Below are 143,248 nucleotides of genomic sequence, written 5' to 3' on the forward strand. Positions count from 1 at the left end.
AGAAACACCTCGTTGTCTACAGATGGAAAAGAATCTCATCAGATGTTTCAAACGTACTCATCTAGGTACAATTACTTGTTGAGCGCGATGCCCTCCCGAAATCAAATTGTACACAATTTTCATCACAGATCTCTGAACCATTTAGTTAAAACGTGTGAAGCTACGTTAGGATTTTTTAGTTCTGTATGATAGAACCACAATGAGGTCCAGGACCAAAAATACTTTTCACTCGAACTCTTTATGACAAATTGCTGCTAACAGAAATAGAATCCGGGGACAAAACTGGGCACGAGATAAAAACCTGTAAGCGCATACAATCTGATCTCCAGAATCGCCAAAAAAACCAAATGAGGAGATACCAAAAATCCAGGCTGGTCTTGTAAATTCAGCTTCCATCGGACACAGAGATTGCACCTTTCCCCCGACACTCTGATCACCGACCAATAGAAACTTCACTTTACAAATTGAATCTGTTGCAATCAGCGCAACAATCCTAGTGAAATGTCAAAGCCAACGTTTCAGATGTTCAGTGAAACGATAGAAAACAATGTGAACTTTCAAATGAAGTAAAATATACCCAGGAATAGAGGTTCCAAAATCCGTTTCCACGATCTGAGACAAAGATCAAGTCACCTGACAGCACCCAGAAAGAGATACATTTAAAAAGGTGCTTTACCATAATTGCTACGACATAGAGGATTTCGATTTCGCAAAATGTTACAGCCTGTGAAAGCAAAAGCGTGCCAAACCTAAACGATTGAACTACAATAAAGAATGACAATACTCCAGATATAATTGAGAACATACCTTTGGGTGACCATTGTGGTTCAGAGGCCGACTCCACGACGCCCTCATCACCTCCCGCTACACAAACTGGATTTGTTATGCTCCTGTATGCGCGAGCATGAAAACAAACACCGATTGCTTCATTTTCGTGCACGCGTGATACACCACCAGTAAATTACTAGCAAACCAGAAACAAGATCTAGGACTGCATTTATCACCATATCTACTTCGCTGCATATTCATACAAGCATTTAGCAATTGACTCAGGTGTGGTATAACAACCAGAGTCAACATACAACTGTAAGTCATCAATACACAAGAAACTACCAGCAAAAATTGCAGCCTCACCCGTCATCTGAAACTTTGCCAACCCAAATAGATGTTCGATCCCAAGGCATATTAGGGTGAGACCATTCCATCCAAGCAAGCATCTGACCATCTGGACTCAGTCTTGGGAACATGTAGAAGTCCTTGCCTTTCACAAGACTCACTGGTTCTGAAACCAAACACCGAGAAACAGATTTGCACCAATTCAGTATGAAATATCATGATGCAGCCAGTAACATTCAAAGGACTAGTTCTTCCGTCAGCTACAATTCACAACGAAGGAGCCATCCATAAATCACATAGACAAGCACATGTGTCCATATCACCAGAAAAACGACTAAACTAAGGCTGCAAGAGAAATTACCAAGATTAGCTTCGCCATTGAGGGACACGGCTGCAATGTCGTTGACGGGTTCAACCCCTTCCTGGCGATAATCTGCATGAAAGAATAAGCATCCAACACCACATTCAATGTTAAAGCTTCACGACATTCAAGAAGTACCAAGTCGCTAACGAAACAGTTTCAGATCAAAGTCATGATTGTGCTGGTGGAGGCACTCATGTCATGCCACGTATTGCCCCCGCATCAACAGATCAATGTCAACTGCTACTAGCTTGGTATCGACTAGCCCAAATGCATCGCAAAGTGATCACCTTCCCGCACTACGATAAGACGATTGAATCTTCCGTCAAATATTCCATCTGCATATCTTACTGCTTTATTCTCGTACGCTGGAGTTAGTGGCAATGGAGTGCGATCTGTCCACATAGACGGAAAAAAATAAAAAATTCTGAGTGATTGGAAAAACCGATAGATAGTATCATGTTCTGAAAACTAATTGGATCGGGGAGTTCTGAAAGCTTACTGAGATAGTGCTATATATTGTAAGCAGAGATATCAGACGGTTGCATGTGCACTGATTGAAAGTCCAGGTTAGAAAGAAGTGTACCACCCCTAATCGACTGTTTATACAACCTCTGGTCTGCGTAATTGGAGAAAACTACATTATCCCTTTTAACTGCAAAGGCCCCTCCGCCATACTCATGCACTAGGGTGCGAACGTTAAAACCAGGTGGAGTAATTTCCTCCGGAAAGGATCCAGATTGGGCTCCCTCCCACATTAACACCCCACGCCTGCGATTAAGCAAAAGGAAATTAGAATGTGGGCATAAGATTTAAAACAGCAGCATCTCACCCAACAATCAGTGCTCGTTGATGGAAATTTCTCGAAATTGTGTAAAGCAATAAAGCACAGAAGCATTACATTGAGAAACTGTTAGGCGTAGGAAAACGTATCAAATAACACGCACACAAGATCCAAATTTTCAGCTCAGTTCTTGACCCTAACTCCCAGACTGCTGCGCGACGTTTGGGGTGATATCGAATCAACGCTCTGAGCAAGAGAAAGTTAAAGATTCAGGGGATTGCTAACTAACCCAGCTTCAGAAGGTCGGCCTTCGAGCCACACCAACCGGCCGTCAGAATCAACGGCAGCCCCTCCCAAGCGCTTCGATGACCCTGACACAAATTCTGCTGTCAACGGAGACTTCCAAGCTCCGTATGGAGTCTCGCATTTTGTTTGCCCCATTTTCGCAGTAGCACTAGTGCTTACGGAATCTGCACTCCACAAAGTAATAAGCACATGACCAAACGCTTGCTCTCCTCAATGCACATCACGCAACCCATTCAAATTCCCATGCAAGCAATTTGCGCATTTTGCACTAAAATTCCAGCAGAACGAAACGCAGGCACCAAAAAATAAAAATAAAAATAAAAAAATCAAATCCACCTTCGTCTCCCTATACGTACTCATAACTAATTCACAACTGCGAACAGAACTTCACTACTTGACGATCAAGAGGGTGAAAGATACTTCACCTCTCTCATTTCTCTCAGAACTGGAAGCAGACACGACAATGGTGCAACTTCCTCCTTGACTAGCAAATTGGCTAGGAAAGGCAAAAAACCTGCGCCCAAGAAACGAAGGAACAAAAGCGGCCGATCTTAACGACTGTGAGGGAGTCGCAGTGATGCCCAAACGACGAGCTACAACATGCAACGATCCCGCAGTGCTCACTGTCAGCGACATTGCTCTGATCTTCGCTGGCACACTCCCCAAACTCAAGTTTCTCACACCCTCTGCTCCATCCTCTTCTACCCTAATTCAATTTACAATTCTATCAATCCTTGTACCGTTTTTCCCGTAAAGAACTTAAACAAACCAGTTGCAGTGGCTCCTCCTCTTTCAGACAACAACTTCACTAAGAAAAGTTTAGAAAAACTAACCAACCTCACAGCAGCCTTGAATGAATGTTGGTAGGACAGCACACCTACGTAATTGCAAGCGTTTAGTGTTCAATGGCCTGCTATCGAGACAGTTCCGATGCAGTTCCGATGCAGTTCCGATGATTTGAGATGCCCGAGATTAAACTCAAATGGCGAAATATTTATACAAGGTAGCCGACCCATTGTCCACCACCCCCATTTCCAAACATATAAGGCAGGGTATTTTCGTTTTATATATAAAGCTGGATATTTTCGTTAGGTTTGTAACCCATCACTGATTAGAATGGCTTACGTGTCAGAAACGGGTTGAAGACAATCTTCAGCTAAAAAATTTATAAAAATTCTGTTTAGGGGCCAAATTGTGTGAAAATATTTGGAATTCTCATCACGTGTACGGGGCATTTTTTTTTATTTTTAAACTTACTGCAAATATGCAAAATATGATGAAATACTTAAGTTATTGAAAATGGGTCGTCTACCATATCTCAAACTTTGGCCACCCATTAATAAAGATATTTCTAATTGAAGAGGAAAATGACATTTGTCCCTCCTACCGCAATGAATCTTTTTTCGTTGATAGACATTCATTATGGGTTTTTTTTTAAATGGTAGACATTCATTGTAGATAAGATGATCCTGCTCGTGGGTTTTCGTTGCGATGAAGAAAATAGTGAGTGAGTGAGGAACTCTCGGAGCATCCTCGCAGGCTTGTTTTTCAACTCGGGGAAGCTAGCATTAACCGGAATTTCAAGTGCCGATTTTCACTCGCACAACCTTCCTTGACAACTGAGCGCTACACGAGCAAGAAGACGCTGGGGTTTCAGTTGGGCACGTACCACGGGATTTTATGGCGAATTTCAACAAGTTGATGACACGGACTAATATAGAGCGGCTAAATGTGGGCAAGGTTGTGCTTTCAGGGTACAACGGTGACCATTGCCTTACTTTGATAATAGAGGGCAAATCAGGAACCATGAATTTTTGCTGAATGTCTGTGTGCAACGGCGGGCGCAACGTGCAGCTCGAGAGCAGTGAACTGCTGAACCCGATTTTGAAAAGTTTTGGAATGTTCGAGGAGTTTTCGCAGTAATACACAGAAGCTGGCAGGACTCTCTTGAGCATTGGATGTCTGTGGTTGGTGTTGAAGAAAGTTGGGATGCTGAAGGTTGTGAAGACGTCGAATTCTCTCACATTCATTGTGTAGGATCATATTCCCTTGTTAGTTGTGGACGTTGGGAGAACGATTATTATCTTATTTACAAGATGAGACTGGGTTTGGAGATAGTTAGAATTCCAGATTAGTAGCTCGCGTGCGGCTGGGGGGAGCGAAGGGATTTGAGAATTTTGGGGAGCTAGTTATTCCTGATTTGCAACAAGTTCATGTCCCCGAGGCTGCAGTCTTCCAGTGTTGTTGGTTGGACTGAGAACCAAGAACGTCACAGTTCTAGTAGTTGATGTACATCATAATAGATGAAGCTTACGTATCATGCTATGCAGATGTTCTTCGAGGAATTAGATTTAGTACTGCATACAAATTTTATGACAATGCCGTCTTGCGGTTTCCTCAGAGTGCACAATCCTACGACATGGCAGCCAGAGATACCTCGCACACCAGCTTGTTGCAGTCTACGTGGTGCAGGAAGTAGATTGCGTACTACGCACTAAAACAATTTTGATTGTTGATAGTTCCAGATTTGCCCTGGAACTTACTTTGATAATACTGCAAGTACTTACTCTCATGCAAGTGAGCTATTACTAGTTCGGTACTTATCTCAATCAAACTGGAGAAATGCTGTAATCAGACCTCTCACTTGACCACTTCATTTCCACGTTAACACACTCAAATTCACCGCATGCTCGTTTGTGTACCCGAATATAATGAGTACAATTGCATTTTGAAAATCAATGCAACAACAACCAGAGAAAAAAATCAAAAAAAAAAAAAAAAAAAAAAAAAAAAACTTAATTAGCCTAATGCCATTTTAAACAGAATGGCTCCACTGTTAATTACGACCAAGAGTCGAGAAGAGTTTTGGCCTTCCTCTACTCTCATAAATTCGTTTCTGCTTCTGTAATTAATCTAGTCCCATTCAGTGCCCGGTTGAGGGCATCAACGAACTCAACATCTTTTGCAGCTGAGTTTCCAGCAATATTCAGTTTCTGCCAACACAAATCCTCAAAGACAACTTTGATCTCCCAGTACCTACCTTCCTTGAGGTGCCACTCTGCACGATCTGATTTCTGACTGGAGGCAGGTGGTACAAGACTAGCATTTATGAGTTTCGATGAGCACAAAACTCTACATGTATCTACGGTATGGTCACCGATTTGGTTGTATGAGACATCGACATCCTCAAGCAAAGGAAGTCCCCTTAGTGGCGCTAGTGCTGTTACACTACCAATCCGGTTGTGACTCAGCGTTAAGTTGCTCAGTAGTTGCAAAGCCTCTAGTCCTGTACGAGGGAAGAACACAAATAAATTCAAAACACGTAAATGATCACGAAGGTTGAAACCTGCGATTGCACGAGTTAGAGAAGGGCCTCGTTAGCAACAAAATACAATCCCTGTATAGAATTAGCTGGAAGACAAATGAGAAGCTATTACCATGAGTAGATCGCAACTGATTATGACTTAGGTCCAGATTTTGAACCCATAAGAATCTATCCGCGAATTCCAAGGAGCACAGTGACAATTGATTCAACTTGAGCAGCCCTTCTCGCACATATTTCCCAGCAAGAATAAATTCGTCCATTGTAAGCTGGAAATAATCACCACCCACACAGGTTGAATATGTAGTATTTCCATTTCAAGGAAAGGTCCACAAGGAAAGCATGTTGCGAAGACCCACTTCATTGCACACATAAATGGACCAACGGAATAGCCAACAGGTTCGTCATCTTAAAAGTAACTTCAATCTGTGTTTATTAACCTGAAGATTTTGAGGATCTCCAAAATAGTATCACGTGCTGCAGTACCCTAAAGGTCACAAAACTTTGAGTGATGTAGAGCTACTGATGTGCAAGTCGGCATGTTGAACAGAAAACAATTTCTCACCTCTTTCAACGAAAGCAAGCTCAATTGATGCTGGTAATACTCTTGGTGGGTTGGATCCAAGCACTTCAGCATTTCCAAATGCTTACGTGCTTCATCTATATGACTTTTCAGAGAAGATGTGTTGTATGAGGCATGTGTCAATAATAATCTTGTTAAAGTCAGCCTTGTCCACTTGCTGGGAAACAGAAGGAAAAAAAAATAGCCGCTTAAATAAGTCCACAACACAGTAAACATGAGACAACAGTTGTAATTGTTTTTATGACTCACATTGACGTTATAACAGCTAACTAACTCACAACACAGTAGCTGTATAACAGGAATCAGAGGTATAATTGGAGTAATCTACCCTCAGGACTATAAGAAGCTGGAGATTTGAAAAAGTTGACGAATTAGTCGTTAAGAAGGATATTGCAAGCTAACTACCTGAACACAAAGTTACAATGCATTCCACCATGAACAGATGCAGGAGCACATAATTACCTATTCTCTTCCAGATCAAGAAGCTCCCGACATGATTGAATTTCTCTGTCCAATAAGCCCAGCTGCCAAATCTTTGTTCCATCTGCCTCTTCGTTGTTTGAACCCGAATGATTTGCTACCGGGAACAAGTATTGTAAAGAAGATGGCGAATCCACGAAAGTGCGAGATCTTGACTGCAATATGCTTTCACACAGCTGATCATACTTATCTGCGTAGTCTTCAAAAGAAGATGTCTCTTCAAAAAGAACTTGAAAGCTTGACTGCCACGAACGCTCACAAGCTTGACCATCAAGAGATGTGATGCCTGGAACTGCACCCACCAATATCTTGACTGAAGTTTGTCCACTGCTTGAGGATAAACAGTTTTTAATATTTGTAGTCCATTTCCGGCCACTCTTCTGCCAACGCTCAACAGGCCTCCATTCAAGCTCCAAAGAATCATTTCCATCAACAGTGGTGGAAACAGTTTGGTCGTTTACACCGGTCACAGAGTTGCTAAAGCAAATCACCACTGGTAGGGTTTCCAATTTCCCCACCTTGAGTTTATTGAATGGGAGTTTGTACGAATTGTTCTTCAAATCGATTACAATCAAAGACTTCGGAGGAGGCCAGCAGCCACTAACATGTGTGCCCACTGGAGCTATAGTTTGCCCGAGTAGCCAAGAATAGTAGAACCATCCACTCTGATCATCTGGATCGGTGTAGAAAGAATTCTTCACCAACTCGTACTCCTCTTGCAACCTCTCTTGCACTCTGCCATTTTCTGCAGCTTCATTCTTGGATATCTCCGACAAGAGAGCACTGCAGAAATCCTCGACGAGACAGATTCTTACAAGTCAAACGAGGTGTTGTGGCACCAATTCTGAAAACAAAAGTCACACTCGCAAGGGCACAGTATGAATCGCAGCCTATGTAGAACTAAACTAAACGGGTGAAGAGCGGCACTAGTACAAGAATCATGCGCATAGTTGCTCACCTACGATTATGCCAAGCCGAATAATTGCTGAAATTCTCATTGATTTTATCTGTGGTGAAAAGCAGCTCATCTTCAACAGCAACTCCCTTAGTCTTTGCAACAAATCTGTGAAAAGTGGTCAAGAAGAAACTTAATCGAGTGAACCATCGACCTAAAAACCGCCCTTGAAATCAGAACAAAGAAGGCGATGCTCAAGTATACTGGATTAACTACCGTTACAAGAGAGATGACCGTGACTAGAAAAGAATTCCTACGATATAATGTACTATGCAGGGATAAGTACCTCCGATAGTCCCAACCATGAAAGTTGCGAGCATCTAATTTGAGCAGCTTCTTCAATAGAAGAAATTCAGCGTCCATGGGCGAGAGACCAAACTGAATGACCCACTTGCGATGGTACCAAGCCCCATATGATTTGGGATTCACTCTCAAAGCTCTGACTACCTGCCCCGCACACCCTCAATCCTGATCTTCATCACCTCCACCCATTGACTCTCCTGGCCTCCAGAAAATGACCTAATTCAGACTTGAAACCCAAAGGTGACTTACAACAATGAAACCCGCAATTGCGAAACGTAAATTTAGGGTAAACTAGATGGCAATACCACATCAAGCTCTGTCTGCACTATCCGCTTGCGAACCTCCTCATCCGACTCGAGATTCAACAAATGTCGAACAGCGCGCTTACGATAATTCCAAGCCGAATAAAATTCAGGATTGAGCTCCAACAGTCGCGCATTTTGGTCCAAGGCTTGAGATGAGTAGCTGCGCTTCACACGAGAATCACATGAACATCTCTCATTCAACCCCATCACACAACCAAAACCCCACAAAATCCTTTACAAGCCTCTACTCGGGGACAATAAAATCAATCCGTACCAGCACGTGCGATTATTCTCCATGAAAAGAGGTATGATTTTCTGAAGTTCCGCCACTTGGGCCTGCTCTTTCTTATTGACCTCAGGCGGGGGCGTTTCCCCCGCCCGCTGCCGTGGCCGACCGTGCATTCTTGCTGCTGGCCTTCAACCCTCTCCCACCCTCTTTCTCCCTCTCGATCCTTCCACACCCAGATCCCGTGCTACCCAAATTATCACCTCTTCAGAAGCGTCCACTCTGCAAGAATCGAAACATACCTGAGCAAGAGCCTAACTCGATCGACCCAACTGGTTAAACAAACTCCCTTAGAGTGTACGCAAAAGAGAGTATAGAAAAAACACACAATCCCCAAGGACTAAAGCTTTGCATGTAAGGGAGACGAATCAGGCAAAGTCGGCGACACAGATCTCCGCTAGCATTCAATCCTGCACGCCATTCTGCGATACTCTCGTTTGCAATCTCGGCGAACTTATTCACCTTCAAGGGGGGCTGGTTCCCGAAGCAAGCACCATTTCTAATAAGTCTACGTTAATTACTAGAAAGTGTAGAATCTAAAAATTCTACGAATTTGAGTCATGGATTGAGGAGCACACACTGTGTGCGTATTGTTGAAATCTACGCATTTGGTTCTGACAATCTTTCAGACTTCGATGCATGACGGATTGTTGCTTTGGTTTTGTAAGAAATATATTAATAGTTATAAATAAATTTATTTATATGTTTTAAAAAATAATAATAATCATATCTAGTATCAGTATCTAATAATCCTATTAAATGAATAAAAACGTGGATAAGGTTGTGAGGAAGGTCAATTTATATGATATGTAATTCTCACTCTAAAATCTTGCAAACAAAATTTATTCTAAAAACTTAATGAAGATGAACATAATTTTTTTGTAAATTAAAAAAATCATTGAAGAATTCGTATTTTCAATTTCATAATCTAAATCAATGTATAGATAGTATTATTCAGATTTTTATTTGAAGTTAAATATTTTTATTAAAGTTTTGTTACAACTCAGATGTCATCTAATTATTTTAATTTAAAACATCAAATTTTAATTTTCAGATTTTAAGTTTTAAATTTGAAAAAACGAATGAGTATAATTTTTAGGATTAAAAATTTCAATCTTTGAAAAATAGATACTTGTGATGTATCTTATTATCTAAAATATACCAAAATAACTTATCTTTTAGAAATAAAGGATTTTTTTATTTTGGATAAATATGCATGACATGTATTAACTTGAAATTAAATATAAATATACATACATATATTTATATTTATAATATATTTATGATAGAAATATTAACAATTTTTTAGAATGGAATAAAAAGATAATGCAAGTTGTGGTGGCAATAGTAAAAACCATGGTGGGATTAGCAACACTTGATTTTTTGTTTTATCGGTTCTTTTCTTAAAAATTGAAATAAGAATGATAATAATAATAATAATAATAATAATAGTTAAATAAATAAAGACATAATGTTTTTTATTAAAATAATATATAGTTAGAGTTACACATATCCAAACTCCTCAAATATAGAACATAGGCAACATTTTCCAATACTAAGTAATATAGAATACAAACAAATTTCATATTTTTTAAATAACTTTAATAAAACGATTTACAAAAAATCAAATTGGATTTGATAAAACATCTAAATTTAATATGTATATCAAATAAATAATATATAAAATATTCTTATAGTTTTTTAAAAATTTATAAAAAACAATATATATGTATTTATTTAATTATTTTTAATATATATAATCTAATACATAATATGAATTTTAGAGATTTGATTTTTAGGTGTTTTAAAGCTTTTATTTTAAATTTCGAATATAAATTTTTTCAAGTCATAATTACAATAGAAATTCTAAAAATTTTAAAATATAATTTTTTATTAATTATATAAAAGTTGAGAATAGGTAAATATTTTATTAAAAGGAAATATATTATAAAGACATCAAAAGTAGGATTAAGATCAAAACTTAAATCAATGGCATACATGTATTAAAACATGAATTTAGACAAATTCACTAATAAGCTCAAGGATAACTTTATTCTTTTTTTTTTTTTTTTTTTTTTTATGTATTCTAATTACTAAAAAAAATCATGTATTAGCCTCTTGAGGAATAGAGGTTTGTTGGCTAAATATCTAACTTCTATATACTTTTAGAATAGATTTAAAAAATTAAAACAAACCTCTCTAAGAAATTTTTATAGCCATTCAATACATCTTATAATATATAAAGATACAATTTGAAACTAAAGAGCTTTTTTAATATTTCTTGATAAAGATAAAAAAAATTAATAATTTTTTACAGACTTCTAATCATTTATCTTAACTTTAATTTTTGTATTTGATATTGTATTGTCTTGTAAGAATTTTCAACTTATAAGTTGCATCTCTAGCTGATAAAATTCAATTATGTTAAAATGTCATTTTCTAAAACTTTGATAAATGTTTTACAAAACTTTGATAAATGGTTGACCAACAATTTTGAAAATTATAGTATCTAAGATAAATTTGATGAATGTACATTATTTGTTATTGATTAGTAAAGTTTACAAAATAACTTTTAATGTATATAAGAATGATTTGATTCTTGAATTTATTTATTTATTTATATCATTACATATATTTTTTGATTTTATGAAATCTTATTATTAGTGGTTGGTCTTTAGTTTCAATAAATGTTAATATTTTAAAAAAAGTATATAATTTTGGTAGATGTATAGGATACTTAAAATACTCTTGTGTGAACATATATATATTATATTTGACCCAATATAATAGTATTCTAATGAATTTAAAAATCAAATTAAAATTAATTATTTTTTCTACTTTAAATTTTTAATTTTTATGAATTAAAATATAAGATAATGATAGTTCCTTTTTTTTGGCATATTTTTTATTTTGTAAATTTAGATTCCACAAAAATATAAAAACATGTTAAATCTAAAGATATTAATTTTAGTAATTACAATTCATTTTCAAATATATCAATTTATTTTTTAACTAAAATTAATCTCAATCTTATGTGATCCCAATTCCTAACAAAGTCAATCAATCTTAATATTATTAAAAAATATTTATGCCTCCTAACCAAATTTGAATGAAGATTACTTTGTTAAAAAGATACTTCCATTATAAGTATTACTACTATAATTAGATGTTGTGTTCAAATTATTTTAGCCCCATCTTTACATTTGTGAAAAACTGAAATAATCTTCTTGCCAACTTATTATTTTATTGAAAATTACCAATATTTACAAAATTTGGATCAGTAATTTGTGGGTTAATAATCGTAATTGGGAATTGATGTTTATTGAATTTTAAATTAATGGTGTGACCTCGATAGCGAATTATAGTGCGAAAGCAGATTGCAATCTGAAGACAAGCAAGTGACGAAGACGCACAAAGCCCTAAACTGGAGAGCCCCCGTGGAGCAATTGACGGATTCGCGGTGCGGCCCCCATTTGTCCCATGCAAGTCATTGGAAGCAACAATGGCGTTCTTGCTGAATTACGTTGGGAGAACAGACGAGAATGCGTGTGCGAATCGGGGACGAATTTACGCTGTTCTGGGTCCAAATCGCAAGACGCGGAGAGTGCCAGAACCGCCTTTGCCCTCGAGAATCTCTGCACCAAAGAGTGATGTTAGTGCGGATGGTATGATCCCGTGCGCTAGAAATTCAAGCATCATGCTGGGCCAATACTGCTGCACAACAATGCACGAATTGCGAGGTAGGTGTTGAGCCTGGTAGCGCACCCTTGGCAACATTGCCGTCATGCGCTCACTGAAGCCTGGGACGCACACTGCTCAAGAATCTTATTCAGTTCTGCAGATTGTTGACAGTCAGTCCTGCTTGTTAAATTGTAATCTGCAAGCTGAATATTCAAGATTATAAATCTCTGGTATTTAAGAATCTATGAAACGTTCGTGACCGATTTCATGTTCAAAGCAAGAAATAGAGGTGAGTCGCGCTTGACATTATGTGCTGAAACTCAAATCGTAAACCGCCGCGATTGTGAAGTGCAAGTGCCTGAGAACTCGTGGTTTGAACTGATGGGTATTGCTGGATTGCAGGGAAAGATTGGGGCTACTTGTCAACCAACGCTCCCTTGAAGTCTCCGAGCAGACCGAGTTCATCTGCTTGTATGCCAATAGGGTTTTCCAGGTACAACCATCGTAAGAAACAATCCCAACTGCCTTGTGAAACCCTAAACTAGGCTTGGTCCCACCTACATCATTTTCTTTACAAGTCTCATGTCTTTTTAATTTCCATCCTTTTTCTGACATGCAACATGATATGTTTTGTTTTGTTTTGTTTTTTTTTTTTTCCTCTTTTTTTCCCACAAGATTTCTTGTTGCAGTTAAGGATATTTCTTTTCAACATCGCATTCCTTTAAAACAATAAATAAATAAGTCATGTTAGCAATTATTTTGTGAATTGTAAAAGTTGATAAGACATAGGTTGTTGCTAAAATGAATGTTATGAGCAATTGGATTTCAATCAAGTTGATTTAATGGTTCGAAAATGTTATTAGCAATTTAATGTTAGCAATTATATATTTAAAAAGTGTCTAAAAGTGACATAGATTATAAATTAAAGAAAATTATAGTATTTATTTTATTACAAATTTTGTTCAAATTCATTAACTTATATTGTTTTTATATGCTTATGTGATTTTTTTAAAATTATGTCAATTATTTAAGAAAATGTTGATCAATATTTTTTGAGTTTTGACTATTGTGTTCAATTCTTTTTTTGCTTATATATATATATATATATATATATATATATATATAGATTTTTTTTATACTCATAGATAGCTTTTTTTCGGTTCAACTTATCATTTTATTCCTTGACTTTGGATTTCTTTGTAATTGTCTCATTATTGGTACTCATATTGTTCACATTTTTTTCTTTTGTCAAACTTTTCTTCCTTTTTACATATTTTGACTAATCTTTTGATTCACTTTTTCCAATTTGGTAGTCTATTCCTTGCACTTCTTTTTGTGTTGACCTAAAATTCTTTTATTATGTGATTTAATATTATTTTTTATTCATCATTGCTATATTCTTTATTTCTTATTTATCTTTCCACTAGTTCTTTACTCAATTCACTTATACTACATTTCTTTGATATTTTTTATAACAATGTATTGTTCTTGTTAGTTTTTTTCATATTGAATACGTTTATTGTTAGACTCTTCATTGCACCTTTATTGAATTGAATTTGACTTATTCTGAAATATTTTACAATCTCTTAATTTCTATAGCATCTTCATTGTTTTTATGATTTGCACATATTATTATTATTATTATTATTATTTTTCCAATTGCTATTTTTTCTTATCACTCTTATATTAAAATACATAGTCATATTTTTATTCTTTAACATTTGTTGTAAATTTATTCACAATTTTTTATAAAATATTTGCTCACTAAAATCTTACAAGTTCTACATGTAATATAAACATATTTTAAATTTCCAAATATACATATAAAAATCTTTACACATGATATTTTTTCTTTCAAATTCTCTTTTCTTTAGCCTCTAAAGCTTATTGCCATTCTTATGTTGGTACCTCTGAATTCTAATCCTTAGAAGGATATTTAAATGTAATAATTATTAACGTGAATTGTAATATTCTAAAATATCCTATAGACTTTATGATACAGAATCTGATAAGACATTTTAGTAAATAATTTTTTGAAATTCTTTAGAATATTTTAATTCATCTTTTAATTTTTATGATTCAAAGTATTTTAATAAAGTCTAAAATTAAAATTTAGAAACTATTTTAATAAATATTGTGGTTTAGATTCACAAAAAGATGTATTAATTGATATCTTAATTTTTTTTATCTTTATAAATATATATTTTTTATTTTTATGATTAATTTTTATTAATTTTATTATTAATCATAATGATTTTTTTTTTTTTATTGGCACATACGTCTTCAAGTAGCTAGACAATTACAAAGTTGTAGAAGCCTATACTATAACAAAAAAAAGAAATAAGTATCTTTATTTTTAATTTCAAATGCTAAAAATAATAATTTACAAGTAAATTTGGTAAGTAATAGGATAGATACTATGATATGAACAATGTTGAAATAACATAAGAAAGAGATAGACAAACAAATCCATGTTATATTTAAAGATTTGGATTAATTTTAAAAAAATACTTAAAAAATCCTCCATAGATTTTAAATAAAGTTAAAATTAAAATTATAAATTAATGTGTATATAAAATATTTTACAAATATTTAATTTATCTAATAATTGTATTACAAATCTTACAATTGTTTTGAAATAGTTGCAATAAGTATTATAAATTATAATCCAATAATTCAAATTAAGATTTCTATTTATAAATAAAATACAACGGACCATTTTTATTTTTATTATATATTATCTATTACAATATGCTACAATATTTAAAATAAAAAATTAGCAATAAATACAACCTAATTAATAGTAGCTAGTAATCTTATAAAAAAACTTAATAGCAAGCTAATATATTTCATCAATTTTATCTCTAATATATTTTTTTTAAGTTAGCTTATTTTCATATTTTATTTTTTGCTAAAAGTAAAATTATGTATTTATATCAATGCATATTATCTTTAAGGATATTATATATATTATCTTTGGTACTATTTTTTAAAATATATTTAAACTCTTATCAATAATGTTTTTGATGAAACTAAATCTACTCATGCTTAAATATTTATTCTTGTAAATATTCTTCTTTTGTGAATATATATATACATATATACTTTAATGAATTACATTTAATAAGAGAATTATTCTCAACATATTAAAAATTTTGATTCCATAATAAATTTGATATATATAAGGTCTTTAAAAAATTTAAGTAAGAGTATGTAGATATTAAATATATTTTGGACTTAGAATATAAAACTTATCATTAATGTTAAATCTTTCTCATTTGTGGCAATCTTTGGAGATATAAATGTGATTATTTAGACTTTATTTTTAATAAAGTTAGATTACTTTTAAACTTTGCAAATACATTAAAAACTTGATCTTAAAGTAAATCACAAAGTTTTATATTGATCTAACAATCTAATTAAGAGCTTACTTTGTTAAAGTCTTTCAACTAGGATTTAGATTAGTTGTTTGATTACCATTAGGATTTTTTCAATGATTGAGATAATAATTAGAATTAGTAATTTGGATAAGATTAGAATTTAACAACATCAAGAGTTAAGGATAATTTATATAAAGGTGTAAAATCTTCTTCAATCAAGAAAAAGAGTTGATACCAATTACATACCTACTAAATTTTAGAATCCACTATCTATTACTGTATATTCAAAATGATCCAACAATTTTAATATTTATTTTATCAAGCTATACTAGTGCTTCAACCAAGTTAGTAATATTCATGGTAATAACATGTTTATGACATAAGAAATGACATATATGTAAGAAATTCCATCATTCATACATTAACTTATTTATAATTTTCATAATTTTATTCTTGTCTTAGTTTTAAAAATCTTTGCCATTCTTTAAATTTGGATTAAGTTTTGCTCTTATCTCAGTAATTTTAATTTGGCACTTAATAAAAGCTTTCTTGTGCAAGACTCATCTATACTTTAGAGGATTTTCCAAAACAAAAACAAGAACACAATTATCTTGAATTCAACTTTTGCTACTAATTATACTAAGATATGAGTCATACTTAGCATAATATTATTAATTATTTCTTGCAATAATTCTTTTAATGATAAATGTGCTGAGTTTTTTATTATAATATTTTTCTATTTTTAATAATATATTTAATTAAAAAACATGAATAATTTTTATTCTAATATTGTGAGCTCAATTAACAAACATAAACTTTTAGATGCAAAGTATGAAGTTAATGTTGAAAAAACACAATTGGAAATAATGCCTTAACATTATTTTGATTTATTTATATTTTTCAATTAACAAGTTTAATTCTATTAATTATATAAGATTTGATGGAAAAAATCTGTCTCTAATTAATTATTAATGTAGACATATGTGCTTGCAATTCATATTTTTTGATAGTAAATGCACCAAGTTCAATCCACCTTTATAGAGTTACCTACTCTTTTTTATTTTTATTTTTATTTTATAGTTTGTCTAGCCTTCTAGCTTTTAGATATAGCGAGTTTTTTTTCTTCTTATTTTGTTTCTTCAAAAAAAAAAAAAGTTATATTATCAAAGATAGTAAAAACTTGTGTTGATATTTTTATATAATTATTTTGGTATTTATACATGTATTGATAATATTGGCCCCAAACACATTAAAAAAGATTATTAATTGACAAAAAAGACCATGTGAGTTACACCTTGTAATTTATTGCTACACTTTATTGAGATTTCTTAATATGAAGTAACTTTCTTTGCTTAGTATTTGTGCAAGAAAACCTTAATAAAATATCACATATATATATATATATGTATATATATATATATATATATATATATATATATAAATATATATATACTTATATAAATTTAAAAATCCTATTCTAAATTAGATATGCTCCAAACTCAATACAATTTTTTTTTAAAAACATCTTTAGTAAAGAAATTTAAAGAAGTCTTTTGTTATAAAATACAAATAATAATAATGATAACAAATATATATATATATATATACTCTTCATACAATTTAAGATTTTAATGTTTATTTAACATGTATTTTTAATAAAAAAGAGATAACTATAAGTTTAAAGAAAAATAAAAGGGCCTCAACATTTGATTGAAGCCAAAAGAAACTCTCATACAAACCGGCCACGCCAGCGCCGGCACTCGAGCACGGTGCAAATTGACTCAGTGTGGCGTGGGTGAAGATTTTTCCCGCAGGAATTGCTCTCACAAAATCCCCGTCGATGTGCCCAGAAATTGGGTCTGAATATTTCAACGGAGCCCACCCCCTTCGTTTTGTTCTACTCTCTGAAACAGCCAGCTATTGAACTCTTCAGCTGTGTGCATAGACGGGAATGAATGTTGGCAAAGGGGGGCAACAAGCAACCCACATTTCAGATTCAACAAGCAAACCCACATTTCCCTGCATTGATGTGCAGCAGTGTTGTTGACCCAGCACGATGCTTGAGATTTCCAACCTCACGAGGTCATACCATCCGCAACTACTTGAGTCCATTCGTCCTCCGATTCACAAACTCATTCTCTTCTGTACTAACATCGTGTTTCTACCCGCACTGCGTTGTTGCTTGCAATGATTTGCATGCGGCAAAGGCCACAACGCGAAGCCGCCGACTGCCTCCGCGGATCTCAGCAGTTTCGGGTTTTGAGCCTCGTCATCATGATGCTGTCTTCAGATTGCAACCTGCTCTCGGTTTCGCGTTTCACGACATCGTCAAGAGCTCGAGGCAAATTGGCTAACCATGTATGACCACGCTCTGCATTTGCGCTCGTGCAGCAATTCTTCGGGCCGGAGCTGGCCAAGGAACGCCTGGACGACGTCGACGAAGCCATCAAGCCGTTGTCCGACACCGTCGTGGATGGCGATTCCAGACACACCAACTTCACCGCACAGTTGCGATTCCAATCTGCGGGCGACGACGGATTCGCAATCCTCGATTCAATCATGTGTCTGCCGCCCATGTCTGACTCACACCTTGCGCTCTCCTCTCTACTTTTTTGCAGCAGAGTTGTGAATGATAATTCTAGAGTTGTATGTATCGAGTATTGCATCTGCTACGTCAAATAGTAGTGAAGTGCGTTGCCTGTGATGAACTTTGTGGTTTTTGTGCAGGCATGAAGCGTGTTGAGGCTTGTTAAAGTTTAGACTGATGTTAGTGACTCACCGAGCTCTTCTTTTTGGAGGTGGGCACTGTGATGTACGAGAAGTGTGACCTGCAATATCGACCACCAAAAGAATAGCTATGTGGTTCATTCTTATCATTCTAATTTTAAGCAAGCTTCAACAAGCTCAATGCTGGAATTTAATGTGTAAACTTTTGTTTGAGATAGGCTGTGTGGATTTCCTTCCTTGGGTGTGTTATGCTTAGTGCAGCTATTCACAATGAAAAATTATTAACATTGGAATAGGTTGTTATTTTAGTTTTTGTGATGTTTTTTAAGAAAGAAGAAGTTTGTATTTGAAATATCTTCATTGACCAAAATTGTTATGTTTTTGAGAGCAAGATAGTTTAAACTGTTGCAGAAGCACAATTTACAAACAAACACAGTGTTAAATGTGTAAAGTGAGTTATTCTTAATTATACATGTTTTAATTGTTACTTCTTAGAACTCAATTTTGGCCACACATTTTTGGCATTGATAAAAATTTATACTATTATTTTACAATGAAGTCCTTATGGTAACTAATCATGTGTTTATATTTATACAATTTGAAATATTTCATACTGATTTGGTGATTCTTTATTTGTATTTTTAAATCTATTTTATTGTTAAGAAATAAAGCTTACAAAAGCTATTAATTTTTATGATCTTTGGTAGACATTATATATCATTTAATCATCCAAGTAGTAAATTTTCATTCATAACTTATTACTAATTAATGTTCTTAAAATTTTGTGACTCAACAAATTATCAATGTCATATAAGTAGAAAAATCAAAAATCAAACATAATTTAGAGTGCCCAGAAGGTCACAAGTTCTACTCTTGGTTGTGCATTAACTAACATCAGAATTTGATTCCTCTAAGGAAACATCATCAAATGGCAACAACATATCTCTTTATTATTGCAGACATTGTTTACATGTTAATATTTCATTCCAAATACAACAGAACAACTAATGTATATCAGAAGACTATGTTTAGAAGCTAAATATTACCAAGATAAGGTTCACCAAAAAAATCTCAGTTGCAGTTGAAAATTTTAATGGACAAGGGACTTAAGCCCTGCTCCAAACCATTTTTTGATGTATTATCAAAGCCACTTCAATGTGCATGCTCTTGGTTTGTGGCAAAACAATAATGAAATCTAACAATATAGAGGGAGACTTTGTGGTATAGAAGCTCTGTACTGGGGAGAATCCTCAGATGGATAGTTCATGGGAGTATTTTGCCATGCAACAACACCAAAGGTATTTTACTGAGTGCAGACTTGTTCCCACATTAGCTACAGTGCACCATCACAATTATAAGCATGAGAAACATATTTTTAAAGACAATTGGAATACATAAGTCAATTTGAATTTGCAGTGCATCAAGATTATTGTTACTGAGTCAATAAGAAGAATTCAAGTGTTGATAAAAACCTTTTGTCTGTATTTTGCAAGGAATAGATGGGAACTTTGTTGCCTAAATACACTGTGCACAATGTGCTATAGGCAACTCAATATAGAACACATAAGATCTACAACATGACATAAATTAGCTAAATTCTAACTAAAAACAAATGGAGGTGTAGAAAGCTTAAAACTATGGAAATTTAATCTTATCATTTGCAACTCTAATTTTACTTGACTTTGGTATTACCTATCCCTGCTAGTTAAGATATGAAACTACTTGCTTGATTTGTTATTATTTCTAAAACTCTCCCTTGGGCATGTAATTTCATGAGTCATAATTTTGAATTTATGGCACAAGACAATTATTGAGTAAGAGATGTCTTACTAAACTATCTATTTGCAATATTAGTAGTGTTAGAAATGATCTATCACCTTTACATAAAATATAAAGAAGGTTGCATTGATGCCACCAATGTGATACTTAAAGGATTTCTTGGATTCTCAAATTTCTTACAAGCAACTACTTTAATATAGATATCTACCAACTAATTGTATTAGTATAAGTTAACATAATTTTATCAACTAAGATGCATTCTTTAATATAATTATGCTTTACTTCTTTATACTTTATCTTAGAATAATATATTTTTAGTAATTACTATTAAGCCTTAATTTTCATAATATATATATATATATATATATATATATATATATTTCTATCTATTTTGGTACAGAAGATAATATTAAAAAAGAGTAATCAAATATATGTAATTTCTTTAGCTCCTTCAAAAAGTACTTCATATTACAATTTAGCTAAATTGTTTAAAAATATTGCTTGTCTTTTGCTAGATCATGAAATTCGTGTAGAAGAAAATTATATAATATAAACTCTTAACAATTAATAAGTATCTATTCACCTCCAAAAGTCTATATGAGTGAAACCATTGATGTTTATTTCTCAACTTTACTTATAGATTTTTGAAGTCTTTACATATATCTAATGACTATTTCTACTATATATGTTATATTTAGATATTATATAAGTAAAAATATTAGCTTATATATAATATAAAAATAATTACATCAGTAGTTTTTATTGACATCTATAAGTAATGCACATATATTTTTGACAAAGAAATAAGTACTTATCAATTAGGAAAATAATCAAAGGTTTTACATATTGATTAAGCAATCTTCTTCTCCAATCAAAATGTTATGCTTCTATTTACAAGAATACTTTTTAAAATTTAAAATTTTTAATAAATATATACACAAAATTTAAAGAAAATAAAACTTACTAATTGAATAAAAAAAACTCCTAAACCTCTTGAATGTTAGCCACCTTCTTTTTCTAACATAAAACTTGAATTCTTAGTTGTGATTTCTCCTTACTGAACTATTTAATTGCTTCAAAAATCAGCCAGTGAGTGGATTTCTAAGTCCAAATATCCATCACTAATTTTTGCTTCAATCAAACTAGTGGATTTTATAAGATCGCAAAAACCCTCATTAACTCTAAATTTTAAGTATTTAAGATCCTAACCAAATTTAATTTTCACATCCTTCAATCTATTTGTTTGATTGATATCAAATTTTTCAAATACATTAATAACAAGTATAATGACAACCTCACAAAGTTTTATTTATAATTATGCAATAAAACTCACAAAATCTTTAAATTTGTAAACTTCATTTTGTTTTTCAAAATCCAAAAGTACTAAGTTCATCTCTCATTTTGAAAACCCCTAAAACTCAATATGCCTTCCAATCACATGAAATCAATTTCCAAAAATCCTCTTACAAGTTTGATGTTAATTTCTACTTTCCAATTAACTGGAAAATCCTAGAATTACCGTCAATTTGTGGTTTTGTACCTCAAGATCTGATTTTGATCTTGGTTCACACTTCGTCATCTTCAAATATTAATTTTTAGTATTTTGAGATAATTTTTACTAAATCCTATGTTTAATTCATTTTTAAAGATGCAAGTATTTACTAATTATCTCAATTACTTTGATTTGACTCATTTATACCTCTACAAAGTGAGTAGAAGTCTCTTCTATCAAAAAGTAGCATTAAAACTAAAAGTTCTTATTACCTTCTTACTATTTATTATTATTTTGCTACTATATTTATTTTACTATGCTCTTTTATAATAAAACCTATCTTTTTTTTTTCTTTCACTATATATTCATGTTACCACATGACTATATGCCAATATAAATTTTTTGAGGGTCTTGTGATTTGTTTAAATAATCATTAGACTAAATGCATCTTTTAGATAATAATGCTATTCTTAAAATGAATCCACAAGTGCAAGAAGTTCTTTGTGTAGATCTTACAGTTGATTTTAATTGTTGAAAAAAAGTTTAAATAATAAAATATTGCATGAAATTTTTTATTTACTTTCATTTATGATAATATTATATTTAATAAAAAATTTGATGATTTTATTTCTATAAAAAATGTCTTATAGAAGTCAATACAATACAAGATTGGTGCAAAAGTAAAAGTTTTCATCATGGCTTCAAATAGTGTTTTAGCTTCTTTATTCCACTTAAATTTGCTTTTATGAGTAAAAAAAGTAAGTGAATCTTTAATTTAAGAAAAATTCTTGATAAAGATTTTTTCATAATTAAAAAAATATTAAAAGATATTAAATTTATATTTTTTTATTATTAGAATATTTTGACATGATAGTTTGAATTTTCATAGGATCTATCATAAGGCGATTATTTAAAATGATATATTCTGAAAATTCAACTCGATTAGTAAAAAAACACATATTTTACTATTGTTATGTATGGTCTTATATTTCTAAGTTCTTGTAATATACAACAAATATGAAGTTCGTAATCTTATGTATTTTTAAAATAGATTACAATTTTATTTAGATAAAAAATAAAAAATAATCTAGAAAATATTAAAAAATACTATTAAATTATTTGAAGTAATATATAATATAAATAAAATTATTATCTATAAAATAATTAAAACTCTTAAATTTAACAAGACAAAGACTTTATAATTTTTTTGTCCTAATCAAACATCTATTATAAAATAGTGTGAAGGATCTAAGGAAAAATTAGACTTTTTGTAGTTATTGTATAAGGTTATAGCTGCACAATCCTTATTGTAGTTAGATTTTTTTTTTTTTTTTAATACATCTTCTTTTTTGACAATCATGCTTTTTATTTTGTGATTGCATTGTTTCTTTGGACAATTTTCAATTATGCGCTTAGGTTCTCTACAATATAAGCATAATCCTTCTTAACAATATTGAGTCTTTTTTTATTTAATAAAAGTTCTAAAACATATTATAATTAAATGTATTGGTTTCAATCTTAATGAATAAGTTTTTTACAACTTAGAAGTTGTTATCATGACTTGTTTTTTTCTTCTTCAATTGGATCTTTGTTCTATCAAAAAGACAATAGTGGCATGTAATGGCTTAAATAATAATTTTTTTTAATGAATTTATTTTTATTTTTATCAATGATATAGCTTTGAAATTATCTTTTAATCTATGTTAAAATCGATTGATAAGGACCTTATTATTCTAATCTACATTAAAATTACGATTTTGGAATTGAGTAATACATATATGGTGGCTAAACTTTGTTATACAATAATACAGCTATTAGATCAAAGAAAAAAAATTATTATAAAAGTGCTTAAAACTATAGATAATAGACAAAGAGGTAGTAAAATATTAATAAGTATTAAGATTAATTTCTTATAGAAGATACTTTTATCTACTTTATATAGACAAAAATGAACCATATAAAAGTAAATAAAATTAATAATTAATATAGACATCTTTAAAAAGAAGTTAAAAATAGGTTTTAGTAAAAATTACTTTAAAATATCAAAAATTGATATTTGGAGAAAACTAATTGTGAATCAAGATCAAAATTAGACCCTAAGACAAAAATTATATATCTATAGCGACTTTGGAGTTCTTTGATTGATTAAAAATCAAAATTTTAGAACATACTTGTGAGGATATTTTTAAAAGTTTATTTTAGGTGATATGAAGACATATTAAGATTTGAGGACTTTTAAAAGTAAGAAATGTATTTTGTAGATTTGAATTTTAAAAAATAAAAATAATTTTATAATTTTTTTGGATTTTTTGATTGTCATAACATAATTATAAGTGAAATTTTGTCATTCTTTTAGTATATTATTCTTAAATGTATTTTTAAAATTTTATGTTAATCAAATAGTTAGACTGATGGTTATGAAAGTTTTTTTGGGTCATAGTTTTGGATGATTGAAATTCAAGATTAGGAGAGTTTTTGTAATCTTACAACATTTGCTTCTAGATTGAAGTAAAAATTGATGACAACTATTTGGACTTAGAATTCTACACACTAGCCAATATTTAAAGAAATTAAATGGCTTAGCAAAGAAAAATTACTATCGGAATATCAACATTTGGGTTGGAGAAGGATGGAGCCAATATCCAAATAATTTAAAATCTTTTTCTTTTAAATTGGTGACTTGGTTTTCTTCAAAATTTGTGTGCTTGTTAATTGCTAGTGGATTGAGATGTGAGTAAAATCTTAATAAAGATCAATGGTTCCACTAATATTTATTGAGGTTTTAAAAAAACTTTAATAAATATTTAAAATTTATTTAGAAATTTCTTAAAGTTGTTTAAAATTTGTTTAAGATTTTATTACAATTTGATCTAAGATTTAAGATTTGGTTAGAATTTAAGTTTTGATTAAGATTTGATTTAGAATTTGATTAGGATTTTGTCAAGATTTCATTAGGATTTGATTAAGATTTAATTAAGATTAGATTAAAAATTACATTAATATTTAATTAGAATTTATTTAATATTAATATAAGATTTATTAAAAATATTTATTTTTAATATTTTAAAATTATTTTTTATTATTTTTTATAATTTATATTTTTAGTATTTTAAAATATTATTGATATTTCTTTAAAGGTTTTATTTTTTATTTTTTAGATTTTTTTATTTTAAAATTAATTTATATTTCTTTAGTTTATTTTATAATTTTTTTATAATTAATTTTAAATTAGATAAAATTTGATTAGGATTATTAAAGATTATTTAGAATTTATTTAAATTTCTATTAGACTTGAGAGGATCTTTTTGTTCCATTTTTAATATAACTTCCATAGCTAGGTTTTGGGTATATTTTCAAGTAAGAATTCACATTATACAACAATGTGATCTTTAGTGTAAAGGTAAAAAATTGATCTTTGCTATCTTTTCTTGATTATTTTTTCCAAATATAGCCATTAATACTTCCAAAAATAAATTTATATTATTAAATAGTTATGAATCTTTCTCTATTAAAGATGCAAATTAATTAAAAAAACACATCTAGATAGAAGTGCATTGAATGAATTTAATTTGAGTAAATCCATGAAGATATTAAAATAGATGCAATCTTAGATAGAATTGATTTATTGTAGAAATTCTTGAAATTTTGATCTTATTCTGTCGGAATTTTTCAGTATATTAATACTTGCATCATTCATATTTGTAGTAGTAAGACTTCTTGAATTAAATTATGAGATTGTTCTATTTACTTCTTTCAATTATATAACTTTTTAGCATAAATATTAAACTTCATTGTTAAATTCTTTGATAGGTATAGAAATAATACCTCTATGGTTAATATTAGTAGTACATAAGATTTTTATTTTAAGAATATTAATAAACCTATGAAGATCTATAATAGTTGCAAATCTATTCTTACTTTTGTTGAGTATAGTATTTATAATTTTTCCTTCTATTTCTATAATATATAAATTTAATTAATCTATAAGTCAAATTAAAAAAAATAATTTATAACTTTTAATATTAAATGATAATTTCTATAAAATAAGATTATTTAATCTTTTTCATAAAATAATAAATATTAAAAAATAAAAGTGTTAATTTAAAGATGAATAGTTTAATAAAAGAAGTGGAATAATTCATTCACTTTTCAAAAAAAACAAGAATAATAAATTTGAATTCTTGTCAAAGAGTTAAGGATATAAATTACAAACAATAAAAACTTCACTACATTTTTGTATCACTTGCACAGATACACATATTTACTCTAATAATTATTTAGATAGTATAAATAAATAAAATTATACTATAATAAATAAATTTGATAATATCTTATAGAATAGCTTCTTAGAAGCTTTATAGCTATGGATTTGATTTTATATGTATTTATAGTTTATTATTAGGTTAAAAACTTAGCCAAAATAATAGTCACATATTATATATGTTGGTGGTTTATTATGTAAGCTAATCATATAGTATATATAGAGAAAAATTTCCTTGCAAGTTAGGTATGTGTTATACAAGTAGGACACTTATTGGAGGTTCCATAATGTGTCGCTATATAGTTCTTATTAGATAGTATAAATAAAATCAAGAGAGATGCTTTTGTCACTCTTATTAATTTCTTTTTTGCTTTTATTCTAGTTTTATGAATTTTTAGTTTTAGTTTTAGTTTTATTTTTTTTTTATTTTTTTTATTTTTTTATCTATAGTAATAGCTATTTAAATTTTGTCTAGAATATACATACTTTTTTATTTCTATTTTATCATCTCTCTTTGATACATATTTCACTTATTTACATATCTTTTTTGAATTCTTGTCTTTAGTAGTCATTCAAAAAGAATAGATTTTTATTCAAAAGTAATATAGTATTAAAACTAAAATGACTTTTGCCAAAGACAAGAAATTTAGAGAGACTTGAAACAAGATTAAAAATAAGAAAGATGTTGATAAGAGTAAAAAAAAGCTTTAATCTGGCCTTTATATATAGTTTTCAATTACAAAGTGTGTATCAACATTCTACATAACTTCCAAAATATATCAAACTAGTAAGATACATATCTAACTTATAAAATAAGTTTTTTACATGTGCTTAATATGGCCAACTTGTACCACAAGTTGCCAACATATGCAACATGTAGCTAGTTTATTGGCTAGATTTTTAACCAACCAATCAACAATAAACATATATAAAGTAAAATCCACATCAACAAAGCTTCTATACAAGATGTTATTAAATCAATCTATATTTATTTTTGATCTAACATTTCTTATTTAGATAATATATGTCGGTGACAACTATTAGTAAATTAGTTTTAGCCTCATTCTAATGTCTAGTTTATGAATCATAATAATACTTTAAAGAAGAAAAATACTTTAGTAATAATCAAAGAAAAGAAATAGAAAAATTAAAGATGGATATAACAAATAAACACAAGAAAGGAATTGACAAAAGTGAAGAAGTATTTACTCTTTTGTTTAGATATAATATCTAACAAAAGAGCTACATAACAACATCCTATAGGCCATTTGACATGAGTCCAACTTAGAAGACTTGTGTGTAACTTCTAAGCTAAGTTTTCTACATATGCGGCATATGTCCAAGATTTAATATAAGTGGCTAAAATACACAAGATGTAGCCCACTTATAAAACAAATGGCCAACATGTACATTGGAATAAGACTAAATTATCTCAAAAAACCAAGATCCTTTTAATCCACAACAACTTAAAACCTCATCACAAAATAAGACAAAACAAACTAGAAAAAAACTGAACCAAACTAAACAAAATAGGACATGAAAGACAAAACTGAGCAAATAGAAACACAATAGAATAGAAATGAACAAAAAGATGCAAAACTAAATTTTACTAAGAAAAAAGGTTTGAAACCATACTTGACTAGATGCTCCAAAAGGCCCTAGCCAGTCCTATTTATACCTTGTCATACCACCTTGGACTTTCTAGAACGTTCCTAGGTGGTAGACTCTATCTAGATAACCATCCTAAATTCTTTCTAGAATGTTTCATAGTGGATCTTACATGGTCCACTAACCTAATCCCAATTCTAGAAACTTCCATGGTTCTAACTATCTATACAATTATCTTATCTATACCATGTTATAATTAATCCTCCTCGACTAATGCGGAATGTCCTCGTTTTGCTCTTGATGGTATCTCCAAATTATCTCTTGGCAATGCATGAGATTTTGTACAACTTCTCATGTTGCATCATAAATGGGATAACCTTCCCAAAGAACTTTGTAGTAAAGTTATCGATGTCTACTACCACAACAAATATAGAAATGCTCCAAAATGCTATCTACTTCATATTCTTATTGATCATCAACTAGAATTCATGGTAGTGGTGGTTGGTGTCAATCTAAAAAGTACTTGGATACAATATGAAATTCCTTCTATTGCAAAACATAGAAGACTGGATAGACCCAAATATGTGGTGCAATCTCAAGGTAGTATACGATATTAGAAAGTAAAGCAAAAATATGGAAAGACCTGAGCTACCAAGGTGCTAGTTTACAGATTTGGATTGATGTAGCAAGTGGCAAGTTGGTATTAAAGAGTAGTACGTGATCACCTTCTCGAAAGATCTTGTGTTGTCGATGGTTATTTGCAAAGTATTTTTATTGATTCTGTGTAGTAAGGAGGTAGTGTCGTGCCTTTTATATTCCTATTGTATAAATTCCTCAATTGTTAGATTATTGGTAATGATGGAATGATGGAAAATTACTAGCATAATTAGATACTGATTAGTATTAAGGAAAAATGGTAAATGATTAGTACTTGCTTGAATACTATCATTATAAGCAAACTCCAAGGACATCAAGTATTCATCCCAATCATTATAATGAACCACCACAAATACATACAACATATCCTTCAAGGTCAGATTTGCATGCTTTGTTTGTCCTTTTGTTTGGAGATAGAAGACTATAAACATGGTAAGTTATGTGATTAGTAGCTTGAATAAGGCTTGCCAAAAACTTTCCCTGAAGCATGGATCTCAATTTGAAATGATGACACGAGGTAATCTATGGTGATAAAAGACGGTATCAAAGAAGACTTGTAGAAGCATTGGGGCATTAATATCCAAGCATACCTCAACCAAGTGAAATTGCTTCAAGAGTAGATCTACAAAGATGACAATTGCAGTATGATTATGAGGTATCTGTGACAAACATATAATGAGATCCATAATCACCTACTTTTAATGTGTTATAGGTAGCGGAATTGACTGCAATAATCTAGAAGACGCTATGTAGTATGCTTTATTACATTGACATGATTCACAAGAGCGTATAAAGGCTCAAACATCACTATTTAAACCTGTCCAAAATTATATTCTTGAGATTCATTTTAGAATCTTTTTTTTATGCCAAATGTTCAACACAATTACTGAAGATCGTAGGTCTTGGCGCAGGGCATGCTTGGTGAGAAACTGTCCTGGGAAAATATTCACGCTCTTCTGATTTATGATGGTTCCTCTGAAACTCTTTTTTTGCTAGCCGACAAAGTACGACACCTCAGGAGCGAAGTTTTCATTTCTTTTGTTTCAGCCATGATTCCTGAGAAGGTGTTTGAGTTGCTCACAATGGCTTCATGTAACGCAAGGAGTTGTGGAACCAGTAATAAATAATGATGAATTATATTTTTGTTTCAACAGAGCAGCCTGAGATTCACGCTGCCTTTATCTCCCACTGCCTGGAAGAAGAGTTTGAAAGTGAAGCAGGATAGTATTACTTTGTGAAGCGCTGCATTCTGTTAACGGCTCTGAAAATGCTTGACGCTGACACATCCGTGTGACACGATTCTGTAAAAAGGTTGCTAAGATTTCACTGACTGTCTGCAATGGTTCTCTTAGACAGAGACTGCGAAACAGCCCTTGCAACAATATCATTTTACATTCGTTGAAGTAGAGCCGCACTTAAGTTATTGCAGTGCTTTGATCGAGTTCTCTCGGGCTAAATCAGCTTCTACCTCAAGCTTAAATACGAAAAGATAGGACACCGTGTCATGCTATGATTGTCAAGTCGCAACCAGTAGAAAACTTTTGGAGATACGCCACATGTTGGAAGCTCATTTTTGAGTAATCGTATAAAAGTACATTCAAAAGGTCCCTGTTGTTCAACGATTTCCGCCTGGTATACCTTTGAACTTATCACGCAAAATATTCAGGACCAATAAAAATTTCGGAATTATTGTTTCTTTTTCCAATATATCAAAGTAACTATCCATATATAAGGTGATAGCGAGAGTGAGAGACAGACACCAGACAGCCAGATCGAAACCGAAAGCAGGTTAGTCAGGGCAAAAAGTAGCCACCTTGAGAACTGTGATTCCTTCTGCAGCTGCACTTATGATGGCATTCACTGCAGAAACAGCTTTGCCCACTGCGGCTCCACAAGCAGTGTTCGAGAGCACCAGAGTGCAGACCCTTTCGCACACTGAGCTTCTCAATGGTGAGTCTCATAACTTGTGGGAAGCTTGCAAGCATGCTGTTGCTCTGCTTCCCGACCTCGCACCTGAGTACTTCGCCAGAGCTGAATTCGAGAAAGGCTGGGGAGGCCCCGGCAGTATCGGCGTCTTCCACTTCGGACCTGGTAAGAACAATTTATGCTACCTTGAACAGTATGCACATTGAGCTGTGGAAGTATTGAAATCATCTGAAGTCATTTTCCGACAGTAGCAAGATTAAGTGAAAGACCAAATTTCTGTTTGTAGACACTCAGCAGCTAAACTTCACAGAGAGCCAAGTTTACGGAGCATGGTCTGGAAGATGAAACAGGGTGTGAACTTCTTCACTGCAAACTTGTGTCTGATTTTGAGTTGTGGTGGTAATTGCGCAGCGATTCCTGGAGCTGGATCCGTGAAACACCGTATTGACCTAGTAGACGATGAATCCAAAACTTTGGCGTACACAGTCCTGGGAGGGGATCCCAGCTACAGCTCATTTGCAGCGGAGATGAAGTTTTCTCCTGCCGATGACAACACGACGGAGGTGATCTGGACGGCCAAGTATGAGCCAGTCGGTGAAGCCGGCCCTCCCGAGCACATCAAGAAAAATGTCATCGTTACTCTGAAGACGTTCGAGAAGGCTGTGATGGAGAACCGGGTCGTGAGGCATACCCAAACACTGAACGCACCCGCCGACACGATTTGGAACATATTAATGCACGAGGATGTCATTCTTCCCAAGGTCATCCCACACATCATCGCATCCTATGAATTCCTGGAGGGCAACGGGGAACCCGGCAGCATCCGCCTACTCAAACTCGGACATGGTATGCACGTTGCAAGCATCCTCTGCAGAAAAGAGTGCTTGATTGATTGCTGCTGCAACCCAGAAAGTTGTCTTTAGTCTTATGTTCATGAACATGCTTAACTCAGTCCTGACTCTTGTTCCGCGAACTTCTGTGTGTTTGCAGCGATACCGAATGGGAACCATGTGGTGGAGCGCATCGATGTGAATGAAGCTGCAACAAAAAGGTGGGGCTATACTGTTCTGCAGGGAGACCCCAAATACAAATATCTCTCGGCAGTTATGCAATTCCTTCCCGGAGCGGAGGAAGGCACCACCCTCGCCAAGTGGGTAGGCATCTACGTGCCTCACAATCAAAACATCCCCCCCCCTGATCTAGCCCTGAATGTCTGGAAGGTTTTCGAAGGCGTGGCGAGAGCTTCCCCGCAAGCCGTCTACTGATCAGCTAAATATACCGTTTCCATCCAATTCATGAGTCGTCTTCACCATAGTATTATACCATCTACAGTGAATGAGGTACAGGAACCTGTCGTATAAAAGGCCAACATGTTCGGCTCTACACATGGAATGATTATGACAGTGGGGTTGATAACAAGCGAGTAGCTGAAAATTAGTTGAAAGAGTCACCACAGTGATTGGCAACATTGCATGTTGTGTACAAATTCCTTAACCCTAACGAAGTCAATTTACTTTCTTCAAGAATGGTTGCGATGCCTGAAGCTTGCAGACAGAACTAAGAGCAACTGCCAAGAAGAAAATTTTAGCAATTTGTTCATTGTGATCTCTTACACATGAATTCAGTTTTTGGGCTATGAGAGCGCAGACAATCAATCTTTCATCACAGGAATCCAACCAATCTTTGTTCTCCACTTCGTTCGGTGATTTTTGTTGGCAATGTGGTCCGAAGGTTCTACACATCTGGGAGTACGAGCTGACGAAACCGAGTACGTTTATGGCACTGATGTTGTTGGCCATGACTAAAACTTTGCATGCTGAGCAGCTTCCCGGACTTTCAGGTGAGGGCAACGTGCACTGTTTAAGCCACCAGGCAGCTCACAAACAATTACGAACAATCCACCACCTGAACGTGAACAAAGCCTCACCTTCAGTCCTCCTCTCCAATCAAATGCTAGTGGCGTGTTCGGCTACGACGTCGTTTCCCTTGCAGCTTTTGGAATTATTCCGAATCATGAAGGCTGCCAGAGAGTTGAACAGTTCACACGCCAGGAGCCATAACTGGGCCTCGTTACTGATGATTGTTTTGGCACCGTCCTCAGAAACACTTTCTCCATTCGTCACGCGGCTGCAGAGCCACACATGAGAACCTTCCATTACCACAAACCTCCTTCAATGTGTACTCCAAATAGTCAGGTCTTAACAACCAAAGACCATGGTTGACGTCAACAGTCAACGTTCATGTTTGCTATTAACCACCTTTGTCTTGGTATCCACCAATCAATAACAGATTTTGAAGGGACTAAGATTTTTCTATTTTTTTCTTTAGAATAAATTGTGCGTAGTTTTCTTCTAGTGCATTGAGCCATTGTCATACCATATATATATATATATATATATATATATTTTGTCATTGTAGGCTCTATTTCAAATTGAGAATCCAATATGGTCAATATTTGGATTGTATAGCATAGATGCATTTTTTATGACTTTGTAACTGCCCACTACAAGGATAAAAAATTCATAAAATCTATGGAAAAATGTACTAATATGTTTTTTTTGTAAACAATGTAATTTTCAAAAAATCAAAAATTTTGAGTAGTAGTAGGAGAAGACAGAGATATATTATCCAAAGTCATAAAAAGTGCATAATTATTTTTAGATAGATTAGATCTACTTTGACTTTTTTTTTTCTAAAGTACAATCTTTTTATAATAAAAAATTCAAAAGTAGCCAAATTGTAAGAATATGAAGCATAAATATATTCAAATACATATGTAACACTTGGCACTTTAAAACAAAAGATAACAAAAATTACCACTTGGAAGGTTCTCCTTTATTCTAAAATTTCAAAACATTTATTATAACTTGTCTTCTAACTTTGACATTCTTTATTATAAGATTCTTTAAGGTTTTATTTTTATATGATTTTTTAGATTCATTTTTCAACTTTGATGTCTCTTAATAAAATTTTGGTCATTAATTGCATGTGTACTTTGTCTATTTTTAGACTCTAATATGTATAACTATTATTCACTATTTTCTTGGATATTAAACATAAAAACATATACACATATAAGTTCTAATTATTTTATGTGTATTACATAAAACTAAAAAAATATTTTAATATATATATCATATAAAAATTTAAAACTTAATTTAAGTTATTATAATAAATTAATTTTAATCTTAATAATAATATAAAAGTATTATTAAAAAAATCTTATTAATTTTTGTTATAAAATTTTATAAACCATCTGAGTTTAAAAAGATTAGAGTTGTACTATTCTAGATATTTAATTTACTAATTTAAATAAAAATTTTAAATAAAATTTATCCAAAAAATAAAATTTAAAAATTAGATATTTGAACAGACCATCAAATGTTTTTAAAAATAGAATTTAGTAACATTAATAATTTTAAATAAAATTATTATTTTAAAAAAAATAAAAATAATTTTTTAAAATATAAATAAAATTTATCGTCTTACATAAAATTTGTTCTAAATTAAGAAAAATAATAATATTTAAAAAATAAAAATGAATATATGTATATATATAAATATATATTTTCACAAAAGTTAAAACATATTTAGCAATTCAATACAATTATGAATCATAACAACACTTTAAAGAAACAATGTATTCTTGTGACATTCAAAAAAAGAAAGTAGATAAATAAAAGATAGATATAAGATAAAAATTACAATAGCTATTGTCAAATACAAGTATATTAGAGATTCTTGAAGTATGAAAAGAACACAAGACATTGATAAGAGTGAAAAAGGCCTCACTCTTACCTCTATATATACTATCTAATTAATAAATCATGCGACAAATTTCTATAGATCATTTGACATGAGTCCAACTTAGGAGATACATATCTAGGTTTCCAAATAAGTTTTTTAAATGCACACAATACAACTAACTCATACTATAAGTGGCCAATATGTCCAATACAAAGCCAACTTGTTGACCAATTGTTTAATCTATTAATCATTTACAAATACTTATAAAATCAAATCTACATCTATCATCAAATTTACTTACTTTTACTTCTATCTAAATCTTATAATGCCAATACTAATATCTTTCATATTACTTCTCTTTCTAGGGACAAGTTCTACAAGGAGCAATGATTACGTATTGAGGAGGTCTAAGGTATAGTAAATTATATTACTCAGAGACTTTGATCTTTGTCATTTTTAAAGGTAGTTGATAGGCCTTCTAAATCATTGATAGTATCTCATTCAAGAGCAAGATGACTATCATATTATTTGATCATTATTAGGACCTTCATAAATTCTTTTAAATAAAATATTTAAAACACTATCAAGAATAGTTCATATTTTTAAAATCATTAAAAATTATTAGTCTTTGCCAATATTTTCATATCAAAAGTTTTATATCTTGTAATTTATTTAAGGAATAATATGTTGTTCTTGAGGATCTTCATTTCTTTTACAATGTCTTAAAGGTTGAAACAATTCTAATACCTTGTCTAATAATTGTAACAATAATAGCTTCTTAGTTGAATTTAATGGTTATTCATTCTTCATCTCTTTAATCCACAAATACACAATAACCACAAACAATGATAAAAGATAGAGTACAATATTTATACAACTTATTTTGCTTTATAACAAAAACATTATTACTACTTTATCTTGATTTTGATAGATGTTGTTGATAAAAAAATATCAATCTTCTTTGTCGCAATTGCAAGTTTCTTGAATGGCTCCCAAGTATGTTTACTAATATCTTATCTGTACCAATGTATAAAATATTTCAATCTATATTAGAGCCACCTTAATTCCAAGACCTCTTCTATTTAAAATTGATTACTGTTGTCTACTTTTATAGGAGGATTCTGTATTTTTTTTTTTTTTTTTTTTTAACATATTCATTGTTTCTTATGGCTCAAGAAGAGACACATAGAACATGAAATGGGTCTTCATAGGCTATGATAGATGCAATTGATATATAATTGCATTGATCTCTTTACAAATAGAAAATAGTCTAAAGCTTATGTTATCCAACTTGTTATAAAGACAAATAGTTTTGACATTACATCGAAATAACCATACCTTATTGCTACATTGAAATTAAAATTGATACTTATAATTTATATCAATATTTTGTTTTTTTAAGCTTCCTTTAATTATGTCTTTATTTCTGTATGTAGCTTTCATAAACAATTTGATGAATCTTGTGTTCTAAGATTATCAACTTTTGACTAATAAAAAATATCAAATCATAGATGATAATTATAATTAGCATTGAAAGGTAATTATTAAATGGAAGAATGTATGTTGTTATTATATGCAAACTTTGTCAATAGCAAAGACATTGTCCAATTATATTGATGGTAGTTAGTGATATATTTTAAATATTGTTTCAAATTTTAATTTATGTAATTTATTTGTTCATTAATTTGATGATAGAAGACCAAAGATAGTTATATATCTACCTTTAATATTTTGAAAAGAGTTCTCTAAAACCTTGATATAAATTGGATTTTTTTAATTTGATATAATACACCTTAGCAATTTATAATAGCAATAAATATTATTAAAAAAAGAGTCTATTTATTTCTTGACTTTTATACATAACACAAAATGTGCCATCTTAATGAAATGTTGATTTCATTGCTTAAAGATAAAATTGCTTTAGCTTCAAAAGAATTATTTATTATTGATTAAAGCTACATTTCTATCTTCTAATGCAAGATAAGAACATCTAAAAAGAACATCTCACAAAACTTCTTGTATTCTTTACTAATATGTAATGTTAAATACAAAGCTTGAAAAAAACATGTTCTAATAACCTAAAAAAAATTTAAAATATACAATGACATAAAATATTTGAGGTTCTTGTGATTTGTATAAACAATGAATGGACTAGAAGCGCCTTCCAAATAATAATGCTATACTTGAAATTAATATATAATTGCAAAAAAGTCTTTGTTGTAAATTTTGTAAATGATCTTATTTGTTATAAAAATTCTTGAATGAAAGTATATTCAATGAAGTTAAACACATGAAAAACATAAAGTACATACTCTTTTATATTCTTAAAGAAGATTAAAATATTTTATAGATAATAAATAATAAAATTCTCTAAAAAAATCTTTAAAAACATCATTTATTAGATGTTCAAAAATAGTTGGCACATTTGTGAGTCCAAAAAACATGACATTATGTTTATAATATCCATATTCAATTCAAAATTTAGTCTTTTATACATCTTCTTCTTCAATGTATATCATTTTTTATGCTCTTTGTAGATCTATTTTAATATAAATCTTCAATGAATTTACTTAATCAATCCTTTTTTTAATTTCAAAGATAAAGTACACTTAATCTTGATAATAATTCTCTTGAATTAACAATGATCCATGCACATTTATAGAGATCCATCTTATTTCTTTACAAATAAAAAATGGACTCATAATAGAAGTTTTGAATGGAGAATGAATTTCTTGGCCATACAATCCTTACGTGAAGCCAACTCATTTTGAAATAAGCCGTAGATTAGACAAAATAGCAAGCAAATTCCTTTTGAAAAATTAATTGTGCAATTATAAGAATAAAGCTTTGAACTATTATCTATAATTATCTTCTAAAAACATTGTGACAATCATTAGATTAATTTAAAATACAAATTGAAGTCCATTAAAAATTAAAAAGAACTACCCTATAAATATCAAGAGCTAACCATACTTTTATAACATCAATCCAATCCTTTAGACATATAAATAAAAATAAGTTAAGGAGACATTAGAACTTCTTTTAATTTAGCAAAGGACTTACTTATAATAAGAACAAATTCAGAAAAACTTTAGATTTCACTTATATTTGTAATTTACACATACACACAGATATATATATATATATATGAATAAATATAAGAATCCAAATACTTTTAGTAATGAAAAAAATAAATGAAATGTAAATAAAAGAAAATAATATAAAAATCAAATAAACCTCTATGGCATTTAAAAAAATCAGTTGAATTGACTATATTCTATGGAAGTTTTTATAAAAACCTATGACCTTTATCTTCATCATCACAAAGTTTCTTATATCTTCCCTAACTTGCCATAGACCATTATACTTTATTTCTACATATTCAAGAGTATTATCCCTGTTATAGGTGTGAAGTTTTTGAATATGTAATTTCAAATCTCAAATCCAAAACAGAAAAAAATGATGTGTACAAACCCAAATCAAATCATTTCTCATCAAAGTGAAATTTTATTTCTACTCTCCTCAAAAGACTAGAAAATCAGATCATATTGTGAAACGAGTGATAAACTGATTAATAATTCTTTTCACTTCATACCACACCAAAACAAGAAAATCTAGTCATGAAAGGGAGGCTTAAAACCATCAAACTCATTGGCACTTTAGAAATCATCGTCATTCCTGAACACTGCAGCTATATCATTACAATTTCAATCAAATTAGCATGAATTACACCAATCCAAAATGATTCATGTGGGGGAGTGGCAGGCGTTGAAGTCTGAAGTTACTTCACTTTATTCAGCGCGAGCCATAATATCTCTTGCATGCTTGTTCGAGCACTGGCCATGCCAAGTATGGACTTGGCATTGTTGCAAAGGGCTGCTGTGCCGCAAATGAGCCATGCAGCATCTCACGTTGTCACGCAAGATAATGCTTCACGATGTCTACCAATACACTTAGAATCAACTCTGCGGCGCCAGGAAGGGGTGTCTGTGAGGTCGATGGACATGCCAAACCAACTCGTCACACTCGGGCACCATCCTCCGGTCTAGCGGTCGATCAACATAACTACGTACCTACTAGCATCTCGTCTACGCTGATAAACACGAGATCGTGAACTTCCAACTCGTGTACCATACCACAGCCAGCTTGGGTAAGTGGCCTCGTGGTAGCGGTTGCATAGCATAGCCTACAAAAAGAAAACACCTATCAACGCTTCGCTCGTTACAAGCTGGCAAGGATGTGGAAGCTTGTTCGAGGAGGTTGCACATTTCTGTGCTGTATGAAGCGGCACCTAGAAGAAAAAACGTTTACTAAGTCATCGTAATCTGCGGCACACCCACAAACACGTCTACTCTGAACACCGTGCTTCTGGCGTGCCGCAGTTTGTTACTCCTGCCTTACAAGATGGACGTCTCCGGGCTACTACAGGCGCAGCCTCTGCGTGTCCGTTTGAAGAAAAAAAAACACACACTGGGTCACTTGGTACATGTTCTGCGTCACCACACACCTCGTGGTGCTCATCGTACAAGAAAGTCGGCGATCGCCCCTACAACATGAGGGGACCCGCGCTTTTGGTGATGGCGGGTACCATGTCAGCGGGGCGTGACGAGGTGCTGTAAGCCTTGGCGTAGACGCTGGCGGAGGTGGCCTTGGCTCCGGAGCCAGTGAAATACGACCCTCCCAGGAAAACGTCGCCGCTGGAGGCCCAGTTCCAACTCTGCCATCCACCGTAATTGGGGCCGCCGTCGTTGATGCGTTTGGTTACCTGCAATTCCAGGACGCTCAGGTCAGACGACATGGCTCACTCTGGGGAACGGCACGCATTGTAAAACAAAGCTCCCGCGCAACCTCAGCAGGCAAAGACGTAGTGAATACCTCTTTCGTTCCCGCAGGATTGAATCGATTGCCTTGGCTGAGAATGGTGGGATCTTCGCTGCCCCCAATCGCATATATCCCCCATCCGGCCGAGTAGTCATTGTTCAAAACATGAAACACGCCAAACCGGCACCTGCATTCTCAACACACACTAATTACTCAACTGCCTCATCCATGAAGGTCCGTGGCCAGCGAGAGCATATGTGTATCATTAGCAGACACCATTTCATCGCCAATCAACGCGCGGTGCCATACCTCGGTAACCGTTGGACGAGGCCGGGTCCGAATCTGTTGAAAGCCACGGTGACCCGCATGTTCCTGTCCTCGGTGTGGGCGGGGTCCGCTCCAAGCAGCATCGTCTGCAAACCAGACCAGTGTGCACGATTTCAGAAACAAGCGACTATACTTCCCGGTTCTAACCCTGCAGGTAAGGTCATGTCCACGACGCAGGCGCTCGCGTGTTACGCCCAAACCGCACAGAACGTCGCTTCGGAAGGATTCATTACCTTGTCGTGTTTTTCAAGGAAGCAGTTGGAAATTGTGACCATAGTGGATCCGCGGGTGACATCAATGAGCCCATCGGTCGCCCTGGCCAAGTAGCAGTGGTCGATCCACACATCCCGGGACCCCCAGATGTGAAGGCCATCGCCCTCGGACCTTGGGCGGCGGACCACTTTGGATGGCGACACTCGTATGGTGGTTGGGCCCGACGGTCGAATGTCGTGAATGTGCAGCCCGTGCAGGATGACGTTGTTGGTGGTTTGGATGCTGATCTGCGAGCCTCCCACGATGTGAACTTCGGCGCCACGACCGTCCAGGGTCTTGTACGCGGAGATCCAGAGCTCTCCCTTCAGTTCGATGGTCATGCTCGTCGCGAAAACAATCCAAAGCGGTCCGTTTCGAGTCACTCCGTAGCGCAGTGTTCCCGGCTGAGGGTTCTGCGCGTCATCTCCATTGGTGGTGACTGTGTAGATGGGTCCATTCTTGCCGCCGATGGCATTTCTCCCGAATCCGGTGGCGCAGTTGGCCAGCGCCTGACGATGGCTGCGCCAGTTCGGGTCGCACCGCCAGCAATCGTCGATCGGGTTGCCAGTACCGCACCCGCCCATGGCCTTCGCGAAAGAAGAGAGCATGTCATCCGCGTCCGTGGCATTCAGGTCAGCAGCAGCAAGGCTCAATCCACTGTCACACATTCACGCAACAAACAAGCCGTGACCATCAGAAGACAGAGCGCATTCTCAGGGCAGCCACCATCGAGCACTCAATAGAACTCCACCAGATTTCGAGAAGCAAATCGTAATTTACTCGGTGCGCGGCACGTAAATGGAGCAAGGAACTGAACGTGGACGTACTCATCGTTGGCCTTGTAAATGATGTCCGCAGCAGACGTGTCGTAGAAGACCTCATCGTTCATGTAAGCAGCTTTGGAGTGGTACACGACTTCGCCTGCGAAGCTGGTGGAAGGAGGTTCTCGTACGCTCTCTGGAGAATCGATAAGAACGTCGTATGGTAGCTCGCCCTCGGTCGCTGCGTAAGAGTTGTATTGTGCCACTTCTGAATGTGACGCCACCGGGTCCTGGCTGTTGAAGGTTTCGGCGTCCCAGTTGGTAGCATCCGAATTGTCAATCTCGGGGTTGGAACCAAACGCATCGCCTGTCTGGGCGGTGAAGACGGGCGTGTCGAATTGAGCGCTGGACCCGGTGTCTTGGGGGAATCCCGGGTACTCCTGGTCAGTGGGAACATACTCCAGAGTGTCAAAATCTCCCGGCATTGACCTCGCGTGGGGAGACGTCCACTGCAATGCAAGCACCATCAGCACCGTCAACAAACGCGCCATTCGCCCGCTCGCCATTCTTGAGGTCGATCTTGAGGCAGGCTCGACTTGGATCCTCTGTTGGCAACACTGGGAACCTGAAGTCTGAACCACAAATTCTCTGTGAGTCACAAGTCTTCCGAAATGCCTTTGAACAGCGTAGCCGAATGAGGCCAGGTGTAACGAACATGGACGCCATGCGGCAGTCTAAAACATCAGCCGCCGCAGGTGCGGCCACAGTTGAGCATTGCGCTGCATCCAACAATCCGCGCAGGATCCGCAACACACAATTCACAATGCAAGGAAGAGTTGGAAGAAATTGCCCACCACATTCTGGTCAGGTAAGACAGAGAAGTAAGCAGCAGAGCATGCATTAGGACCAGAGCTTACTCACGTGGAGAACAAGTCGATGGAAGCAGTGCACTTCCTGTGAACGCCCGCAGAGCTTCACTTGGAACCTCGACTCAATCCTTGGTCCTGTGTTTGCACCTTCTTGCAGAATGTGAACATTACACTGCTCAATCTCGATTCATGAGAACGCAGTACCACCGCTCTCTGAGGTTCGAGCTTGGTTTCAAGCCCCGAGATCACATCCAGCTCCCCCTCGGGTCAACCTTGGTGCATGTCGAGAGCGAGATGGTCATCGAGCCCAAATTCGGAGGTTATGTAGTGCGCGACGGTATGTTCCTTCGATTCATGAACGTGGGTAGAGATGCATACGGCGTGAATTTCTGAATTCAATTTCGTAGCGCGGAGGTTGATTGCAAGTCACCGCAACTGCTTTTCGGCTGATTCACCCACTCAGACACCCTAGGCTAGCGTAACAAAGTGGCCAGTGCCATTTACAATGCGTAATTCGCTGTTCCACCATCGATCTATTGCGATTCCAGGCGAAAAGTTCGGACGGTTTGTCCTGCAAGGTAAATTAATGAGGATTCGAATTGCGAAATACTGGCCTCGTCAAATGGTTGCGGCGGAAATGCGAAATAGTTGGGCAAAATGGAAATCTATCAATAGGCGGACTCCGGACTCGCCTGACATGTGCAGGGTGAGTGATGTTCGAGGCTCCGTCTGCCTGTCGGAGCTAGACTGAGGCCCAACCATGTCGGCAGACTTTCTGACGATGTGATACAGAGTTGGGTAGCCAGCTCTGCGTGCATGTGGCAAGTTCTGTCGTGAGACCAAATGTGAACGCTTCGGAACATGGATCATGACCCGGATTCGTCGTTGGGGTTCCTTCAGGTTCGAGCTGGCTTGGGAGGCATTCTATCTCCAATCCCAGATGCATGTTGATGCTGCAAATGGGATTCCGGAGGGACTTCTCCCACTACCTTGTCGAAGCAATCCAGCGTGCGGCGTCAACGGATGAGGCTATCCCTGGTGTTACAGAAACACGAAAGTTGGTAAGGATTCCACATGCAATCGGATTTCCACACATTCTGCGCCCGTAAGAACCAATTTGTGCCACTGTTTTTGTGTAGGGCAGCGCAAATTCAAGATCGAAGTTGTCGAAATTTGTGCGGCCGCTGCTGCTAAACTCCCGCGCCACAGTCGTTTTGCGCCGTTAGCAGCCGATGACATCCTCACAATCACTGTGTCCAATAAAGCTCCGAAGCTGTTCATGAAGAAGTGCAACTAATTTACTTGTGGGTTAGAGATGCTGTAAGTCGACTTTTTTTCTTTCTGATTCGCTGAAAATAATACTCTCACGTTTCATCCCCTAACTGCAAAACTTGGTCACTCTTTTCAAGAGAATGGTCAAATATAAAAATATAAAATTTTTATTCTAATATAATATATTATTTATTTACTTTCTAAATTTTTACTATACATAGCAATATTAAAATAAAGATGTTTCATAAGGCATATAAAACAAGAGAAATTAGAGCTTTAAAAATTTAAAAAATTTAAAAAGATTTTATCTATTTTATAGCAAAATTCTATTTCCATATTATATGTGTATTATCAAATTTAGTCTTAAGCAATAAGCACACCCCATATTTCTATGCACACACCTATTATGTGTATACACACATAAGGCCTTGATTGGATGTTCCAAACTCCATCTAATACTGGCCCAAGTCTCAATCCTCTTCCCTTCTTCCTTGCCTTGGTGTTTTCTTGTCCTTCCTTATCGTTGCATAGGTCTTAGTCCCCTCCTCCCTCTCCTCTTTGTTTTGGGACAAAAGAGAAGGATAAGATAGAATTGAGACTCATGCTTAGACAAAAAAATAAAAAACAAAAAATAAATTAGGATCCATATAAGTACAAGGAAGAAAGGGTCTATAGCAGCCATTCAAAGACCTTTGGTGTGTGTATGAACATAATGGGTAATCATATAGCAATTGGGGGTGTGCTTATAACTTAAGCCTTAAATTATTATGAAGCTAAAAATTTAATAAGTCCAACAAACACTTAATTTGATGATTTATTGTATTGACAATGCATTGTAAAAAGTGTACAAAACTATCATCTTTTTGATAAAACAATGTATATCAACTATTGCTTCCATCAGCTAGAATAACACCTAAAAGTTTCAAAAGATACTTTATGAAGCTGTAACCATAACAACCTACAATCATAATTCATGTAAGTTTTACAAGAAATGTCTCCAAGTTTTGAATAAGAAACTAATCGAAATACATGTGTATATTCTTTTCATGCTCAAACAACACGAGTATGCACTTATACAAAACTAAAAAACAAAATCTATCAAATGTACACATGTAGAGAACCAAGATCAAATCAGAAACTTTAACATTAGGTTGGATGGATGAAGTTTGACCAGCTAATCGACATTGCAGACGTGGAAAGTTAGTCACCACGTGGAACCCTGTGAGTGGCACGGTGACAACAGCATGTGAAACATTCAATCCTCGCACGGTTTGTAGGAATGGAAACCCTGGGAACCGGTTTCACACGAAGGCAGTGGACGATGGCCGACGAAGGTCGGCCATCGCGACGTTCGAGACAGACACACAGATCCTCGGGGCTCCGCGCTCCCCTGTTGTGTGGAGTATGCCTTTGCTTGCTTGAATGCAGCAAAGCGACGAGCGCCAAACCCTAGAACTACGTCTCCTTGCAATCTTCGATCTCTGCCTCCATCCCTTGGGTGTAGGAGCAGTTTGCTTATTCCTGCTAATTCTCGCCCTCCTTTTCTGCCCACTTGCAGGAGGAATTTCCGATTCGCCATGCTGGTTCTGGAGCTCGTGATGTGCAGAGTCTGAGCTATGGAGTTTGTGTGAGGGACAATTTCAGATCGAGCGCAACCGCGGCATTTCGAGCCGTCGATTGGTCTACCACATTGTATTCTTTTGTGTGGATTTTGGTGCCGGGCTAAGAAGGGGCGAGATACAGCGGGGCGGGGAATTGTGTTGCGTGAGTGATGGATGCGCAACACGCTCTGAAAGGGCGGCAGAAGGTGAGAGTACAATGCCAACAGAAAATGCTGCCGTGGTTGGATTTGCTTGCGTTCGTTGCTTGTTTGGGATCGGTTTCAAGCTGCATATTTGTTTTGATCGCGGTGATTTTGTGGAGCTGTATAAAGCTTGATGTGTGATTGCGCTGCAGTGTTTAAACAGCATGTGTTTGTGTAGTGGATTTCTTATAAACTGGCAGTTCGAAGGACCTAGTGGTAGTCTATTGGTAATATGTAATTCATAGACAAACCGATTGACCATGAGTGTGTGACTGTACCTTCGTTTAGCGTTTCCATTTGATGAGGCAGAACAATTTTTTTGTGGAATAGCCACATTGCATTGACAGGAGGTTTTATGCGCTTTTAATTGTAGCGTGGAAAATTCATATGCTGTAGTTCCTTTGTTAAGGACGTTTTGCGGAATTGCGTTGTATTCCTCTCTACTGTAAAACATGAGCTTAATCCCCAAGTAGGGCGAATGAAGGTGGTAATTACGCCATGCATTCTCTGATGGCTTGAATTATGAATTGGTACCATAACCTCATGCTTTTTCAGCCTGCCTGTACCAATTTTTAAGTGCAGTACAATCGACTATTTCGGTGTATAACGTTTAGGTGCTTGTACCCCTTTTCAGCTTGAGGACTTGCGTCGCAAGAAAGCAGCGGCATTGTCAGGTGACTGCTTTTGTCTAAATTCCAAGAAGGGCTTGTCTAGCATTCCTACGATCTAAAATTATGACATTTGTTTCAGGCAGCTAACAAACTGGAACTTTAGAGACTTGACATTACTCGAGAGGCAAACAGAGCCTAATATTTGTATTCTGATTTTATCTTTCCGTGCATTCCTTGATTACGTCTTCCTGTGCATCGAGGTGAACTGAGTTTGAGCGATTTGGACGGAATATTATGTGCTTGTCTCTCCTTTCTTTGTTACAATTGGGGTTGATAGGCTACCTGCATTTTCTTAGGTAATGGTGCCCAAGGGGAGCTGGAAGCGATGACAATTCGAGTTCAAAATCTAGAGGAAAAGGTCAGTGACTGGTAGTGTCGCACATTGTTTACAAACGATGTGTGGGCTTCATATTTGTCCGTCTTCTTCGTGGTTGAAATTTTCTTGAGAGTGCCTCAAAGATCACCTCCTTTATCATTCAGATCACCGCTGCTAAATATTCATTGGCGACACAGAGTTCCAATATGCTGGATGGTTACAATCATTTGTCAACTTATTTACATCTAGTTTGTATCATGCAGTTACAACAAGTAGAAGCAGAACGGGATTTATTACGTAAGCAAAAGGAAGAGGCTTCGATGAGAGTTGAGAGCCTTCAAGATGATCTTGATAGAGCTCGCGGTCAAGTTTCTCAAGTACTAACGATGTTTCATTTTTCTTTATATGTATTCGAAATCGGTCATTCAAATGCAAAAAATGAGAATTTTCAATCCCTTATAGTCGAGAAATCAGATGTCTTCTATTGTATATAGCATAATACTAGCATCAGTTGAAAACTTAAATTCAGCTGAATCTTATGCATAGTGCGACAGTTCACAATGATCTCTTGACATGGAACAGCGTAATGAATGTGTTGGTGCTGATTAGGAGCAGCGTGCTCTGTATTGTTGACTGTATGTTCGTGGACGTAGCATTTTGTTGATAAGATGATGGAACCTTTGAATTTGCAGGATGAGAAAACTGTGACAATGTTGCGAAAATCCCTTGACACTATTACTATGGAGCGAGATGCTGCATTTATATCACGGGTAGGTTTCGTAACGTGGGTTCTTTATGGAATCTTGAATAATATGTAGCACATGTATAATGAATGAATTATATCTTCTTCTTTGCTTTTCTTTTTTTATCATGCACAAGGCATATATTAAATTTGAAAGTTTGGGTAGAGCAGGAAGACATGGTTGCGCAACTACGGCTTACGAAGAGAAGATTGCAAGAGGCAGAGGAAGAACAATATAAGGTCAGTAATGAGTTCTCTGTTTCCTTCTTGGGTGGTTTTTTCAGAGGTAGTGTAAAGACTGCCGTAGGAGCTGCTTTGTTGCTGCGCACCGAACACGTAGCATTGAAACTTTTATTTTCTTTATTTTAGGTCTCTTCTGTACCAGCGGCAACACCTTAGTTTTCTTACTGTTGATTTATTTATCCATTTACTTACAATTTTTTTTTATGATTATTTTACCAAGTGTGTTTTTAACACACTCGACGGAAACATGGAGCAGTCTGGCAGTTGTGTCTTGTGTCATGAAGTACGTGTGCATATTCTCATTGACTGACTTCTTGTCATCTTGATGAGCTTCTTTTAGGCTGAAGAGGACGCGGCAGCTTTAAGGGCTGAAATTAAGTTGCTTCAGGCAAGTGAGGATCAATCTGAAAGTCTGGGGGCTGTGGCAGAGCAACTTCGAGTTGCAGAGCAACATAATAATGATTTGCAAAAGGAGCTCCAGGTTAGATTTCTGCAGATGTTTACGGTTGTGGCAGTTTTTGTGAGCTTCTTGTATTTTGGAGGCATGATGAATTGTTAGGGAAACAGCATGAGATGGCAAGGTGTTCGTTACTATTTTTAAATTCCACCTCGACTTTTCACCTTCCAGTCACTGACCTTGTGTATTAAAAGAATAGCTTTCACAACGCATTATCAACCACTTCTCATTCACCCGACGAAGAAGTCATTCTTTAAGAATCCAATTGCAACTCCCAGCAGCTCCAATATTTTTGGAGTATTAATACTGTGTATCTCTCACCAGGAGGTGATGTTGAGACTTCAGCAAGAGCAACAGAGGGTATCAATGGAACGTCAAAGATCTGCCAACATAAGTGCCATCAACGAAGACCTTCAAAATGAGCTTGTGATTTTGAATACCAAACTTGCTGGTGAATTTCATCAGTTCTTGATATGTGCTGATATTTTTAGAGTTCTTTTTGAAAAACATTTCTTACTGTGAGTGCGACATTTGTTCAAACCAAATTTACAAGCAATGTTTTATTGCAGACAATGTTTCAGACCTTGTACAATTTTTTGACTTAGTCATAATGTCAGAAATTTAAAAGCATGTGAGTTTTTGAGTGTGTGGATGCCAATTCCCACAATGTGAATGGTGTTGATGCGCAGAGATGGAAGAATCTAAGAAAACCCGCAGCAGTGTGACCGTTCCATTCACTGAATCGGCACTTGCAGATTCAGCAACATCTACAGTACGTACTTTCTTACAAAGCGTAGCAGAATTAACTACGTTCAGTATTGCATGCACACACCACTTCAATGAAAGTGTGGTCAAGTGCTTGCGAAATTTCAATGTGCATCTCACCAGTCATCAATATCTGTTTTAATTATTAGAATGTCAACAACATTGACAAGTGTTATGCTTCTCAAATGTAGGGTGGCTTGGCTTCTGAGACAAAACTATTGTCCGATGAGATAGCCAAGGTATTGAAAACCATCACTTACTGTCCTTGACGTGTTTGTTTTTCCAGAGTCATTGCCATATGTTCAGTTGATGGTTGTTGTAAAATTCCCAGGTCTAATCTATTAGGCAACTAATCTTGTATTACTGTTTGCTTTTGCATGATACAGGAAGAGAAAGCTGCTCTGGAGACAAAGCTTCGAGAGCTCGCTGATATGGTTGAGCGGCAAGAAAATGGTCGGCAGCTTTTACTTGCTGAGGTATTATTTAGTTTTTATGTCTTTTCTTTTTGGAAGTTAGCAATTGGGTACTCTTGGGAGATTGCAGTACTTCGGATTTCTCAAATGGTGGTTTTCAGAGAATGCGTTGATACCTATTCAGTTGCCTGTTAATTCATAACCATTTGAGAGGGTGTATGTTTGCAGATAGACAAACAGTCTCTAGAAATAGAACGGTTGTTTGTCGAAAATGAAGGTTTAAGAGCAAGCGTGAAGCAAACAACTGAAATTGCAGCACGGTGGGAAGCTCAGGTTAGGAGTTAGCTTTTTAATCCGTTCCTTCTCGTACTTTTACCTTTTCGATCTAGATTTGTAGCGAGATCTAGGGTATGAAACTGTGCGTTTAGTTCTTCCGTCGATAAACTGACTTTTCTCTGACGATTTGTGGTAACTCCTTTGTTTGGAACATGTGTAAGGTGCAAGACTGTTTACTGCAAAACAATGCACTGCGGGTTTTGTTGAATCGATTACGCCTAGAGCAATCTTCTACGATTCCTTTCTCTGAAATTGGGACTTCAGGCGCAGAGGTCCATGTTGAAGATGGTGGTTCTGATAACAAATCTGCATCAGAGAACTGGCCGGCTGAAAGAACCAAACTCAAGGTAACGTCAATTCCTACAACTAGGAAGATTGTCATGCTGGAAGAGTCTTTTCTTGCGAATGTATTTTTAAGTCTACAAGAATCTCGGGTTCTAGAATACCCGAAATATTTTCTTGTTCGGTTTTCGATGTCCTTGTAACGTTCACATCAGTTTAGCTGCTTGTGGATCTCATCTGTATCTTGTTGTTTCACCAACTTATGCTCCTGAACAATTTTACATGTGTTACACAGATTGAGTTGGCCGAAGCATTAGGAAGATCTGAGGAACTGAGTGCACAGATGGCGCAACAGTCGGCTGATCTGACTCGTGCTGTCCAGGCATTAACAAGTCTCAGCAGTTTGTAAGTTTTCTACTGTTAACATTGTTGTTCTTTAGTCGCAGAGTAATACAGAATGAAGTCATTTGATTTTTCTCGAGTTTGCATCTCAATATTGACTTTGGGCTTGTGCAGGTACAAACCTGTTTTATCGAGCATTGAAAACCGGTTAATGCAAATTCGTCAGGAGGCGCCCGATATTATTAATGCTGACATCTGAGTTTTAGTTATATCGGTCGTGGCAAGGGCTCAGAGGCTCAAACATCAATTCATCTTAGTGTAATCAGCTGAACTGCTGCTAGTTTACTTGCAATGAAAGTGGTCGTCGGCATCAGTAATTAAGAGGACACCATGCTACGTAGTAGGTTGAAGCGATTCTTTTGAATGAATCAGTTACAACTGCACTGTACCTACGTCACATGTGCAGGGCGCTGTCTAATTGGTTTTTATGTCATGAGCTTTTTTTCAAACGCGAACAAAGGTGAACGAGTGAGGCAGCGGCATTGGCAACACAAATTACTAGGCGATGGCACATGGATGCCTCTTGAAATAATATCTGTTATTCTTCGAACAAAGAATTTGTTACTCGTGCTTGTTGATATGTTGCATGCACACACACTGAAGATGATAATAATATCTGTAAGCTTCATTCAGAAACTAAGAATAGAGCGTGATGAAGTGGAGTACTATACTGCAGGGAGCAATGGTCCGTTACCGGAGTTCCTTTCAACCACGGTTTTTCACATGTAGTTCTACCTCTTTCTGTGTTCTGACGTCTCTTTGTTCACAAGTTTGTCCAACTTAGGCTTGTATACAGGGACGTTCAAAATTTGCTTCTTTAGTACATCAATTGTATTTTTTTATTTTTTAAATTTTTTTACTTTTTATGTTTTATGTAAATTAAATGAGGTAAGAAATTTAATTATTGCAAAAAACTTGTTTTCATTACATTGTCTAGTAATGGTCTATTCCATTTATTGACACTTGAACTATCATTCAAATTGCAAGTTGTGTCAAAATTATACAAATTCTTTAATAAAATGTTTTTTCTATAGCTAAGGCTATAAGTACATCCTAACTTGCTACAAACAAACCTACAAGCAAACTTGCTAATATTGTTATGTACACATTCAAAACATGTTGAGGGTTGTAATTGGTAAGGTGATATAATGTAAATCCTACCTCTTGATACAAAATGTGGAGGTGAAGGGAGGCAACAACCATCCTGCAATGGTCCCATTGATTAGTTAGCAAACATGATTAAGAGATAGTGCCCCTTATGAGGGCCTCTAGCGGTGTTGTTCTTAAAAGAAAATTTGAAACTAGACAAGATTTTCATCAATTTAAATCCATACAAGGTTCTCATCAATTTGAATCCTATGAGTGTAAAATTCACTTGTCAACCAATCACAAGATGGCCTCAATTAAGAGTTGTTTGTAATGGGTGGTGTGAAGTGGAAGTAGCAAGAATAAGAACAAAGGAAGCAAAACAAAAAAGAAGTGGAATAAGTGCAATCAAGTAATTGTACACTACAAAAACTAGTCATAGTTTGTTCACTAAGTTTTCATCCAATAAAAAGTAAAAAGTAAAAGTAAAATATATATTTTTAGATTTTTTTTTTTTAATTATCTTTCTAATGGTGTAAGAAACATGTAAATTCAAATTACTATGAATAAGTTATGAATGTTTGAAAAAATAACAATTAAATAAATAAAAAAATTAAATAAATAATTTTTACCTCAAGCATAACTTGCTTAAGAGATGAAGAGTTCGAGCCTCACAAATACTCACAATTAGTGTATATGGCTTTTTAAGAGAGGCAACGAGGTCTTGGTTTTATCTTCCCAACTACCTTCAAGGTGTTACAACTCATATGAGACTTGTACACTTCCTTGCTTATAAGGACTACACTAGCTACTAGTCCTCCTACTTTCTACTAGTAAAACCAATAATTTTGTATTTTTGACTTCACCATAGTATTTATAAACATCCAATTAGTCTAGGAACTTGATGTGGCTTTCAAATCTTACTCCATTTCTTCATAATGGCTTCTCAAGTTATAAAACTCATTTTTACCAAAGTCTTGAAAATTGCTCTAAAAATTCTTAAAAAATTCTAAATAAATTCTAAATAAATTCTAAATTTTATTTATAATATTTCTATAATATTAATATCATTTTAAGGCTATAATTTCTAATCTTGATGATTTTTATAGTAATAAAATTAATTTAAATCTACTATAAATCATACTTTGTATATAACTAACTAAAAAGACATGAAATTCTTTCTCATGCTTCTTCTAACTACTAACTAACATTTATAGTTTTTCTTGTAAGTAATATATATAGATAGAAGGCCAATGTAAATATTGATCTTAGTAAATATTCTTCAATATTCAATAATAAATAAAAAAAATATTAAATCAATAAAGATAATTGACTTCAAGTCTTGCTAAGATTCCATTTCTTTTCCACTAATACTATTTTCTTTCATTTAATATCTTCTAAACACATATTTACCTAAAAATTATAATTTTGATACTCTACATGTATTCTTTTATCTTAAAAAAATTAGTAAGTCAATTTGATGACTCAAAAATCTACACAAAATTTGATAGCATTATAAGTAGTTTCAATAATACTAAATGCCATTATTGTATTACATATGTTCTTATATGAGAATACAATAGACACCTTATTATGGAAGGTAAGTAGAAATGTATTAACAATTTTATCAAATTTAATAGAATTTTAAATAAACTTTAAATAATCCTTAGTAATAAATATCAAAATTTAATTAATCTAAAATAAATTTAAAAGAAATTATAAAAGAACACAAAGAAGTCATAGTTAATCTTTATAAAAAAAAATTTAAAAAAATTTAAAAATAATAATAACCCTTAAAAGTATTAAAAACAAAAAACCCATATAAATCTTTAATAAATCTTAATGAAATTATAATTTAACTCTAATTGAAATATAATTAAAATCTTAATGAATTATAACCAAATCTTAGGTCTAATACTAATTAAAATCCTAATTGAAGTTCTAATGATATTTAATTAAATTCTAGATCAAATCTTAATGAAATCCTAATAAAATCTTAGATCCTAGACAAATCCTAATCAAATCGTAAAAAAATCTTATTCAAACCATAATAAAATTCTAATAAAATCTTAATCAAATCATAGATAAAATTTAAATCCTAAGTAAATCCTAAAAAATCTTAATAAAATCCTAGACTCTAAATCAATCTTAATCAATTTTTAATGAAATCCTATATCTTAAATAAATTATTAATAAATCCTATAGTAGATTAAAAATTCAATAACTATTAATTGAACAATTGATTTTGACTCAAAATTTTCACACCTTGCAAAAATTAGCTTAGAAATAAACACAAAAAATTTGAAAAAGATTGCATATACCAAATAGACAATAATTCTAAAACTTTGTTGAGGGATTGGCCGACCTCCTTCTCCAAACTTGATATTAATATTCCTAAACCATGAATACTTAATTTTATCATTGAATTCATTTTAGACTTTTTACAATTTTCGAAAATAAAACTAGGTATCTTTGAGCAAAATTGTATTTCAATCCAATTGGCAGATTGATAGATATTTTAGAAATCTTCACTAGTCCTCTAAATTCTAATTTCCAAGATTATAATCCATACAAATTCTCATATTCTTCAATTTCATTGTTCAATCGATTTCAATTTTTTCACACTCATTTACAAGAAATTTAAAAACAAACTCTCTAATTTTCACCTATAAATACACTACAAAACTTGCAAAATCTAGAAATATATAATCTTGTTTTTATTTTTCAAAATCCAAATCCACTAAGTATATTACAAACTTTGAAAATTCTTCAAAATCTCGATATTAATCCAAATGACATGAAAATAACATTTTTTTTTTCTTAAGTCTGCTATCAAATTATACTCTTTAATTAATAAAAGAACCTTAAAGTCGTTGTAGGTATGTGGTTTTGTAACTTGGGATTTGATTTCAACCAAAGTTCACAATTGGTCCTCTTTGGATATCAATTCTTAGTAATTTGAGGTGATTTTTTTTTAAATCTATTATTACTTCTTTATTAAAAATACCTATATTATTTACTGATCTCATTTATTTTCATTTGAGGCTTCTATGTTGTTATAAGATAAATAGAAATTCTTTCTACAAAAGGTAGCATTAAGACTAAATTTTTTTATTATTTTTCTATTATTTATCTTTATTTTTCTACTTCATCTTTCAACTAGGTTTTTCTATAATAATATCCATATTTTTATTTTTCACCACATAGCCATGTCACTACATAACAAAATTAGAGAGGGACATTGTATATTTGGAAGTAATGGATTTGTCCTTAAATTTCTTCCTTTGTTAGTTAAAAATATGAATATCTTTTTATTATTTATTATTTTTATTTTTAAAAAATATTTATTCTTTAGGATGTATTTTGGATTAATATGTAAAAATGTCTATATATATAAAATTTCTTTGACAATTTACTTTGTTATTGAGAAGAAAGTTTAGTATAAGATAAATGTAATTAGTTCATATGAGCTGCCTTAAATTTGAAATGTTTCTTATCAAATATAAACATTGTTATTGAAATCTAAGATTTAAAACAAGAATTAAAAGAGATTGAAAAATAATTTTCTAAGTGTGAAAATTCTTGTTAAGAAGTTGTGAATTTCCTATGTAGTGCCATTGATAGAAATGAATTTGCTTGATTTAAGAACTTGAGATCAATTTCGGCATGCTTAGAGGCCAAAATTTGCATAGTTCTTTCATTTGAAGATTTGTATACAACTTGTAAAAATTTAGGTCTTTTGATGTCTCTGTACATAATGACTCATGGTTGTTATAAAAATATAGTAATTATATAAAAACAAATACTTTCTACATGCATTAGCAATATTAGACATTATAAAAAAAAAGTCATCAAAGTGGCTTTAAGATATTAATGATGTATAGGTGGCTACCACAAACAAAAGTTTGTTGGAAATTTTTTGTGAGAATTCAAATTGATAAGAATTTTATGTAGATTCAAATTTTCTCTTAGAAACATTGCTCTTAGAGGCCCTTGAAAGGAGCACTATTCCCTCATCTTGTCTATTCAGTAGTTAGTGGGGCCATCATTTGGAAGGCTGTAGCCCCTCTCATGCCCCCACTTCTATCACGTAGCAAGGTTCACATTATAATACTCCACCAATTATAATCCTCCACGTATTTAGGTGTACACATAGCAACATTAAGTATCATTGTAGTAAGTTAGAATGTACTTGTAGCCTCAGTCTTTCTCTATTAGAGCTAATCATTAGGTCTTCACAAAAATAAACTCTTTTCATTAATCTTCTAAAAATATTGTATTATATTTGTAAAATTTTAAAATCAATATCTAATTTTAATTCAAGCTCAAAAAAATTTCTTATTATTAATCTCTTAAATATTATTAGATGATATTTCTTATAATTTAATGATAGATATTCAATTTCAATCTATTATAAAAATAAAAAAAATAAAAATTGATACAATAAGATTGAGATTCTTACATAGATAATATGAAAAGAATGCCTTTAATTGAAAGTATCTTATTTCAAATACCTAATGGAGTAAATGAACTATAAAAAGGAAAATTTTAATAAATCCTATTAAATGAGTGTCTTATTTTGCATAGCTTAAGAATAAGACAAAGACTTAAAGCCAAGTATATCCATTACCATCATGACATCAAAAGTAAATATGTTATTTTAATTAATTATATTTATTTTTACTCATCATAAAAAAATATTTTATAAATAGATTTTTATTTTATATATATATATATATATATATATATATTTCCAAATTATAAAATCCTTATCTATTTCATAATATTGTATATAATAATAAAAATAATTGTACTCATACAAAAATAAATTTAAGATATTATTTTATTTTTTATTTTTTTATATTAACATAAGTTGTAAAATATAATATATACATAAATTTTTTGTAGCTAATTGTATTTTTTTAAATATTAGATTCTATTCTAAAATTTTAATATTATATGTAGTAAATTTGAAAGAAGAAGTGATTATGTACTAACTTTATTATTTACTATTAAGTAATAAAATTATATATGTATATATATATATATGTTTGTGTTATAATTCATAAGTTGGATTATTTATAATATGTTATACATTAAAGAAAAAGTAATTGATAATTTTTTCATTCAAAAATTAGTTTTACAAAGAAAATATATAATTGATTATATATATATTATATAAAATTTATATGAAATAAAATATTTAACTTCCATTACTATTTGTTATAAAAATATAATAAAATATAGGCTTAAATATCTTTCAAAATCTTTTAGATATTTAAGATAATTAATATAATTTTAAAGAAGCATCTAATATTACATAAAATCTTTAATAGTTACAAAAAAATTTAAAATTAAAAAATCTAAAATCTAAAAAAAAACTCTATAATCTTTGAAAAGCATCTATAGTATTCTATATACTTCTATAATATTTCTATAACTTATTAACTTCTTTTAAAGTCTTGTGTAGGACATATTTCATTTTATTTTTTTTATAGATAAGAGAAGAAAAACAAATTACTATAATACATCCAATATATTTGAAGATTATATTTTTTATCCATAATAGTCTTAAAATAGTAGGATTAATGAGAAATTTATAATATCAAATAATATTAGACTTTTATAACTCTTTTTATTTATTTTTATTAGTAAGATTTTGTAGGTAACAACTTTTAAAGATAAAGGTCGTTTGTCTATGACTTCTATATGTACATATTTGAATTTTTATATTGATAATATCTTATGACACATAAAAAAATTTTCATTAAAAAAGATAAGCAAAGACATTATAATATAATAAGATAAATCTAAAAACAATTACATCTTAAAAAAACTCATATTAAAAAATATTTAAAGAATGTGAAAGATTGTACAAAGTATTTATAAAGTGATATATTACAAGCATCCAAATACATGGTCTTTAATGTTACTAAACAAACTTGTTTTTCAATAGATTTTCTTTTTTTTAGAATTATATTTATTATCTTATAATTATTTTTCTTCTTAGTATAATATTTAGTTTTTTTTTTAGTTTTTTTTTTTTTTTTTTTTTTCCTAAAATATTGACATAATCCATCTTATTGGCATTGAATTTTTTCTTATATTATAATAAATTTAAACGAAAAGTATTAATTTACATGACTTCCATGTTTGGTGATATATATTAATTAAAAAAATTATTTACAATAAAGGTATAGAAATGTTGATATGCTAAAATATAGCTTTATGATCCAAATTTGATAAACTTATTATCAAAATTGATAAGTAAATCAATAGTTAGACTTGAAGTTTGAAAATCAACTAAGTCAAGCAATATGTTTTCTATATCATGTTGCAATTCATAAAGAAATTGATTGATAAGCATAATATTAAGAAAGATCAAATTCTAATATTGTAAGTATTATTTCTTATCAAAGTATCAAGGATATGAATAAAAAAAAAATTAAAAAGATAATACACTTATATATTATTGAAATAGAGAGACAATAAGAAATATAGATATAAGATAGAAAGAAATTTGAATGACTATTACCAAGAATAAAGAAGTTAGAGAGAAGTTTGAATCATGAAAAAAATACAAGAAAAATATTGACAAAAGTGAGAATGACCTCACTCTTTTTTTTGTATATATTAGTGTCATGGACATATACATTTATACCAATAGTTACTTGTATGTTTATGAAAATTATGTAAATATAGATTAATTTCATAAAATCTTGTAGAAAAGCTTCTTAGAAGCTTCATAGAGGCGGTTTTGACTTTAGATGAGTTTGTAGGTTAGAAACTTGGCCAACATGTTAAGTACGTGTTAACTCCATATAGTAGCTTGTGGAGCAAGTTAACTTAGTATAGTAATTTGTGAAACAAGCTAATTATGTGGAGCATACATAGATAACTTGCCTTGCAAGTTAAGACATGTGGCTAGCAAAGTCAATACATGTTGTAGGTCCTATAGAATATTGCCACGTAGCTTCTAATTAGAGAGTATATATGGAGGTAAGAGTGAAGCCTTCTTCATTCTTGTCAATGCCTTTCTAATCCTTAGTCTTATTTCAAGACTTTCTAGTCTTATTCTTTGGTAATAGACATTCTAGCTTAATATTATATCATTTTTGAGTGACTATCTAGTTCTTTTCAATGATACAAGAGTGTATTAAGGATTCTCTTTCTTCAAGATTCATGTCCTTGACAGCTTAACAAGAGTGCTAATATATATATATATATATATATATATATATATATATTTTGAAGTAAGTGGATTATTTTACTTTTATTATTATATTTTGAAGATTACGGACTACCTACCTTTAAACAAAAAATCTTATTTCTTAACACTAATCTTTTTCTTAAAGAAAGTGAATTATTCCTGTTTGTGGAATTTTTTTATTAGAAGTTGTAGATTATCCTCCTCTAATTTAACTTTTTAAATTTTTTTGAGTTGTTTATAGAAGGAAAATTATGGATGCTACCCTCAATAGAAGTGAGAATAGATTTGCAACTATTGTAGATCTTCATGAACTTGTCAATATCCTAAAAGTAGAAATATCACATATTTCTAACATAAATTATAGAAGTTCTATGCCTACGCCTATAGAAGAAGTTCAAAGTCTGCAATAAAAATTTGTGTACTTAAAAGAAGCAAGTAGATCAACCTCACAACCAAATCCAAAGAGTTTTGCTTCTACAAGTATGACAAGAATAAAGATTAATATGCTTAAGAAGTTTGCTGGAACAAGATCAAAATTTCAAGGATTTTTAAAATAAGTCAAGTTCTATCCAAAGTTTCATCTTTTTTAATACTCCAATAGATTTACTCAAGTCAAATTTATAGGTACACTTCTATCAAGAAGTGATCTTTTTTGATTTGTATCTTTAATAAAAAAAGTTTTATAACTCTTTTATAATTTGAATTTATTCCTAGAAGGCTTTACGACCACATTCAAAGAAATTGATTGAGAAAGAGTAGCAAAGATCAAGCTTTTATCTTTTCAATAAGGATCACGGTTAGCCACCACATATGTTGTTGAATTTCAAAACCTTGCTTAAAATGTGGACTAGAATGATAAGGCCTTTATCAATCAATTTTGATATGGGTTGAAGGATAATATCAAAGATTTATTATTAATAATGCCAAAGATAGAATCTTTGAAATAATTTATTGCTCAAGCCATTGCATATAAAAATCAATTATTTAAAAGACATCAAGAATAAAGATATGACTAGAGAAGAACAAATCAAATAATGACAACATCTACTAAGCTTTCAGAAACTTATTTATCAAGGTTAGAACCAATGCAAATTGATATGATAAGTTTTAAATCCGTCACTGAGTAAGAAAAGAGTCAACAATGTCAAGAGGGCTTATGCTTATATTTTGAAGAAGCTAAATATATTGCCTAAAATTATCTAAAGAAACAAAACAATTATAAAATGAGAAGCATGATTGCCAAAGAAAAAAATGTGTCAAAAAATGAGTTGTTCTAGCTACAATAGGGGCCGTGCAGCTAAAATCATATGCAATATGTAGTAAAGGTCCTATTCTCTCTTTCAATCTCTCACTCTATTTTATAATAGAAGTTTGATAAGCATCAAAAAATCTCAAAGTTTTAGCCTTGTTAGATTCAAGAGCCTCAATCTGTTTTATAGACAAAAACTTTGTCAAAAAATAAGATATATCCTTATTTATAAAAATCAAACTTGTACATGTAGAAGTAAAAAGTGGACATTCATTGTCTTTTAGGAATGTTATATATAAAACTATTCCTATAGATTTAATAACTAGTAGTCAAAATAGTTAAGTAATATTTAATGTAATTAAATTTCTTTTTAATCCAATTACTTAAGGATTATCATGGTTAGAAAGATATAATTCTCAAATAGATTAGATTTCTTGCAATCTTGATTTTTTCCATAGTTTAGCCTAAGGTCTTGTTAAGCAAGTAAAAACCCAGAAGTCTAGTACATCCAAATCCTTATTGGTAGATGCGAGAACTTTCATGCATGTTGCAAATAAAGGGCCAACTTTTGCTATATATACCATGCCCATTGCTGATAGTGAGAAGATATCAGGTGGTATTCTTAGCCAATATCAAGTTTATCAAGATGTTTTTGAAAAAAAGAATGTAGATATTCTTCCAAAGAATCATTGTTATGATTATTCCATTGATCTTCAAGAAGAAATTCAACCACCATTTGTACCAATTTATAGCCTATTACAAAATGAGTTGGCTGCATTCAAAGAATACATTGATGAGAACTTTGCTAAAAGCTTTGTATGCCATTGTAAATTTCCAGTTGACACTCCTATCTTATTTGTAAAGAAAAAAGATGGATCTCTACAGATGTATGTAGATTATCAAAGACTTAACAAGATCACCATCAAAAATAAGTATCTTCTACTTTTGATTTCAAGACTTCTTGATGAATTAATTCAAGTAAAGATCTGTACAAAAATAGATCTACAAAGAACATGTAACATGGTTTGCATCATAGAAGGAGACGAATGGAAGATTGCTTTCCAAACAAGGTAAAGATATTTTGAATATAATGTCATATCTTTTAGACGTAAAAATATACCAATTGCTTTTCAACATCTAATGAATGATGGCTTTTGTGAATTTCTTGATGATTTTGTCATCTATTATTTTGACGACATTTGAATATATTCTAAGAAGATAGAAGAGCATAAAGTTTATGTTCATTATATGTTACAAAAACTAAGAGATGCAAGATTATATATGAAGATGGAAAAGTGTGTATTCCACACTACTCAAGTTGACATTTTGGGATACATCATTTCCAATGAAGGCCTTATGATGGATTCAAAGAAGGTCCAAACTATCATAGATTGAAAGATCCCAAGAACAGAAAGAGATGTGTGTTAATCATCAAATTGACTCATTGATAATTTTAGAATAAAAATATAAATTTAGAATACTTTAAATCACAATATATAGTGAGTAGTATAGAAATCCTTAGAAAAATAAAAAAATAAGAATATTAGTGGTAGAAATGGAGTCTTAGTAAGTCTTGGAAGCAATCATCCTTGTTAGTTTAGTATTTTTATTTCATTGTTGAATATTAAGGATTATTTATTAAGACCAATATTTATATTGGTCTTATATCTATATATAATACTTATAAAAACTATAAATATTAGTAGTTAGAAGAAGGATGAGAAAGAACCTCATGTCATTTTAATTATTGATATAAAAAATAGGATTTATAGTGGATTTAAATTGATTTTTATTATTGTCAAAAATCATCAAGATAAAAAAATATAGCCTTAAATAGATGTTAGAATTATAGAAATATTATAGTATTTTTCAGAATTTATTTAGAATTTATTTAGTTTTTTTAAAGAATTTTTAGAGCAATTTTCAAGATCTTGGTATAAATGAGTTTTATCACTTTGGAAGCCTTTATGAAGAAATGGAGTAAGATTTAAAGGCATCTCGAGTTCATAGGCTAATAGGGTGTTTTTGAACACCATGGTGAAGTCAAAATTACAAAAATATTGGTCTTCTTAGTAGAAAATAGGAGGACCAACAGCTAGAGTAGTTCTTGTAGGAAGAGGAGTGCACAAGTCCCATATGGATTGTAGCACCTTGAAGGTAGTTAGGAGGATAAGACTAAGGACTTGTGGCCTCTCTTAGGCACCCTTATATACTACATATGTGCCTTGGTGAGGCACAAACCCTTGATCTATAAGCAAGTTATCTTTGAGGTAAAATATTTTCACTTTACTTTTTAATTATTTAATTCATATCTTTAAAACTTCATAATTTACTCGTAGTAATTCGGATTTACATTTTTCTTATGTTATTGAAAAGATATTAAAATTTTATATCTAAAAAAATTCTTTTTATTTTTTATTTTTTACTGGATACAAATATAGTGAACAGATTGTATCTTAGTTTTGGGTGTTGTAATTGCTTCATGTCATTTATTTCAATTACTTTGTGGTTGTTCTTCTTTTATTCTTGTTATTTGCTTACTTCACTTCACACCACTAATTACAAGAAACTCTTAATTGAGGCCATCTTGTAACTTGGATTGAGGAGTAAAAATTTACATTCACAATATACAATGCTTTTTGGACTTTACCAATTATTACTAATTCTTTTTAAAGAACCTTTTTCAAGTTTTAGCTCTACTTATACATTTGACATATAAATACAAACTTGAATGGAATGAAGAAGCTAAAGCATCTTTTATTTCTTTAAAGAAAGAATTTATTTCTATGCCAACTTAGTATCATGTCGACTTTTCTAAGGCATTCTTTATGGTAATAAATGCATCAAACTTTACATTAGGTGTAGTATTGTCACAAATGGGAATAAATGACGAATTTCATCTAATAGCTTTCTATTCCAAGAAATTTTCAACAACCGAGATTAACTATGAGATTAATGATAAAGAAATTCTTGCAATTATGGATTCATTTCAAGAATGGCTTCATTATCTAGAATGCGCTTCAAGTCCAATCACAATATATAAAAATCAAAAGAACCTTAAGTATTTCATATCAACACATGTTTTGAATTGTCGAAGTTCATTAGAACATGTTATTATCAAGATTTGATTTTAAGATTACACATCAACTTAGAAAATAACAAGGTTTATCAGTTGTTTTTTCTAAATGCTTTTATTTTGTACTAAAAGAAAGAAATGTATCTTTTAATCAACAATGAATAATCTACTTGAAGGCAGAGTATTTTCATCTTTGAAGAATGAAATCAACATTGATTATTAATTTGACCTTTATCAAACAAATTCAATCAAGTATGTCATCTAATCTTCTTGTTCATGGTATTAAGAATCTTTCTTCTAAGTTTCATGATATTTCAAAGTTCGAGTTCAAGAACAATCTAATCTACTCTGAAGTATACTTATATATTTCAGAAAGAGAAGTACATTTATGTAAACGTGCAAGCATATCACAACTTTCCAAAAATAAGATATTTTAGATACAACAAGACTTTAAAGCTTAAATTTAGAGATTTTTGATAGTTGCAGATGTGGAAGGCGATAAAAGACTTTGTCTAGTCATGTGATGTTTGTTCAAGATCAAAAACTCTTCATCATCAACTGTATGGATTTCTCCAAGTATTACCTATTTTTAAACAACCATGGTCTTCCATTCATATGGATTTTATTACAAATCTTTCAAGTTCAGGTTCATATGATTTTATCTTCCTAATTATAGATTGCTTTACCAATATGGTACATTTTATATCATATATAAAATCTATTTCAAGTCAAAAAATAGCTAAGCTTTTCATTGACAATATCTATCGCTATCATGGATTGCCAAAAGATATTATATCAAATAGAAAGACTCAATTCGTATTAAGATTTTAGAGAACCCTATTCAAGATTCTAAAGGTAGATATAAAGCTCTTTTCAGCTTCCCATTCTTAAAGTGATAGGCAAACGGAATGGATGAATCAAGTTTTGAAACAATATTTGAGAAGTACTATCAATTATCATCAAGCTTATTGGACAACTCTTTTGCCATTGGTAGAGTTTGCATATAATAATTTGATATATTCTTTGATTTAATAAACACCTTTCTTTGCCAATATAGTTCTCATGCATGATTTGATATTTTTGACTTTTCAAAAATTGATAATCTTATGGCAAAAGTTTTAGCAAATTGTTTGTCACAGTTACATGCAACAATGAAGATACAATTAAAGAAAGCTTAAGAATGACAAAAGACCAACGTGGATGCCTATTACAAGAAACAACTATAATTCAATGTGGATGATAAGGTATGATTACTTCGTCGCAATATCAAGACTACTTGTTTTTATGATAAGTTGGACCATCAAATGGTGAGATCTTTTTCTATTTGTGAACAAATCAATCATATTACTGATCGATTATATCTATTGGAGTCTATGAAGATCTACCCTATATTTTACATATCTCTTCTTGAGCCGTATAAGACAGTGAATATCTCGAGAAGAAGACAAATGCCACCTCTACTTATAGAAGTGGATAATAATCAAGAGTTTGAGGTAGAAGAAGTCTTAGATTCAAGGTGGCGTTAAAATAGGTTGGAATATCTTGTTCATTAGCATGGATATGATATTAGTGAATACACATGGGAGCCAACAAAGAATCTTGCAAATACAACAAAGAAGATTGAGCCTTTTCATCAATGACATCTATTAAAACCAAGTTAAAGAATTACAAGACCATTAAAGATGATGATTGCTCTTAGTAGAACTCGTTTGTAAAAAGGGGGGGGGGATAATATCACAAATATATATATTTATTCCAATAGTTATTTATATAATTAGGTAGAAGTAGGTAAATATAGATTAATTTTATGAAATCTTCTAGAGAAGCTTCTTAGAAGCTTTATAGACATGGTTTTGATTTTAGATGTGTTTGTAGGTTAGAAACTTGGCCAACAAGTTAACCACAAGTTAGTAGCTTGTGGAATAAGCTAATTATGTGGTGCATACATAGATAACTTACTTTGCAAGTTAAGACATGTGGCTAACAAAGTCAACACATGTTAGAGGTCCTATAGAATATTGCCATGTAGCTCTTGGTTAGAGAGTATATATAGAGGCAAGAGTGAAACCTTCTTCACTCTTATCAATGTCTTAGTCTTTAGTCTTATTTTAAGACTTTCTAGTCTTCTTGTTCTTTGGCAATAGCCATTCTAAGTCAATATTATATCATCTTTGAGTGACTATCTAGTTCTTTTCAATAACATAAGAATGTATTGAGGATTCTCTTTCTTTGAGATTCATGTCCTTGACAATTAGCTAACAAAAATGCCATACATTGGCTTTCTAAAGTTCATGCAGTTGATGAAACAAATAATCAATATATAAAATAAGTGGCCAACTTGCCAAGACATTTGTTCAATATGCATAATGTTTTATAATGCTTTTGGATATAAATCATATCTAAGAAGCATTTAAGATGCTACTTGAAAAAAAAAATTATTAAATCAATATTCTTCTACCTATTTCTACTTATTTGTATTTATTTAAGTAATATATATATATATGCATTACTCTTAATTATGAAAATGATAAGACATTGGCACTCATTTAATAAAGTTGTTTATTCTCTTAGTATTTTGTATAACAAAGCTTTTTAAGTATTAACAAATATTTGTCAAACTACAAAACTTCTCAATTTTGTAATAAGTGAGGTACCATTAAAAATATTTATCAAAAAATATTTTTTCTACAAAAATTGTTGGAAATTGAATTTAAACAAGCTTTCATTGATTACATAATAATATTATTGTCAAATAAAGACTTGCATTGACCAGTTTAGAGATATGATATTATAACATAGCTCAAGACAAAATTGTGTTAGATACTATTATTTAAAAAACTCTTCATTACTACCACCTCATTCGGCATAAGATTTCCGAAAAAACACTCGTCTTGCATTGAACTTTTTTTTTGTTGTAAACAATTCATCAGATACCATCTTTATAAAAATCCATCTCCAAATACAAGCGCCACATCAAAACTGAGAAAACCATCGCTCCCAGCAGTAAACGCCCAACGCATGAAATGGATGTGGAGGTGCACGAGATGAATGCACAAACATGAATTCCAGCAACGCATGTTGGTGGAGCTGCCATGGAAGCCTGGTTTCTATCAGAGTCAGAAATGCTAGTTCAGAACTCATAGTTGATGAAGAAGTGGGATGCCGATGTTGTAGCTGTAACTATTTGGAGATGGAGATGCGGTTGGTTGCTTGGCATTCAAGCCTTGCGGACCCATGTAGCTCGGAGATCCACTCGACCCAAATAATGTGGCCTGTGCACTTTTAGGGGTAACTGTAATGGCGTCGTTTCCCTCGGTGTTTGTTTGTGTCTTGCCTATTTTTTCCCCTTTTAAATTTATGCGTTTCCATGTACCTACTACTTTCTGACGTTGCCTGCATTGGCCAAAGTTTTCCCCTTCGTGACAGTTTCTGGGTGCTGGATCCGTGATGGGAACAAAGCTTAACTTGATTTTTGCAATGCTACACAATCTCTGAATGCATGCTCTTCGAAGGGTTCTGTGTTTGCAGTTCATTTGGGAGTGGGTTGTGAGTTGCGATCGAGCCTGCCAGGGGGTTTACTTGAATGGCGCTTGTGATGTGTTTGTTCGCCATTTGGGCTGCGATGAGTTTTGAGGCAGATCGCCTCCACGATGTCGCCTGAGAGCTCCACGCTGTGAATAAAACGTCAGAACGACGAGTGTTTTGGGTGGATTTGAACTGTAGGGAGTTTTGAGGGTTTCCGTTTGCAAGCTCGTTTCTGGCGATACTCACACAAATTCACGTTGCTTGAGATGCAAAGCGATTGGAAGTCTGCTCGTCTTGTTCATCTTGGTTTTTGTGATTTCCCTCCTGTGTGTGAATCTTCCAAAATGTTTCACCAGAGGGTCGGTGATGACGGTTTAGAACCTGCTATGCGGATTTGTGTTTTATCTTTGTGCTGAAGGTGCTGTTTCAGTAGGGACTTGACGTCCGTGAGATGATTGTCGTTGGAAACCTGGAGCTGCCGAGATTGGGTTTGACTTTGAAACATTTCAGCTTGCTTTGAAGGCTATTTCAGCGCTGAATCCATGTTTGTTGGGTCTACGCCAAGGGCAGGTTAGGAATGAAGTTCTTACCACATTGTTAAAAAGAGAGAGAGAGAGTGAGATGGAAAATGGAGGACGCCGCCACGGCGAGGCAGTGCATCAGGATATAGAGAATGGAGACGCATCTCCAGTTGTTGGTGCTGATATAGCGGCTGTAGATCTTTCGTCTTCCCTTCGTGCTCCAGTCCAGCAGCATTCCGCTGGGCGATACACCCCTCGGTTAGTTGCTGCATTATGACTTAAAGCAAAGGACTATGACCTCTGAATTGTTCGGTAATTGTTTATCTCACCTTAGTAGGTTGAAGCTTGGTTGAAATCGAGAGACCTAGAATGAGAGATGGTTTGATGTGTTTTTTTACTGGGAGCAGATCGTTGCCGTCAATTCGAACTCGGGAATCAGAGAGTCAGAAAAAAGTTCAAAATGACGATGCCGATGTTGAAGTCTTCGATCGGATTGAAAGAGAAACTTTTAAGCTAGAGCTTTATCACAGTGACCCCTTCGTTGATGTCAGAGGGCTCAAAAGGTGACTTTCGATGGACATCCTAATCGTTTGGTTTCAAAACCCCCACTACATGCTGACAATAAAACATAGTCAAGTTACATTTTGATAACTGGATTTTAAAAATATGGTTGTGTGCTTTTGAACTTGATAACTTTTGCCTTTTACAATGTAGAACCTTATGGTATAATCGTGGGGGTTTTCAGTTTTCTTTGTCCCCTTGTGATGCAGTATGGGAGGGCAGCAGCATGCAATGCCCCATAGTCCCAGGGATCCGGAGGATTACTCGATGGATGTTGATGGCCCTAGCGATAATCCAGGTTATGTATCCTTGTTTATAGAGGTATGAAATGAAAGTACTATTTCAGTGTCTGTTCTTCGTCGGTTTGCATACTGGAAATACTATGCTTCTGCCTAATTTTCCATGATATCTCACTCTCATCTAGGTCTTGAGAGTTTTGTTAAAAACTGCATTTGCACATGCTTTCAAGAGGATTCTCGAATCTGCAAAGTTTGTGATGCGGGGGAAAGTTGATGCTCCTTCTCTAAAGGCAGCAGAAGTTGCTCGTTTATCGCTTGGAATGGGCTACTATCCAACTTTATTTAGGTTAATAAACTGTCCCCTTAGAATTCTGGTGTACAGACTGGACATGGTAGGGTCATTTTGATGCAAGTTGATGAATATTCTATATTCATGCATTCAACAATGCATGAATTATTTCCCTTCTTGACGATCCTGACAAGGTTTTTGGAGTGAGTAACGTTCTCGATCAAATCTAGCCAGGGCACGTAAGCCAAAAGTATTGGATTCACATTCGTCCAGTGAATTCCTCGCAGTGAGTTTTGCTGAAGGCTAATTCCATAACAAGTACACTTCTGTTTACGTTGCAGACTCAAATGGGGAAGATGGGAACCTTCATGGGTGTTTTTATACCATGTTTTCAAAACATCATGGGCATCATCTTCTATATCCGATTCACATGGTAAGAATATACTGTGGATAGAATTCAAGTAGATGTAGTATTACTACCATGATCTTCATTGGGTTGTACAAAGTATTAATCTCCGTAACTTTTCTCTTCACTCGTTTCATTTGGATTATATGGAATGATTTGACGTGCTGGGTCGTGTATATATACTATGTTCATTACTACAGGTATATCACAATATTGCAGAGCATGAATTTGTGATCGGTTAAGTATTGGTCATTTGGCAGGGTTATTGGAATAGCTGGCATTTGGAACAGCCTCTTGCTTGTTTCTTTCTGCTGCTTTTGCACGTTTCTGACTGCTATTTCCCTCAGCGCTATTGCTACCAATGGAGCCATGAAGGTTTGTTGTCGTTTCCTAAGCATTTACGAATTAACACGCTTGATTGAGACTGTATTTTATAGTGGAAGTGGTTGATCTAATAATACACAATGCATTTGAGGTCAATAATATTGCACTTACTGCCTGGCCACTTGCTCACATTGCTATTTGGAAGGAAGTTACATCAGAATGGAATTAATGTTTCCTTAATTCAGGGTGGGGGTCCTTACTACCTGATAGGACGGGCACTTGGTCCTGAGGTTGGTGTGAGTATTGGTCTCTGTTTCTTCCTTGGAAACGCTGTGGCTGCCGCAATGTGAGTATAAATTGGCTTTTTCTTAACCGTATAATCTTCGTGTAACATTTCTGCAATTTCTGCAATTCTGCAAGTTTTGATATTTCGTAGTGATGTTGCTGTAAGTAATTTGATTATTTTCTAAAAATTCCGTCTGTGAAACGTGTTTTAACAACATCATCATCATCTTGAAATTTTTGTACTACAAGAATGTGATTAAAATTATTTGAAAGCACGTAGGTATATTCTGGGAGCTGTGGAGACCTTTCTAGATGCCATCCCTGGCGCAGATCTTTTCAAGCGTAAGCCCTTGAATCTTCTGCCATTGATTCAAGTTTAGAATGACATATGGATAGTGATAATTTTTCAGATTACCCAGTTTCTGAGTTAATTTATTGCTCTGCTAATCCTGAGTCTCAGCATCAGCAGGAGTACTCAGGATTAAATTGAGTACACTACGAGAGAATCTCAGAAGTGGAGATTTTCTGAGATAGTTTATTGCTCTGCTGATCCTGAGTTCTTTCGTTGTAAAACTTGAACTTACCGTATTGGTAAGGTTTATGGAATTTTTAAACTCAAAAGTTCTTGATTTGTGAAGTTAAGATCAAGAATGTTGTCGTTGGCACTCCGAGTTATTGATCAGAATGGGAAATGGTCCTAATTGATATTTAAATCTCGTACAAATGTTTGGTTTTCCTGTGACAGGAACTGTAACTGATTTGTATGTCGCGCCCTCGCCAGCGGCAGTGCCTGAAGTACTGTACACTCCTAGTATACATGACCTTCAGGTCTATGGTCTCATATTCACAGCTGCACTCTGTGTGATAGTGTTTGGTGGGGTCAGAATTATCAACAGGGTTAGCCCAGCATTTTTGATTCCTGTGTTTCTATCTCTGTTCTGCATATTCATTGGTATTTTTACAGCAGGTCGGCACAGTGATTCCAGTACGACCATTCACCTTTTTCTTTCTTCTCTTTAAATATTTCGTTTTGAAAGATGTGTTCTTATAGTTCAGGATGACATTTCTTAGTAGTTGGAACTGTGGTTGGATGTGAAGCTCCTTTAGAAGTGACTTGAATTTGGACGTTAGAAATGAATCTTATTTCTTTCTACTTGAGATACTCCTGAGTGCTGGTAGGCTATCGTAATGTTTATTTTCAATGATACTGTACAATGAAATTTAGTAGATACATTCAGTATAGATGTTATTTAGTTCGCATTTTTTAGTTTGTAAAACTGTTTTTCTTTTAATGATGCATACAGCTGGGATAACGGGACTTAAATTGAGTACACTACGAGAAAATTGGAGTTCTCGCTACCAATTTACGAACGATGCAGGGATACCAGCTCCTACTGGTTTCTACTGGGATTTTGAGTACGTTGTTAACTTGGAATTTGTTTCTGTATCGTCGTAGTTGAACGAGGACCAAGTTTGGGGGATTTAATGAATCGATAGAATCAAGTCAACCTTATTTTGGCTGCAAGGTCTATCTACACACTAAAATGTTTTATTACTCAGCGCAATTCAAGCTTGATGAAAATCCGGAAGGGGCTGAATGATTGCAGGAGTTTACTCGGCTTGTTCTTTCCTGCCGTCACCGGAATCATGGCGGGATCTAATCGATCTGGTTCACTCAAGGATACTCAACGTTCTATACCTAGAGGAACATTATCTGCTATTGCTGCAACTACCACTCTGTATCTTGTTTCTGTTGTAATGTTTGGAGCTGTTGCTTCGCGAAATGAATTGTTAACTGACAGGTGAACCGTACAATTTTTTTTTTTTTTTTTTTTTTTTTTTTTTTTTAAATTCATGTCTTCTCTTTCCTATCTCGCTCTTGTTGCATTATGTGTATTCAGTTAGAATAATTGTCGAAACGCACTCCTACCTCCACGGACCCTGAATATTTTTTTGCGAAGACATAGTGTAAGGAATTGAACCATTCACCGAAGCTTTGTTTGTTTTGTTTTGTTTTGTTTGTTTGTTTGTTTGTTTGTTTTTTTTTTGTTTTGTTTTGTTTTGTTTTGTTTTTTTTTTTTTTTCAGACCTCAAAGTATGCTCCAGAGATTTTCAAGATCCCTTCCTTTCAAATTCTAATTCGTGTTTTTTTTTTTTTTTTTTTGTCTCTAGGTTATTGACTGCAACAATTGCATGGCCAGTTCCATGGGTTGTCCAAGTTGCAATTGTTCTTTCTACACTTGGGGCAGCTCTACAGAGTCTGACTGGAGCTCCTCGACTGCTTGCTGCGATTGCCAATGATGACATCATCCCTGTGCTGAAGTATTTCAAAGCGTCTGATGATGAGGAGCCTTATTATGCAATGATATTCACCATGTTCATTTGCGCTGGCTGTGTCGTCCTCGGCAATTTAGATCTTATCAGTCCTGTTACTACCATGTTTTTCCTGCTTTGCTATGGGGGAGTTAATTTGTCGTGTTTCCTCTTGGACTTACTTGATGCACCTAGTTGGCGACCTAGATTCAAATTCCATCATTGGAGTCTTTCACTTCTGGGTGCTCTTATATGTATCGGTAAGTTATCCGACTTTTCTTCTATTTTTTACATTACGCTCTCCATGTTCTTTGGTCCTTCATTTACATCTACAAAATATCAAGAATCCTACTCAATATCTCCATTCACTTCATTCAGAATGATGCTGTGATTTCTTGTTCAAATTTGATACCTCATCATGTAATTGTCAGTCACTGGTTCTGTCTGAGGTTATCAATTCATGGATCTTGGACCCCTTATGCTTCATTTCCCTCATTCCTTGTTTGCAATCACGCAGTTATAATGTTCATGATATCTTGGGTATTCACAATAGTCGCTGTAGCACTTGCCGCGCTGCTGTATTGGTATGTCAGTATCAAGGGCAAAGGTGGTGACTGGGGAGACGGCTTCAAAAGTGCCTACTTTCAACTTGCGTTGCGTAGTCTCCGGTCGCTAGGAGGTACTCAGTTATTGTGTATCCGATATTTTCTTAGCCGAGAACACTTTGTTGCCTTTCACTTTTCATCGATTGTGTGCTCGTAATGCCAATTATCTAGCAAGTGAGTTAGTGGTTCTGGTTGTTTTGCGTAATGATATAAGTTTCAATTGCCACACTTGTCGTCTTATTATCTCTAACCCCATGTGTGCTATCATTCATCGCTTTCTCTCTGCTGGTATCTAATGCAGCCACACCAGTGCATCCTAAAAATTGGTATCCAATTCCTCTCATCTTCTGTAAGCCTTGGGGTATTCTGCCCAATGATGTACCATGTCACCCCAAGCTGGCTGATTTCGCTAACTGCATGAAGAAAAAGGGGCGTGGTATGTCCATATTTGCGTCAATTCTAGAGGGAGACTACGAGGAGAAAGCGGAGGAAAGTCGAGTGGTATTATCCCGATTCCTTGAAGTGAAGTTTACGATATCTTTAATTACTGTTGTACAGATCAAGTTGCATGAGTTTACTAAATAAGAGACTTGGTACTATGCTCATCAGCGATTGAGAATGCATATGTTTACATTGGCTTTTGTAATGCGTAGAAAGTGGAATAATGCGTTGTGAATGAATTAGAATATTACCTAGGTCAATGTTGCTATTGCTATTTGTGATCATTTGGATTATTAATTCGTGACAAATATTGCTTCTCCTGTGACAGGCTTGCCAACTTCTTTCCACTTACATCGATCACAAGAAATGTGAGGGAGTTGCTGAGGTTATTGTGGCTCACAACATTATTGAGGGGTTCCGCATTATTGTTCAAGCCATGGGGCTTGCAAATTTGAAGCCCAATATTGTGTGTATGCGCCATCCTGAGATATGGAGGGACCATAGAAGCAGCAATATTCCAGAGAACTTTGTCAACATTATTAACGATTGCTCATTGTCTAACAAAGCAGTTGTTATAGTCAAAGGTCTGGATGAATGGCCTGGAGAGTTCCAAAAACATTACGGAACTATTGACCTTTACTGGATTGTTCGTGATGGTGGTCTTATGCTGCTTCTATCCCAGTTACTTCGTGCTAAAGATTGCTTTGAGAGCTGTAAGATTCAGGTGAGTTTCAACTGCTTTTCTGTGCTGTAGTAATCAATCCTTTAAAATCTACGCTCTTCGTTGCTGATTGAGCAAATAGCAGGCCAATATTTAGCTGACCAACAAAATCATTAAGACTCACTAAAACCCTGTTGACAGGTGTTCTGCATTGCTGAAGAGGATAGTGAAGCGGATGAACTGAAAGCAGATGTGAGAAAGTTTTTGCACGATTTGCGTATGCAAGCTGACGTTATCATAGTGACAATGAAGTCTTGGAAAGATCACCAACAAGATGCCCAAGTTGCTGAATCATCAGGACGGGATAATGCCATGGAAAGCTTCTCTAAGGCTCGCAAGAGGATATCTCAGCATAATGCTGAATCCTTAAAGAAGGCTGGAAGCAGCAGCAATAACCCCTCTCATCCAGCCATAGATACGATTGATGAACAGCAGGTGAATGCGATTGCCTTTCCTACTTTGATATTGTTTTTCTTCTCAAGTGCAATTTTATTAGTCGTGTTGCAGGCATTGATTGACAAATATTATAGCCTTTCTCTTTGTTAAGTTGAAAGCAGGCCCTGGCTTCACGCATTTGCACTAAGGTCAAGCGGGTAGATTCTATCGGAAGTTGATTCCCTGCTAATTTTTCATGGCTAAAAATTGTGCTGCTTTGGACAGGTGAATAAATTTTTGTACACGTGCTTGAAACTGAACTCGATTATCATGCGTTATTCAGTATCTGCAGCTGTTGTTCTGGTCAGTCTGCCTCCCCCTCCCCCGTATCATCCCCCGTATTGTTACATGGAGTACATTGATCTTCTTGTTGCGAGCATCCCCAGACTGCTTATGGTCCGTGGGTACAGCCGAGATGTCGTAACTATCTTCACCTGAAGTTAGCAGTAAACGCCCCAGCTCGCCACTTAGCTAACTTCTCCTTGTGGATCCACCACTTCGGATTTGGTGCAATTGAGGTTATTAGCTTGGCAAGGTCGACTAGTATAGATGGATCTCACATTTCGGTTGCAATCATTAAAAGACCTTCTCAGAATTCAAATTCTAGGCGTACATGTGGACTGTTCTCGCATTCACTAGGTGTACTGGCTCGTGTATAGCCATCGACCATTGTGAGGTGCAGTAATTTAATTTTTCTCTCCAGTGCTACTGAAAAGAACCACATGGGAAGTTCATGACAGATCTTCCTGTTACAAAGTCGGAGGATCTCCCACCCTGGTCCTGTTTTAAATGGTTTACAGAGCGAGCGAGTTTACGAATCTTTTAGCATCAATGTTTTGATTTGAAAAGCTCCTTCATGATTTTGTTCTAACTTGTTAATCATTCTATAGACGCACTATTTGGACAGGAGCTGGTTATGTTCATGAAGTTTTTAATTGGCAACGTTTTACTATTTTTTCTAATATATTATCCTTAGTTTTCACCAGTATTCATCAGAGCATTGAGATGGGGTAAAAATATTATGCTGCTTTGTTGTTTGAATGATTGTTGTAAATGTGTGATGTATGTGAATCTGTCACTCGTTGTACAATTTATTACGAATTATAAACTATAGGTGCTGTAAATGAACAACAGCTGCTGTTATATTATAGTGCATGTGAGCCATTCATAGACATCAGTACAAGTCCTTTTTAGTGGGCGCAGTGATAGTGCATGAAATGGTAGACATCCTTCTGGCTCTGGAATTTGGATTTGGGGAGTTGAATGAAATGGTTACCCAATTGGGTTGAGGCAATTACTCTGAAAGTTGGTGTCGAACTTGAATAAAGAAAATAATATTGCAATGGTGGGTGTTTTGTGAACATATGCCTATTTAACCGCATGAATTTGTGGGGTTGGGACCGTTGGTCGGGGTGTGAGTGGGATCTCATTTCTTTCGGCATTTTGGCTACGATCAACTGTTACGTGTTCATTTCCGTGAAATTCTATGTATATTTGTCATCGACCCTAACGTTACCAGTTTAGTCTTTTATGGTGCATGTAGCCTGGTTCCTGGTTCCGCAAATCTTGCGCTGCCTCCTTGACCAGAATTGTCCTCTCTCCTTCCCAGAGAAATGTCGTAGCGTGGAAGTATCACTATTCTCCCTCGCTCGGCCTTCCCATTACTCAACAACTTGATCGCGAACCAAACCAACAGGTGCACCAGGGATCCACTCTCACAACATATGACATGGATTTGTCAAACTAGAATTACTGAGAGCATTGGCAGTTATTTTGGTAACAGCGTTAAACCCCCGATGCTCCTGCACAGTAGTGTAAAAGATATCTCTCGTAGAATAGATACGCAACAATTTCGAATGCTCCCACATTAAACAATTAGGAGAAATGCTTTCTTGTAGTTCTAGGTCACGACACGATTTGGTTACCTCCTATTCCTTGCCCTAATACTCGCACCACCTCAGAAAAGTTATTGTAAGGTCGGCGGAATTGCAGCCAGAGCTTTCTCACTCTCAGCATTGCTCAGCACCAGCCCATTGGACGGATCGCAAAGGACAGAAATCTACACGTGTTTGCAAATAATTTCTTCCAGGTCCCTTCCTCTCGCAGTTATCAACATCGAATGTCCAAAGTGGAAAAAGAAACGAAGCTTTGATTACAGCACAAATGCATGAAGGCAATAACATTGAGGGTGCAACAAGCATGCACGGAAGTCGATGAACACATGACCCATCGTATCTCACCAGGTTCTCAAAACAGGCTTTTATATGTTGTATCAGTTGAACTATCAATATTCGGAAGACAAGTAATGTTTATGTTGCTATCTGATCGCATTTGTAGGTAGTAGGCTCCTGCAAACATCGGCATCGCCGACCATTCGAGAGCATCAGCGCCATGCAACTTGAGCAGGATCATATAATATCCGCAGTAGAAAAGGTCACGGTAACAGGAGGAGGCAGCCCAAGAGCGCCCCATTAAGACCCTATAAGCGGGGAGGTTTCCGTGGAGATCATCCGACCTATACATATCCTATCCAAAGTTTCACGAACAATTTTTAGCTGAATTGACTTGTTTTATGCTTTGTGCGAGTTTCGCTTGAGATTATGGGTTTTAGCGAGGCGTGCGTTTTCAGAATGAGAATTTGTGGAGAGCAATCAGAGGTCAGGAAGGTCTGTCAACAGTGAGGGTTTGGAGTCTTTCCGCAAACTGGAGCTCGTCCTCGGTAGTCATGAAGGTTGCAATGCAGTATCTGGTTCCGCATGTTATTGTGTTTACAAGTGGAATCACCAAATGCTGCACATCCTCCCGACTACGCCCTCTCCATGCTTTGTGTAAAACTCCTAGTTCATCGTTCCTGGTAACCAGAGATTTACGCTGGGCTTGCAATTCAGTGTCAGGTATGAAAACGCTTTGGAGTGCATCAGGTTGAGATGTACATACTTCCGTTTCGTCAATTTTGTAGAATACAAAGGAATTTCTTAGGCAGTTTGAGGGGGGGGGGGGGGGGGGGGGGGAGGTAGAGAGGAGGGGTGGGCGTTTGAATGGCTTGTGAATCTTTAGTAAGGAGTTGTGATTTTCCAGGTTGTGAGGGAAGTGCAGTGCCTCGTTATACAAGGGTTCGTAGCTTCTCTTTGGATCAGCTGCGACTAGTCACATCCCAAAGCGTAACTATCGATGAAGCCCCTGAGGTGCAGATAACGGGTGATGGCTTTTCCGCGGCCGACGAGCAGCCGCAATCAAGTATCGATTCTGAGTCAAAACCCAAGGTTCCCATCTCCTATCTTACTCCACGAGGGGGGGATGGGATATAGTTACTTAAATTTGCGAATTCAATTGGGGGACCAAAAGAATTCCTCTTCGCTAAGCCGAGGGTACTGGAAAAGGAATGGTTTCAAAACGTGGTATTGGTTTGAAACAGATTGCTGTGAAACGAAGGGACATCGGTGCTTTCCAGCAACTTCCAGTAGTTTCCCCAGGAATTGAAATTCTGGGAACTGCATTGAGGCGGACGAAGATGATCAAACCCACGAAAGGTTTTTTGGCTCAACTTTGTCTGTTTCGTTCTTGACTACATTCTGGGGAGCTGGTAGTTATTTTTGCCGCTCGTCTGGGTCAAGGGTTTAGGGTTTAACGAAGCGGTTTTTGCTTCAGTGGTCTGGCTCGCGTTTATTCCTCTCCATATTCTATAGCATTTGAGAGTTTGCAACTTGTAGCAATTTGTGATGAGTGCGTCCTTAACCAGGAATACAGAATGCTGCCAAACGGGAGCGGAATCGGGGAGCCAAGCAGTTAGATGCTCTAACTAAGGTGAGGATTTTTTCTTTTAAACAAATAAATATCTTTAGATTTTTCAAAGCTTTTTCTACACTGTGTGTTGCAGTTGTGGAACCACACCTCGGAGCTGATTTGGTGTAACTAACTCTCTTTGCAGGAGCTGACTATTCCTCTGAAAGGGTACGTGAAGAATTTTCCAGAGTGCCAGCAGCTACATCCTTATGAACAATCGCTTCTTGAGCTCACACTTGGGCCAGGCACTTATGAAGAGGTTGTTGACCTTATTCGACTTTATATTCTATATTATACAGTCTATAATGCTAGATATGCTCGATAGTTACGTACTGTAGCTGTGAATGGATATAGCATCACGAGTTAGGTACAAGATGATTGCTTAATAAACATTAGTCTGGCGGTTCGTATGAATTACCTATTGCTTCACCAAGTATTTTCGGAGCTTTGATAGAGTTCACCTGCTTTGATTAGGTGCTGGACAGCTCTAGCCTGTTATGTAGGAGTAGGTCCTGGTTGATGACAGCAAGTATCTTGTCCTTTATGCAATGCCGAATGTCATTTAACTCTAGCTGCCCTTTCTTCATTTTTGACACCTATTTATATGGCCTTCGTAGTGACCTAGATCATGATCTCAGATTCTTTGTATGAAATGATTTATATCTATTGGTGATCTTGAGTCGCGATATTGGATGTCCAATTTCTTACGAGGGTTAGATTGTTTTCGTGCTCTAGACTTTACGACGGGTTGATCTCTTGCGCAAGAGGATACTCGATTACGGGAAGAATTGTGCTTCTCTTTGCGCTAAGGTATGTATGGTTTCGACACCATTTGTAGGTTAATGAAGGATATACCGTTCATGTGCATACTTGAGATATGTCGATTCGATTCGTTATGTAGTGATGAATTCATATTTTAATGCTGCTAAAGACGTGTCGTTGTTTGTGCTCTTCCTTGCAGTCAACCAGCAAACGTGAGGCTGAAGAGCGGTTGGAAGAGGTATGACTTAAAATCAAGTGCTTATATCGTCTGCTACATATTTCTTTTCATTACATTCTGTGAGTGAAGTCAAACTCTTGCCCACGGTATCCAAACGCAGCAAGAAAGTTCGATTCAAACTTGCGTTGTTGATTCTTTTGGAGTGACTTGTTCAAGTGCAACCTTATGCAACAGGGAATTACAAAGCTTGAAGACATGTTCAAGAGGCATGGGAAGGCCGTTGATGACTTAAAGGAGATTGCAAAGGTTTTTCTTTCGCTTGCCTGCCAACTTCGTTATAAACATCCATATCTGGGTTATTCCGTTACCCTGTGTACATTTTACAGGTCATGGGCAATGTTCTTACGAGCGATTACATCAGATTCATAACGACAAAATAGTGATGCTGTACTTTTTCATTTATTCATTTTTTAAAATTTTTCTGAATGCACTTCTTGGTATTGTGCTTATTGACTGTTTGGGCTATGCTAAATTCTGCTGCTAGGTCTTAAGAGCAATGCCTGTAGTGCATCCTCGCACACCTACAGTATGCCTTGTTGGAGCTCCTAATGTTGGCAAGTCATCACTTGTACGAATACTTTCGTCTGGTAAACCAGAGGTACAGCTTTAGCTCTTAGAAACTTATGTTGTGCTTAATTGAAAGACTAAACTCAAGTCATATGTTTAACCTACGGTGCACTATTTTCCCCCTAACATGTTGATGTTTCAATGGAAGTTTCTGGTTATATTTCATAGAGAACCTGGCTACTACAATACAAGCAATCTGATTTCCTTGTTGCCATACTCTAGTTGCCTGGCTCAAGTTAAAAGCAGTTATGGTGGTTTTCAGGTTTGCAATTATCCATTCACAACAAGAGGCATATCCATGGGCCATTTTTTTGTAGATTCTGTTCGTTATCAGGTATGTGTATCTGCAAGTAGTGAGTTTGCCTTGTATCTTAAATGGTGGTACTGCTAAAGTTTATCTTCGTGTTTTCTTTGGCCAGTGCATGTTGCCGCACAGTGAAATTTTTTTTGTCATTTTTGTACGCATAAGTCTTGCTTGACGTAAATAGAAGCTTTATTATCAGGTACTTCTGTTGAAGAAACTCTTTTTGAAGCACCGCTACTACAAATACTTGAACTAACAAAAAAAAAAAATCGTTGCTGTCATCACAGGTGACTGATACTCCGGGGATATTGAACCGCCCTGATGGTAATAGTTTGTAAAGATTATACGTTAAGAAATTAGTGGTCTTTCGGTTAAATATTGATATGGAAATTATTTGTTTAGTTACAGAAAGTCCCGAGCAGATGGTAGTGCTTTTGAGTGCATTTTTATGAAAGTGATTGCAAGACTCAAGCTTACACAAGGGTTGTCAACAGATGAAAGGAACAACATCGAGAAGTTGACACTTGCTGCCCTAGCGCATCTACCAACAGCTGTTCTTTATGTCCACGATTTGACTGGCGAATGTGGTACAACGGTCTCTGACCAGGTACAAGTTTGTCGATACGAGAAATGATTATCAATATGTCCATTATATGTCTTGATTTCGTGTCTTTGGTGCATCTGATCGCCCGACCCAAGTTCTGAGATCGCCACTAATTCTTCTTTGCCTCATTGGTTTGTTCACAGTTCTCGATATACAAGCACATTAAAGGACTGTTTCCTGAACGTCCATGGTTGGATGTTGTCTCCAAAGCCGATCTGTTGGAAACTCCTCCAGCACACATCCCTGCCTTGGAGGCAGAGGCATATGTGTTGGTGGGTCCTGCTGGTGCCCTAAGAGTGTCCACGCAAACAGAGCATGGCCTTGATGAGGTACATCCTACGCTAGCTCAGGGCTAGTTTTTTTTTTTTTTCTTCTCCAGTTAGTCGCAATCGAGTTATATGTTAAGTTTTTGTTCACATTATTACCTTTCTACATTCTAATTTTCCAAAATCATGAAACACCAATGACTAATCAACATATTGTTCCAGCGCTAATTATTACCTTCTCACGTAATCATGGTGCTTGTGCAGCTGGTGCGAAGAGTCCACGCTCTCCTTTCTGCACACTCAAAAACGCTTCGTGATGAAGCTGGTGAAACCCTACCTCAGAAGATGTCTACATCTTCTCCTTCCGACAAAGACCCAGCAACGCCTTTCTATTTTCCAGCATGGCCACATGCTCAAAATTCATAAACGTAGTAATTCTTTAGTAATTTCTTTTGGTTGGTGAAGAGCCATTATCAAGGTTTGTTCACATTTTTCAGGCATATGGATAGTATAATGCTCTATGATCTTATAATCATCCATTGTTTTAGCAGTAGGACTTTATTCAATGATTGGAATACATCATAGAGAAAGCAGTGTCCATCTTGAGAGATAGATAGACTGTTTTGATGAAAATGCCGAGTCATTGTTTTATGTGGTGTTGATAGTTGGGCTGTTAATTTTAATACAAGCAACGTGAAGGTTCTGTTGTTTATACATTAAGGAAATCTTTGAAGTCACAAAAGTAGTTGTAGACATAAAAACATGAAGCATTGTATTCTTATTAATGTTTAAATTTAAGAGTATTATTATAATTTTTAGTTTAATTTTGAAAAAATGTTAATTTAAGGAAGTTTTCATATTACGAATTTGAGTAGATTGTTTGTCAAATAAAGTGCATAGAATTGACAAACTTCAGTTTTAACAATTGTGTTGTAAAATCACAAAAGAATCAATCTATAAATTTAGAACTTTATTTGCATGTTTTTAAGAAAATACTTTGTTAATAAAATATAAAGCATTCTTTATGTTTAGGGAATAAGATTAGAGGTGACAACTTTAAATTTATACATTGGTTGAAATTAAAAAGCTTAAAAAAGGAATTTATGAATAGGGAAATAAAATTAAAATAATTAGAAATAGTAGTATAATTTTTTTTTACTAACTTTATCTATTGATAGTATATACAATTGTTTTAAAAAAATTGTTGATGAAGAATGAATCAAACTACTTTTTTGACTTTAACAACTAATTGCTCTATAACTATAATAAGAGCGATTTTTATTATTAGAAGTAGCAACAATCATAGGTATGGCAATTATGACCCTTCTTATAACACTTTTTGTAAAGAAGTTGGTCTTTAGGATCAACCTCCTCTTGGCTACACAAACAGATCTTGCACAAGGAACTTGCTTGTCTACTTTTGTAAGGTAGGAGAGTGATATCATTTGCATTGAATAAGTTAGCATCTATAGATACTACAACATCAATATAAACATGATAGAGTGTGCTTGTTAAGTATGTAAAATGAAGAAATGAATTGATACTTTTACGTGACTTCATTGTTCTTGCACATGTATGTATGTAGAAGATTTGGTATTGCTTAGAGTATTTGTAAGAACAAGTTTGATATGCAAGGTCAATACTACTGAAGGTTCCAATGGTGAAGCTTTGGATTTCAAAGATATATGTGTCCATTTAAATCACTTGGCATGTCCGGCCTTCCATAGCCCTCTTCTATAGTTCATTGGTTATAGAGCATGGTGGATCACATTTGATCTAGGCATACTCATTATGGCATTTAAAAAGAGCAAGGCACTAATCTCGCAAACAAGTTAGATGAATGAATAGGACAATTCAGTGTGGCGTGCATTAAGAATCTAAGCATTTGTTGCTTCTACCATATTTGATGTGAGTACTATAAAGCATGAGATTTTTGTGTAATTGAGAGTCTAAGTATTGGATGGGATCCTTCTCAAGTATGTGTGCATTTCATAATGCATCTTATTAATCTCTATGATAGCAACCTAGTATGCATTTGTTGTCAATGCTTTTATAAGCGTCCAAATCTTGCCATTAAGTTTTGCTTTAAACTTCTTATTGATGTTCTTTTTAATGTATTAAGTGCAAGCTACATGTACCATATTTAGAAGCTTTATGGCCTTTCTATGCTCTATTCTTTAATAATACCAAGGAACAATATGTCAATTTGTCTTTTCATTGTTTTGATGTTCTAAGCTTATGCTATTACCTATTTTTAATTTTCAATATACCTTTTTACAATTGCCAATTGCAATCATGGTGAGAAAATTTAGAAACAACATTGCATGTACAACTTGCTCATAGAACCATGTCCAATTTTTGGTATTTTTTATTAATACAATACAAATAATAGTAGAGATAAGCTAGTCTTTTCCACTGATGCCACTAAATTCTTCATAGGTGGCTTTTGAATGGATCACATTAACTATGATTATTAAACAATAATGTATAATAACAATCTTCTATGTGGAAGGTAAAAAAATGCCTAATAAAAGTACCTATAGTTGATTATGTTGACCATTGTAGAACTCCCAATGTATTCAATCTATTGTTGGACAAGTAGCTCAACTATTTTTTGAAATCCAAGGTTTTAGTCAACAACATAGTATATTTGATGGACTTCTTGGTTTCTCTAAAATTCCATATACATTATTTTTGCTCCTACTTATATGCTTTACGGTTAAAAATATCATGTAGTTGTGAAGCTTAGATCTCATATGCTAAACGTGTAATAAATTTTATATGGATAAGTTCTTCAAGTCTAAATAACTACAAGAATATGTGGGAGTTTTCATTGTACAGAATAAATATGATTACGTAAAATAAGCCATCTTTGTGTCAGTTCATAGAAATAAGGAAGATGCATCAAAGGCCATCATTTGATATAAATAGGCAGATTACAAGCATATGTTTTTTTATTTTATTGTTCTAAACTGATGTTAAGTAAATGTTCTTAGAGAATAAAAGTCCAATGTTTTGTGGAACTCCTTTGTTGTAAAAAATATGATACCAGTATTAACAACTCCATTCATAAAGACTAAAGAATAAAGAATAAAATCAATAAAGATTAAGACCAATAAAGAACAAAACAATGATAGTTGGATACTTCCAACAATACCAAATCTCTTGTATCTAAGTATGTGCATAAGCAATGAAGTTGTAGAAAAGTGACAATTTGTTTTTTTATTCCTTGTACTTAATCAGTACACTTTGTTAGATCTATGTTGGTATTCTAATGATTGTAGATGTGGAAAAATTCAATGTAGATGGTACTACTCTTTTATCTTGCAAAATTAGACAAGCAGACCACCCTTGCAAGATTAGTATTTGTAACTGAGGAGAAGTTGATCCTAAAGACTAGCTCACTTATAGAAAGAGTTATAAGAATGGTTGCAATTGCTATACTTGAGATTATTGCCACCATTAATAATAATAATTGTTTTTATTATAGTTGTAGATTAATTAGTTTTTAAAGTGAAAAAAGTGGTGTGTTGGATTGTTCAAAAGAAAATCTTTTTTCTAGACTATTATAAATATTGTCAATAAATAAAGCAAACAAGCAAAAAAAAAAAAAAAAAAAATGTTCCTCTATTTTTAATTATTTTAATTTTATTCTCCTACTTATAAATACCTTCAAATTTGTTCTTGTATTTGGATATCATTCTAGTTTAAAAGCTATAATTATTATATATATATATATATATATATATATATACACACATATGAATGTGAGGTTAAATGCGTTCTTTTTAAATGGCATGAGTAATTTTTTTCTTTAGATTTTATGGTAATCCTACTTTAAGAAGCAGTTTTGACAAAAAAAAAATCAAGTTATACAAAAAAATTGTTAAAAATAATCATTATATAATTTGTAAAGTCAATATAGTTTTTAGAATTAAGTAAACTTTTACATTTAGATTTACAATAAAATAATGATATGACTCATTCCATGGCCTCAATTCACGTTTAGTTTTCTCCAAAAACTAAGGTTACCAAAGAAGAGTTTTTCTTCACCAAATGTGAAACCTCTGTAAAGTTTTTGTACCATGACCTTTTAAAATGGACTTATAGGTATAAAGACCCCTCAAGAAGAGTACCACAATTTTATTATTATTATTATTATTATTATTTGATATTATTATTATTATTATCATATTGAATATTGTAATATTATTTAAATCCAGATTCTTTATGTGAAAAGATATCAGACCTTCAGAAAGAACAACAATAGAACCATGAGATCCAACCCAAATGGGGAACCAGGGGTTCCCTTCGTTTCCAGTGCCATTTCCGCATAATGCAGAGGAAGGGGACAGCATTGGGAACATGCAATCCCTATGCTTTCAGCGCCACACCACGCAAACACAAAGCCAAGATTTAGTTTACACTTGTAAACAAAGTAGTGCATCCCAGCGTAGCCAAACCCACTCTTTGCATTCGAAGAGAATCTTGAGAGGATCGAAAGCAAATAGAAAATGCTTCTAAACTATGCATGTTTAGAATCAAACCGAAGGAAGATGGGAGGAGAATACAGCCACCATCGCTGAAGTTGGCAGATAGAGATGAAGGTTTCGCCCACTGTTAACTACGCAGCCAAGTCTTAACACTGCAGTCCAGGTTGTTGAGTGAAATGCAGCTGAAGTCTTCGTCAGCTGGTGGTCATTTGGCGGGACCTTCTCAGATTTGTTTGTGAATTCGATTCCGGGTGTCTCAATTCCTCAACAATCGCACGCTCACACCATCGCTTCTCGATCTACCCTCCAGCTCCCAAGTGCAGTGCATATCCGGCCTTGTTAGGACCTGCTTGGAGCTTTGGACGTACACATCGCTACTTGACGCTGATCTAGGTTGCTAGCAGCTCCTCCTTCTCTGCAACAGTCATCACTCCAATGCCAAGCGTTTGACGTTTCTGGGTGGTGACTGTCTCTAGGCGCGTCTTCTTCTCACTTTCTTGAATACATCACAGAGTCGACCTTCACAGTCTCTTTGGTGATGCTGCGCTTCGTGAGTTGAGTTCCCACTTTCCAATGATCCATCGTCTCTGAGGTTGTTTGAAGAACGTGCACAATTTTTTTGGTTGTTGCAATGTTTTCAAATGGTTTCGCGGTTTTTATGTGCAACTTGCTGCTGGTGCTTGAATCTGCAATGTAATGCTTAGAATAGCACGTCAAGCTTTGACTTCTTTTCATTCTTTTCACGACATGTTTCGTGTTTGCAGTCCTTATTTTCGCTGGGGCCTGCAGGGAGGAATTCAAGCAAGTTTCAGGGCAGGGCTTTGTGACGTTTAGTGCCAAGAAACAGCTATGGCGACGCTGCAGAGGCAGGCACTAGAGATCATCCCAGCAGACATCGGTGAAGACGAAGCTGAGGCCCAGATGGTGGTGCGCGACCCCAGTCGTCAAGCCTTGGTGCCTTCCAAGCATATTGCTCCCGAAAGTGAGGGAATAGAAGCGGTGAAGCCCAGAGTAGGCACCACCGGCCCAGCAATAACTCCATCGGAAGGTCCTCACGTCTAGCTTAACAGTGGTCACGGCTCGGTGGGACAAATCGAAGAGGAGCTGGGACGGTTGCTTCTCCGCACGCAGGTTACTCATGAAGGGGAAGCGTACTGCCCCAATCCCAACATAAAAAACCTGGCAAGATTCTGACAATCTGAGCCTCCTCCCGGAACTTGTGCTTCCATTCTGTACTTGTTTCAATCCCTTTAATTTGGTTGCTGTTGCGGGAGAAATACTTGGCTAACCATGACGGTGACGATGACAATCGCAGCCCAAGGAGTTCGAGACTCGAGTGAAGATTATCCAGAGATATCCTGAGATGCGAACCGTGCAGAAAATTGAGTACGTCAAGGAGATCCACCATGAGGAGCGCATCATCAGGGTGCCCAAGACGAGAGTGATCATGGAGGAGGTTGAGCACGTCGATCGTGTCCCTGCAGTGAGAGATGTGCCCAAAACGAGGATTGAAACTTTTCACAGGTGAGCTTGCGTTGCACAAAACCTACTTGAAAGGCAAACTGTCGACAACATAGCCTCGAATGTGCTTTTTCAATCCTGGGATATTTACTTCTACATTACTGGATAACTGCAGAGTGATCACTGAAGAGTGTGAGGTTGCAGAAATGGTGCCAGTGATTGAGTAAATGGACGTGCCAAGAATTTAGCACGTACCATGCGTGATTATTGAAGAGGTGGAGGAGAAAATCTCCGTTGCGGTGGTGAGGGAAGTGCCAGTAACGCGCATGGTGGAAGTACCAACTGGAAAGTAAGGACAATATTTCTTTTACTTCTCGTCTAGCTCGCTGCTCAGCAATTTCTGACGGTTACGTTAACATATCTTGGTGGGTCACCACTTATCCTACTTAACAGTTGCTACCCATAATAAATATATAATTCAATGATGTAATGTCGCAGCTCCTGCGAGGCACCTGCTGGCGAATTTATCAACCCAGGCCACTTCAATCTACTTGGTCACAAGCACCGCAAACACAAACCCAAGAGTCATAGCAGCCGTTTGCTACCAATGCTAACCAGAAGCAGCTCCTCGTCGTCATCCGAGGATGAGGATGGCGAAAGGACATGCGACGGCGCGGCCATGTGTGGTGCAGCGATCCACCGCCACGCTGATGGAACCACAACAGTGGATCTCTCCAATTCCAAGAGGAGAAACTTTTTGCACAGAATTATCCACCACTAGGTGGCTACTCTTTCAACTTCTGATTATAGTAACACGACAAAGAAATCGACTCATATCGTAAGAGATGTTTCCCTTCATGATAATACGACTCCGTCGAAGCTGGCTATTCATAGATTCATCGATAGATGCTATCACCCTGCTAGAAATTCTCAGTTGCGTGATTGATGGATATTCTTTGTACAACGATCAATCCTTCTACATTTTGTTGAAGGGGAATCTGCCATGAACTCTAATTTACATATATGTTCTCTTAACTTAATATTGAAGGCGTGTGGTGGAATTCGACCAAGTGATTGATTTCATTCATTTCCAACATTCACACTCTGATTGGTTGTATGCAAGTTGTCTTCACTATTTCGATGTAACTGAAACGAATGTGCTAGCTGCCGAATTCCCTGCAATTGGTTTGAATTTGTGATGGCTGGACGCGGCCATGGCCAGCCCAGAAAGACATTTATAAATCTGGTAATGGCGCGAGGCCACAACTTGCATGCCACCAGGGACCTCGAAAGCGACGCACCGGAGGCTTGGTGGGCATGAATGAGCTAGATCTCATCTCATCGCAGCTGTAGAAAGTGCAAATGGTCTTTGTCATTATACACCACATCTGTTGCCTGATATTTCCAAGATTGGATCTCAAAGGTATCAAGCAACCTTTTCCATCGATAGCTGCCATACTAATAAGATGACAGAACTATGCTATTATGTCAGCCGGCGCAGATATCAACCTTCCCTGAACTCTGGATTGCAATCTGAAGAGTTCAGCTATGGCGATCGCTGCAGCATCCAATCCCTTGCAAGAGCTTCACATCCGGCTGCAAGGTTCTACGGCATGGATGGAGGGTGTGCTTAAGGTAACTAAACCTGGGTTTGGTGTGGTAGAGCGGCGTTTCCGAGGTGGGCACAGTTGGTGACGGAGAATTGCGAGTGTTTTTGGGCGATTTGGAATGGGGCTCTTATTAGGATTGCACATTATCAAGCGTAGGAAAAACCTTGCATTTTATTGCTGCTCGTTTTTATCGAGATCTACACTGAATCTTGATGAGATTATAAGTTGGGGTTCGATGCGACTGGGAGTCGTAGAAATCGACGGATTTTCGAATCTTTCACATTTGCGCATTGGACATCTCATAGCCGTTGTGGTTGCGTACGGATTTTTTAATTTTGCTGCAAGGCGTGAAAGTAGACCATAATCATGCTATTTCTTATAGGATAATGAATTGGATGTGAGAACAGGGAGCACAGCAGTCTGTGGAGAAGTTGGGGTACTTGTTACATTCAGGTAGGGGCGATTCGACGAACCAAATTCGGTCTATTCTTGGAGTGAAAGACTCGCCTGTAGCAGAAACTGCCGCAGCCAAGGTTGAACAAAGTTTTCAAGACAGACTAGAGAGACAGCTCGCTGCATGGAGACGGAATAGCTCTTGGGTCGATGAGATTCCAGTTCTGGAGGTGGGTATCAGAGGCTGTCATAGCTTGCGAACATGGGTCTGTTTGTTTATTTTTGTTTGCAGCCGACGTCGGTAGAGAATGCCGTTTACATTTGTCTTTGAGTTAGTTCCTATACTGCTCCAGGACCTCATGGGAAATATGAAGGCTGCAGGTGACGGTACCAAAAGGAGCTTTGTGCAAATTTGATTCACATTTCGAACTTGGAATACCTCCAGATGCAGTATACAACATCCTCACTGATCCCGGCAACAAACGTGTTTTCAAAAATATTGAGGTGTGTTCATTTTTTATCTACACATAATATTTGGCAAGTGTGAATCATGTGAATGCTTAACGACTCACGCTTGGTTTTCTTCGGAGCGAGTGCAAGTCGCTCGTTGTCCTCTAGGTGGCGACTATAACCGCTTGTGCTCTCAGTGGGTTTAATTTCCGCAGATGAAACTTGAAAGATTGTTAATTGATTATTTTCTCTATTTTTGAAGGAGGTTAAGTACCGCAAGGTGTTACAAGATGATGGTGACCACCAGCTCGTGGAATTGGAGCAACTTGCGAGTTGGAGGTTTCTGTGGCTTTCTGGCACTCTGAGTGCCTGTGTTTTGGTGGATCAGGATAGGAGCACACATATGGTGATATGTCTGTACATTCTTAGGTCGGCTTTATGCGATGGGATGCTTCTCTTATGCCTTTTTTTCCTTTTCGCCTTTGATAGAGTTTGTCATGTTTAATAAGCAATCTAAGAATTGTAGTGCATGTGAATTGTTTGAGCAGGTGAAATACAAGCTTGCCAAAACAGGATTCATGAAAAGATTTGAAGGGACCTGGAAAATCGAGCCCCTGTTTCTTGATGATTCTGGCGCCCCTGTGCAAGTCCATGAACGTGGAACAGAACGTGTTGCGTCTATGGTCACCCTACAGCAGGTAACCTCAATTGCGTTGGTAAATTATATCCACTTAAGTTTGATATGTGCAGATTTCGTAGATGACCCATTCTTGCATAGATTTAAGTCAATAGATAAAGTAAAATAATCTCGGTTATTTATTTATTTTTATTTATTTGTATTTTTGGTTGTGGGGTTATTTTATTTTATTTTATTTTCTTTATTTTCATGAGAAACACAGATCTGGCAGCCAATGATAATTCCACCACCGCCTTTCGGTGGCTATGTACGCAACATCTCCACAAAGACAACAACGGATATGATTCAGGAACTGCAGGCTGAGGCAAAGCGGCTTCGTGAAGGAACACCAGAACCTGACAACAGCTTCAAAAGCCAAGAGTCGCCAAGACCCCAAAAAGCTGTGCTCTTTTCTGAGCAATGGAAGCTCTCAAAGAAGTCTGCTCCTGGACGTCGGAGATCGAGAAAAAGCCAATGGCGTATCAGGTCTGAATGAGGCTTCTACTCTTAAAGACGCCAGCTTCTACGTATCTTAGCTCACGTGCCGGGAATTGCAGCTGCTAGTTTCTGCACCCGCAGGTGAACTCATTTCAACTCTACACCACAGCGGCTTGAGATTGGGAGCTGCTCCCGATACTACCGAGATTGCTTGAAGCTCGTGTGCTGTTCAGGTGCTGTGGATTAGAGGCACGTTCACTTTGAAAGCACTCATCACAAGTCGAGCTATGGAAGAGCCACACACGATGTGAAGCCTGTGTACCCGAAGAAGGTGAACGTGTAAAACATTCAAACATAGAGAGAGAACGAAATATAAAAATTTAAACACTAGGTAGTCAAAAGAAGTTTGAACATTGGTTACAGGAAATCATGAACATTAGATGTGTACTTCTCTAACCAGTCTCAAACTCTCATTGATTCTGATTTGACGGAAAAGTTTCAATTTGTATCTCCTTTGTTTCAATATGTCTGACTAATTTGTTGATTGCTACAATCGATTGCTTGTGATGAGAGAATGTGTGGATGACTGGAATTTTTGTTTGATACTACAGTTTGAATGTCAATAAGTTGGAAACAATACATGTTCTTAAAGTTGTTTTGGATATCCTTCGATATTCGATTTAGTGCGCTTACTATCACTGCTTTTTGCTTACTGTTGCTTCTTATCTTTTGCTGATTCAGCTTGCTAATTCTCTTCTCTATGCACCTCCGTACGATGTCTGCTGGAGTATGCACACATTTAAAGCTCAAGCAGTCCCTATCATCTTCTTGTCTGAGTGATAGTATAGTCTCTACAAATCTGCATATCATCAGCGATAACATCTTTACCTTTTTGTCATCGTCAAGAGTTGCTAAGATTCTTTCTGTTGAATGTATGATGTTGCTATCAAGCGTAGTAGCATCTAGTTGTGATTCTAAAAGAAGTCCTTATACTTCCTTTGGATAATTTGTCCATGATAATATCTCTCGCTTTGCCCTGGCAATGGTCTTTCGAAGGACTTCCATTACAGCAAAGATGTTCACAAGATTGTTATGCGATAGAGAAACCTTTAGCACTCCATTGACTATATAGATTTAGCAATGACATTTTGATAGTTGTAGCTCACACTTTTCTTTTCGTGCTAGATACCTGAAGGTGTAGTTTCTTTGTTGACACATAAGGACCTTCCTTCTTCCTTCTATAACAAACGATCCTCTTATAGCTGATGCTTCCTCTAAAGGTTTATAGCAGCAACCAATAGGAACAGGGATGATGAGTACTACTTTGTCATCTGCTATGATGCTACATTCGTATGTACTTAGAGTGTTGATACACTCTTGATACCTCTTCTGATTGGAAGAGACATATACGTTGTTGAAGATCTTACTATTATCAACTGTTATGTTATTGATTAGATATACAATGTAGCGTATCATAATGTCATATAGCTTAACAGTACCGCTGTCCATTCCAATGCTTTCTATAAACCTTGAGAGATCCATTTCTTTTCCCTTGTATATACCAGGTGTGAGCATAACTACGAGAGCGAATATCCCATGTAACTATTTTCAGTTATATACGTATAACTTCTTTTTTGATTTTTTATACGATGTGTGCTAGTAAGTATTTACCAACACTACAATGGCTAGCCAGCTCAAGACTATATTCTTCTCATTCTATTCTACAGAGGAGATTACTCAAATATCTTCGATATAGATTAGTAACAAGGATGATATAGGTTCCCCCGCTCTAGGAACAGGAGCTTTGGTATACTGCTCCGTATGTTCTAATCCAAAACGTTGTCCGGGACATATAGGATTTATACAACTCAAAGAACCAATATTCAATCCATTATGTTTGAAAGAAATAATAAAAGTCACAGAGATGATATGTCCTAGGTGTAGATCATTTGACTCTATAGGGAAGATCAAAGGGAAGAAAGTATGTTCTAGCTGTAACGATCATGCAAGAGTGTACACGTTTGATCCAAAGAGGATTTGTCTTGTTGATAAGAAGGAACCAAGCTATACTATATCAACAGCTGTTCTGAAAAATATGTTTAGTGCTTTATCAAATGATCAGATATGGTTTATGGGCTATGACTTATCAAATCCTAAAGATTTCATAATGAATCATATATCTGTTGTTCCTAATTGCATCAGACTCTCTTTAGGACCTGAGGACAGCCTTGCTAGACTGTACAGTTCAATACTAAGAAATAATGGTAATACTTCTGTTGTATACAAAGAGTATTGTACAATAATAGGAAAGGACTCATTTGAAAACCATGAAGGATCTCTAATAAACAGAATATCTGAAAAGGAAGGTACATTTAGAAGATACATTCTTGGTAAGAGAAACAAGCATTGAGCAAGAGCTGTGATAACTCTTGATCCTAATATAGATATCGATGAAGTAGGTATTCCTTTGTCTTTCTGTAGTAATCTTAAGGTACAGAAAGATGGAGATTATGTACTACTCAATAGGCAACCATCTCTTCAACGAATGTCCCTTATGGCATTTAGAGCAAGGATGATGTCTGATTCTTGTACTATAAGGATCAACCCATCTGTTTGTCCAATGTTCAATGCAGACTTTGATGGAGATGAGATGAACATACTTTGTGCATCATCATAGCCATCTAAAGCAGAGTGTGATGTACTCCTTGCTGTTGACAAGTGCATTCTGTCACCTCAGAATTCGATGCCTACTGTAAATGCAATACAAGATACTATTACAAGAGCGTTTATGATATACAAGATGAATAAGCTATTAAGATGATCAACATTGCATGACTGTATCATGGTGTCTCATATTCATCTTGATATTACTAATATATGTACTTCAAGAGATCTCATACTCATGCTTATCAAGTTAATAAGCAACAATAGTAATCCAATGATCGAGTCGCTTATATCTAGTACAATAAAGAATATAATAAAGAGCATATTCATAAGCAAAGGTGGACGTGATACTTTAATGTCCCTAGGATCACTACAAAGAATTGTTGATGGCTGGCTTCTTGAAGAAGGATTAAGCATATGATATGATGATTGTGTAAACAAGGTTGGTCCTGTTGTAATAGAGGATGTAAACGTAGATGATAAGAATGTGGATGTCGTTCTTAATAATATTAGAAATATAAGCCAACGATTGATAGTAGAATCCATCGATAAAAATAATCCACTCTGCACAATGATAGAAAGTGGATCTAAAGGAAGCTTTGTTAATCTGGGACATATATCTTCATTAGTAGGTCAACAATGGATAAGAGGAAAAAGACCAGTGAAGGTGTTACCAAGTGATAGAGCTTTAGCATGGTGTAGTCTATACGATAGTTCATTACAAGGACAAGGATTTATTAATAGTTCATATTCACAAGGACTTAATCCTATCGAGTACTTCTTCTATTGCCAAAGAGGTAGAGAAGGATTAGTTAATACTGGTGTGAATACTTTTGATGCTGGATATATACAGAGACATATATCAAAGTCCATACAAGACGTAATAGTATAGTACAATGGTACTATAAGAGATGGTACAGATATTATATAATTCTGTTATAAAAAAGATAATGTAGACAACAGTAAGATATAATTTTTTTTATATATTTGCCACTTATTATGACATTTAGAACATTCGAACATTATAGTTATTCCTTCATGAGTTGATCTCTTCTGAACATCAATGGACATTGTTTTCTTACTTTTACATTTAGGACATTGCTTTGCACCTTCTTCTACAAGAGTTGTTGATTCTTTTGAGTCTGTATCAAGGAAGATGGTATTATCCTCATAATAGTTGATGCTTGGTACTTTAATGTCTCTTTTGATCATATATTCAACATTAAACTCATACTATTTGATCATGTCTTTGTCACTACCTTCTCGATGGGAAGAGTTCATTGTTTCTATGGCAGATGAGCTAAATGAGATAATAACTATCCCGAAAAGAGAGATAAACAATGGAATTATAATATTTCGAGCATTGAATGATGTCTTAAGGGCTTTCTATGAAACACCGTTGAGTGATGTAAGAGTAGTGATGCTCGGTTAGGAACCATACAAAGGTATTGGTAAGGCCAATGGGTTGTCTTTCTCTATCAATAAAGATTATCTAGTTCCTCCATCATTAACAAATATATTTAAACAGATATCTGATGAGATAAGAAGCTTCAATATACCTCCTCATAGTGATCTTACTAAGTGGTGCAAGCAAGGTGTACTACTTCTAAATTCAGAATTAACAACTGAGAGTGGATCAAGTAGGAGTCATGATGTTCTATGGCAACGATTCACAAAGACGTGTATAAGATTATGTTCTATAAAGGAAAGAGTAATATTTGTTTTGTGGGAAAAGACTGCATCTACCTTCGATAAGGAGATTGATACGTCAAGGAATACAATTCTTAAAGCAGCACATCCATCACCGTTTAGTGCAAACAAAGGATTCTTTGGTTGTAACTACTTTACGATTATAAACGATCTCTTAGATACTCCTATAGATTGGAACCTATGAGCATATTATCACTTGATGAAGAAGACGCTAAGAAATCATCAGATGTATTGCCATTCTCTATAAGGCACTTTGATATTGGTCCAGAGTTAGCAAGAGCTATTGAAAGGATACTGTGTGGTATTGAAGTTCGTGATATGAACGTAACACTTCTTGTTGCTGCAGCTGTTGTATTAACAAATTGTGGAGAAAGGATAGATGTGCAACTCTCTATGCTCTGTAACGATGTCATTAGTGACATTGTTGATATTGATCCAAACATATCTGGTTCTAAGTTTTATGATAAGACTAAAATCAAAAAGAACATTCTTAGATATTGTAGATTCATATTATCTAAGTAACATGATTCAAGTTATAAAAGAGATGACACGAGATAGAGGATATGTATCTAATGATGGTACTGCTGAGTTTGATGAAAGGATGGACCCATATGCAGGACAAGAGAATGACCTTGTGATACTATTGGCAAGAAACTTCATAGATAAGAATCCCTTCGAAGCAAATACAAATGTTCTTACAAAGAAGGACATATCAAACTTCATGCTTGAGTATTATAAATCTGTACAAGAGGACATCATAGAGTTTGCTATTATAATAGTAATGCCATCAAATACTCTTGATGCTTCTGTGTTTGAAGGTGATATATCTATGTATGGTATAACAATGTTTATTGAAGAAGAGCTTATGTTCAATCCTACATCTAATGTCCTTGTTCCAAAGCACTATATTGCATCGAGTTCAGAATTATAAAAAATGAAAGAGAAAGGAATATCTCATGATAGCTTATCAAAGATATATGCTGAAGATCAAATATGTAAGTGGTATGGATTTAAGAAAGGTGATATAGTAAGAATAGAAAGAGATTATTGCAATGAAATTTACTACAGAATAGTAATATAAAAAAGTAAAAAATATTAATGTAGAAAGATACTTTTTACACTGGTGTTATTTTTTTATGCCTATCAAGAGATATAGATTCTTATATGATAAAAGAGGTAACCTTAGTTTGGCACATTAGTAACATAGATGGAAATATACTTTTTGATGCTATATGTATGTCTGAAGATATTCCTCTTGTCGAGAGACATGTTGGTGACTATCAATGGTACAAGCACTTCTATCATGTGATGGAAGTTGACAACACATTAAAAGATAACGATACACTTCTTATTACGTTTATGATTCCAGCCTTTAAAGACGATAATAGGAAAACACCTATAAGAGCATACTTTGACTTTAGCTCAAGTGTAATGAAGATAAGACATGTATGATCATATGCTGTATCTATTGTTGAGCTTGTTAGCATGATTGGTACTACGATCTGTATTGATATACAACAAGATATTGAAGTAACAAACATAGAATTATCTACTAATATAACAGAGGAAAAACCAGATTTAGAGCTACTATGTGATGTTGTAATGAACGAGTATTATGAACACAGAAATACAGACTCGAGATCTAACAAGAAGTTCAAGAAGAACTGGCAAGAACTAGATTAATCAGATAAGAACAACACCAGAGAGGTGAGCTAGAGCTCCAAGAGATGTATTGTCGAGACTGAAGAACTCTTCAGCCTTGATTCCAATATATACTTCTATTTAGGAAGCTTCTCAAGCAACTTCTACTAACTAGGAAGCTTCTAGAAGGTTCCAGAGACTTGCTTCTAGAAGGTTCTAGAAACTTATCTCTAGAAGGTTCTAAGGACTATGTCCCTAATACCTTCTACCAACTAAGAAGCTTCTAGAAGGTTCCAGAGACTTGCTTCTAGAAGGTTCTAGAAACTTGTCTCTAGAAGGTTCTAAGGATTATATCTCTAACATCACCTCCTCTTTTAGCTTCGAGGTCTCTGACAAGCAATGTTGTTGATCAGTACCAACGCAAAAAAATATAGATTTGTCGCATAATGTCTACTATGAACTCTAACTGTTGTTCACAAGGCAAGTGGTTTATCGGCCCTTGAGGCCAACGGTAGTGGCCCACTCCTTCAACTTCTGACCAAGCATGAACTTCTGTGTCCTGATTATGAAATTGTCCTGCAAACACGCCTTTTGGCTGACCATCGTAAGCAGGCTTGGACTCAAATACAATCACCAGTGATCGGTTACTCAGTATCTTCCGTCGTCGTCGTGGTGTAGGCGGTTCTTCATCTCGAGGTCGCCTTCGTGAGCTAGTCGGTTGAGATAATCTGACTGGCATAGTATCTATCTCTTGGCTATCCATATCAGAAGACTAAACTATGGCTACTGAAAAAATTCTATTTTATCTTAGAGAAAATAACTATATCAACTACGAATTTTGGTGGTGCTCTCCTCCTTTCTTATATTCTTAGGTAAGCAAGCTTCAGAAGGAAGCTATCGTCGAACCGGCTTAGGTTTATGAAGATGTTGTTGATGAAATTCTTGTACCTTTTGCGGCGCATTGGCGAGATTTTCAGCTGGCTCCGACATTTGCTCATTAATATTGTAGCCGCACCAATGAACAAGATACTCCAACTTGTTCCACCTTCCCCATGAATCCAGTACCTTTTCAACCTCGTATTCCTCATGGTTCTCGATCTCAATACTAGGTAGCAGACATTGTACTCTTCCAGAAAAAGTCGACTCTCGATAAGGCTCTAACAGAGAAACATGAAAGACTGGATGTACCTTCATAGAAGCCGGTAATTCCAGACGATATGCCACTGGATTGATTTGCTTCTAGATGATAAATGGTTCCAATCTTCGATAGTCCAACTTATCACATAGTCGCTTAGTCTTGATATTCCGTCGAAGAAGCCATGCTTTATCTCCAATTTTGAAAGTAGGTGCTTGATTCTGAAATCTATCTACAGACACCTTGTAGGATTCTTGAGCGGATTGTAATTGAAGCTTCAATGTATTTTAAAGCTCTGATAGTTGTTTCGTAAATCCTTCAGCTGCTGGATTGTTATTTGTTGACGGGTTCAATAAATCAAGCTTTGGATGATATCCATAGTTAGAAAAGAATGGTATGTACTTAGTCGACATATGGAGGGTGTTGTTATATGCAAACTCGGCTAGTGGTAGATATGTGGTCCAATCGTCTTGCTGATAGTTGATGCTGCATCGTAAGTATTGTTCCAAGACTTGGTTCACCCGTTTCGTTTGGCCGTCAGTTTGAGGATGAAAAGCCGAAGAAAGCTTGATATCCACCTTTAGTATCTCAAAGAGAGATCTCCAAAACTTTGATACAAACTGGATTCCTCAATCTGATACAATATCATCTGGTAGTCCATGATATCGATACACATTATTGGGAAAGAGCCTTGCTGTGACTTCACTGAATGATGTCTTCTTGCAAGGAACAAAGTGCGCCATCTTTGTAAGCCGATCTACCACAACAAAGATGCTGTCAAATGAGTTTGTTGATGGCAGGTCCGTGATGAAGTCCATGGAAATTGAAGACCATGGTCGATGTAGAATCGGTAATGGTTGTAGGAGTCCATAAAAGCGATGCCGAGGATTCTTGGATCTTGAACAGATGTCGCATGAGAGGACAAAATCTTTCACATCCTTCCACATTTGGGACCACCAAAAATCTCGAGAAATAAGCTCCAAGGTCTTGTTGAATCCAAAATGTCCCGCAGCTGGAAAATCGTGGCGAGATTGAAGAACTTGGAGTCGTGCTGGTCCTTTTGGGATATACAACCGCTCCTCAAAGTATAAAAGATCTTCCTCCACCTTGAACTTGTCGTCATTGGCACGCTGCTTAATATCAATGGCTACTGAATCTTCAATGGTCACGGCACGTACCTGATTCAGGAAGTCAACATCAATTGGTACAATAGTAGCACAAAGCTGAAATTGCTCTGACTTTAACAATGTTGTACATTGTTGATCAAACGCTGCTTCTCCAACCTTTGGTACAAGATACGATCTCCTCGATAAGGCATCAGATAGTCTTTGTTGCTTTCCAGGTCGATAAGTGATAACAAAATCGAACCTAGATAGCAACATACTCCACCGAGCTTGACGTCGATTTAGAACTCGAGCGGACATGAAATACTCCAAATTCTTGTGATCTAAATATACGGACACTGGGTGTGCAGCTCCTTCAAGAAAATGATGCCATTCTTGGAAAGAATCCATTACAGCAAGAAGTTCCTTATCGTAGATCTCATAATTGATTTCAGCAATAGAGAACTTTCGAGAATAGAATGCAACCGGATGGAGCTTCATGTCTTCTCCCATTTGTGAAAGTACAACTCCTAAAGCAAAATCCGAAGCATCAATTTCTAAATAATAGGCCTTTGTAAAGTCTGGATGTACCAAGATTGGAGCCATAGTAAATACGATTTTTAGGTCTTGAAATGCCTTCTCCGCTAGAGGTCTCCATTCTAGCTTATCCTTGCATGTCAACCGAGTGAGAGGAGTAGCAACTTGAGAGTAATTCTTGATGAAGATCTGATAGAAGTTGGCAAAGCCAAGATAGCATTGTACGTCTCTCACCGTCTTTGGAACCTCCCAAGACACGATTGCTTCCACCTTCTTGGGGTCCATCTTTAAGCCTTCCGTAGTCGCAACAAACCCCAAAAACTCCATCTCTATTTAGTGAAATAAACACTTCTCCAACTTGGCATATAGTCCTCGCTCGCGTAGTTTCTCCAAGACCAAACAAACGTGCTTTTCATGCTCTTTCTCATTTTTGGAGAATATCAGAATATCATCCAAATAGATGACAACAAAATCATCAAGGTACTTTCGGAAAATGTCATTCATCATATGTTGAAAGACCGCAGGAGCATTGATAAGACCAAAGGGCATGACATTATACTCAAAATGGCCATACCTTCTACGGAACGCTGTCTTCCACTCATCTCCTTCCTTGATTCGTATGAGGTTGTAAGCTCTCCTTAGATCAATTTTTGTAAAAATCCTTACACGTCCAAGTTGTTCTAAGAGACTAAAAATCAAGGGTAATGGATAACGATTCTTCTTTGTTATCTTGTTGAGGCCTCGATAGTCCACACACATGCGCAATGAGCCATCTTTCTTCTTCTCAAATAAGATGGGTGCTACAACTGACGATTTTGAATGATGGATGAAGTTCTTGGCTAGATTCTCATCGATGTACTTCCGCAACTCTGCCAACTCTATCTGCGATAGATTGTAGATTGGGCCAAAAGGCGGTTGTGCTCCTTCCTGTAAGTCTATGGCGCAATCATATGGTCTGTGTTCCGGTAGCATGTCAGCATTTTTCTTTTGAAACACGTCTTTAAAATCCTTATATTGCTCCGGTATACTTGTTGTCGAGATCTTCTCCTTGGTAGTTGGAGCCACATAAATGACAAACGGTGTGCCTTCCTTGGACGATCTTATAAACACTCTTGCTCCAATAAATAAGGATTTCTCTATTCGTGGTTTTCTACTAGGCTTACTCTTGGGTGGTTTTGTGGGAAAGGTCATCTTCCGCAACTTCCAATCTATGGATGGGTTATGCTTTTCCAACCAAGAAAGACTAAGAATAACAAGATTTGATGGGGTTCTAATAATATTGAAAATAATATGACTACTTAGGCCCTTAAACGTCACTTCTATAGGTTCTGATTCATGGGTGATACTACCAGACAATAAAGATCGCCCATCTATGACCTCAACGTGAACAGGTTTGGATTTTTGTACTAAAGGGATCTTATGATGCTTCGCAAATTCTTCGTCTAAAAAATAAGCAAATACTCTTGAATCTAATAATACTAAGGTTCTCAGTTTCTGAGGGCCAATAAGCAAAGGAATTGTAAAACAAAGGGTAGATTGAGCGCAAAGAAAAGAACCTAGTTGTTGTTGCGATGTTTCACTGTCCAACTGCACGGTTCCTATTGTGGCTGGGCATCCTCGTTTTCCTCAATAAATGTGCCCATAGTCCTGACAATACATCGATTTTGCTTCTTGGAGCAATTTCCAACTTTTTGGCCTTCTTCACCGCAATACAAGCATAGACCTTCCTCCATATACCACTTTTTTTCTTCTAGAGTAAGGGATTTGACACGTACCGCATCAATTTGCATGTCTTCTACCTCTGAATGTGAATTCATACTGCTTGCCAATATAGTTGGGGCGTGGCGAACTGTATGTTGTCTTGAATGTTGGTCTTGGCAGCGTTGGAATAGGCGGTTATCGCACTTCACAGCTTGGCTAATAGCTTCATTGAGCATTTGTGGATCAGGAAGAGTTAATAGCAAATCCTTCACATTGTCCCTTAAACCCCAATAGAATTGACTCATCAACGCTTCTTCATCCCAATTGATGTCGCATGCTAATTGCCTGAAGTCTGATACATAGACTGATGTAGAGCGCATCTCTTGTCGTAGTGATCGGATCTTTGTTGTAGCCCATCGAACCTTGTCGTGTTCACCAAATGCTTTTGCAAACACCTTCAAAAAGGTTTCAAAGTTGTTTAGTATGGACGATCGTTTCTCAAACAAAGGAGCAAACTATAATAGAGCTTGTCCTGTAAGTAAGGTTCCAACAAGTCCAACACGTGACTCCTCCGTTGGATAGCGTTCAGGCTGTAAAACTGTTATCAACCTGATTTGGTTGACGAATCCTCGAAACTTGGAATGCGTACCATCGAACTTGTCCAAAAGGCTAACTCGGGGCTCCTTATGTTGTAGAATCAGCGGTGCTTGTCAAACTTGAGGTAAAGTTGCTTCTCCAAGTGTAGAAGTTTGTGGCTGGTGCAACCTAGATTGTGCCATCCCAGATGTTCCATCATTATGAAGCCTTGCCATGACTCCTTCAATCTCTGCATTTCTTTGCGATAACGTAGCGAGGGCATTCATGATAGCATCTAACTTGGACTCTGAACTTTTTGTCATACTAATGTCTTGGCCCTTGGCCATTCTAAGAGAAGGACAGAAATGACTCTACAAGAAGACAATATTGGTTTAGAAGAGGGTACTCCACAACCTCTAAAATGCCTTAAGAGCTTCAAGAAAAGGGATAATCCACTCTCTCCAAGAAGAATAAGACTCCAATATTGTAACAAAAGAAGTATCAATTTAGAGGAGGGTAATCCGCAACCTCTAAAATGCTAGTACACTTCCAAGCAGAAGGATAATCCACACTCTAAGAAAGAAGAAACTAGCTCTGATATCTGAGGTGAGTACAGTCTCAACAAACTGTCACGGACACAGAAATACAGACTTGAGATCTAACAAGAAGTTCAAGAAGAACTGGCAAGAACTAGATTAATCAGATGAAAACAACACCAGAGAAGTCAACTAGAGCTCCAATAGATGTACTATCAAGACTGAAGAACTCTTCAGCTTCAATTCCAATATATACTTCTATTTAGGAAGCTTCTCAAGCAACTTCTACCAACTAGGAATCTTCTAGAAGGTTCTAAAGACTTGCTTCTAGAAGGTTCTAGAAACTTGACTCTAGAAGGTTTTAAGGATTATGTCCATAACAACGAGCCTAGACTATGTGAAATCTTTTCATTAAGAAAAAAGATTCTTCTAATATCTATGAAAGTCAAGTATTCTTTATATGCTAAACTTGAAATAATAACATTGAAAAGAGGAGAGAGCAAGACTATCACGATGTCAAATATTAAGAATGAGGAACATATAGATGACATTATAAATCAGATCTTGTTTTTACTTAATATCTACGATGAAGTAAAAGATGAGTTTAACAAATTATACAACTTCATAGCTGAAGAAGACAAGGTATCTAAACATCGTATACAAACATTTACTCTAAAAGAAGAAGTTCCAGAGTTATTTGTATGTGGATATGCAAGAGAGTGCTCTGTTTAACCAATAATAATTACAAAACTAGAAGAGGAGAAGTATAAGTCTGAAGGAAGACTAACTATGATATATTCCAAGGATGGTCCGTACTCAAGAGTATATGCTTGTGATGTAGGACTATTTTCAGGACTTAGAAGGAACATGTTACCTAATAAAGATATGTTCGAGTTCTTTCTTGCTGTTATGCAACAGATCATCTTAAGAGACCACAATCTAACTATTACAAATATATGCATGACGTATTTGATGAAAAGAGAAGTCATAAGAAGATAATGCGATTTAAGCCACTACATCCTTTAGAAAATGATATAGTTGGTAAGGCTCCAAAGGAGCTTTAGGAGATAATGTGTTCAACGGATCTAACAAGAGTAGGTATTAAGAAAGACAAGTCTTCTATACTATATTGTATGCCATACTATATTCCAAGAGAGAGTTTAAGCTTCCCTCCTCACATAAATCTTCAGGAGCTATGGTACTTAACAAAGAAAGAAATACTTTTCAATGCTAGAGATAGAAACATATTTCTTGATCCAATATTCTATTGTAGAGCATTAGAATACATCTTTTCAACAAAAATATATGTTTTTGATGTCTTTGATGATATAAGCGTAAGAATGTCTATACTATGTACTAAAGGGCTATATATTTGGGAACATGAGTATGATCAATCTATCATTGTTTTGTGCTATAGAAACGTTTCTCCATATCCCCAATGCGAACTAGTAACAGGTCATTGGAAAGATACATTGAAGCAATTCAAAATGCAAATAACTATTTGTAAAGATGCACTAAAGTCCAAACAGTTCATAAAGAAAAATATAAACAAAGATGGAAAATGTATATCTATATTAACTAAGAGTGGATGGACTCGATTTCTTTGGAGACCATTAAGTGTAGAAAGAGTAAAGGCAGATGAGATATCACAATCTGCTTTGGTACATACTCAAAGATTTAGAGCCTACTTTGTACATGACTTATATCTTATGTGTAAGCGATGGAATGTAATTAACATTAGAATTTTTAGAGATGATGTCTTCTTCATTCCCAAGATAATGAGAGAGACGTTTTCTATAGCTACTAAATTTATAGAGTATTACTCATCTAGGTATCCTTTGTTGTTTAATGGTCGTATTCTTAGAATTACTTGAGAGACATACAATAAGTTAAAGAGATGTTATGAGTGTTCAACAATACTTCTTTTAGTGGTATCTTCGAACGAGTTCACTAGAAGAAAGAATAACATGATTAATATCATACGTGCTACGAATAATGAACAAGTAAAGATTGGCATCAACAATTGAGTTGTAAGGGGGTGGAGCTAGTCGAGCATCATCATTATATCAACATAGTGTTGCAGTCTATTTGTAAAAAATGGAGATATCATGTATGATGTACGATTGGAGAGCTAGAGCAGATGATGAGAGGACTGTGCTATATGGATTTGAAAATCTTATAACTAGAGAATCTATAACTATTAGAGTACATGATTTCCTTTTGTACTGTTAAGTATTTATGTCTGCTATGGGAATAAAAGTACGTGAAAAGATGAACAAGATATCTGAGCTAGTTGGTCGTAACAACATTGCTAAGACTGTAACATGCACTAGACGGCTATTAAGATCATACCTTGAAGGTGACAAGAAATTTATTAAGTATTACTTCTATAAGAGAAGTACGCTTAACCACTTCTCTAATCTATTGAAGAAGATAGATATAAGAATTTACAAAGGTGATATGAAGACAGAAGAAATATTTATCATTACTACGAACATAAGCTATTCCGGATGGATAAAGGCACTATGTGTAGGTATAGATTACAATACATGATTGTGTTCTATAGATCTAGAGTATATATGTAGATGAAGTGTAATACAAGTTATAGATCAAATAGATGTCTCGAGGCCATTAATAATGTATATGGACATAGAGATGTACTCATCTAATGCCAGTGCTATGCCAGATCCTTGCATAGAGAACAATAGATTGTTTATGATATCTGTAGTATCTCAAAGGTACCTCATATCTGATACATCTAAAAAGTATATATTATATATTAGACAGTGCAATATAGATGTTGATCAGGCAGACACAAGAGCATTTCCAACAGAAAGGGATCTAATAGAAGCATATTTCCTTCTTATGAAAGAAATAAACCTAGATGTTATAATAGGATATAACATATTCATATTTAATTTTAAATACATTGATACTAGACTACAAAGAAAGCTTATTAACTTACCTTCAAGCTCCAGAGTGCAAGGTATTGGTACTGAAAGAATCGATATTAACTGAAATAGTTCAGCATACGATTTTAATGACTATATAGTCATTGATCTATTGGGACGTACTGTTATAGATGTTTATCAATATGTTACAAAGGAGTATAAGCTGCAAAGCTATAGCTTGTCTTCTGTGTCAGAGAAGTTCACTGGAAATAAGAAAGTAGATTTATCATACAAAGAAATATTCAACTTGTACGAGAAAGGAGATAAAGAGTCTATCGAGACTATTGCAAGATATTGTAGAGTAGATTCATTGCTGACTATTGCATTGTTCGATAATATGAACATATGGATCAGCGTGACAAAGATGTCAATTGTTACAAGAACAAGAATTAGAGATCTCTATACTAGAGGCCAACAAATAAGAGTGAAGTCTTAGCTATACAAAGAATGTTATGATAAGGATGTTGTATTTGATAGAACAGATTCTCTACTTGAAGAGTTTGAGTATAAAGGAGCTATAGTATCAAATCCTACTCCTGGACTCTACAAATGGTGTTCTTTATTTGACTTTTCAAGTTTATATCCTTCTGTTATAATAAATCATAATATATACTACTCAACATTTATTAAAAGAAATTCTAATCAACCTTATTTCAGTGTGCAAGTATCTGACAAGAAGTCTTACATGTTTGCTAAAGAGCCTTTGGGATTAGTACTATCTCTATTAAAGACATTAATACTAAAGAAAAAGGAAGTTAAGAAAGAATCTAGTATAACTATAGGAATAGAAAAAGTAGTCCTTGAAAGGAGACAACTTGATCTAAAGATATCAGCTAATTCTATATATGGTTCATATAGAACTTACAACTCTTCATACTTATAGTTTATAGAAGGTACAGAGTCTACAATAATAGGTAGATCTATGCTCATGTACGCATCAAGCATCATATCATCTAGATATCTAGTATAGTTGGTGTATAGTGATACCGACTGGTATATGTTTACATCTGATACTCCTCAGAATTATGAATCATGTAAAGCATTAGCTATACATGTAACTAATAAAGTATCAAAAGAGTTTTCCACACTTGTAAAGCTTGAGTTTAAAAATGCGTTTGAAACATTTTTTTTAATAACAAAGAAGAGATATATAGGACTTATAGTTGGTGAACGTAAGATGATATACAAGGAAGTTGTTGTGTCCAGAAGAGATAGTTGCATATTTTTGAAGCATATGTATTTGTCATTAGTAGAGATGGTTATGAACTCATTATCATATGAACACATAATGGAGTTTGTTAGAGCTGAGCTGTTGTCACTAGTAAGAGGTCATATCTCTTTGGAAAGATTAGTAATTACAAAGACATTAGGAAAAGAATATTCTAGTGCTAGTATACCTTTGCTAGTGTATAGCAATAGATTGAAGGACCTAGGTATTGAAGCAAAGCCTAGTGATAAACTTGATTTCGTATTTGTTAAGACCAAAGAAGAGTTTAAGCTACAAGGGTACAAAATGTGTCTACCTCAATTAATATTGCCTCATAATCTTGAAATAGATTACTTATATTATATCGAGATCCATATATCTAATCCTATTGATCAAATCCTACAGTTGTTAGGACAAAAGTCTTTAGTAAAGGAATTTGTTAGTGCTATTAAAGGCTTAGCTATGGCAGGAATTAACTCTTATTATTATTATTATTATTTTTTAATATAAGAATTATAATATCTTGATTGAATCTTCTAGCATATCAAACTCTTCATTAGCTTTAATCAAGAACCATCTTATTTTCTGCTTTGAGTATGTGTAATTATATATTTATCTTGGTCTGTTGATCCTAAGTTCTTTTTTGTTGTAATACTTGGTGTTCTGTAGCTTTCCATGACTTTGTATTTCAGCAAGAACCGTCTTGGATCCTACCCTGCTGATCTTCTTATTATAGTCTATATCCATTAGAATACATATATCTATTGCTTGAAAGTGGTCTATATTGAAATGATTATATATACTTTGTAGCATTATAACATATGTATATCCTTCTATCATATTGATGTCCTTTATTAGATAAAGACACCCAAATAGCAAGCTAACATAGTCACTACTTAGCACGGCATCTACTTCTCTGCTTTGGCACATATGAGCATATGTAACATCTTCTTCATATTCTCCTACTGTACATACATCAAGAGATGTAGGAGCTTCTGATATACTCAACTCTATGCATTCAAAGAGTGCATCATAATACTGCTTTGCATTTCCTTCATTTGATGTATCGTGTTGGAATATCCTTCTCATTGTTGCTAATATTTCTTTTGTTCTCATATGTTTCCTTGATCATCTTTTCATCTCTAATTGTTTCTCACGAAACATTTTTCCATCAAATACAAAGACACAATAGAATTCATCTCTTAGAATTTCCATTGCTTTCTTTACTGTGTCGATACAGTATGAACCATACTCTGTCCTTTCGAACTCTTCATGACATAGTACATCATTAGCTTCTTTTAAAAAGAATTTCTTTTTTATACAATGATGTATCACATACTTGGACATAATAAACATCAAAGCATTAACATCAGCAACGATCTTCATGCGTTCTATTTTATATAAGGACACTCTTTGTATCAAAGGAGATAATAACGTTGAAATACCAACTAGAGATATGATGGTCTTAGTATTCTAATTTCTTACCAATGTAGTGGGTTGAAATACCTTTGTGCTTATTACAGACAATAATGATATTATATCAATATAAACATAATAGTGAGATTATTATATATGTCAAAATGGCAAAGCTAATTACAAGAAATGTTGTAAAAGAATATCTTGAGATCAACACTAGCCTATCAAGCATGGATCTCAAAAAGGGTGCTAATATCATTCTAGATTATCTGAAACTAGGTATGATCAAGACAAAAGATGTATAATTTTAAAAGAACAAAATAAAGATTATATGAAAGATATGCATCAAAGACATTAATATGCTTCTTGTAAGTAAGAAAAGATCCTCTTTGCCTCCTTTTGTTACAACATCAACTACTATAAGAGTAGAAACTCTACCAAAGAAATTGAAAAGATTATTAGAGCTATGATGGTCTAGTCATATATTCCTATGCTCCTATGTCCATAGTCTACATAATATATACAATATTGTTGTTTTGTTTAACATACATATTATGGCTTCAAAGTTCTTTAGTTCCTTCCAGGTCAAGGCAGATGCTTTGAAGAAGGGTGCAAGAAAATGGACAGATGATGTAGATGAGGATCACCATCCTCTGTCAGAAGCTTACATGTACAATGGTACCTAGCCACATAAGCATGAAGTATCTTCTGACGAGGATGATGTAGAACCACTAAGGATAAGATTTGATGTAATGTCATTCAAGCCAAGTAGCAAAGTGAACTCACAGAGCTCATCGTTTGTGTTTGCTAATAGACCTATAGGTGCCCTCTTGTGATCTAATAATTAGAAGGATGTGCAAGCTCCTACACTCAAGTCTAGTACATTTAGTGTCAGACCTAAAACATCAGAGTAGCAACCACCTTCTCAGGACATGTCAGCTATCCTTACAAAGCTGTCTTTGATGGAAAATAGAATAATATCTTTCATAGAAAATAAGACATTGTCATTAGAAAAGAAAGTAGATACGTCTGAAAGATGCGGTGCAGCAACGGCAAAGGCCATAGACAACATTGGTGCTTTTGTCAAGAATCACATTGCTAATGGACTTAAAATATCTCGTGATGACCTAGAGTATGTTATGGATCTCATCAACAATTGTACAAAAGAGAGTGGTATTTTACTGTTTATATAGATAGAAGAGATGCGTGAAAAGATTGCTAATATGAATAAGTACACTGTACCCGATAACGTTGGTGAAGAGGTATAAATGAATAGCAATGAGGTTGTTGTAATTGCAGCTAATAACCGTCATGACACCATACATAGGACAAGCGCTGAGGAGCTAATGTCCATTATAGAAGGACATATTGTATATGTATGCTCTTTATTTGATGTACATAGGATATATTCGATAATGAACTCCCTCTAGGGACTTAGAATCCATCTTGTTTTGTTTTGTATCATAGAATGTAGTCCACACCTTTGAATCTTTGTTGCTTACAATAAGCTTTGCATACATCCACATTATTGTGATACCATCCTTTGTAAATTCCTTCAATGGATGCTTGAACATATCATCTATTGTATCCTTTGATACCTTGATATCGACTTCCTTGGAATGCTTCATGATATATTCTTTATAACAATCATATATTGCATGTATATTAGTACAAAATGCATTCTCATTGATATCTTTATCATCTTCTATACCTATGCTAATGCACATATTCTTGCTCCTTTTGTTGCTAGATCCTAAAAAAGAATCATCTTGTATTCCAAAGGAATAGAACATACATCCCTTTGGTGTTAGTATCAAAAGATACTCTATTCCATTCTCTGCTTTGTATGATATATCAACTCTTTTTCCAACAGATGGAATTGCAGACTTTTCTTTTGATTAAGGAGATTATAATGTATCTATTACAGGTGTGAACATTATATTCAGAGGGTTCAAATCATATATAACTCTTCTTTTAGAGGCCATGACTAGTTGATGTTGATAATGTATATTATAAGGTTGTATTATTTATCAGTTGATTATATACATATCATTCTCTATTAAGATCTTTATCATGATATCTGTAAGTTCTTTTTTGGTTCTTATAATCATCCATGTATATAGTTTTTGCTTTATGTTGTAAGGAAGTAATAGCAGACTATCATACTTTGAATCCGTGAATGCTTTTATAGCATGTGCCTTTTTGATACTCATGAGATTCTCTTAATCTAAAAAGTTATAGAATGTAGGTCCTATGGTATCTATAATGCTCTCTTGCTTAGTTTCATATGTAAGTAAGTATAATAGTATGTCCATCATCATAGATCCGCTTGATATTATCTTCTGTATTATGTCAAGCTCATCTTTCGTGCTTACGATTATCCAAGTACTATCTAACACCCTCGTTTTCATACATGCTTTGAAAGATTCTGAAGATAAAGAATATGAGTAATTATCCTCTGCAGTTCTATACGATAGTATGTGATAGTACTTGTCATTGATACAATCAAAGGAATTCTCAAAGAACAAACTAACATTCATATTATCACTTAGTATTGTTGATTCAAGTAAATACACCTTCTGCAACATCGTCATTGATAACACGACATATATAAGATCTCTCTTGTCTTCATATATTACTTTTATAAATTAATTAACATTTACATTGATAAATTATTTAAAACTTGATAGATGTGTATTTCTATTCGAAGTAATAACAGAGTCTAAGTATATCATATCTTTTATCTCTTTAATTCTTGTTCCATTGTTGAGACTAATGCCTTTTTCAATTAAAGCTTTCACTACACTTTTTTTGGTGTTCAACAATGCACTTATATACCTATTGAAAGAGCCTCCGTTGATCTAGTGAAAACCTCATGTATAGAAGCTTCTATATCATTGCAATACCATAAGAGATATATTGATATATCATCACCAAATCCATTCCTTACTGTCGTGGTATCAACATTTAAATAATAATCGACACAACAACTTTTTATAACATTCTCTACATCTTCTATACGCTTTGATTTCTCTTTTGAGATTAAATACTTGTACATATCTATGCTTACAGATGGTACACATTTGTTACTCTTACCTACGAGAGCCACATGTCTATAAACATGTATTGACCTTTCTTCGACCTTCAAAAGATCATGTGATTGGCTCCTTACTACTCTTCCAATTGCTTGTACTATCGTTGATTTATTCCAATGAGGAGTAACAATATGCACTTGTCTTACATTCAATAAGCTTATGCTCTCTCCACTGATTCTGCTACCAAATAATATCTTAACATACTCTCCATACTTGTTCTTTGGGGATCTAAATCCATCTAGTCTCTTTTCTGGGTTAGAGCAAGCAATTGTATCTCCTATATACAACATATAATTATTAATATATAATAATTATAAAATAACATAAAATAAAGAATATGGATTGGAAAACATTTGTTCTTTATCACATTCGATTAAATGGTTATTTCTTGGTTCCTCATTGTATAACCTCTTACATTTCAACAATCTCATTATTCTCGGATAGATTGTGCTTTCAACTGTTAGGATTGTCTAGATTAAAATAACAATCACTTGTAACATTTTTTTGTAATATTTTTTTGTTTGTTTTTGTTTTTATTTTTTAATTCTACTATAATTATTTATTTATTTATTTATTTATTTTAATTTTTTTAAATAGATAGATATATTTTTAAAAATTTAATCAAATTAGAGTAAATCTTATTTTGTCTAGTTTGATTTGAATATTATTGAATGCATTAGATTTGATATATTCTTGTTTATATTTACAAATTTAGTATTATGAGCCTTGTTGTGGTTTTTGGTCAATCTTTTGTATGTTTCCACATGTTTATATTTGAAGCTTTAATAGCATATCCACAAGTGGGTACAAACTAGTTGGAGTAAGTTCATCAACATTCAAATCTTAGAAATATTTATTAAAATCAAATCTTGGTTTTAGTGAACTATAGATTTATCTAGTTTAGAGAGTAGTTGATGTTGCAATGGTACTATACCAAAGTATAGTGTTTAGAAAAGGTAGATACAATTGGAATTGGAATAAACCTTGTGTATTCCATTGTGAGATTGTCATTACAGAAGGATATTAGATTGTCAATCAACAATAGAAGGTAGAAGGCTAAAAGTAGCTTAAAGCTAGATATTGATGGAATTTAATAAATTGATGTTATAAAGGTATCAAAAGAGATATTGGTTTTTATGTCTTTTTAAGCACACAAATTTTTTTTTATATTAATAATTTCTACTTCTAAGGCAACTTAAATGGTTCATTCTAAATTTATTATTTAATATTTCTTAAATTATAAAAAGCATAGCAAAACCTTGAATAAAGTAGTACCTTATAGTATCTTCAATTAAAAGATAATTAATATATTGGGTACATATTACACAAAATTGCTTCACAAAAGAGGTAATATCTTCTAAGAGAACTTCTATAGTATTTATTTGAGCTAAAAGAGTTTTTTATTAGTCAACTACAAATCTAAACTAATGAAAGAAGGTGTCATGGACATAGATATTTACTCTGATAACATCTATATGATTAAGTAGATGTATGTAAAAGTAAATTTATTGCATAATATTTTTTAAAAAAGCTTCTTAGAAGCTTCATAGACACGCTTTTGACTTTACATGTATTTGTAGTAGATTGGTAGGATAGAAACTTAGTCAACAAGTTAACTACATATTGATAGCTTGTAGAACAAGCTAACTAAGTGGTGTACATGTAGAAAACTTGCTTTATAAGTTGAGATATGTATCTTACAAAGTCAACATATTTTGGAGGTCTTATAGGATATTGCCACATAGGTCCTAGTTAAGAGTATATATAGAGGCAAGAGTGAAGCCTTCTTCATTCTTGTCAACACCTTTGTGGTCCTTAATTTTGTTTTAAGTCTTTTTAGTCTTCTTATTTTTGGCAATACCAATTCTAGTTTAATACTATATCATCTTTGACTAACTTTCTAGTTCTTTTGAGTGATACAAGAGTATATTTAAGATTTTATTTTTTCAAGCTTCATATCTTTGATAGTTTGAAAAGAGTGCTAATTCATTGTTCTTGTCTTTTTTTAGAAGTGAGTGCATTATCCTACTTCTATTATTATGTTTTACAAGTTACAAATTATCCACTTCTAAACAAACTATTTAGTTTTCTAACATTGATATCTTCCTTAAAGAAAGCAAATTATCCTTATTAGTAGAGATTTTCATTTGATATTAAAAGTTGTCGATTATTCTCTTCTAATTTGATTTGTAGATTTATTAAGTTGTTTGAAAGGGAAGGAAACATCATGGATACTATACTTGGTAGAAGTGAGAATAGATTTGTAATTATTGTTAATCTTTAAGAACTTATCAATATTTTTAGGGTAGAAATTTTACGCATCACAAGTACCAATCATGAAAATACTAATCCTATGCATATAGAAGAAGTCTAGAGTTTACGTCAAGAAGTTGTACAATTAAAGAAAGAAAGTAAATCAATCTCACAACTGAATCCAAGAAGTTTTCCTTCTACAAGTAAAACATGGACAAGAATTAGTATGCTCAAGAAGTTTGATGGAAGAAGATCAAAATTTTGAGGATATTTATATCAAGTCAAGTTCTATCTAAGATTACATTTCTTCCAATACCATGTTGGATTTACTTAAGTTGAATTCATATGTACATTTCTATTTCAAAGTATTCTTTCTTGATTTTTACCTTTAATAGAAAAGAATTTATAACTCTTTTATAATTTGAATTCATTCTTAGAAGTATTTTTGGCCACATTTAGAAAAAGTGATAAAAAAAGAGTAGTAGAAACAAAGCTCTTATATTTATAATAAAGATCATGATCAATCACTATATATGTTGTTGAATTTCAAAACCTTGGTTGCAAAGTGAATTGGAATGTCAAAACTCTCATCAATCAATTTCAATATACGTTGAAGGATAATGTCAAAGATTTGTTATTGATTCAAAAAATAAAATCTTTGGAATAATTTATTGCTCAAGTCATTACATGTGATAATTGATTATTTAAAAATTGTGAAGAATAAAGACTTGCTTGAAGAAGAGCAAGCTAAATAATGATGGGAGCTCCTAAGTTTTCAAAAACTTATTTATCAAGACCAGAATCAATATAAATTCATTTAGTATGTTTTAAATTCTTTATTGAGCAAGAAAAGACTTGACATTGTCAAAAGCATTTGTACTTATATTGTAGAGAAACTAAGTATAGTACTCAACATTATCCAAAAAATAATATAATCACAAAATGAGAAGCAAGATTACTAAAAAAAATAATATGTTGGAAAAGAAGTTTTTCTAACTACAATAGGGACCATGCGGCTGGAATCATATACAATACCTAATAAAGGTCCTATTCTCTCCTCAGTTTCTTTATCTTATTTTATAATAGATATATATTTAAGACCTAAAAATCACAAAGTCTTTGTATTATTAGATTCATGAGACTTAGCTTGTTTTATAGACAAGGACTTTATCAAAAAATAAGAACTATCTATAGTCAAGAAAACTAAACCCCTACATATAGAAGTCATAGATGGTCATTTGTTATCTTTTAGAGATATTACTCATAAGATTTTTCCTTTAGATGTAACAATTAAAGATTATAATAGTATATTAATATTTAATATAATAATATTTTTTTAATTCAATTACTTTAGAATTATTGTAATTAAAAAAATATAATCCTCAAATAGATTGGATTTTTCTTAATCTTAATTTTTCTTGTAGTTTAATCAAAATTTTTGATAGTGAAGTAAAAATAGATAATCCTAATACATCCAAATTCTTACTAGTAGATGCAAGAGCTTTCATGCATGGAAAAAAAAAAAGGCCATCTTTTGCCATACATGCCATATCTATTTTTAATAGTAGAAAGATGTCAAGTGATATTTTTAACTAATATTATGATTTTCAGGATGTTTTTGAAAAGAAAAATATAAATATTCTTCCAGAGCATCAATATTTTAATTATACAGTTGATCTATAAGAAAGAGCTCAACCATTATTTGGACTGATCTACAACTTATTCCAAAATAAGTTACTTATAGTAAAAGACTACATTGAGAATGACTTAGCTAAGAATTTGTATCAAGGTTTTGGAAGGCATTCTTTAAGATTCTTAAGGTTGATATCAATCTTTCTTCTGCCTTTCACTCTCAAATTGATGGTCAAATGAAGCGGGTCAACTAAATTTTTGAGCAATATTTGAAGTGTATGATCAAATATCAACAAGATGACTAGACTTCCTACTTGTCATTGGCAGAGTTTACAAATAATAATATAATCCATGCATCTATATAACAAACGCCATTCTATTTAAATTATGGTCATCATCCAAAGTTGAATATGTTAGAATCTTCAAAGTCAACAAATCAAGTAGTAGAAGAGTTTGCTACGAAGTTGGCCAAACTTCAAGCAACCATGATGACTTACCTAGAAAAGACTCAACAACATTATAAGTTAGTGGCGGATGAATTGAGGAAGGAATATCTTCCATTTTAAGTTAGTGACATAGTGTGATTTTTTTAGCATGATATAAAAACAAACAAGCTATGTGATAAGTTGGACTACCAAAGATTGGAACCATTTATGATTCAAAAATAAATCAATAACGTAACTTATGACTTGGAGTTATCTTCATCCATGAAGATTCATTTAGTCTTTCATGTTTTACTTTTGGAAAGGTATAAAGAATCAAACGTACCAGATGAAAGACAACCGCCACTTCCTATGGTTGAAATCAATGATCATGTTGAATTTGAGATAGAAGAGATATTAGATTCAAAGATAAGACATGGAAGGCTTAAATATCTGGTCTTTTGGCATGGATATGATATCAACAATTGCACGTAGGAACTAATTAGCAATCATATAAATATACAAATGAAGGTTCAAAAGTTCCATCAATAACATCCATCCAAATTAAAAGACACAAAATGAAGAACAGTAGCTTAGTAAGATGGCTTTATTATGAAGATTCTTAATTCTTGGCCTCATAAAAAAGAAGAGGAAGCAACCTCTAAAAGAGCAATTTTTTCAAATGTTTAAAATAGTATAAGTCAGTAGTTCAAGTTCACAATCATAGCCTACTTATATTTTTTTGGACTTGTCTACTTTATGTGATATGGATAGTTAAGAGATAGATACCCTGCCGATCATACCATCTCAATGAAATAACTTGCGAAGACGACCTCGAGATAAAGAGCTCCTTGAACCATGAATATATTGAAGGATATCCAATAATAAGTTGTTGGTAATTATATTTGAGATAGAACATATCTACGAAGGATGTCTAGAAAGAGTGTTTGTAGAATAATTACATGATGAAGATACCAAAGTTCATACTTCATCACAAGTAAAAAGCTTAGGGCACTATTAATGGTTATAAGGGCCTATGAATCATTTGCCTTACAAAAAACAACTGGAATATATAGTAGATACCATGTGACTGATCTTCAACTTCTTATGCATATATTGACTTGTAGCAAAATTGCTTCTTGGAGACCTCAAAGCTAAAAGAGGAGGTGATGTTACAGACATATATATGAAGAAAGTTTGAGACAGTTCTATGAGATTCTAAAAAAATTCTTATAGATCCTAAAAGATTCCAAAAGGTTCTAGTAGGTTCTAAAAATGTTTCGAAAGATTCTAGTAGATTCTTAAAAAATTCTAGAAGATCATAGAAGATCCTAAAAGGTTCTATTAAGCTTTAGATGATTTAGGAAGTTGCCGAAGAAGGATCTTAGGCTTATTTTATTCCCAAGCCTTGTAAAAACTTCTCAAGAAGTTTTTTAGGACCTAGTATACATAGGAGGTGAGGCTAAGGGGATCCTCAATCTCGGCAACTCATTTCCTATGGTCTAACAAAATCCTTCTTATCTTATATTTAGTTATTATTTTAATATCAAGTTAATTCTATTTTTTGGACTTGAATCCTTGTCTTGTATATAGTCCCTAACAGATGATGTGACTTTTGATTAATAAAGAATAATTCTCTTGAAGTTGGAGGATTTTCATCTTTGAGCAATAAAATCAACATTGAATGTTGATTCAATCTTTGTCAAGAAAATTCAATTAAGTATGTCTTTTGATCTTTTTATTCATAATATCAAGAATAATACTTTTAAGTCTCATAATAATTCCAAATTTGAGTTTAAAAATAATCTATTCTACTTCAAAAAATAATTATACATTCTAAAAAGTGAAGCATGATTATATGTTTTTTAAGCTCGTCATGACTTTCTAATAGTTAGATATTTTGGATACAACAAAACTTTAGTACTAATATCTAGAAATTTTTGGTGGCCTCAAATATAAAAGGTAGTCAAAGACTTTATACAATCATGTGATATTTGTTTAAGATCTAAAACTCCTTGTTATTGATCTTATAGATTTCTTCAACCATTATCTATTTGAAACAATTATGGTCTTCTGTTTCTATGTATTTTATCATGAATCTTCTTATCTCAAGTTTGTATGATTCTACATTCATGATAGTAGATTATTTTACCAAGATGGCATATTTTGTATTATATAAAAAATCTATCACATGTAAAGAAATGGCTAAGTTTCTTATTAATAACATCTATTGCTATTAAGGATTTTTGAATGATATTATATTGGATAGGAGGACTTAATTTATATGAATATTTTAAAGAATCTTTTTCAAGATATTAAAAGTAGATATAAAGCTCTCTTTAGATTTTCATCCTGAAATTAATGGGTAAATAGAATAAGTGAATGAAGTTTTGAAATAATATTTGAGGTGTATCATCAATTATAATTAAGATGATTGAACAATTCTTTTGCCATTGGCAGAGTTTGCATATAATAATTTGGTACATTCTTCTATTCAAAAAATACCTTTCTTTGTCAATTACAGTTATCATATACAACTTGATGCCTTTATTTTTCAAAAGTTGATAATACTGTGGTAAAAGATTTGGTGAATTTTTTGTCAGAACTATATGAAATAATAAAAGCACAATTAAAGAAGCTTAAGAACAATAAAAGATCAATGCAGATGCCTATTATAAGAAATAACCACAATTCAATTTGGAGGAGAAGGTATGGCTAATTCATTGCAATATCAAGACTACTTGTCTTTGTGACAAGTTGGACTATTGTAAGCTTGGATCTTTTCCTATTAGCAAATAACTTAATCCACTTGCTTATCAATTATATCTATGAAAGTCTATGAAGATCCATCTCATATTCTATATATCTCTTGTTGAACCATATAATGAATATCTGAGGAAGAAAACAAATGCCACCTCCTCCTATAAAAATGGATAATAATCAAGAATTTGAAATGAAAAAAATCTTAGATTCAAGGCAGTATTGAAATAAGTTAAAATATCTTGTTTATTGGTGAGGATATAATATTAATGAATGTACACAAGAGCTAGCAAAGAATCTTATAAATACAATAAAAAAGATTGAGGTTTTTTATCAACAACATCTATCAAAATCAAGATGAAGAATATCAAATCTTTGCTATAAAAGAAAGAAGATACAAAGAAGATAGCATTCTACCTTCTATTATTGTTTGGTACTTTTGAGCATTTGTAATGCTAAGAAGTTGAAAATTTAACAATGAGTAGATTCAACTTAAGAGCTATCACTTGCTGACTTATTGAACAAAATATTACAATTATTATAACATTCAAGACAACATAATTAAGATGAAGATCTTCAAGAACAATACATCTTTCCTTGAATAGATGGCAAGATACAACATGTTTTATATCACAAACTTGGAAGAAATTCTTAATATTTAGTGATTTTATTAGAAGTAGGAACAACTCTTGATGGTGTTCGAAATGTTTTATTTGAAAGAAGTTACGAAGTCCTCAAAAATGATCAAATAAGACGGTAGTCTTCCATTCTTAGTATAGGGTACTATTAATAGTTGAGAGGACCTATCAACTATCTTTGAAGAGAACAAAGTTCAGAGTATGTAACAAACATAATTTGTCATATCTTGGATTTTCTCAACATATAATGACCACTCTTCATAGAACTCATTCTTAGAAGAGAGAATAATATCATGGACATACATATTTATTCTAATATTTACTTATATGATTAAATAGAAGTAATTAAAAGCAGATTTATTTTATAATATTTTCTAGAAAAGCATCTTAGAAGCTTTATAGATGTTATTTTGACTTTACATGTGTTTGTAGTTGATTGGTAGGATAGAAACTTGATCAACAAGTTAACCACATGTTGATAGATTGCAAAACAAGCTAACTATGTAGTGTACATATAGAAAACTTGTCTTGTAAGTTAAGTTCTGTGTCTTGTAAAGTCAACATGTTTTAGAGGTCCTATAGGATATTGCCACATACATCCTAGTTAAGAATATATGTAGAGACAAGAGTGAAGCCTTCTTCACTCTTATGAATGCCTTTCTAGTCCTTAATCTTATTTCAAGACTTTCTAATCTTCTTATCTTTGGCAATAGCCATTCTTCTTTAATACTATATCACCTTGAAGTAACTTTTTAGTTCTTTTGAATGACACAATAGTGTATTGAGGATTTTTTTCTTCAAGCTTCATATCCTTAATAGAAAATTGCTATGAGTTGTTATCATGTAGTAAATAATCCCTCTTTATTTATACTATACATATGTTGAATTTGTTAAAGTTGTTAGAAACCATGTTTATTAGAAAAAAAACAACCTAGTTCTCTTAATAAAAGAGGCGGAGTAGAGAGTTTCTTGATATAAATTATTGAATTTTTTTAATATTCAATTATTCTACAATGAAATAGAATAGCTAAGCAATTACTTTTAGCATAGCAAGTCTTATTGTATTCTTTTTAAAGTGTATCTATAATTTAAAATTAAATAAATAAATAAATTAACTAACCAAGCTTTGGAATCTACCTAACTCTGCCAAATCATGCTTCTTCTTTGTTTAAGTCTAAAATATCAACTTTTAAATTCACAAGTTAAGGTTTGATACTAACTAAGATTATTCTTTTGTATTTTAATGTTGTATTATAATTCCATTTCTTATTGCTCTTGAAAAGGCAAGCAATTCTATAATACAACCAAATAACAACAACATTAACAATAGACTAAACATACATCATCTAAAATCAATAACATTAATGTTAATATATGCAAAAAGTAATTACTTGACTTACATTAATATGTAAAAGTTATCATACATGTAAAAAAAATACTAAATAAAAATCAATAGAAGTAAATATAAATAAAATAAATATACATATAATTATAATATTAATATAATTAAAGTTAAATAAAATTATAAGTTAAATTTTAATTTCTAATTGACTTAAAATAAAAATATAAGAATAAAAATAACAAGATAAATAATGAATGAGATGGAATTTATTAACCATTGTTGTGTTCTACTTGAAGACATCAATATGTTTTTATTTTGAAAATTGCCAAAGAATCAAAGTTTTTTTTTTAATTTAAATCATGTATTATATTTCATGTTTTGTATTGGTTGTAAGATTAAATCAAAGTTTTTAAAATGCAATTGATACATGTGATATAATAAAGTTATCTTTTTAAAAAATCAATTCAATATATAGATAGATAGATAGATATAATTCTATCAAGTTTTCTCTAAAAAAAAATATCTGATTTTTCTAATATCAAAGATTTATTTGTTTTATCAACAATATTTAAGAACTTGATTTTTTGAATTTTAAATAAATTGAGAATGTATATCTAATGGTGCAATGTTTACTATGGACTACTATGCTTTGCTAAATAATTAGTAAAATGTAAGTAATTATGTGTAATTTTTATATTAATTACATTTATATACATTTTTTTAGCTTATATTCTCTTTATTTGTCTTTTTATAATTAATGGAAGTTAAAGATTTTTCAAAATTAGTTTGGTCTTATTAATAGCTTTAGAGTTAAAAAAAATCAATTCTACTTTATCCAATTGATTTTGTCATTTTAGCTCATTCTTATTTTAAATAGTTGAAATACATATATAATATATTAGAAACTACATCCTTTAAAAGAGTTAGATTACCAGATGTACTTATTTTTTTTTGACTTTAACTATGTTTGACTAATCCAAACAATAATTTAGGTTACATCTACATCGTGACTTTGCAACAAAAATGATGACTTTTGGTTTATTTAGAACAAAAATTACTCGTGATTTGAAACCAGCAAAGTTAGTTAACACACGTGCCACTCAAAACTCCGATAATAAAAACAATAACAAATTAAGGTTGTGCTTTCGAATCACGCATCACGCCTTTGACGCAGTCTGAAGCATTTCCCCCTCTTCCAAGCACGGCCAGGTCCACGTCATCCCTCTCCCGTTTGAAAATGAATCTTAAAGGATTGGGCACCAAAGGGGAACTGGGCGGGAACGCAGACCAAAGCCGCGAGAAGTTGCTCGGAAGCTCGTGCTCTCCCGCGAGACCCATCGCTGCAAGCGCAACGATGCTCGATGAGCCTACAATAGCAAACCAGCATCGCCTAAGATTGGCTCCGAAGACCACAGGTGCTCCCCAACGATCCTCATTGGTTACATGAGCGATTCACCACTTGCACCCAACTCGAAAAATCGAGATTTTGTTATCCACTGGGAGCTGTTGGCGCTACGGAGGTGCAACAAGCGGACTCGACAGAGAAGCTCAATCACAATCTGCGGTTTCATTCGTAGCCAGCACACTCGTGTTGTGTTCCGTTAAAGTCGATGAGGAGTTTTGCGATCTTGAACCACCAGGCCTGACACACGACCTGGAATCTGACGAAGCCGAGCACCACGCTAGCAGAGATTAGGCGGGAGGAGAAGCCCAAAGAGCGCTGCGACTCGTGTGTCGTGCTCGATAGCTAGCGTTGACGTCGTCGGGGTTAAAGCATTGCGCGTTGTGCATCAAAGCTGGCGAAATCTTCGTCAACTTTTGTGGAGGGTTATAATTGTTGGGCCTGCAATTGTGGATCTGCCGACACTCACATTCGATTCTGGGTGTCCTTGGATGTTGTGCAGGTTCTGGGTGCGAAGCCCGTGACTGGAATCTACTGCTGTCGTCTGGTCGATGTCAATGCGTAACTACCGCCAGCAACATGAAGAAAGGTAACGAATTTTCTACACAAGGGGGTAAATCAGATCGTGTGAAACAATGTGAGCTAGAGAGGCGAGCTAAGGCTGGATCTGTTGATCATTTGCAGTCCTTGGTTCAGGTGAAGGGAGGAACAACAGGTTGAAAGGATGATGCTATGGACAATATTAGTTTGTTAAATCAGGAGCTGGCGCCGGGAGCCACGGTGCAGAGGCGATGGCGTACTAGGAGCCTTGACATGGGTCACGGTAGTAGCTGTAAACAGGGACTGGAATCCTCAGATGGGAGTTTGTGGCAGAATCCGGTGAAGGAAACTGCGATTGATGTGGACCCTTGCAATGTAGCTTCCCGATACAAGTCGTCGACGCTGCCAAATCTCTCCGAGACGCAGATGTACTCGCAGTCGGAATCGGATTTGAGCAAGGACAACTCGGCTATGAGCTCCATGCGGCGATTCTCAGCGGTTGATTCAGACTCATCGAACTCCTCACATCGGGACTTACCCCCATTCTTGACACGACTTCCTTCAAATGGAGATCACCATTACATTGCCCATGCTGCGTCGGAGAATCCTGCATTGTCGTCTGTATCTGGCGGAGGGCTCAGTGCAGCAGTTGGTGGTAGATGCGCTTCGAGGGGCCGTGGCGAAGATACGGGCAGTCTTCGTCATCGCAGAATTACAAGCTCCCATTCTAGCCAGCTGCATTCATTTCGAGATGAGGAACTTGTCACAAAAAGCTCGGCAGTTCCCTGCAGTCATTACAACAGGGCAAAGTCGAGATTCTCCGAGCCGAGGAAGTCAGTAGCTGAGAAGGGGGCTGGGGATGGAAGCATTCGGAAGTCAGGGGTTTTGAGGTCTGGCCAGCTCGGGTCCCAACAGTTGAATTCGGGGAACTTGTGGTCCGGACAATTGCGGTCGCAGAAGCTGAAGTCGGGAATGCTGCCCGGTCTCGGCCGGGTGAGGGAAGAAGAAGACGACCCTTTCAAGGATGTAGACTTGCCTGATCGCCCTAAGTTTCAAAAAAAGAGGTCATGGGTGTGGTTTCTCGAAGTGATTGCATTCTTCATTCTGCTTGCCGGCGTGATATGTAGCAGAGTGCTTTCGCAAGCAAGAAACCTGACCCTGTGGGGGCTTCTCCTCTGGAAATGGATTCTCTTGGCACTCGTGGTTGTTTGCGGTCGCTTGGTTTCGGGATGGGTGACGCGCGCTTTGGTCTGCCTCCTCGAGATTAACTTCTTAGCGCGAAGGCGAGTGCTCTACTTCGTCTATGCATTGCGGCATGGCGTAAGGAATTGCATTTGGTTAGCGTCAGTGCTAATGGCATGGAATTTCATGTTTGACTCAAAAGCGCAGGCATCCAGCAAGAAGCTCGTCTATGTAACCAAGGTATTGCAATGTTTCTTGCTTGCTGCTGTCCTCTTCATCATCAAAGTATTCCTTGTCAAGGTGCTTGCCTCCTCCTTCCACGTCGGAATATACTTCGAGCGCATACGCGACTCGTTGTTCAACCAGCACATCTTGGAAGTTCTCTCCGGCCCCCCTGTGGTCGAACTTGAGAGAATGCGAGACGACGACGAGAAGCTGATGGAGGAAGTGGCAATGCTGAAAGAGGCGGGCGCAATGGCCCCAGGTTTAACAGGGTTGCCTGGTATAAGCGAGGGCAGCGAGACGTCCAGAGGGGAAATAACCTTCAGGCAATCCAGAACTGGCGTTCGTGTAGAGGTTGAACCCGGCTCCGGTATCACCGTCCAACATCTGCACAAGCTGAACCGACAGAATGTGTCAGCTTTTAATATGAAGCGCCTTATCAATATGGTGCGGAGTAAAGGAGTGTCCACCTTTGGCCAGGGGCTTGATGAGAATGCGCAGGAGGATGGCGAAATGGACACAGAGATCAGGAGCGAGTGGCAGGCAATAGCTGTTGCCAAGGAGATTTTTGCCAACGTTGCGAGACCTGACACTTCGTAAGAGCCTCTTTCAATCCTCCTCTTAGTTTACTTTCTGATTGCTACATCCAAACCTCTTCTAACATGTCAGCTTTACGAAATGCGATTGTGAGACGCAGATATATCACCGAAGATGATCTAATGCGGTTCATGCAAGAAGAAGACGCTATACGTGCACTTGCGGTGTTTGAAGGCGCAATGGAGACGGGTATGATCACAAAAATTGCTCTCAAGGCCTGGGTGGTATGTCCTTAACATTCCAAAATTCAAGCTCTGTTGCGTTTTCTTCTACAGGTTGGAGGGTCACTCTCACTGGGATCATGAATTCAGTGCTAACCATTTCCGATTGATTCGTGAATGTCCGTAGGTGAACGTCTACCAAGAGAGGCGCGCTCTTGCATTGTCGCTGAGTGACACCAAGACAGCTGTGAACAAGCTTCACCGCATGATTGACTGTCTTCTATTTGTGATTGTGGTAGTTATCTGGCTTATTATCCTGGACGTTGCTACTAGACAGCTTTTGATATTCGTTTCGTCTCAGTTGCTCTTGGTGGTCTTCATATTCGGCAACACGCTGAAAACTGTCTTCGAGGCCATCGTCTTCGTCTTCGTCTACCACCCATTCGATGTCGGCGACCGCTGCGTCATTGACGGAACCATGGTACAGCTTGAAAGTTTGCTTAGCTATGAAATAGTGATTGTTAGTTTTATCAGCTCGGCTCACAATTTTTGGTTATGCTTTTTTAGTATTTAGTTTATATCTTTTATCTAAGTGGGAAAGTGATTATTCTTGTGGCAGTATGTGGTAGAGGAGATGAACATCTTGACGACTGTATTTCTGGGAGATTTCGGTGCCAAGGTCTGGTACCCCAACTCCGTCCTTGCCATCAAACCCATAACAAATTACTACCGAAGTCCAGATATGACTGATATGTTTGAATTCTACATTGCGGCAACTACCCCGGCCGAAAGAATTGGGCGTCTGAAGGAGGCCATTGGCAGGTACGAACTTAATCTCTGCTGGGTTATTTTCCACACGCTCAAGTTCAAATTGTTTAATGAAGTTTGCTACTACTCACATCCAGCTTATCATGTTATTGTTTACTATATCAACATCTTGATTCAGTAGCATTCAATTTGATAAGCTGGTGTGCTTCGACAGGTATATCTCAAGCCAGTCTCTACACTGGAAAGAGACTTTCACGCTCAATTGTATGGATTGCTCACCTGAGACTAGAAGGTTGAAGCTAGTTCTGGGGTTGACGCACACAATGAACTATCAGAACTTTGGAGAGAAGACGTCTCGACGCTCTGAGCTAATGCTTGAAATGAAGAGGCTATTCGAGGATCTTCAAGTTGATTATCATCTTCCTCCTCAGGAAGTGCAACTTAAGTCTGTTGATGGTTCTTCGATCAACCTCAGCAGGCAACTCTAAACAGTTCAAGAAGGCACGAGGGTGATGCGTCGATGATGCATTAAATTTGGGTCCCTGTGAGTGCTTTCTTTAGGTGAATGTTAGGCGCATTCTTTGGATAAGGAAAGGTCAACTTATTGGCTAACAAATGGATATTTACACGGAGGTCCTCAGGAGGGGTCCACATTGTAGACCCAGAGCTTCTGATGCGTACTACAGATTGTTAGGCGCGTATTCTAGTTTTAGGACTTCCTTCTGTTAAAGCTGCAAAATCCTCAAACAACAGGGGATATTTATACAGATCAGTGTATGCAGGCTGATAGGTGACATGTGCAGGTTGGTAAATTGCCACCCAGTGTCATCAGTTTCTACCTGTTCCACTGCGGCATGGCTGATTGTAGCCAGATTTTTCGGAAAGAAGAGAAATAAGACATACCGATATGGACTTCAAGCTTCAAGTGGGTCCTACGAACAATGGATGTCAGGGACTCGAAATCTCTTCCTAAAGAGCACTGCCAAACCTTCTCTAGCAGTTATGGTTTATGTGCAGATTGGATGCTTACACTAATAAAAATTATCTCTTAAATGACATCCCCCACTAAAGTAAGAAAACAGCCTTTGATGCTTTCAAGAATCCCATCTACTTCGAACTTCATGGATATGATTTCAACAAAAAATGAAAAAAAAAAAGTATGGATGTGGTTTCTGTCTTTGCTGGTACGGTTTAATTTTTGAAGGATTCGTAGTTTTTTTTTTTTTTTTTTTTTTTTTTTTGCGTAAGTATAAAAATATTGAAATTAATTCATTTTTCTTGAAATGAACGATAAGTCAACGACTGTGAATTTATTTGCTGTGCAAGGTGAAACTATTCTTGTAATTCGTGTAGAAATTCACACTTTATCTCCATATTACATTGACATTTGTTCTCTTATGCATTTATTCTTTAGCATTGTGTACCATTTTTTAACACTTTGTAACTAAAGTTTTGTGGTTCGTTAAAGATGAAACAAATATCTTGTAAAGTCTTGAATGTTAGGTTTCTAATATCATGTATTTGAAGGATATCCAACCTGGAATGATTGCTATGGTTTGAATATGAAAATATTTGTTGCTATTAGAGCAGGAATGAATTTATTGTGAGTTCAAGCAAAGTTTTTGTGAGAAGAAGAATTTGCATCAAGAACCTCATATCAGCTTGTTCAACAAATCTCCATTAAAGGTGTCTTCACAAAGTCAGATAATAAATCTGAAGAGTCTGTTCACATGAGTCTTCAAACCATAGATGATCAGTCTCTACCTTTGCAAATGAAAGTATCAAAAAATTGTGGATGCACGTTTCTTCTCACAAAAATTATGTCATAATAACTTTTATTATTAACATTAAATTTAGAATTCTAGTAATCAATTTTGAAAGCTTATTAATGTTTTGTACATGATTTAGGTGTAAAGAAATTAAGAACTTGAATTACGAAATTTTCATACTTTAAGAAAAAGATATTATTCTAGTTATCATCAGGTTTAAATCATTTGGATCCCCCAAAAATTCTTGAACCAGCTCTAGTGCCACTTTCAGTATTTCAATGTGTCCAAGTATGTGTCAACAACTTAAAAACCATAGCCGAATAATTTTATGAAAACCTTGGTTGATTGTACCCCATTTTAAACCTTCATTATATGTGTCTACTTTATATTCTCACATCCTTTGTAATTTCAATTGATATTTATTCTTAACCTCTTCAAGTATTTCCCCAGCTAATTATTCACTGGGAGCAAATCACAAACGCGATTCACATGAAACTATGAAATGTACTTGTTAAGTGATTTATTAAGGTGCAGTGACTTAACTACACATATTTTACATCTCGATTGAACGTTAATGGATTAAAAAAATGTCATGACCAATTTCAGTCCATTTCTAGTCGCTGGATGCAGAAGTGGTGGTGACCTGGTGGGTTGGCACTGCTGTTGCTCTTTCACCCTCTTCGGCAACAGCAATAGGCTTCACTGCTAGCTCACCCACAAGCATTTCCTGTGAACTGGTGGGTCATTGTGATTTAGCATGGTGTCTGCTTACTGAAAGGGACAAATATAGTTGTGCACGAATCCAGGAACGTGGAGGGACGTTTTTTCCTCTTCCACAATGCAAGTTGGTAACTAGAACCACTTGCAACAGATGTCCAGACAACAATTTGAAAGAGCAAATAGAACAATTTCATAGGTCGGCTACATTGAAGATGGACATGTGTTTATAGCTGAAAAAATTTCAGCATGTTGGTAAGGTCAAAACTGTCTTTTCATTTCAGATTCAGTGGTGGTGGTAGTCCCCACTCCGACAGGTTTCGACTCATAGCTGAATATCCCTCCAGTATAGGGACATATTGTTGTCAACCTCTAAGCCGTTCGCTTGTTGACGAAATCAGATGCACGTGGTAAAAATTCCGTTTCGATGGGGTTTCATGAACTACACACCTCACTAAATACAACACAAAACAGGATCTGATCGTCTGGTCACAAACTTGTTCTGCCGCCTTTGGTGGAAACCTATACTGGAAATAAATCACATCTCGAACTTTGTTCTATTCCATGTGAACCCCAACTGTAATGGGGCTGGCCATCTCATAAAATGATAGCGTTTCATTCTAAATCAGACCCTAAAAATCTCGCACAAACTACTATCTCAACGGTGTTGCGTTCTATAAGGTATGAGCACCTCCGTTGAGGTGGTATATGACCTCGCACACCCACTGCATAAATTATCCAAAGAAGATGGTACAATACGAAAATTTGGAGTATAAATCAATTCCAACGGTGAGTACACTTCCTGAGAAATTGAAGTTGCATATTATGAGGAAACCACCACGACAGGACACTTCGAACGTAGAACTTGGTCTCTATTCACGTTGTCCATAGGAGCCGGGAGGTTGGCTGCTTTGAACAATGATGCGAGCCCAGCGTGTCCAGGCCCTTGGGATCGTCTAGCTTTCAGCACTGGAGGCTGCCAATCGCCATTAACAACAATTCCCGTTACATTACCTGGCATTAGCTGTTTCAGGTTCCCTCTTTGTGAAAACTCCGCTGATTTCTGTAGATTCGCAGTCCTGTTGGTGCCCTTGCGTGGCGGAGAATTAACATTTGAAACCCTTGTACCTCTGACAAAATTAGGCAAAGTATCACCGATCGTCCGCTCGTAGGTAGAAAACCACTTAGATATCATGTATTCAGGTTTCCGCCATGGTGGCAAGTGCATCCCTCGCTCCTTCAACGACGACTTAACCGCACCAGTCATGAAGTTGACAATCCAGAGAAGCCGGTTCACCCTGCCAACGAAAATAGTCGGTAAAATTCGCACAAGGGTGTCATATTCAGCAGTTGGACGAGCTATCTCGAATTGGGCTTTGAAATCAATATCTACTATAATCCTCTCGCTGTTTTTCACGGCTGTAGAGCCTTCAAAATCGACGTCAACGTATTCGTATTCACCACCCGGATGTTCTCCCGAGTGATCCCACCTGCACTTGCAAATTCCGGCCTTATAACCAGCCTGGCGCAGGTGTCTCATGACCTGGTCGGTAGAAAGAGACGATGCTCCCTCGCCGTCTTTGGCAGCGACAACCGCCTTGGTTACCTCTTCATGCAAAATTCGCTCCCTAATGTTGTCACGGTGCAGAGTTTCAGAAAGCTCTCTAACAAGAGTAGACTCGATACCTTCGTCACCGCTGCTGGACCATGATGACCCATGGTATCGCGACCGGCCATACACAGATTTCTGATCAACTCCCTCTTCCAAAAATTCGTCAACCATGGCGGCCAAACACACAGAGCTGGGCTCAAATTGCTTCTCATTTCTAGCACGCTTATCATCGAACATGTCAAACGTGGACTCCAGATCACCCACATCACCCAGAAGCAACATTCTGTTCTTCGTAAGATTAGCCCTAGTCACACATCCGACAGCCTGCAAATCCGTCTGGCGACGACCCTTCTTAGACGGTGACATCCGGACCTGCGTGAGAAGCGAACCTAAGCCTCGCTCCTCTTTCCCTCGCGTCAAGACCTGGAGGCTCGAGCTCCCAATCTTTGACGATACCCCGAAGGACTTCATCGTCAGTAGTCTCGGCATCTTTGCTGCCTCGAGAACGGCCTCTCAAAAGTCTAAAACCCTGCTAATCTCTTAGAACACTTACCTTTCTGCTTGTGGAGACTTCCACCAACGTTATCGACCATAGTCACCGCCCACTGCACCCACCATGGTTCCCCTCAGCACAGCTTGCTGAGCTCAATCAAACCACTGTACACGAGCCGTCAGGAGCCCGAAACTAAATGCCCAGACACAGAGCTCTAGACAAGAGCATCAAACTAGCCGTTCCTGAATGCAACAGCTCTATGCTAAACTCCGGCAGCAGGCGGAAGAAACCGTTGGAGCTCGCGAGGATCTTGCAACGAAAGCATACTCACTCACTATCAGCAATAATATTGCTGTTGTCATCGAAGAGCGTAACACAGCTCCCTCCCCGCAGGCCGCGTCTAAAAGTGCAGCGGACACAGGAGCGGAAGCCTACCAAACGAGACTCCTTGCTGGCCTAAAGCGCAAGCTGCGGACGGGTGCATCGCACTTCCACGAAGCCGCACTATCCACATGGCAACCACGGCGCGTCCTTCGCAACGATCGGCTCCGGCGTGAATGACATTTACTTGTGAGACGCGATCGCGGTGTTGGCAGGGGGTAATTGCCGCTCCGGGTTATGGCGTCATCGACTTGGACTTGTGTGTCACACGTTGTGGATGAAAACTCACTTCATCCATGAGGTATATATACACATATAGATATATATATATATATATATATTTGTGGCACAAACACGAACATGTGTTGGATTAACCTGAGAAGAACAACATTTCATGTATTGAAATATGTTGTGGAATCCATTAGTTTTGCAAAGCTTAGAGCATTGAGATATGAAGTACATGCTCACTATGAAGGTTTTCGTTGTTTAATAACTCAAGTGGTATATGCATAACTATGACATTGTGAGTAAAACTTGGGCTCCATTTAACTGATATACCTTTTTCTAAATTCCATAATGCTATTGGTCATTAAAAATACATTATATTATTTATAGATACTATATCAAGGTTTCAAAATTTTATGTTCTTTTTTATTTTTTATTTTTTATTTTTGTTTTTTTATTAATTTAATTTTTTATTTGATTTCCTCAACATATTTCTATAGTTTTATATAATGGTTAATAATTTCTAATCATAAGAGTATTTGTATCTTTTTATCACCTCAAATTTCTATTTTAAAAGATTTTGAGTTATATTATTAAAAGTTATTTTGATTATTTTAAAATTAAATTTTATTTGATTGATTTTTTAATATTTTTTAAATAATTTATTTATAACTTCATAATAAAAATAGAAAGTTGCTAAAGCAATATCTATCATGGATATAAATATTTACTTAGATAAAAAATATTACATAGACAATTAATATATATATACATATATAGATTTGATATTATCTTATGGCAAAGCTTCTTGGAAGCTTCATAGACACATATTTGATTTTAGAAGTGTTTGTAGTTGATTGGTAGATTAAAAACTTGGCCAACAAGCTCACCACATGTCGCACATTTTAGTAGCTTGTAGAACAAGTTAACTACATGGCACTGTCGGAGTAGAGAGAATTTGCCTCAAGAGAATACTAGGCATTTGGCTGCCACTAATTTCTCAATCAAGTCTTGAGATAAGAAAGACTAAGTTTGTATATATATATATATATATAATACTTTTAAGAGCAATTACCCCAAATATATAAGTCTTAAGTTCCCAAAAATACCCAAAATATGATAAAAAAAATTCTAAATCCTTATATATCCTTATGAGGTATTATTTCCAAACTTCAAAAATGTATATCTTCCAATTGGACTATCCAAACACATTCAAATTTTACATAAAGTACTGATGTACTTCTAAAAACTATCACAACAAATTTCAACTACAAATTCATCGTGGATCTTAAGATATCACCAAAATCCTAACAATAGCTTTAAATCCAAGTTTTTATATACTTGCGTGCAAATTTCTTCATATCTCACAAATTAAGCCTTCAAATTCTACAAAATTTATATATATATAGCTTCTTAACACAATAATCTACCTTCTTCAAAAGGTTGAAGCCAAAATTCGTCCAAAAACTCAAGATATAGCTCCAACCATTACTATGAACAAAATCACTTACTTACTGCCTTTGATTTGGATGTGATGACTTCAACCCTCTATAACTTCTTCATCCGAATTCCAAATTCATCATACAATATATGAAAAAGACTAATAAAAAAATTGTTCTCTAAAATCTCAATCGTTGATTTTTTGTTGCTTTCTATAAATGGATGTTATGCTCTAAAGAATGATAATAGGTATGAAATTGACACCTTAACTTTGAGCACCAATAACTCTTTCATAAAAACTCCAAATCAAACAAAATTTGTATCCAATCTGTATCCAAAAACCTAAACTTGATGATACTAGCCTCTAAAGCTCAAATGACATCGAAAGAGAAAGCCTATTCCCTAATAAGGCCTCGGGCAGCCTCTTTGAAGCCCATTGGACATGGCCTTCGACCAATAGGAATGAAGATCCCATTCCTTGCCTCCATCCAACCATGCTTTGCTTTCATCCCTTCCAATAAGTCTCCTACTAGTTTAGATTTTCATCTTCAGGCTCTAATCTCCTCTCAAGGCTTCATACTAAACATTTAGGTTCTATAATTCTTTAAATGCCATAATCAAAATAGATAAAATTTAAAATAAATTTTCTTATATCCAATTTATTTAAATTAATCTATTAACCATTCTAATATACACCAAGACTTATGAACATACTATATGTTCTAACTAATTTTTACATACTATAAGCAATTATTGTACGACAATGCACATATAATAAACTTGTCTTATAAGTTAGATACATATCTTGCAAATTGGACACATGTCAAAGGTCTTTTAGAACATCACCATGTAGCTTATAATTAGATAGTATATATAGAAATAAGTGTAAAGTCTTTTTTATTCTTTCTAATGCTTTTCTAGTCTTTAGACTTATTTCAAAACTTTTTAATCTACTTGTCTTTAATAATAGCCATTATAATTTAATATTATATCAATTTTGAATGATTTTATCATGGACATACATATTTATTCTAATAAATATCTAAGTAATATGAATAGATAGAAGTAGATAAAAATAAATTAATTTCATAATATCTTATAGAAAAGCTTTTTAGAAGCTTCATACATGCGATTTTACTTTTATACATGCTGTCAAGGACAAGAACTCGATGAAAAAATAATCTAGACAAGTGAGCCTTCACTCAAAGAAAGGTAATAAAATATAAATAAATAAGTATGTATATTGAAAGAGAAACTAGAATGGCTATTGTCAAAAGATAAGAAAACTAGAGACCCTTGAAACTAGACTAGACGCAAGAAAGGAGTTGACAAGAGTGAAGAAGGCTTCACTCTTGTCTCTATATATACTATCTAACTAGGGGCTACGTGGCGACATTCTGTAGGACCTCCAATATGTGTTGACTTTGTAGGACACATGCCTTGACTTACAAGGCAAGTTTTTCTACGTGTGGGCCATATAGTTAGCTTGATCTTCAAGCTAACAACATGTGTGGCACATGGCCAACTTGTTGACCACGTTTCTAATCCAAAAAGTCAATTAAAGATACCTATGAAATCAAAGCAGTATCTATGAAGCTTCTAGGAAGCTTCCATATTAAATACTATAGAATTAACTTACTTTTATCTACTTTTACTTACTTCTACTTATTTGTATATGTAATTACTAGCTTACATGAGTATGTCCGTGACATTACCCTCCTTTCTAAGGACGAGTTCCATGAGAAGCGATCATCATATGTTGAGAAAATCTATGATGCGACGAATTGTATTCGCCACATACTCTTATCTTTGTTCTCTTCGAAGATGATTGATAGGGCCTCTCAACTATCGGTAGTGTCCCATACCAGGACGAGAAGACCACCTAGTTATTTGATCATTGTTGAGGCCTTCATAACTTCCTTCGAATAGAATATTTGGAACACCATCAAGAGTTGTTTCTATCTCTAGCAAAATCACCAAACATCGGGAGTCCCTTCTCAAATCGTGATATCAAATGCATTGTATCTCACCATCTATTCGAGGAAGAACATGTCGTTCTTGAAGATCTTCATCTCGATTGCGTCGTCTTGAAGGTTGTGACAATCATAATATCTCGTCCGGCAGGTCAGTAAATGAAGGCTCTTAAGTCGAATCTACTGGTTGTTGGTTCTCTATCTCCTGAACGTCACAACTATAAAGAAGCTACGAACAAAGATTGAAAGTAGAATGTTGTCTTGCCTAGATGTTGTTTCTTTTATAAAGAAGGTTTTTATCTTGATTTTGATGGATATCGTCGATGAAAAGCTTCCACAGTCTTTGCTGCATTTGCAAGATTCTTTATTGGCTCCCATGTGCATTCACTAATATCATATCTACGCCAATGGATAAGATATTCTAATTTATTTCGGCACCGCCCTCAATCTAAGACTTCTTCTACTTCAAACTCTTCATTATTGTCCACTTCTATAGGAGGAGGTGGAGCTTATCGTCTTCTTGGTATGTCCACTGTCTTGTATGGTTCAAAAAGAGACACGTGGAATACTGGATGGATTTTCATTGAATTTGGTAGATATAAACGATATGCAATTAGATTGATTTGTGTAGAAATAGAAAATGGTCCCAACCTTTGATAGTCCAACTTGTCACAAAGATGAGTGGTCTTGATATTGCGATGAAGTAGCCATACCTTATCACCCAAGAGAAATGATGGTTGTTCCTATTCATAGACATCCGCATTGACCTTTTGTTATTCTTGAGCCTCTTTTAACTGCGCCTTTATTGTTGCATGTAGCTCTGATAAATGAATCGCCAAATCTTTCGCAGCAGGATTATCAACTTTTGAAAAGTCAAAAGTATCAAGTCGTGGATGATAACCATAATTAGCAAAGAAAGGTATTTGTTTTATAGAAGAATGTACCCTATTATTGTAAGCAAACTTTGCCAATGGCAAAAGAGTTGTCCAATCATCTTGTTGGTAGTTAATGGTACATCTTAAATATTGCTCCAAAATTTGATTAACACGCTCCGTTTGTCCATCAGTTTGAGGATGGAATGCTGAAGATAGTTTTACATCCACTTTTAGAATCTTGAAAAGAGTCTGCCAAAATCTTGATACAAATTGAGTTCCCCTATCTGATATAATATCCTTGGATAATCCATGATAGCGATAGATATTGTCAAGAAAGAACTTAGCTGTTTCTTCACCTGTGATAGTTTTTGTACATGGTACAAAATGTGCTATCTTAGTAAAACAATCTACTATCACAAATATAGAGTCATAAGAACTTGAGATTGGAAGATCCGTGATGAAGTCCATAGAAACAAAAGACCATGGTTGTTCTGGAATGGATAATGGCTGAAGAAGTCCAAAAGGTCGATGAGAAGGAGTTTTTGATCTTGAGCAAACATCACATGATTGTACAAAATCTTTGACTGCCTTCTACATTTGAAGCCACCAAAAATCCCTAGATATCAATTCCAAAGTCTTATTATATCCAAAATGTCCTGCTGTTTGGAAGTTGTGACGAGCTTGAAGAACACGTAAACGTGCTTCTCTTTCTGGAACATATAGACATCCTTCAAAATAGAGTAGGTTGTTCTTGAATTCAAATTTAGAGGGATCATGAGATTTAGAAGAATTATTCTTGATATCATGAACAAGAGGGTCTGAAGACATACTTAACTGGACTTGCTTAAGAAAAGTTAAATCAATAGTCAATGTTGATTTTATTGCTCGAAGATGAAATTGCTCCGGCTTCAAGAGAACCATTCTTTGTTACTCAAAAGTTGCATCTCCTTCTTTTGGTACAAGATAAGAACGTCTAGATAAGGCATCAGACAAACCTTATTGTTTTCCTGGCCGATAAGTGATGATGAACTCGAATCTTGATAAAGACATGCTCCAACGAGCTTGACGATGATTTAATATGCGTGCTGACATAAAATATTCGAGGTTTTTGTGATCCGTATATATGGTAACTGGACTGGAAGTACCTTCTAGATAATGATGCCATTCTTAAAAAGAATCGACAATTGCAAGAAGTTCTTTGTCGTGGATCTCATAATTGATTTCTGCTGCTGAGAATTTTCTTGAATGAAAGGCTAGTAGATGAAGTTTGTCATCTGTTCCCATTTGTGATAAAACCGCACCCAGAGCAAAGTCTGATGCATCTGTTTCCATAAAGAATGCTTTAGAAAAATCAACACGATACAAGATTGGTGCAGAAACAAATGCTGTCTTCAAAGATTCAAAAGCAACTTTCGCTTCTTGATTCCATTGAAGTTTGTCTTTACAAGTCAAATGTGTAAGTGGAGTTGTAACTTGAGAGAAGTTTTTCATGAAGATTCGATAGTAGTTGGCAAATCTCAAAAAATATTAGACATCTCTTACCGTTTTTGGGATCTTCCAATCTATAATAGTTTGAACTTTCTTAGGATCCATCATAAGTCCATCATAAGTCCATCATTTGAAATGATGTAACCTAAGAAATCGACTTAAGTAGTGTGGAATACACAATTTTCTATCTTAGCATAGAGTCTTGCATCTCTTAATTTTTGTAATACATGACGAACATGAAGTTCATGTTCTTCTAGATTCTTAGAATAGATCAAGATGTCGTCTAGATAACAGACCACAAAATCGTCCAAAAATTCTCAAAAAATATCATTTATTAGATGTTGAAAAGCTGCTGGTGTATTTGTAAGTCCAAAAGGCATGACGTTGTATTCAAAATGTCCATACCTAGTTCGAAACGCAGTCTTCCATTCATCTCCTTCTTTGATGCGTACTAGATTGTATGCTCTCCGAAGATCTATTTTTGTATAGATCTTAGCTTGATTCAGCTGATCAAGAAGTCCAGATATTAAAGGTAGTGGATACCTGTTCTTGATGGTAATCTTGTTGAGTCCTCGATAATCAACACACATCCACAATAATCCATCTTTTTTCTTCACAAATAGAATTGGAGCTCCTGCTGGAGATTTAGAATGGCGTATGAAACTCTTGGCTAGATTTTCTTCAATATACTCCTTGAATTCAGTCAACTCATTTTGTGATAAACTATAGATTGGTCCGAATGGCAATTGTACTCCTTCTTGAAGGTCAATTGAGCAATCATAGGGACGATGTTCCAGGAGTATATCCGTATTTTTTTTTTCGAATACATCTTGAAATTCTTGATATTGGCTTGGAATGCCACTTGAAGTCTTTCTACTAGTAGGAACAGGTGTGGCATAAATAATATATGGTGATTCTTTCATAGCAGCATGCAAGAAAGCTTTTGCACCTATAAATACGGATTTAATTAAACTGGACTTATGACTCTCTACTTGATTAACTACACTATTAGTTATGCTTTTAGAGAAAGTAAGAGTTCGGGAAATCCAATCTATTTGAGGGTTGTATTTTTTTAACCATGATAAACCTAAAATGATTGGATTTGAGGAAGATCTAATGATATTAAATACTACAAAACTATTATGACCATTAATTATTACTTCTATAGGAAGGGTTTCATGAGTAATATCTCCAGAAGATAATGGACGACCATCTATGACTTCTACATGAACAGGTTTAGTTTTCTTTACTAAAGATATGCCATGTTTTTTAGTAAATTCTTCATCTAAAAAACACACTAAGGCTCTTAAATCTAACAAGGCAGAGACTTTGTAATATTTAGGTCCTAAAATAACATTTAATGTAAAACAAGGAGAGGGCTTTGAGGAGAGAATAGGACCTTTACTAGATGTTGTGCAAGGTTCCAGCCGCACGGTTCCTATTGTAGTTGGACAAACTTGTTTTTCGACATATTGTCTTCTTTCACAGCCATACTCCTCATTTTGTGATTGTGTCGTTTCTTTGGACAATGTTGAGCAATGTGCTTTGGTTCTCCATAATATAAACATAATCCTTCTTGATGACGACGAGTCTTTTCTTGCTCAGTAAGAAGTTAGAAACGTATTGCATCAATTTGCATATCCTCTACTTCCAAATGTATGTGTTGAAGAGGTGTTGGTGTTGCCATTGAATTATAGTAACGTTGAGGTTTACTTGTATGGTTCTTAGATCGAAATTTAAAAAGGTGATTGTCGCCCTTCACAACAAAGTCAATTGCTTGACTCAATGTTTGAGGATTAGGTAAGTTGAGCATTAATTTTTTTACCTCATATTATAATCCATAGAGAAATTGGCTAATAAGTGCAGCATCATCCCACTTGATATCAGTTGCAAGTTGTCAAAATTGTGAAGCGTACAATATTATTGATTGATTATCTTATCGTAAAATATGGATCTTATTGGTTGTAACACAAATTGCATCATGTTCTCCATACATGGATCGAAACTCCGCCAAAAAAGCCTCTAGATTATTTAATATTAGATCTCGTCGTTCAAGAAAAGATGAAAACCACGATAGTGCTGAATCTGAAAGAAGCGTACCAATGAATCTAACTTGCGATCCTCGAGTTGGGTAGCTTTGGGATTGAAGTTCAATCAGAAGTTACACTTGATTGATAAATCCTCGAAACTTGGATCTGGTGCCATCAAATTTCTCGAGTAGGATAATTCTTTGTTATCTAACACTGGAAGGGTGTTACACCAAAGGAAAAAGGACATGGTTTGGTGTAGATGTTGAAGCAGCTCCAACCATTTCTATATCTTCACTTCCTGCCAATCTTATTGCTCCTTGTGGTGGTAAATTAAGTTGATGCATCGCAAGCATTAACTCTCTCAATTGTTCTTGCATTTGTGCCATTGCATTCTTCATTTAAACAAGTTTTGCCATGGTAACACTTAGAAAAGAGAAGATGTCTAATATTGCTCAAGACAAATAGAAGAGAGGACTTGAGAACAAAGAAAATACTAAGGAAAATATTAGTTTAGAAGAAGGTAATCCGCAACTTCTAATATGATTATATCTTATCAAGAAAAAGGGATAATCTACTCTTAATCAAGATTAGACAAAGCTCTGATATTGTAGGTGTACTCTTGTCAATCTGTCAAGGGCAAGAACTCGATGAAAAAAAATCTAGATAAGTGAGCCTTCACTCAAAGAAAGGTAATAAAATATAAATAAATAAGTATGTATATTGAAAGAGAAACTAGAATGGCTATTGCCAAAAGATAAGAAAACTAGAGACCCTTGAAACTAGACTAGAAGCAAGAAAGGAGTTGATAAGAGTGAAGAAGGCTTTATTCTTGTCTCTATATATACTATCTAACTAGGGGCTACGTGGCGACATTCTATAGGACCTCTAATATGTGTTGACTTTGTAGGACACATGCCTTGACTTACAAGGCAAGTTTTTCTACGTGTGGGCCATATAGTTAGCTTGATCTTCAAGCTAACAACATGTGTGGCACATGGCCAACTTGTTGACCACGTTTCTAATCCAAAAAGTCAATTGAAGACACCTATGAAGTGAAAGTAGTATCTATAAAGCTTCTAGGAAGCTTCCATATTAAATACTATAGAATTAACTTACTTTTATCTACTTTTACTTACTTCTACTTATTTGTATATGTAATTACTAGCTTACATGAGTATGTCCGTGACACATGTCTATAAGTGATGGATAGATTAGAAACTTGGTCAACAAATTAGTCACATATTGTATGTATTGATATTAAGAAAATAAGTACTTAGAAGACACAACACTTAGCATCAGCAAGGTTGTACACAAAGAGAGTATGGAGTAAGATATCTCTCACTTCCAACACCCATTACTTATAGGTAGTAGTTACTGCCCTAAAAGACAACGTCTACTCTTTGACTTTTATACACATGGCCCTAGGATCCTTTTGGCATCTCACGAGTCCCAAGTATATCCTATGTCCAATACTAATTATTCTTACGTCTTATATACATGCTCTTAGGATCCTTTGGCATCTTACAAACTACGTGGGTATCCTATGACACACATTAATGACTCATACTTAGTCTTTGGATATTCCCTTGTTAATACTTTATCCTTTTGACTTTGACTCTTGGTCCATGACTTCGTCCTATATCCATTGGATGCCCTTACCATATACTAAGAGTCAAACCTTTGGCCACTAGTAACTTATCTAAGGTAATATCCTATATAAGATAATAATTTTTACTTTTACTTTAACACTCCTACTTTGCTATTAATCAAATGTCTTTTAAGCCTAATGCCTTTGTCAACATGTGGTGTCTATCCTTTACTAATGCCTTTGTCAACATGTGGTATCTATCCTTTACTAATGCCTTTGTCAACATGTGGTGTCTATCCTTTACTAATGCCTTTATCAACAAATCAGCAAGCATGTCCTCCGTTGCACAATACTTCATATCAATCACTCCCATTTCAATCTACTCTCTTATAAAGTGATGTTGAATATCAATGTGCTTGGTCCTTGAATGATGCTTTGGATTCTTTATAAATGCAAGACATCCTTGATTATCACACTTCATTGGAGTTGCTTCTATTTGTACATCTCCAATGTCCTCCAAAAGTTATCTTAACCATATTGCCTCTATTGTACCATGGCTTGCTGCCATATACTTCGCCTCCATTGTTGACCTTGTAATTGTTGGTTATCTCTTGCAATTCCATGAAATTACTCCCACTTCAACAAAGAATACATACCCTATTGTTGACCTTCTATTATTTACATCTCCAGCCTAATCCGCATCACAATAACCATGCAAACTAATATTATCACCTCCAAGGCATAATTTGAAGTTCAAAGTACCTTTTAAGTACCTCATGATCCTTTTGATGGTTGTCCAATAGATAGATCCAGTCCTTGACATTTGTTGGCTCACAACACTCACCGCATATGCAAGATCCACCCTTAAGCCAACCATTGCATACATAAGTGAGCCCACTACTGCCTTCTATGGAACACCTTATATTTGACCTTCAACTTCAGCAAACTCTTCATCCTTGAGCTTTATCAACTTCAAGTTTGCCTCTAATGGTGTTCCAATAGGCTTATACTCCTCCATGTTGAATCATTTCAATACTTCTTCAATATACTTGCTTTGGCTCATTGTAATGGTCTTCTTAGCACGATCTCTTACAAACTCCACTCTTAAAGAATAGTGAAGCTTTCCTAAATCACTCATTTCATACTCCTTTTCTAACTTTGCCTTCAACCAATCCATCATCTTCAATGTATTGGTTAAAATGATCAAATCATCAATATAGAGGATGACAATCAATATGAACTCATTTGATTGTATCACATATAAGAAATGATCAGCCTCACTCTTTACAAATCCTTCACTCACAAAGAATGTATCAATGCATTGGTACCATGCTCTTGGTGATTGCTTTAGCCCATATAAGGATTTCTTCAACTTACAAATAAGGTGTTATTTGCCTTCTTCAACAAATCCTTGAGGTTGATCCATGTAGATGTCTTCTTTCAAACTTCCATTCAAGAAAGCCGTCTTCACATCCATTTCATCCATCTCCAAATCCATTGCTGCCCCAATTGCCACAATGGTTCTAATAGTGGTGAATTTGGCCACAGGAGCAAATGTTTCATTGAAATCTACACCAGCAACTTGTGAGTAGCCTTTTGCAACCAATCTAGACTTGTATCTCAGAATATTGCCCATTACATCCCTTTTGGTTTTAAACACCCACTTACAACCAATTGAAGATCGATTTGGTAGAAGTTGAGTCAATTTCCATGTTTCATTATCCATGAGTGATTTGTATTCTTCTTCCATAAAATTCTCCCACTTCAATGCATTCGTGGACTTCATTGCATCACATAAACTCAATGGATCAGCAAGAAGTGTAACATTGGCATGTTCTTCACTTATTTGAGGAAAGATGTGGTCCTTCCACTATTCACCACATGGTTTTATTTCTCTCAAAGGATATCTCCTTTCATTTGAAGAAGACCCTTCTTCTTGCATTCTATCCTTCTTCTTCATCAATGCTTGTCTTTTCTCACTCAAAGGTTGATATTCTTCATCATCATCATCACCTTCAATATCTTCATTGTCTTCATTGTTGGTTCTAGCAATTGAAGGCTTACTATGATTTACCTTCTTTGGCACTTGATCTTTACTTCTATTTCCTCCATCCTCATTGTCATCATCATCTTCTTCTTCTTCTTTCTTTACTGAACTTGAAGATGTGTCCACAAACACACCTTTACTCCCACTTGGACACTCTTCTAAGTATTCAAAAGGACTCTTATGCTCCAAAAACTCTACATCACGACTTTTGATGATCTTCTTGGTTTCTAAACACATTAGCCTATATGCTTTGGTACCTTCACAATATCCAACAAATACACATTTTATACCTTTTGCATCAAGTTTGGACCTCATACAATCTGGTACCTTTGCATAAGCAATGCATTCAAAAATCCTCATATATGAAATGCAAGATTTCCTTCCATTCCAAGCTTCTTGTGGAGTCATTGATGTAAGTACACTTATAGGGCACCTATTCCTTCTGTACACTACATTTACCACAGCTTCCGTCTAATAATCATGCCCAAGGTTTTGTGTATGAAGCATACTCCTTGCCATCTCCACAATGGTACGATTTGCTCTTTCAGCAACTCCATTTTATTATGGAGTGTAAGAAGTAGAGGTTTGTCTTGCAATACCTTGAATCTTCATGAATTCATCAAAATACTTTGACATGTATTCTCTTCCATTGTCCGTTCTCAATACTTTGATCTTACACTCACATTGTTTCTCTACAACAGCCTTAAATTCCTTAAACTTTGAGAGACATTCACTCTTAGCTTTAATGATGTAAATCCACACCTTTCTTGAGAAATTATCAATGAATGTAACAAAGTACCTTGCTCCTCCAATTGATGGTGTCTTCATTGGTCCACAAACATCTGAGTGCACAATCTCCAACAATTTTGTTGAACGTATTGCAACTCCACTTGGAAATGAAGCCTTTTATTGTTTGTCTTGTATACATCCTTCACAAGCAAGTGTCATGGCATTGTAGTTGAATTGACCAAGATCCAAGCCACTTACCATGGATTAGAGCTCTTTCATGCATTTGGCATTCAAATGACCAAGTCGTTGATGCCAAATTTCAAACTTGTCTTGATCTTGCGGAAAATCAGCAAATACTGCCACTTCAACTCCTTTCACCTTTTTGCAATTGATGAAGTAGAGATTTCCATCTCTAAGGCCTTTGGCAACATGTTGGCCATCCAATGTCTTGACAAAACATCCATTCATATCAAATTGAACCTTACAACCATGTAATACAAGTTTGCTCACCGAAAGGAGGTTTTTCTTCATTTTTGGTACATATAGGACTTCTTTTAATCTGATCCTCTTTATTTGGTCCTTCACAACAATCTCCACTACAATGGAGCCAATTCCAATGGCTTGTACCATACCATTGTCTCCCAACCACACTTTTGTTGCTGAAATTTCTTCTTAAGTGTCAAATGAACACTTGTATGGTGTCATGTGCTTAGTAGCACCTGAATCTATAATCCACTTTGACATGGCAGCCATGGAGGCTCCTTCTTTTGCCATGAAAGCATACTCATCTCCACCAAAACTATCACTAGCATTGTTTGCATTCTCCCTATCTCCTTTCTTAGCCTTGTAGCAATTTCTAACAAAATGACCTAGTTTTTTATAAATATAGCAATTCTTCATATTGCTTTTTGAATTATCATATTTGTGAAAATAGCTACCTTTGCCTTGTCTTGAAAATAGAGCCGAATCATCACTTAGAAGCTTTTTTTCTCTCCTCTTGGTCACTTCATGGACAAGTCTTGACATGACATAGTTCATGGTAAGCTCCTTCATATTGATGGACTCCAATGCCATAATGAGGTAGTTGTAAGATTCGAGAAGGCTCATGAGCAATGTCAATACAATGTCCTTATCATCAATTAGTTTGTTAACAACTTCTAGTTGGTTAGCAAGTGCTTTTACCTTGTTAACATGAGCTATGAGGTCATCTCCTTCTTCTATCTTTATTGTCAAGAATTTCTTCCTTGTCCAAAGGATGTTGGCAAGGTTTCTATTCTCATAGATGTTGCAAAGAGTCTTCCATGCTTCTGTTGGTCCATTGCAAGCTATAACATGTGAAAAGTTGGCATCATCAAGGTTTGTTGCAATCATCCCAAAAGCCTTCTTTTCACAACGTTTGTACTCCTTCTTCACTTTGATATCAACATTGTCACTTGGAGGGTCTTCACTTTCATCAATAATGTCCCAAAGATCCAATGAAGCCAACAAAAGCTCCATTTTCTTCTTCCAATGGTAAAAGTTGTTACCCGTAAACTTTTCAATTACTCTCAAGCTCTCACCTTCACTTGAAGCCACGTCTAAGGAAGGGATGTATGAAAGAAAATCAAGAAAAGAAGATATAGAACTCTCAAAATCAATCAGAAGGTGTTGTTGCGTTAGAAACCCAAAATGCCCTCTTTGTAAGTAAACAAGTGATTTCACTCTTGTATCACTCTCAACTTCACATATAAGACTTCTCATAAGTCTTATACTCTATCTGAACTTCTTGTATAAGCTTTGCCACTCTTCAATCACCCCTCTTTTCTCACAAAATACTTCTAACCTCACAAAAAATACTTCTTGTTAAAATAGAACAATCTCTTAAGAAGTTAAGTACATGAAACCATGAAGTTAGAACATCAATGATAAATTTCAGCAAAGAAATATAACACTAGAATTCTAAAACATCATTATATGGAGTCTAACATCAAAAAAGACTATAAGTACACTTAACAATAAATAAGAGCAAAATTACATCAAAAATTAGATGCATAAGAAAGATTAGAAGATAACAAATTCAAACTTCAGCAATAACCATAAGATCTACTCCTTATAACAAGAAAGACTTCAAAGTACTTCAAAACTTACAAGTAAAGGTGAGTGTACCCATAACCTATTAAGAAAACAAGTACTTAGAAGATACAACACTTAACATCAGCAAGGTTGCACACAAAGAGAGTATGGAGTAAGATATCTCTCACTTTCAACACCCATTACTTATAGGTGGTAGTTGCTACCCTAAAAGACAACATCCACTCTTTGACTTTTATATACATGGCCTTAGGATCCTTTTGGCATCTCACGAGTCCCAAGAGTATCCTATGTCCAATACTAATTACTCTTATGTCTTACACACATGCTCTTAGGATCCTTTGGCATCTCACGAACTACAAGGATATCCTATGACACACACTAATGACTCATACTTAGTCTTTGGATATTCCCTTGTTAATACTTTATCCTTTTGACTTTGACTCTTGGTCCATGACTTCGTCCTATATCCATTGGATGCCCTTACTATATACCAAGAATCAAACCTTTGCCACTAGCAACTTACCTAAGGTAATATCCTATACAAGATAATATTTTCTACTTTTACTTTAATAATTGGTAGCTTGTGGTAGAAGCTAACAATGTGGTACATATATAAGAAACTTGTCTTGCAAGTTAAAACATATATCTTACAAATTAAATACATATTGGAGGTCCTATAGAATATTGTCATATAGCCCTTAGGTAGATAGTATATATAGAGATAAGAATGAAGCCTTCTTCACTCTTGTCAATTCTTTTTTTCTTCTAATCTAATTTTAAGGATTTCTAATTTTTTTATCTTTTGATAATAGCTATTTTAATTTTTTAAATATATATATTTTATCTTTTTTTAAAAAATAATCTCACTTGATTATTTTCTTTCATTAAATTCTTACTTTTTAAAGATTTTTTAATCTTTTCAAGTAACATAAGTGTATTGATCTTTTAATTCTTTGAGATTTATGTCTTTGATAATTTGGCAAGAGTGTTAATTAATTATTCTTATTTTATTTTTAGAAGTTAATAGATTATTTTACTTCTATTTTTATATTTTAAAAGTTATGAATTACTTATCTTTGAATTAATATTTAATTTTATAATATTAAATTTTTGCTTAAAGAATGTGTATAATCCTTCTTTGTCGAAATTTTCATTTGATATTAGAAGTTGCGGATCATCTCCTTTTAATTATATGAAGTTATATCCTTCTCAATACCTTAATGGATTTACTCAAGTTGGATTCATAGGTGCATTTTTATCTAAAAATATTCTTTTTTCTTCACACTTTTGTACCTTTAATAAAAAAAGATCCATAACTATTCTATGATTTAAATTCATTTTTGAAAGTCTTTAAGGATACATTTGAAAATAAATAATTTTAAAAAAATGGCAGAGATCAAATTCATATCTTTACAACAAGGATCATATTTAGTTGTCATGAACATACATATTTACCTTAATAATTATTTAGATAGTAAGAATAGGTAGAAGTAA

General features: G+C 34.7%; 12 protein-coding genes and 1 long non-coding RNA gene across 31 annotated transcripts in view; 9 read left to right on the plus strand and 4 right to left on the minus strand.

The window, feature by feature from the left end:
- LOC112290488 (peptidase uncH) overlaps nt 1-3,588 on the minus strand; it is a 6,635-nt gene extending 3,047 nt beyond the window's left edge. The window contains exons 1-11 of one of the 9 annotated variants that reach the window (XM_024536822.3): nt 3,405-3,588; nt 2,993-3,081; nt 2,551-2,731; nt 2,064-2,248; nt 1,768-1,872; nt 1,478-1,549; nt 1,135-1,282; nt 808-890; nt 578-633; nt 302-429; nt 1-16 (exon numbers count right to left, since the gene is read on the minus strand). The exon at nt 1-16 is cut by the window's left edge and continues 75 nt beyond it. In XM_024536822.3, coding sequence (XP_024392590.1) covers nt 1-16; nt 302-429; nt 578-633; nt 808-890; nt 1,135-1,282; nt 1,478-1,549; nt 1,768-1,872; nt 2,064-2,248; nt 2,551-2,702 — 945 coding nt within the window. In that variant the 5' untranslated portion in view covers nt 2,703-2,731; nt 2,993-3,081; nt 3,405-3,588. Of the gene's footprint in view, nt 17-301; nt 471-577; nt 634-807; nt 891-1,134; nt 1,283-1,477; nt 1,550-1,767; nt 1,873-2,063; nt 2,249-2,550; nt 2,732-2,992; nt 3,381-3,400 lie in introns of those variants that run through there. The other 8 variants (XM_024536773.3, XM_024536830.3, XM_024536839.3 and 5 more) reach the window with 8 other exon arrangements.
- Nucleotides 3,589-5,366: 1,778 nt separating this feature from the next.
- LOC112289436 (geranylgeranyl transferase type-2 subunit alpha 1) lies at nt 5,367-9,250 on the minus strand. The gene is made up of 8 exons (XM_024534636.3): nt 8,790-9,250; nt 8,516-8,675; nt 8,194-8,354; nt 7,911-8,015; nt 6,935-7,735; nt 6,455-6,629; nt 6,005-6,158; nt 5,367-5,853 (listed from the first exon to the last, which is right to left on the minus strand). The coding sequence occupies exons 1-8, from the start codon at nt 8,915-8,917 to the stop codon at nt 5,450-5,452; spliced, it is 2,088 nt and encodes a 695-aa protein (XP_024390404.1). The 5' UTR covers nt 8,918-9,250; the 3' UTR covers nt 5,367-5,449.
- A 1,652-nt stretch (nt 9,251-10,902) lies between these two features.
- Nucleotides 10,903-13,348, plus strand: LOC112282193 (uncharacterized). 2 transcript variants are annotated; one of them, XM_073539084.2, is made up of 2 exons: nt 10,903-12,466; nt 12,885-13,348. In XM_073539084.2, exons 1-2 carry the CDS (start codon nt 12,304-12,306, stop codon nt 13,025-13,027), a joined length of 306 nt encoding a protein of 101 aa, XP_073395185.1. In that variant the 5' UTR covers nt 10,903-12,303; the 3' UTR covers nt 13,028-13,348. The 2 variants fall into 2 exon arrangements, with proteins under 2 accessions (XP_073395185.1, XP_024375321.1); XM_024519553.3 differs by having other exon boundaries at nt 10,917-12,541.
- A 4,710-nt stretch (nt 13,349-18,058) lies between these two features.
- Nucleotides 18,059-18,791, plus strand: LOC149989851 (uncharacterized). The gene is made up of 3 exons (XM_090252295.1): nt 18,059-18,169; nt 18,254-18,438; nt 18,590-18,791. Exons 1-3 carry the CDS (start codon nt 18,059-18,061, stop codon nt 18,603-18,605), a joined length of 312 nt encoding a protein of 103 aa, XP_090108421.1. The 3' UTR covers nt 18,606-18,791.
- An 11,361-nt stretch (nt 18,792-30,152) lies between these two features.
- LOC112278964 (uncharacterized) lies at nt 30,153-31,838 on the plus strand. The gene is made up of 3 exons (XM_024512936.3): nt 30,153-30,477; nt 30,724-31,158; nt 31,303-31,838. The coding sequence occupies exons 1-3, from the start codon at nt 30,234-30,236 to the stop codon at nt 31,575-31,577; spliced, it is 954 nt and encodes a 317-aa protein (XP_024368704.1). The 5' UTR covers nt 30,153-30,233; the 3' UTR covers nt 31,578-31,838.
- A 5,989-nt stretch (nt 31,839-37,827) lies between these two features.
- On the minus strand, nt 37,828-41,817 carry LOC112281007 (putative pectate lyase 5). Of its 2 annotated transcripts, none has more exons than XM_024517084.3 (6): nt 41,142-41,817; nt 40,287-40,845; nt 39,441-40,116; nt 39,190-39,293; nt 38,935-39,067; nt 37,828-38,824 (listed from the first exon to the last, which is right to left on the minus strand). In XM_024517084.3, the coding sequence occupies exons 2-6, from the start codon at nt 40,784-40,786 to the stop codon at nt 38,606-38,608; spliced, it is 1,632 nt and encodes a 543-aa protein (XP_024372852.1). In that variant the 5' UTR covers nt 40,787-40,845; nt 41,142-41,817; the 3' UTR covers nt 37,828-38,605. The 2 variants fall into 2 exon arrangements, with proteins under 2 accessions (XP_024372852.1, XP_024372842.1); XM_024517074.3 differs by having other exon boundaries at nt 40,287-40,852; nt 41,142-41,816.
- Nucleotides 41,818-43,767: 1,950 nt separating this feature from the next.
- Nucleotides 43,768-49,349, plus strand: LOC112278879 (uncharacterized). 2 transcript variants are annotated; one of them, XM_024513170.3, is made up of 15 exons: nt 43,768-44,168; nt 44,800-44,839; nt 45,133-45,194; nt 45,416-45,529; nt 45,845-45,922; nt 46,066-46,134; nt 46,478-46,618; nt 46,919-47,045; nt 47,284-47,366; nt 47,551-47,598; nt 47,746-47,835; nt 48,001-48,105; nt 48,270-48,455; nt 48,686-48,795; nt 48,907-49,349. In XM_024513170.3, the coding sequence occupies exons 1-15, from the start codon at nt 44,133-44,135 to the stop codon at nt 48,989-48,991; spliced, it is 1,374 nt and encodes a 457-aa protein (XP_024368938.1). In that variant the 5' UTR covers nt 43,768-44,132; the 3' UTR covers nt 48,992-49,349. The 2 variants fall into 2 exon arrangements, with proteins under 2 accessions (XP_024368938.1, XP_090105283.1); XM_090249157.1 differs by lacking the exon at nt 45,416-45,529.
- A 15,212-nt stretch (nt 49,350-64,561) lies between these two features.
- LOC112282726 (cation-chloride cotransporter 1) lies at nt 64,562-73,066 on the plus strand. 3 transcript variants are annotated; one of them, XM_024520733.2, is made up of 17 exons: nt 64,562-64,701; nt 65,509-65,717; nt 65,867-66,022; nt 66,230-66,341; nt 66,890-66,981; nt 67,215-67,329; nt 67,524-67,624; nt 67,844-67,905; nt 68,309-68,548; nt 68,868-68,979; nt 69,171-69,365; nt 69,736-70,136; nt 70,394-70,555; nt 70,783-70,982; nt 71,251-71,646; nt 71,785-72,078; nt 72,304-73,066. In XM_024520733.2, exons 2-17 carry the CDS (start codon nt 65,560-65,562, stop codon nt 72,514-72,516), a joined length of 3,009 nt encoding a protein of 1,002 aa, XP_024376501.1. In that variant the 5' UTR covers nt 64,562-64,701; nt 65,509-65,559; the 3' UTR covers nt 72,517-73,066. The 3 variants fall into 3 exon arrangements, with proteins under 3 accessions (XP_024376501.1, XP_090105287.1, XP_073389089.1); XM_090249161.1 differs by lacking the exon at nt 64,562-64,701 and adding an exon at nt 66,445-66,605 and having other exon boundaries at nt 64,804-65,717; XM_073532988.2 differs by lacking the exon at nt 64,562-64,701 and having other exon boundaries at nt 65,391-65,717.
- Nucleotides 73,067-74,637: 1,571 nt separating this feature from the next.
- Nucleotides 74,638-79,327, plus strand: LOC112282734 (nucleolar GTP-binding protein 1). Of its 2 annotated transcripts, none has more exons than XM_024520757.3 (14): nt 74,638-74,972; nt 75,157-75,341; nt 75,494-75,608; nt 75,818-75,882; nt 76,007-76,120; nt 76,597-76,671; nt 76,823-76,861; nt 77,036-77,107; nt 77,346-77,459; nt 77,691-77,762; nt 78,020-78,056; nt 78,227-78,339; nt 78,480-78,665; nt 78,867-79,327. In XM_024520757.3, exons 1-14 carry the CDS (start codon nt 74,804-74,806, stop codon nt 79,026-79,028), a joined length of 1,518 nt encoding a protein of 505 aa, XP_024376525.1. In that variant the 5' UTR covers nt 74,638-74,803; the 3' UTR covers nt 79,029-79,327. The 2 variants fall into 2 exon arrangements, with proteins under 2 accessions (XP_024376525.1, XP_024376534.1); XM_024520766.3 differs by having other exon boundaries at nt 75,175-75,341.
- Nucleotides 79,328-83,026: 3,699 nt separating this feature from the next.
- LOC149989852 (uncharacterized) lies at nt 83,027-85,639 on the plus strand. Of its 4 annotated transcripts, XR_016502274.1 has the most exons (5): nt 83,027-83,687; nt 83,860-84,277; nt 84,411-84,619; nt 84,761-84,905; nt 85,055-85,639. It is a non-coding gene; the product is annotated as an uncharacterized LOC149989852 (long non-coding RNA). The 4 variants fall into 4 exon arrangements; XR_016502276.1 differs by having other exon boundaries at nt 83,027-84,277; nt 84,732-84,905; XR_016502273.1 differs by having other exon boundaries at nt 83,027-84,277.
- Nucleotides 85,640-85,807: 168 nt separating this feature from the next.
- Nucleotides 85,808-88,646, plus strand: LOC112291154 (uncharacterized). Its single transcript, XM_024538265.3, has 6 exons — nt 85,808-86,191; nt 86,574-86,789; nt 86,941-87,063; nt 87,272-87,415; nt 87,558-87,707; nt 87,909-88,646. The coding sequence occupies exons 1-6, from the start codon at nt 86,105-86,107 to the stop codon at nt 88,179-88,181; spliced, it is 993 nt and encodes a 330-aa protein (XP_024394033.1). The 5' UTR covers nt 85,808-86,104; the 3' UTR covers nt 88,182-88,646.
- A 30,282-nt stretch (nt 88,647-118,928) lies between these two features.
- LOC112288572 (mechanosensitive ion channel protein 10) lies at nt 118,929-123,370 on the plus strand. 2 transcript variants are annotated; one of them, XM_024532879.3, is made up of 6 exons: nt 118,929-119,433; nt 119,541-121,384; nt 121,486-121,609; nt 121,734-122,027; nt 122,166-122,368; nt 122,529-123,370. In XM_024532879.3, exons 2-6 carry the CDS (start codon nt 119,577-119,579, stop codon nt 122,800-122,802), a joined length of 2,703 nt encoding a protein of 900 aa, XP_024388647.1. In that variant the 5' UTR covers nt 118,929-119,433; nt 119,541-119,576; the 3' UTR covers nt 122,803-123,370. The 2 variants fall into 2 exon arrangements, with proteins under 2 accessions (XP_024388647.1, XP_024388637.1); XM_024532869.3 differs by having other exon boundaries at nt 119,029-119,433; nt 119,529-121,384.
- A 1,656-nt stretch (nt 123,371-125,026) lies between these two features.
- Nucleotides 125,027-127,340, minus strand: LOC149989853 (uncharacterized). Its single transcript, XM_090249197.1, has one exon. The coding sequence runs from the start codon at nt 126,899-126,901 to the stop codon at nt 125,624-125,626; it is 1,278 nt and encodes a 425-aa protein (XP_090105323.1). The 5' UTR covers nt 126,902-127,340; the 3' UTR covers nt 125,027-125,623.
- Nucleotides 127,341-143,248: the final 15,908 nt, after the last annotated feature.

The sequence above is a fragment of the Physcomitrium patens genome, chromosome 1 (assembly GCF_059467195.1).
Source record: "Physcomitrium patens ecotype Gransden chromosome 1, ASM5946719v1, whole genome shotgun sequence".
Classification (NCBI taxonomy): domain Eukaryota; kingdom Viridiplantae; phylum Streptophyta; class Bryopsida; order Funariales; family Funariaceae; genus Physcomitrium; species Physcomitrium patens.

Excerpts from the sequence above, each read along its gene's own strand:
- LOC112282726 (XM_024520733.2), top strand. The coding sequence starts at position 65,560 with ATGGAAAATGGAGGACGCCGCCACGGCGAGGCAGTGCATCAGGATATA. Across the intron at positions 67,625-67,843 it reads AACGCTGTGGCTGCCGCAAT|GTATATTCTGGGAGCTGTGG; the intron begins GTGAGTATAAAT and ends GAAAGCACGTAG. Across the intron at positions 70,137-70,393 it reads GGGTGCTCTTATATGTATCG|TTATAATGTTCATGATATCT; the intron begins GTAAGTTATCCG and ends GCAATCACGCAG.
- LOC112288572 (XM_024532879.3), top strand. The coding sequence starts at position 119,577 with ATGGACAATATTAGTTTGTTAAATCAGGAGCTGGCGCCGGGAGCCACG. Across the intron at positions 122,028-122,165 it reads GCGTCATTGACGGAACCATG|TATGTGGTAGAGGAGATGAA; the intron begins GTACAGCTTGAA and ends TTCTTGTGGCAG. Across the intron at positions 122,369-122,528 it reads CTGAAGGAGGCCATTGGCAG|GTATATCTCAAGCCAGTCTC; the intron begins GTACGAACTTAA and ends GTGCTTCGACAG.
- LOC112282734 (XM_024520757.3), top strand. The coding sequence starts at position 74,804 with ATGAAGGTTGCAATGCAGTATCTGGTTCCGCATGTTATTGTGTTTACA. Across the intron at positions 75,883-76,006 it reads AGTTAGATGCTCTAACTAAG|GAGCTGACTATTCCTCTGAA; the intron begins GTGAGGATTTTT and ends CTCTCTTTGCAG. Across the intron at positions 78,666-78,866 it reads CAGAGCATGGCCTTGATGAG|CTGGTGCGAAGAGTCCACGC; the intron begins GTACATCCTACG and ends GTGCTTGTGCAG.
- LOC112282193 (XM_024519553.3), top strand. The coding sequence starts at position 12,304 with ATGGCGTTCTTGCTGAATTACGTTGGGAGAACAGACGAGAATGCGTGT. Across the intron at positions 12,542-12,884 it reads AACAATGCACGAATTGCGAG|GGAAAGATTGGGGCTACTTG; the intron begins GTAGGTGTTGAG and ends GCTGGATTGCAG.
- LOC112278964 (XM_024512936.3), top strand. The coding sequence starts at position 30,234 with ATGATGGCATTCACTGCAGAAACAGCTTTGCCCACTGCGGCTCCACAA. Across the intron at positions 30,478-30,723 it reads CGTCTTCCACTTCGGACCTG|CGATTCCTGGAGCTGGATCC; the intron begins GTAAGAACAATT and ends GTAATTGCGCAG. Across the intron at positions 31,159-31,302 it reads CCTACTCAAACTCGGACATG|CGATACCGAATGGGAACCAT; the intron begins GTATGCACGTTG and ends GTGTGTTTGCAG.
- LOC112291154 (XM_024538265.3), top strand. The coding sequence starts at position 86,105 with ATGGCGATCGCTGCAGCATCCAATCCCTTGCAAGAGCTTCACATCCGG. Across the intron at positions 86,790-86,940 it reads ATGAGATTCCAGTTCTGGAG|GTGACGGTACCAAAAGGAGC; the intron begins GTGGGTATCAGA and ends TGAAGGCTGCAG. Across the intron at positions 87,416-87,557 it reads AGGATAGGAGCACACATATG|GTGAAATACAAGCTTGCCAA; the intron begins GTGATATGTCTG and ends TTGTTTGAGCAG.
- LOC112278879 (XM_024513170.3), top strand. The coding sequence starts at position 44,133 with ATGGATGCGCAACACGCTCTGAAAGGGCGGCAGAAG. Across the intron at positions 44,840-45,132 it reads GAAAGCAGCGGCATTGTCAG|GTAATGGTGCCCAAGGGGAG; the intron begins GTGACTGCTTTT and ends GCATTTTCTTAG. Across the intron at positions 47,599-47,745 it reads TGTCCGATGAGATAGCCAAG|GAAGAGAAAGCTGCTCTGGA; the intron begins GTATTGAAAACC and ends TGCATGATACAG.
- LOC149989853 (XM_090249197.1), bottom strand. The coding sequence starts at position 126,901 with ATGCCGAGACTACTGACGATGAAGTCCTTCGGGGTATCGTCAAAGATT.
- LOC112281007 (XM_024517084.3), bottom strand. The coding sequence starts at position 40,786 with ATGGCGAGCGGGCGAATGGCGCGTTTGTTGACGGTGCTGATGGTGCTT. Across the intron at positions 39,294-39,440 it reads TCCTTGAAAAACACGACAAG|ACGATGCTGCTTGGAGCGGA; the intron begins GTAATGAATCCT and ends TCTGGTTTGCAG. Across the intron at positions 39,068-39,189 it reads CTCGTCCAACGGTTACCGAG|GTGCCGGTTTGGCGTGTTTC; the intron begins GTATGGCACCGC and ends TTGAGAATGCAG.
- LOC112289436 (XM_024534636.3), bottom strand. The coding sequence starts at position 8,917 with ATGCACGGTCGGCCACGGCAGCGGGCGGGGGAAACGCCCCCGCCTGAG. Across the intron at positions 8,676-8,789 it reads GAGAATAATCGCACGTGCTG|CTACTCATCTCAAGCCTTGG; the intron begins GTACGGATTGAT and ends TGTGAAGCGCAG. Across the intron at positions 5,854-6,004 it reads TCAGTTGCGATCTACTCATG|GACTAGAGGCTTTGCAACTA; the intron begins GTAATAGCTTCT and ends TCCCTCGTACAG.
- LOC149989851 (XM_090252295.1), top strand. The coding sequence starts at position 18,059 with ATGCGGCAAAGGCCACAACGCGAAGCCGCCGACTGCCTCCGCGGATCT. Across the intron at positions 18,170-18,253 it reads CAGATTGCAACCTGCTCTCG|CAATTCTTCGGGCCGGAGCT; the intron begins GTTTCGCGTTTC and ends GCGCTCGTGCAG.